General features: G+C 46.3%; 2 protein-coding genes across 4 annotated transcripts in view; one reads left to right on the forward strand and one right to left on the reverse strand.

Moving 5' to 3' along the window:
- The first annotated feature begins 9,430 nt into the window (after positions 1-9,430).
- On the forward strand, positions 9,431-93,874 carry CHRNA4 (cholinergic receptor nicotinic alpha 4 subunit). 3 transcript variants are annotated; one of them, XM_081196213.1, is made up of 7 exons: positions 9,431-10,165; positions 18,375-18,526; positions 47,331-47,375; positions 49,328-49,437; positions 68,862-70,245; positions 76,643-76,702; positions 93,547-93,874. In XM_081196213.1, the coding sequence occupies exons 1-7, from the start codon at positions 10,042-10,044 to the stop codon at positions 93,670-93,672; spliced, it is 2,001 nt and encodes a 666-aa protein (XP_081052339.1). In that variant the 5' UTR covers positions 9,431-10,041; the 3' UTR covers positions 93,673-93,874. The 3 variants fall into 3 exon arrangements, with proteins under 3 accessions (XP_081052339.1, XP_081052340.1, XP_081052341.1); XM_081196214.1 differs by lacking the exon at positions 76,643-76,702 and having other exon boundaries at positions 9,432-10,165; XM_081196215.1 differs by lacking the exons at positions 9,431-10,165; positions 18,375-18,526; positions 47,331-47,375; positions 49,328-49,437 and adding an exon at positions 64,980-65,083.
- Positions 93,875-114,270: 20,396 nt separating this feature from the next.
- COL20A1 (collagen type XX alpha 1 chain) overlaps positions 114,271-144,179 on the reverse strand; it is a 141,200-nt gene continuing 111,291 nt past the window's right edge. Inside the window, exons 30-40 of the mRNA XM_081195997.1 lie at positions 143,728-143,823; positions 141,147-141,200; positions 138,201-138,254; positions 135,060-135,113; positions 132,933-133,004; positions 131,195-131,230; positions 127,606-127,672; positions 124,643-124,831; positions 118,244-118,321; positions 115,332-115,487; positions 114,271-114,415 (exon numbers count right to left, since the gene is read on the reverse strand). Of these exons, the coding sequence (XP_081052123.1) occupies positions 114,396-114,415; positions 115,332-115,487; positions 118,244-118,321; positions 124,643-124,831; positions 127,606-127,672; positions 131,195-131,230; positions 132,933-133,004; positions 135,060-135,113; positions 138,201-138,254; positions 141,147-141,200; positions 143,728-143,823 (876 nt within the window). The 3' untranslated portion in view covers positions 114,271-114,395. The remainder of the gene's footprint in view (positions 114,416-115,331; positions 115,488-118,243; positions 118,322-124,642; positions 124,832-127,605; positions 127,673-131,194; positions 131,231-132,932; positions 133,005-135,059; positions 135,114-138,200; positions 138,255-141,146; positions 141,201-143,727; positions 143,824-144,179) is intronic.

The raw sequence follows: 144,179 nt of genomic DNA on the forward strand, positions 1-144,179 counted from the left end.
GTTGCTTGGTCCCTGCTCCTGCCAATCTAGCAGTTCGAAAGCACATCAAAGTGCAAGTAGATAAATAGGTATCTCTCCGGTGGGAAGGTAAACGGCGTTTCCGTGCGCTGCTCTGGTTCTCCAGAAGCGGCTTAGTCATGCTGGCCACATGACCGGGAAGCTATACGCCGGCTCCCTTGGCCAATAAAGCCAGATGAGCACCGCAACCCCAGAGTCGGTCACAACTGGACCTAATGGTCAGGGGTCCCTTTACCTTTAAATAATAATGTGGCCTGGGAAAGGGCATTTCTTGTGGAACAACCTCCCCATAAATGCACATCTGGCACTTTCATTGGACAGCTTTCATTGAACACTGAAGACACAGTGCTTCACCTTGACTTTTGACACCTGAGATACAGTGGTACCTTGGTTTACGAACTTAATACGTTCCGGAAGTCTGTTCTTAAACCAAAGCATTCTTAAACCAAGTCGTGCTTTCCCATAGCAGCAGGGGACTCAATTTACAAATGGAACACACTCAACGGGAAGCGGAACATGTTCTGCTTCCAAGGCAAAGTTCACAAACCAAAAGACGTACTTCCGGGTTTGCAGCGTTCTTAATCCAAGTTGTTCATAAACTAAGCTGTTCTTAAACCAAAGTAAGATAAAGGTAAAGGGACCCTTAACCATTAGGTCCTGTCGCGACCGACTCTGGGGTTGCGGCGCTCATCTCGCTTTATTGGCTGAGGAAGCCGGCATACAGCTTCCGGGCCATGTGGCCAGCATGACTAAGCCGCTTTTGGCAAACCAGAGCAGCGCACGGAAACGCCATTTACCTTCCCACCGGAGTGGTACCTATTTATCTACTTGCACTTTGAGGTGCTTTCAAACTGCTAGGTTGGCAGGAGCAGGGACCGAGCAATGGGAGCTCACCCTGTTAAGGGGATTCGAACCGCCGACCTTCTGATCGGCAAGCCCTAGGCTCTGTGGTTTAACCCACAGCACCACCCACATCCCCTAAACCAAGGTGCCACTGTATATATATTTTTAGGGACCACCTAAATTTTAATTTGCACACACACTGCCCAGGCTTGCATCCCGGGGAGGTCACCAGCAGTTTGACTTCACCCCTGGAGGCGCACTCCATTGTCTCTCAAGATAGATGGATGCAAACAATAAGAGCTTTTAACATTGTGTTTTAATTGTTGCAACCCGCCCTGGGACCAAGTGTTACTGAACTACAATTCCCTATATGCAGGGCCACTGGCCATGCTTCCTGGGGCTGATGGGAGATGTAGTTCAGCAGTCTCTGAAGAGCAAAAGGTTCCCCACATGTGGCTTATGACATTGCTATGGGTACCACTGATTTCACTAGGATTTGCTTCGAAGTATTTAATTTAGGACAGGGGCATTCATCACCAGTTTGGCCAGGTTGGTAAGGAAGAAGATCCTTTCTCCTTCATGAATTGAGTCTACTTTGGATAACGACGATTTGGAATTTTCAGTATTTATTTATTTTATTTAAATTTTATTAACATATAAAACACATACATATACATTTACACAATACACATACACAACACAACACACTACCTTATTTTCATAACATAAAACATGCCTACATTACTCTATATAATACCTACCTATACTGTACATATCAACATACCTACACACCTACCCCACACGGACACCCACCAAGTGACTTGACTTCTAGCCGTTCTTGTTACACTACTTTATTTTCCCAACTAGCCTAAACACATTTCATTATTTATTTAATCTCTTCTTCTGTCTTGACTTTACTCTCCTTTCTCTCTAATCATTTTCTGGATTCTCGCAATATCTGTCAGAAATTCTACTTTTTCCACGTAAATTTTGATGTATTCTTTAAAGATAGCCCACTCCTTATTCACTTTTTGTACCATATCTCCTCTTTGGGCCAAAACAAACAAGATGAACTTTAACAGGGAGAAATGTAAAGTATTGCACTTGGGTAAAAAAAATGAGAGGCACAAATACAAGATGGGTGACACCTGGCTTGGGAGCAGTACATGTGAAAAGGATCTAGGAGTCTTGGTTGACCATAAACTTGACATGAGCCAACAGTGCGACGCGGCAGCTAAAAAAGCCAATGCAATTCTGGGCTGCATCAATAGGAGTATAGCATCTAGATCAAGGGAAGTAATAGTGCCACTGTATTCTGCTCTGGTCAGACCTCACCTGGGGTACTGTGTCCAGTTCTGGGCACCACAGTTCAAGAAGAACACTGACAAACTGGAACGTGTCCAGAGGAGGGCAACCAAAATGGTCAAAGGCCTGGAAACGATGCCTTATGAGGAACAGCGTAGGGAGCTGGGCATGTTTAGCCTGGAGAAGAGGAGGTTAAGGGGTGATATGATAGCCATGTTCAAATATATAAAAAGATGTCATATAGAGGAGGGAGAAAGGTTGTTTTCTGCTGCTCCAGAGAAGTGGACACGAAGCAATGGATCCAAACTACAAGAAAGAAGATTCCACCTAAACATTAGGAAGAACTTCCTGACAGTAAGAGCTGTTCGACAGTGGAATTTGCTGCCAAGGAGTGTGGTGGAGTCTCCTTCTTTGGAGGTCTTTAAGCAGAGTCTTGACAACCATATGTCAGGAGTGCTCTGATGGTGTTTCCTGCTTGGCAGGGGGTTGGACTCGATGGCCCTTGTGGTCTCTTCCAACTCTATGATTCTATGATTCTTATCCTCCCTGTTAGTTTGGCAATATGGAAGTATTCCCTCATTTTAGATAACCAGTCTGTTTTAGTTGGGACGCTGCTGCTTTTCCAATTTTGGGCAATCAGTAACCTTGTCGCCGTAGCTGCATACATAAATATTGGAATTTTCAGTATTTAATCAAGCCTGCTCTGTTATTTATTAAAGGAATATTGGCATTTCAGCTTTGAGCGATGTTTGCAGAGCAGCTTATTTTGGATAAGTTGAGAATATTTGCTGGTTATGGCTCTGCGTTGGGCAACGAGTGAGTTCTGGCAGTCACTGTTGAGGAGGCCTTGGTCTTTTATAAGGCAGGATCAGGAAGCTGTTCACAGGGTTGTGCCAAAAACAAGCATTTTCTTCCTCTGCGCAAAAGGCCCCCATTTTCCTGCCCAATTATCAGGGTGCTTTAGGATTTCTTGAGAATTCTAATGTGTGTGCAGGGTTTTGAGCTCATTTTATCCTTGCAAGGTGGTTGTCAGTGGTGCGTATTGTCTTTCTTTTCATACATTAATCCTCCAGTGTCCTGCAGCCTACCTGGCTGCCTATGCTTCCTGGTTTCATTCACGTCTTCCCCTGGGCTTTAGCTGAAAAGCAAGCACCCAGGAGGGCTGCAAAGCACAGGGCACTTTGCAGAACAAAGGAAAGGACGTTCAGAAACACAACTCTGCCACCTCAAAGGTGAGGCAAGTGCGTCAAAAGGCCCTGTACTCCCACCCTGAGAATTTCACCTACGTTTTCTGCCCCCTTTGATAATTTTGAAGGCATTTCCCCCCTTAATAATTTATGGATAATGGTGCCCCCCAAAAAGTGGAAGTCATGTTTGGCTCAGCACTAGTTACTAATGAAGATGCTGAGCTATTCCAATGGGACTTTAAAGCATGCAAACCCTACACAATTGTCGTTGTTGATGTTGTTTAGTTGTTTAGTCATGTCTGACTCTTTGTGACCCCATGGACCAGAGCATGCCAGGCACTACTGTCTTCCACTGCCTCCCGCAGTTTGGTCAAACTCATGCTGGTAGCTTCGAGAACACTGTCCAACCATCTCGTCCTCTGTCGTCCCCTTCTCCTTGTGCCCTCCATCTTTCCCAACATCAGGGTCTTTTCCAGGGAGTCTTCTCTTCTCATGAGGTGGCCGAAGTATTGGAGCCTCAGCTTCAGGATCTGGCCTTCCAGTGAGCACTCAGGGCTGATTTCCTTCAGAATGGAGAGGTCTGATCTTCTTGCAGTCCATGGGACTCTCAAGAGTCTCCTCCAGCACCATAAATCAAAAGCATTAATTCTTCGGCGATCAGCCTTCTTTATGGTCCAGCTCTCACTTCCATATATGTCAAAATCTCTGTCCCCCTGCTCTGCTTTCTCTCAAGGTGTAAGGGATTCTTAAGCTATCCCAAGGCCTGCTCTAGGTCTGCATCTACACAGCTATTAAAAAACACTCGGAAAATGCTGCGGGGGGAAACCGTTTTAAAGCTCACAATGGAAAATGTAATAGAGTTCTGATTTCAGCTCTACAACACCATTGAGTGTCATGGTGTTATAACACATTTATAATGTTGTATTTTTACTAATGTATTTTTTAAAAAATAATGATAGGTCCAAGATTAAATTGCAGGGTGTGGGGAGGAACGGAAAAGAAAAGAAAGGGAAAGTGTCGTGTATATAAAAGACCACTCCGCTGTGTTTACTTTTATATCTTGCACGGTGCTGTGACCAAGACATGACAAAGAGATGCCTCTATCACTTTGTTAAGTAAATAGATGTGTCCCTTTGTCGTGCATGCTTAGTACCCAACCCCATTTCATTGTTGGCAATCACTTAGCCTGGATTTCAGGCAATCGTTTTAGAGGAATCTGGAGATAATATAGCAGAGGTCCATGGGGAATACTCTAACACATTTAACTTAAGAGCACAAGAGGATGGGGGTCTGCAGCAGGAAAGGGGGAGGGGAGCTCTGGTGTAGGCATAGTTCTTTGAAACCAAACCTATGCAGCTGTTTTAACCTGTCTGTCTGTCTGTCTGTCTGTCTGTCTGTTTATTTATTTATTTTATAAATGTTTTATTGATTTTCACAAAATTATAAACAAAGCAAACAAACATGGATCATAACCTTATTAAAACTACACTTATTAACATTGTTAAGTGACTTCCTCGCTTCCCCTTGGTTGAATATCCATGCACTTCCTTTTAACGGTTTTCCAAATCAAAGTTCTTACGAAATTTAATCAAAACATTAACATCCTTATATCTTTTAATTTTAAAATTAAACATATTGATTCATCACTTAACTTATATGAAATCCTAAGCCAATTAAATATCTGCAAGCTATTTCCAATTAATTTACATATTAAAATGATGTAGGCATAGTTCTTTGAAACCAAACCTATGCAGCTGTTTTCACCTGTCTGTTGTTTTTTTTTTTAAAAAAAAAATTAAACTTCGCCTCTCTGCTTGTGGAGAACTAGAATCTTGAAGTGGCTTGAAATCTCGAGAGTTCAATTTGCATCAGGAAATACATCACTTGACAATTCATCAGCTTTTTACTGTCAGTTTACCTTAGTATACACAATTTTTCCTACTCTATGCATTTTTTTTGCAAAGCACTTTCCCCTAATAGAATGCATTTTTATAAATTATTTCCACCAATGTATGAATTTATTGGCATATGTTCATACAGATTACTTGGCTGGAGAACTTCATGGCAAAATTCAGACAATTGCAAATTTTGGTGGCCTGCTGCTGTTTTGGTTTGTCACGTAATGTTCTGGAAAGCGTAAATTCGGCAAGTTTGCGTTTGCACACTGGATGATAATGTGGATCCCATTGCTGGATGCAAGCATCTTTTGGGGGATGCTGTAAACATGACATCATTCCTGCGTCATACACTTATTTGTCAGTCTAGAGCACATTCTGCTGGAACTGTTACAATCTGCTTTGTGCTGAGCAGCTGCTTCTCAAACGCTTGTTACCTCCATGTGCACACACAGAGAGCTTTCTCAGCTCACCTCCTATTGGGGCAGAGCTACTGACATTACAGTGCTCTTCCACTCCTCTGCATCATATTTAACTTGCCTACAGATGAAACAGGCAAAACATGAAGCAGTACTGTAACTCTTAACACCAATATACTGTATGCCCTCTGTATATCAGCAGACCAGCACTCTCATTTCCAGCTGAAGACTGAGAGAGAGAGAGAGAGAGAGAGAGAGAGAGAAAGAGAGAGAGAGAGAGAGAGAGAGAGAGAGAGAGAGAGAGAGAGAGGGAGAGGGAAAAAGAGGATTTTTTTAAGTCTGTGGAAATGCTAATGGAGCAAGGGGGAGGGGGAAAATAGGGAACATCAATAGAATTGTAGAGTTCAAAGGGACCCGGAGGGTCATCTATTCCAACCCCCTTCAATGCAGGAATCTCAGCTAAAGCATCCATGATAGGTGGCCATCCAAACTCTGCTTAAAAACCTCCAATAATTGAGAGTTCCACTGTCTAACAGCTCTTACTGTCAGAAAGTTCTTCCTGATGTTTAGTTGGAATCTCCTTTCTTGTAACTTGAAGCCATGGTCCTGCTCCCCCCCCATACCCCGAGCAAGAGAAAACAAGCTTGTTCCCTGTAACAGCCCTTCAAATATTCTAAGATGGCTATCTTATCTCCTCTCAGTCTCTTCTTTTCCAGGCTAAACATACCCAGCTCCCTCAACTTTTCCTCATAAGGCTTGGTTTCCAGACCCACCAAACTTTTTCAGCAGGGGGCTGGTCCACTGTCCCTCAGACCTTGTGGGGGGCTGCACTATATATATATATATTTGGGGGGATGAACAAATTCCTATGCCCCACAAATAACCCACAGATGCATTTTAAATAAAAGGGACACATTCTACTCATGTAAAAACATGCTGATCCCGGACTGTCCTTGGGCCAGATTTAGAAGGTAATTGGGTCAGATCCGGACCCTGGGCCTTAGTTTGCCTACCCATGCCCTTGATTAACTTGGTTGCCCTCCTCTGCACATGTTCCAGCTTGCCAACATCCTTCTTATATTGTGGAGCTCAGAATTGGACACAGCATTCCAGGTGGGGTCTGACCAAGTCAGAACAGAATGGGACTATTACTTCTCTTGACCTGGACACTGGACTTCTGTTGATGCAGCCCAGAATAGCACTGTTGGACACTTGTTTGAAACGTGTGTGCAGGTGACATGGTCAGTAGCTGCCACGTTAGTTGAAGTTATCGTACAAAGGTGGACACAGCTGTAAACCACTATGTACGAAAGCACACAGTGGGGGTATGTTTCCAAAGTCTATGTCTGCACACAGCCTTAGAAGAGGCGTTAGTAATCCCTCCTTGACCACAAACTTGACATGAGCCAACAGTGTGACGCGGCAGCTAAAAAAGCCAATGCAATTCTGGGCTGCATCAATAGGAGTATAGCATCTAGATCAAGGGAAGTAATAGTGCCACTGTATTCTGCTCTGGTCAGACCTCACCTGGAGTACTGTGTCCAGTTCTGGGCACCACAGTTCAAGAAGGACACTGACAAACTGGAACGTGTCCAGAGGAGGGCAACCAAAATGGTCAAAGGCCTGGAAACGATGCCTTATGAGGAACGGCTAAGGGAGCTGGGCATGTTTAGCCTGGAGAAGAGGAGGTTAAGGGGTGATATGATAGCCATGTTCAAATATATAAAAGGATGTCACATAGAGGAGGGAGAAAGGTTGTTTTCTGCTGCTCCAGAGAAGCGGACACGGAGCAATGGAGCCAAACTACAAGAAAGAAGATTCCACCTAAACATTAGGAAGAACTTCCTGACAGTAAGAGCTGTTTGACAGTGGAATTTGCTGCCAAGGAGTGTGGTGGAGTCTCCTACTTTGGAGGTCTTTAAGCAGAGGCTTGACAACCATATGTCAGGAGTGCTCTGATGGTGTTTCCTGCTTGGCAGGGGGTTGGACTCGATGGCCCTTGTGGTCTCTTCCAACTCTATGATTCTATGCAGTAGCACCTTAAAGACCAACTAAGCTAGTTCTTGGTATGAGCTTTCGTGTGCATGCACACTTCTTCAGATACCTGAAGAAGTATCTGAAGAAGTGTGCATGCACACGAAAGCTCATACCAAGAACTAACTTAGTTGGTCTTTAAGGTGCTACTGGAAGGAATTTTTTATTTTGACTATGGCAGACCAACACGGCTACCTATCTACTACTATGATTCTATGATTCTCCTTCTCTTATAGGAGGGAATGCATCTTAAAGGCCTAAGAAGAGCTTTGCAGGATCAGACCCAAGGCTCATCTAGTTCAGCATCCCATTCTCACAGCAGCCAATGAGGCGTCTGTGCGAAATCCTCAAGCAGGATCAGAGTATGACAGCAACTCTCCACACTTGTGACTCCCACCACCTGGAATTCAGGTGCACATCACCTTCAGTATTGGAGATAGTATGCAGCCATCATCAAAGAGGGATATTGTATCCTGCAAGCATAGCAGCTACAGCAGCCAATCAGGTGCTTGCAGGAAACCTACCAGTTGCCCTCATTCACTATGGTTCCAACCCAGCAATTGGGATCCATACAGGTTCCATGCAGCCGCCAGTGACTAAGGCTGTGTACACAATGCCAGCTTAAAAGCCAGCTAGGCCATTTATCCAGCTGTGTACACACTCCTGTTTACTCTGCATCCAGCCTGATCCCACCACTGGTTTGGAAAGCAGTGTACACACGGTGTGAGCCACAATCTATCTATCTTTCACCTAGTCTGTTTTTTGTTTGTTATATAGAGCGTTTTGATGAGTCTCATCCCGACCCCGCCAAGCCAGGTTCGATCCGAATTGAGAAACAGAACGACCCGGCTGAGCTTTAAAAGCTGGTAACGAGTGCACCGCCTCGATTCATAAACGCAACAAAGCGGACTGTTTCATCCGGAACGGCAGGTTAGAATGGAAATGTGGCTAACGCCGTGTGGACACACGGGTCCCCAACCCGGCAGCAGGAGCGCACTGGATGCGGAGTAAACGGACGTGCGCGCGCGCCAACAGCCAGCGACAAGCGGATCACCCACAAAAGTTGTCTTAAAACGGTGTCTGCTTCGACCAGGAACTCAAATCCTATGCTCCCCCCCCGCCCCATGGGATTGCTATAAACAAATATTCAGAGTTAAAAGATGAATCCGGGAAGGCTGCAATCCTGTAGACGCTTACCGGGGAGTAAGTCCCATCGGAGTCAACAGTCGGGATTTACTTCTGAGTAAACGTGCATAGGATCGCATCTCATCCAGTGCAAAACAATCAAAACCTGAGACTGCAAGATTTCTCTCTTTTTTAAAAATCGGTGGAACGGCGCAGGAAGTACAGTGGTACCTCGGGTTAAGAACTTAATTCGTTCTGGAGGTCCGTTCTTAACCTGAATGTTCTTAACCAGCTAATGGGGCCTCCTGCCACCACCGCCGCCGTGTGATATCTGTTCTCATCCTGAAGCAAAGTTCTTAACCCGAAGTACTATTTCTGGGTTAGTGGAGTCTGTAACCTGAAGTGTATGTAACCCGAGGTACCACTGTAGCTTTAAAGAAGATGCGGGGAGCGTGAAATTATGTATGTGAGGTGTAAATCTGGACAGGAATAATATATATCTTTCCATCCCCAGTTCTGGGAGCGCCCCGCTCCCCGCCCAGTTCTTTAACACAATCCCTGGTCTTCTCTCCTGGGTTATTGCGCGTGGCTTGTGGTGGGAATCGTGGGATCTCCTCCTTCCTTCCTTCCCTTCCATCCCTCCCCTCCCCAACCTCTTCAGAAGAGGATGGGGGTCGGTCCCGCCTGGTGAAGCCCACAACGGTCCGGGGAGGGGAGAGATGCCACTGGCTCCCCCCCCCCCCCGCCTTCGCCGCCCAATCTGAGCGCAGAGAAGTCAAAAGGGAGAGGCAATCTCGATGTGGCGAGAGAGAGAAGCGCATCAGTCGGCTGCCTAAAACTCAGCCCAGCCCAGCAGAGGCAGGACAGCGAAGGCAAGAGGCGAAGGCAGCGAAGCAGCCTTGAGTAGATCGAGGATCCCGCGGAAGGGACCAACAGTTGCAGACCGACCTCGCCGAGCTCGGGGGCTGCTGCTGCGCAGCGCAGAGCCGAGAATCCGGGCGGAGAGGGACCACCCGGAGGATCAAGAGGGCTAGCAGTTTTTTTGTTTGCCGGGAGGGGTTCTGCTTATGTTGGGAGAGGGCGTACTGTGAAGCAGGCGGGGGATCCGGACCCAGACACCGGTTCTTGCTCAGGGCAGAGCGGTCGGGCGAGCGGGGGAGCCATGGATCAGGACCAGGCGAGGATGGCGAGGGGGCCGAAGTTGACGCGAAAGGAATGGGTGCGTTGACCAAAAGCGGAGCGAGGGGGATGGCTTTGCGTCGGCGAGGGCTCTCCAGAATGGGATTTCTCGCGTTTCGAGAGCATCTCCTCTTACTGCTCTGCGCAAACTTCTTCCCTGGTAAGTTTCACGCTTTTTTGTGTGTGCCGGTTTCTCTCCCCCACACCCCGGCCAGAAGCCCCGTGCGCCTGTCGCTCTGCAGCAAGAGAAATTCTCCTAAAATTCTCCCTTCCGTCTCCTCCTCCCTGCTTTCTTTTAAACGGCTTGGGATAACTGCTCGAAGAGTATTGTTTGCCTCTTACTGGAGGCATATAAATGTGCTTGGGGGGGGGCGTGTATTCAGTGCTATCCCTACTCAGAGTAGACCCATCGAAATTAATGGGCTTCGGTTGGTTAATTCTCATGGGTCTACTCTGAGTAGATACAACCCTTAATTATTATTATTTGCAAGGGTTGATCAGGGCTAGCCAGCAATATGGAAATATTGCACTTTGCACATGCTTGGTGGCTCTCATGTTGCAATAAATCCTTTCCCGTTCAGGGTAGTTTCTCCCAACAGCAGCGGCAGCAGCACCAGCCCTCTGAGGGAGGCTATGTGGTGAAACTGGTCCAAAGTCAGCAGATCAGCCTTGTGGCAGAGCCGAGATTAGAACCCAGCCCCCTCAAACACAGTGACTCTCGGAATTTAGCTTGTCCCATCTGGATGTCTTCCTACCCATGGAGAAGCCCACAAGCAAACGCACAAACCTTTCCCCATTGTATCCGTACAACAACCCTGTGAGGTAGATTAGGCTGGGACGCAGCAACAGGGGTCAAGGTCATCCTGTGAGTTTCAGCCAGAAAGAAAGCTCCATAAGAACCAGGTAAGGTGGGGCAGCAGGAGTCCTTTATGACTGTTGGACAGAAGGCAGGGAGACCAACAGGGGAGGGAGGGGGGAGCAATCCAGGACCAATTAATAAAGCCAATTAATGTTAGTTTGGCCTCCCTGCAGAGTTGTGCAAGGTCAGGAACACAGGAAGTTGCCTTATACTGTGTGAGACCATTCGTCCATCCATCCAGCCCAGTCCAGACTTTGATGCTGTTCTGTAGCTCTCCAAGGTTTCAGGCTAGGAATAGTGCCTTGCCCTACCAGGAGATGTTGGGGATTGAATCTGGGAGTTTCTGCATATAGAAGGCAGGACAGGATCTTAATGGTAGGGTTGTGGGTTTGAGCCCCACATTGGGCAAAAAGATTCTTGCACTGCAGGAGATCAGACTAGATGACTGCTGTGGTCCCTTTCTAACTCTGATTCTCACACTGAGACTGAGGAGGACCCTGGCAGCCAGTGTCACCCTCTCGACCGGTTGTAAGGAAGAAAGCAGGCAGGCTGAAGTTGTGGCATGGAGAGATTCATTCCCCCTTATGGATAAGCCTCTACTGCCTGATCTCAGCTCAAGTGGTTTGGCCATCAACCCAAGATAGGGCTGAACGGCACCATCTCTCCAGGATGGAGGCAGAGAGGAGCGTTTCCCATCACATCCTACCTGCTCCCTTCAACTGCAGGTGTCAGAGACTGAACATAGGACCTTCAGCGTACAGAGGACACCTGCACCTTTCCCTGGACTCAAACCCCCACCAGCCCAGCAATGGTGGGATTTGTAGTCCAAAAAACTGGGTGAGTATCAGGCTAGGCGAGGCTGGCGTAGACAAGCCCTTTGCCTGCTACACCTCACCAGCACTCCCTTGAGGTTTACACCACATGTTGAAACAGAGATCTAGGATGCTTGGGCTTCAGTCAAGCTCTAGGTGAAGAGAGACACATGCAAAGGAAGATTTGGAAGCGGCTGATATTGTCCTTTTTCAGATCCCTCTGAATTTGCAGGGGGGTAGACGAGAGCTGATTTGCCCCTCTGTCTGGGGAGCGTTACAGATTGTTCAGCCTTTTTAACCGCTGCTGCTTTGGAATGTGTTTGCTTATTTATTTACTGGGTACCTGATGAATGGCTAGAGAATGGGCTCCCTGGAGCATGTGCAGAGTGCATTGGATTGCTGCTAAACAACCACAGCCAGCCACTGTGACTTTGGGAGTAGGTATTGGGGTTTAGATGTCGGAGAGGATATAATGAAGGCAGGATAGAACCCTTGCCTGTGTGAGCAGGGTCCTCAAACCCCACCTTAGAGTATAAACTGAGAAGTTTTAACCTCAGCAAGAAACTTACTAGGAACAATAAACAACAACAAATGCCTCTATCAGCCTCAACCTTCCCTCCAGTCTGCAATATGTTTGTGGTGAGGATACAGTCCTACTTCTGCACAACTGTTGAAAAGATTGTTTGCACCATAATAACAATCTCAATACATTCAGAAAAGCACTAGAAGGAGTGGCAAGTTTGTTAGCCACCTTTGGGGAGGTATCCCCAAAAGGCAAGTTGCAATACGTTAAATAAACAAAATAAAAGGAGAAACATACCACCTAGCATCTAAATAGTAAACACACTGCTTGCTAAATGCATCATTTGATTTACACTCCTAGTTGCAAAGTCTGGTTTTTGTGAAAAGCCATTCCCTTTTTTAATTGTCTGGTTTCTCTCCCCCCCCCTCCCTCCCTGCTCTCAGCACCTGTTTTCTCTCCCTCTCTCCTTCTAGGGTGTCTTATTATCCCCCAGATATAGCCTTCCCATTCCACTTCAAAAAGAAAGAAAGAAAATATAATATAATCCAGGACAGGCTAAAGCATGAAAAGCTTTGCTGAGCACTAGTGGAAACGGTGGCTGTGCAATCCGCTGCCTGCTTACTCTGGAGCAGTTTTGTTGGCATTAAGGAGTTCACTTTCCCCATGTAAATGGAAGTGGTTTAGTGGCTCTCTGTGCCAAACATCTTGGCTTTCCCCCTCCACTGCATCCTTGCCTTGGGAAGGTGGCTGCAAAGATTGCAAAAGCCTTTTTTCTTGGCAGTTTCTGAGCCAAGCTGGACTCTATTCATTTGTTTGCTTGCTTCCCAAAACAAACCAAGATGCACTTCGGAGAGTTCCCTTAATGGTTCTGCAGCAGCCTTAAACTTTTCGAGCCAGTGAGGGCCCCGGCCATAACTTAAATCTCACCCTAGAGAGATGATTATCTGATTCAGATATAAATGCTTGGGGAGAAGAACTGGGGGAGGGTGGCCAAATCAAATGAATTATTGGAAACCTTGTTCCTGCTCCCTATCCTAATTTGGTTAATTTTCCTATGAATATTTATCATTTATGAGGCATGTTCACATTTGCAAAATGCTCGCTTGCGTGTATTTATCCCCACCAAAGCAAACAAAGAAAAACAACCATGTGAGGTATACGCTAGCTAGACTATTTTATGAATGGGGAACTGAAAATAGGAGAAAAGGGATTTCCTATGGTCATGAAGAAAATCCGTGTCAAACCTGGAGCTTTTTTACAGCCCACTCTTAAACATGTTTGTTGTTGTTGTTTAGTCGTTTAGTCGTTTCTGACTCTTCGTGACCCCATGGACCAGAGCACGCCAGGCACTCCTGTCTTCCACTGCCTCCTGCAGTTTGGTCAAACTCATGCTGGTAGCTTCGAGAACACTGTCCAACCATCTCGTCCTCTGTCGTCCCCTTCTCCTTGTGCCCTCCATCTTTCCCAACATCAGAGTCTTTTCCAGGGAGTCTTCTCTTCTCACGAGGTAGCCAAAGTCTTGGAGCCTCAGCTTCACGATCTGTCCTTCCAGTGAGCACTCAGGGCTGATTTCCTTCAGAATGGAGAGGTTTGATCTTCTTGCACAACATCTACTTTTTTCACCTGATAGGCTAAGGGAAGCTTTCCTGGATACGTAGCAAAATGGACACACTGGAACAAAAGGCAACCCACACAGCCTGCTGGTCTCTGTCCCTGCCTTTCCTCCGCTTCCCTTCCCACTATTTCTTAGCTGTTTGTAACAGCCAGAACAATAAAAATAGCAAATGTTCCAGAGAGTTCAATGGGGATTGCTTCCTAGTAATTCTTTTCAAGATCAGGAAATCCGGCACATACAGTACCTGGATCGCAACTTACCACTTCCTTGAAAGACTTTAGTAGTCAAGGATGTTATGATTCACAACTGGCTTTCAGCTAAAATTTATCCCATTTGTTAAAAAATAGTTATAACTCACCCTGCATCGAGACAGATACCAGGAAAGGGTAAAAGGTAAAGGGACCCCTGACTATTAGGTCCAGTCCTGACAACTTTGGGGTTGCGGCGCTCATCTCGCTTTATTGGCCGAGGAAGCCGGCGTACAGCTTCCGGGTCATGTGGCCAGCATAACTAAGCTGCTTCTGGCGAAACCAGAGCAGCACACAGAAACACCGTTTACCTTCCTGCCCGAGTGGTACCTATTTATCTACTTGCACTTTGATGTGCTTTCGAACTGCTAGGTTGGCAGGAGCAGGGACTGAGCAACGGGAGCTCACGGGGATTCAAACTGCTGACATTCTGATCGGCAAGTCCTAGGCTCTGTGGTTTAACCCACAGCGCCACCCGCGTCCCTCCAGGAAAGGGTACAGAACATAAAACATGAACCAACCATTGTATGTGTGTATTCGTAGAAGGGAGGTGAATCTAGACATGTTTGTCTTCAGTACTTATAGCTCAACAGGTGAAAGCATGGTGCTGATGATGCCAAGGTTGCAGGTTCGATCCCCGTATGGGACAGCCGCATACTCCTGCATTGGACTAGATGATCCTATGATTCTGTGACTACTCACAAGTTATGTGAACTAGTCACCAGTTCTCAAGGTCGCTTTTGGCATGTGTGGCATCTATTAGTCCCTGGATCTGTCCAGAGTGCTGTAGGTGGCTGTTTGCCTCCCAGTGTTGGCCATGTGATGGCACCTGGCAGTGAGGATGATTTTGTTTCTGGTGTTGGATCGTAGCCCTTTCTGATTGCTGGCTCAGATGTGGGATCCCACCTTTGAAGCTTCCGTACAGGGAAACATTCCCTGCCTGTGGAAAGCAAGCAGGTCAGGAAGAAGGGTTTCAGCATAGCTCCTCCACCATGCCGACTTCCTAGCTTTCCTCATGCAAGGAAATGCTTTTGTAGTGGCAGAGCATTCCAACATTCCTCCACGCTGGAGCTCGAGGTGGTACAGTCCTTCACTGGAAGAGCTGTACCACGTACTATTTGTGAACGCTTGAATTGCCGTTTACTGTATAACCAGAAACACTCGGATAAACATGTCATCTTTGGGGAGGTATCTGACTGGGGGTTCATCCACTCCACCCCATATCCAGCCCTAGAGCAATTTGGAGGTGGAACTAATTAGGGTTTTAAAAAGCCAATTTAAACGTAACAAGTTGAGGGGAGGAAGGAGGAGGCACTGCTGCATCTCCTTCCCCCCTCCAGACCAAGAACAGGAGGGTTCAGTTCTGTGGGGTGCTGATCATTCGTAACTGTGTTCCCTGCAGGGAGGCCCCTCATGAAGGAGCAGCAGCCTGCAACCCACATGATGGAACCCTCTGCTTACCAGCTGGTGGGTGGAGCAGTCCCTTTTTGTGTGGTGCTGATCCTTTGTGAGCACCTTCCTTGCAGGAGAGGTGCCTTGAGAAGAAGCACCACCCAGCACTCCACAAGGTAAAGGTAAAGGGACCCCTGACCCTTAGGTCCAGTCATGGCCGACTCTGGGGTTGCGGCGCTCATCTCGCTTTATTGGCCAAGGGAGCCAGCGTACAGCTTCTGGGTCATGTGGCCATCATGACTAAGCCGCTTCTGGCGAACCAGAGCAGCGCACGGAAAAGCCGTTTACCTTCCCACCGGAGTGGTACCTATTTATCTACTTGCACTTTGACGTGCTTTCAAACTGCTAGGTTGGCTGGAGCAGGGACCGAGCACCAGGCGCTCACCCCATCGTGAGGATTCGAACCGCTGACCTTCTGATTGGCAAGTCCTAGGCTCTGTGGTTTAACCCACAGTGCCACCCACGTCCCTATACCCCACAAGGTAGAATCCTCCAATTATCAGCTGCTATGGGGAGGATGCTATCCCATGTGGTGCTGCTTCTGGGGGCAGGGCATTGGGAGGACAGGTCAGGCCAGAAAGTCCACACCCCACATCCAAGCCTGAAAGACCGCACCCTGCACCCAAAGTCTTCCACCTCCCCACTCCAATGTTTTCCCAATAAGACATACCTGGTGTGGTAGGTCCATTCTATTCTCAGCCCTTCCACCATTTTCCTCTAGCCTGTCTCGTCTCCCACCCCCTCGACAGACCCATATCACTCTGGGTCATGAAACCCGACCTGCAGTAACCTGGGGCTATAATAATAATAATAATAATAATAATAATAATAATAATAATAATAATTTATTTGTACCCCGCCCATCTGGCTGGGTTTCCCTAGCCACTCTGGGAGGCTTCCAACAAAGATTAAAAGTACATTAAAATGTCACACATTAAAAACTTCCCTAAACAGGGATGCCTTCAGATGTCTTCTAAATGTTGGGTAGTTGTTTATTTCTTTGACATCTGGTGGGAGGGCATTCCACAGGGCGGGTGCCACTACCGAAAAGGCCCTCTGCCTGGTTCCCTGTAGCTTTGCTTCTCGCAATGAGGGAACCGCCAGAAGACCCTCGGCGCTGGACCTCTATCTGACTCGAATGATGCCCAGATCCCCAAAATCGACCCAATTCAGGCCTTGGCATAATTTGGTGCACAGCCCTCTGGTGGCCTCCAATGAAGGGCAGGTTCACACATGCAAGTCAATACCTGGTGATACAATCAATGAGTGGTGAGAATATATGATCAAGCATTGGTTTGCCTGCACGAATGAACTCTCCTAGAGACATCCTCAGATAAATACCTTCTGCATAGGGATGGATGGATCAGCCTTTTCCCAATCTACATCAATTTCACACGCATTCATGTGGTGATTTTTAAAAAGAAACACACACAAATTCATATTCATGTGGTATTTCTGATTACATTTTCCTCACAAAATATGCATTTCTAAATGTATTTGCTCTCAAACCTTGCATTTTATTATAAAACATGCATTTTAAAAAGCATTTTGCAGTATTCTATTGAGCTGAGAAATGCAGGGCAAAACCCAGAGATGTGAAATTCGAAGGATCCACATGTGCTGCGGATCAGGTCCATTGGTATTGACATTTGTGAAGAAGGCATTCCCCAACACATCCCTAACTCTGTACAACATCCATTCATCCCATGGCATCTGCAGCATCAAGATGTTTGAGTGAATGGAGCTGCCACAATACAGAGAGAATTCCCATGTGGTGCTTTTTCAGTGGAGCCCGTTCACACATTCAGCTACACCCATGAGCCAGCCAAGAGCTCATGGCAGAGTTGAGTTTCACAGCCCTGCATAAAAGACCAGCAGGCAGTAGCAGACAAAAAGGTTGGGCAGCTGCCATTCTCACCTTGCCCCTCCCAGGGTTGTTGTCAGCCTAATAAGGTCTGTATATCGCACTGAGCTCCAGGGCAGAATAGTATGCACAAAGTAGTTTAGAGAAACCTTTGCTTTCCCTTATTCATTTTATAACTTTAGGTACACATGTTTTTGTTTTGTTTTGTTTTGTGTGCCCCCCCCCCCGTTTTAAATACTTTATTGGAATTCATAGGTAACATACACAATATACCAAGATGAAAACAATTGTGTACTAATAATCTTACATAAAGGTAAAGGTAAAGGGACCCCTGACCGTGAGGTCCAGTCGCGGACGACTCTGGGGTTGCGGTGCTCATCTTGCTTTACAGGCTGAGGGAGCCGGTGTACAACTTCTGGGTCATGTGGCCAGCATGACTAAGCCGCTTCTGGTGAACCAGAGCAGTGAATGGAAATGCCACTTACCTTCCCGCCAGAGCAGTACCTATTTATCTACTTGCACTTCGAACTGCTAGGTTGTCAGGCGCAGGGACCGAGCAACGGGAGCTCACCCCGTCGCGGGAATTCAAACCGCCGACCTTCTGATCGGCAAGCCCTAGGCTCTGTGGTTTAACCCACAGTGCCACCCACGTCCCTATAATCTTACATATGTTTACATAAATTAAATTTAAATTAAGTTTATGCAATCTCTTTTTTCCTATCTTTTTCCTAACATAGAATAGACTTCCTATCCTTTCCCGATGCATAGAACTTTTTTGGTGATGAATGTACTTATTATTACCTTTCTGTATTTTCTAATACTTTCTTACAACAATTCGTACCTTTTTCTTAACAGTTCGTTTAGACATGGGTCATTCAAACACTGCCGTAGATATTGTACCGCTGTTATTATTCTGTAAATATCTCTTATACTTATCCCGTTTTTGAATAAATGATTTAGTTACACGTGCACACACATCTTTTGCTCTCTCCGCAGCATTCAGCCACGTCGAAACCCGAGCCCACGCAGAGGAGCGCCTCCTGAAGAAACTCTTCTCTGGGTACAACAAGTGGTCCCGGCCGGTGGCCAATATTTCGGACGTGGTCATTGTGCGCTTTGGACTGTCCATTGCACAGCTTATAGATGTCGTAAGTACAACCGGGAAGTGGCTGTGTGTGCATGCACAATCTGGAAGCTGCTTCGGCAGTTAAGCGAGGTATTAATTAACTAATGGATTAATAATGTGCGGGTGGAGGGGGACGTGGAAGAAATGATCGCTTGGGGTCTCCCAGATGTGAATTTGCATTTGGACATTTATGCTCTGCCCTTCCAAATTTCCATGCGGCCAGTGGCGTAGCGTGGGGCGACTGGGGGGTCATGGCCCTGGGTGCAAAATTTTGACTGGGTGCAATCAGGTGCCCCCCAGCGCCAGCTTTCACAGGGATCCGTGTCCCACCCTGGCAAAGGTGGCAGAGCAGCCTGGGCGTGCATGGAGGAAGGTGGGCAAGGGGCGACCCCAGCACCGCCCAGCCTGGCACTCCTCTACCTGGGTGCTGGAGGGATTCACCTGCCAAGAGCCACATTGGCTGGCTGGGTTACCCCCTGTGTGGGCAGGCAGGTGGTTCACAGGGCCCTGCTTGGTTCAGGTTGCTCCTGTGGCAACTTGCTAGCCCCGGGCATCAGCAACCCACGCTATGCCACTGCTATCGGCTCCCTGCAAATCCAGAGCATTCAAACGCAGAGTGTTAAAAAGTGAATCAGTGTGGTACAGTGGTTTGATTCGGGAGACTCGGATGCAAATCCTCCCTCATCCATGAAACTCTCTGAGTAAGTGGCTGATGATTGATGCGAGGAGAAAATTGAGTAGGTGCGGGGACATGTTGAGGACCTTGTTATCCGTAATAAATGGACAGGACATACTTTGTCCTTTTTAAAGTACTGAGAAAACCTCCAGCCCTAACAGCTGCAACGCAGCAGTTTCCCACAAATTCCCTTCCTATTGTAGTAGCCTGGAGAATATGTAACTAGGCACAGCTGGTCTTCTTTTAACACAGGCTATTATCTCCTCTGCTAGTCCTTAACACGTTTTCTATGTAAGGAATTAGTTTTGATTTATTATCGAGACCTAAAATGACAGAGTCTGTGTCTGAATCCAACGTGGACAACAGTTGTCGGAGTCTGAATCCCACCCCCAGTCGTGGCCTTATTGGGTGCCAATCAACCAATCTCACTATGCAACTGGGACAGTAGCTCAGTAGCAGAACATCTATTTATCCGTAATATTTCTTACCCACTTTTCGCCACAAGGTTCTGGGGGTTATACAACATTATAATCAAATAGTTCTAAAAGCAAGTTTAAAAGTTGTGATTATGGGGGCAGGGGGAAGCCTAGTAAAACCATTGCAACCAAAACAGAACAGCATGAATTCGACCAATCTGATTTGCATGCAGAAGATTCTGGGTTCTTTCTGTGTCATCTCCAATTAGCAGGTGATCTCATGAGCCCCATGGAGATGTCATGGGCGGGTATGGGATTTATGTTGGAGGGGGGCAAGACTGAGCTACCTAAAATGCGATTGGTCAGTTTGTGGAAGCTATGCCTATTGCTCAGCCAGATTGCCAGAATGCGACACAACATCATCCAAGTGACCTCAGTGAGCATTTCGATTTCAAATATTCTGATTATTTTGACTTTTAGTTGAGTAATTTGTTTATTTACTTGATTCAGGCAGAGCAGTTGCCCCCTGCCCCTCTAACTTCGCCCAGTCAGATCCCGAGGAGCAGTAGGAGATGATCAGGGAGAAGGTCCTAGCGGGATGATAGAGGTGAAATCAGGAAATGTGTGAGCTGGAGGAGGGGGGCAGTGTTTCAGGGAGTCAGGAGGTGGATCCCGGGGGGGGGGTCCAAGTAGGTTGACAGAGGACAGGGGTTGCCTCTGTGTTATTGGACATCTCCTAAATTGGAGCCACCAATGTTTCCTCCTGCCAGGAAGGTGCCTCCTCCTTCTGTGGAGGTGCTGATAGTAAGCCAGATTCTGAACCAGCGCTGACTCCACCTCCACCTCCACCTCCACCTCCATCTCCATCTCCATCTCCATCTCCATCTCCATCATCTCCATCATCTCCATCATCTCCATCATCTCCAAAAACATGGAGACAGCAGAATGGAGGCGAACAAGGCCCAACAAACTTGCAGGAGTTCTAGCTTGCTTTCCCAGTCCTTGGATGCTTGTCATTGGCTGTGCTTTGTCTTATTCCCGCCCTGCTCTTCAGAAGGAAGTAATAGGGTGTGTGTCACTCGTCAGAGCAAGATCTCAGCTCAGACTTAGCCCCATAATTCACCTGCAGTGCCTTCAGCCCTTGCCTTGTCCAGGTGCTGCTCTGATGGATGCATCAAAGACTCTGGCAAAAACTGAAACTCGAACTCGTGTTCTTCATCTGGCAACAGGGGACAAGACAGGGGATGGGAATGACCTTTCCCTGCCTGGGATCCCAAAGAGCTGTTGGTAGTCAGAGTAGAAAAATTATGGGATGGAAGACAGTGGTGGCAGCTCTGGCTTCGTCTACCATTGGGCTCCCTGCTTTCTGCCCCAGCAGTCTCAATAGGCAGTGGCGTAGCGTGGGGGGTGCCAGGGGTGCCAGCCGCACCGGGTGCAACATTTTGGGGGGCGCGTTTGGCCGGCCCCCCTCAAGGAAGCGGGAACCTCTCCAAGGCACAGCGTGCCGTCGGTAGAGGAAAAAAGCCGAGCAGCAGCAGCAGCAGCAGCAAAGTCGGGAGGAGGAGGAGGTGGAGCGAGCCTGCTAAGAATTCCTCGCAGCTGGCCATCCAACCTCCAGCGAAGGAGGGCCCCGCTCCACCTTCCGAGGGAGCCTGCTAGGACCCCCGGCTCCCTGCAGGTGGCTCACAACCCCCGCTAGCCCGGCCGGGGCTCGGGGAGGATGGGAGCCGCCTGCTGGGCTGGCACAGCTGCGTGTGAAGGCGCGGAGGGAGGCGCTCCCAGGGCTGCCGGCGGCCTTTCCCCGCACGCGAAGGAGCAAGGGCGGCGGCGGCGGCGAGGCTGCGCAACAGCCGCTGCGTGAGAACGAGCCCTTGCCCAGCCCGGGGGACGATCCGGAGGCCCTCTCCGAGCGCGTCGCGTGTAGCCAGCCTGCCAGCCTGCCTGCCAGGGTGGAGCAAAGCGGCGGAGTGGGGAGAGGTTGCCCTTCTTCGCACGCCCCCCCCCCGTCACGCCTTAAATCCACCCTCCCACAAACTAGGAGCGAGCAGCTGAGAGGGAACAGCTGAGAGCCACGAGCAGCTTTTTCTGAAAATGCCCTTTAAAAAAAAATAAATCCTAAAATTTATAAACCGCTTGACAGCTACAAAAGCGGTTTGCCAAGAGAATAAAACTGCCAGGAAACAGTGGTGTAGCGTGGGGGGTGCAGGGGGGGCCGGGGGTTAGGGTTAGGGGGCGCAAATCCACGGGTTAGGGGGCGCAAATTACTTGCCTTGCCCCGGGTGCTGACAAGCCACGCTACGCCACTGTCAATAGGCACCACCACCATGGGCTAGAACATGGGTAGGCAAACTAAGGCCCGGGGGGCCGGATCCGGCCCAATTGCCTTCTAAATCCAGCCTGTGGATGGTCTGGGAATCAGCATGTTTTTACATGAGTAGAACGTGTGCTTTTATTTAAAATGCATCTCTGGGTTATTTGTGGAGCAAAGGAATTTGTTCATTCCCCCCCCCCAAAAAAAAATATAGTCCGGCCCCCCACAAGGTCTGAGAGACAGTGGACCAGCCCCCTGCTGAAAAAGTTTGCTGGCCCCTGGGCTAGAAGGACAAATAGTTTGACCCGCAATAAGGTAGCTTCCTATGAACAATGATCATAGGCTTGCTGTCAACTGGTTGCAAAGGCTACGATGGGCTGTATTCCTCCTCTCCCCCGAAAAGAGTGCAGTTGAAATTATGAATGATCCAATACATTGCTTTGAGCAAACTTAGCTTTAATAAGATTTGCATAATGGATTTGATTTGAGCTATTTACTGATAGACCCCGACCAAAGCAGGCTTCCTCATGAGAGTTGCTGAGTATAGGGAAGCAGGCCAAGGTGATGGCAGAGATGATTTGGTGTCGCAGGAGCTGAGCTTTATTGACATTGCCTTTCTGATGGCACACAAGGGGAGATGCCTTGAGACAATTAATGAGCTCATCGGAGAGGATTGTTCATTTGCTCTTTGCACCAAACTGCTCTGTCATATATTATGTATAGGATGTTGAGTAACTTGGGAGTTAATTGGAAATGGACTCAAAGGTGGAGTGGGTGGTGGAGGGGAAGTGACCTTGCTGTTCTCTTAAAAGCCAGAGGCAACCAGTGTCTGTAAGCTATGATCATTAGCAAATGCACAGCTAAACACCCTCAAGGATGCTGCTTGTATGTGAGACATCCCACACTGCTTTTTAGAACTGCACAGCAAACATCACTTCTAGTTTGGTATGGGAACTGTATTTGAGATGCATAACTCGGGGCTGGAGATGGGGTGGAACATGATGTGGCTGAATGCTCTTCCATACAAAAATACCCCAAACCCCTCTGCCTAGAAACTTGACATCTTAGGGAGAAAGTTTGGCTTAATCCATACTACTGTATGGAAAGACCTTTAATAGACAGTGGTACCTTGGTTCTCAAACGCCTTGGTACTCAAACAACTTGGAATACAAACACTGCAAACCCAGAAGTAGGTGTTCCGGTTTGCGAACTTTTTTCAGAAGCCAAATGTACTCCTTTTTGAGTGTTACGCTTCCGTTTTGAGTGTTACGCTGAGGTCTGTCTCTTTTTGCTATTTATTTTGCTTTGTTTTTGCAGCTTTCTTTTTTTTTGACTGTGTGGAACCCAGTTCAGTTACTGATTGATTGATTGATTGATTGATTGTGTGACTGCAGTACATTGTTTATTGCTTTCATTTTATGGATCAATGGCCTCGTTAGATAGCAAAATTCATGTTAAATTGCTGTTTTAGGGGTTGTTTTTAAAAGTCTGGACCAGATTAATCCATTTTGCATTACTCTGTATGGGAAAGTGCATCTTGGTTTTGGAATGCTTTGGTTTTGGAACGGACTTCTGGAACGGATTAAGTTTGAGAGCCAAGGTACCACTGTATAGGTGCATTCCATCACAAGAGCCTTTACTTCCAATGTGTGGTCTAGCTTAGATCGGAGGACTAGTCTGTAGCCCACAAAGCTAGAATACCCCCCCCCCCCACTTTAACCTCAGTGACTGATGGTTGCAGAAGGATGGCTGGCATTTTAGGTTATGTTGCCTTACACCCAGATATTCCCAGGCAAAGGCGGGAATGATAAAGGCAAATTTATGTACCTTCGCGTTGATTTGTCCTATGATTATAATGACCTTTATATATGTGCAAGGGATGATTCATCGCTCGACGGGCAGACTTTTCAGATAATAGCTTCGGAACAACCTTTTTAAAGGAAGCTCACCGTGCCAACAGCCACGATTGCAGCCATGCAAAAGCTTTCCTTCCCCCCGCTGAAGCACGGCTGCTCTGTAGTAGCTCAACCCCACGCTGCGTAATTGTAGGGTGTGTCTTCTTACATGAGCTCGTTCCTTGGGAACTATACAGGAAGGAGGAGAGATGGGTGTTTCACCTCTATGCTGAAGAGTGGATTAGATAGTCCTCCTAAATATATCCTCATCAGACTTGGGGAGCAATCCAACACATAAGACACACTAGCCCAGCATTTGTGTACAGTGGTGCCTCGCAAGACGAAATTAATTCGTTCCGCAAGTCTCTTCGTCTTGCGGTTTTTTCGTCTTGCGATGCACGGTTTCCCATAGGAATGCATTGAAAATCAATTAATGCGTTCCTAGGGAAACCGCCTTCAGACCAGGTCCGGGGACAGTCTGTCCCCGGACTTCTTCTGAAGGCTGGGGGGGGGGGGACAAGGGCTTTTCTTCCCACCCCCAGCATTTTAAAAAACCCTGGGACAGCGGAGGACTTCTCCGCTGTCCGGGGCGATCTTAAAATGCTGGCGGGCGGCATTTTAAAATCGCCCCGGACAGCGGAGGACTTCTCCGCTGTCCGGGGCGATTTAAAAGCCCCTGGGAAGGCAGGCAGGGGGGACAAAGACTTTCGCCCCCTGCCCGCCTTCAGAAGGTGTTCCCGCCCCCCGCCCCACTTCGGAACAGCTTTCCGAAGTGGGGCGGCTGGGGCAGGTGTCCCCGCCCCCCCGCCCCACTTCGGAACAGCTTTCCGAAGTGGGGCGGCTGGGGCAGGTGTCCCCGCCCCCCCTCCCCACTTCGGAACAGCTTTCCGAAGTGCGGCGGCTGGGGCAGGTGTCCCCGCCCCCCCTCCCCACTTCGGAACAGCTTTCCGAAGTGCGGCGGCTGGGGCGGGTGTCCCCGCCCCCCCTCCCCACTTCGGAACAGCTTTCCGAAGTGGGGCGGCTGGGGCAGGTGTCCCCGCCCCCCCTTCGGAACAGCGTTTTAAAATGCTGGGTGTCGGCAGCGCTTCGCTCCCGACCCCCAGCATTTTAAAACCTTCCCGGGACACGGGGAGATTTTAAAATGCTGGGGGTCGGCAGCGCTTCGCTCCTGACCCCCAGCATTTTAAAATCTCCCCGGGACAGGGGGAGATTTTAAAATGCTGGGGGTCGGCAGCTAACGCTTCGCTCCCGACCCCCAGCATTTTAAAATCTCCCCGGGACAGAGACTTCTCTGCTGTCCCTTGGAGATTTTAAAATGCTGGGGGTCGGCAGCGAACGCTTCGCTCCCGCCCGCCAGCATTTTAAGATCGCCCGGGGCAGGCGGGGGGGGGGGAGGGAAGGCAGGCGGGGGGGAGCAAAGACTTTTGCCCCCCGCCGGCCTTCAGAAGAGGTCCTCTTCTGAAGGCCGGCTGTGGGCGAAAGTCTTTGCTCCCGACCGCCAGCATTTCCCTATGGGCTTTCGTCTTGCGATGCAAGCCCATAGGGAAATTCGTCTTGCGAAGCGCCTCCAAAACAGAAAACCCTTTCGTCTTGCGGGTTTTCCGTCTTGCGAGGCATTCGTCTTGCGGGGTACCACTGTATTCAGTGACCGGGCCATTTTCACATTTACAGCTCTGCCACACATGCTACAAGTGTGCAGCTCAACTACTTATGTATACAAATTGTACCTTCATTGAATGAAACATGTGAACACCATGGTGATCTGCCACAAAGCCACTTCCAACATCAGGAGGAGGTGGTGTTGCGGGCTTCATGCCCCCAACACGTGTGCGGAGGCTGGCTTCCAGCCCCACGCGATCAGGGGAATCCTTGGGCCGCGTCATCCCCTGAGCCAGCCAATCAGCTGGCTCGGGGTGTGTGGCTTGCCTCATTTAAGGCAAGCGCGGCCCTGGGATCTCCCTCTTTTTGCCTACGCAGCTGCTGTTGTTTCCCACCCGCCCACCCTTTAAGGTTCCCCTTCTGTCGCCGTTAAGGGGCCTGGTAGGAATTTTTTCCACTTGGCAAATTGGCACTGGCCATTTCGTGTTTTGCCTACCTCGTAGCAAATCGTCACAACTCATTTGGTCTTGGCGGTTAGGCATTGGTAGGGGTATTGTTATGTAGATGTGTTGGGGGGGAGCGCCATCACTTCCCCCAAATATTGAAGGGTAGCCTGGTAAAGGATTCCGGGGGGGGGGGCTGGCCTCGTCCGAAGCCTATGGAGGTCAGAGCCTGAAGCGCGCCCATGAGCGGTGACCCCAGGGGAGTACCTAGTTGATGTGCATCAGCAGGGCTTCCCCTGCTGGTGTCAACCCTTCCCAGTCTTCATGCAAACAGGCTGAAGGCGGATAGTCAGATAGGACCAATGCCTCTTACCTGTAACAACAAAGTTGTGGCCAATTTTAGCCAATTTCTACTGGGGGAGGCGGGAACTCGCCATGCAATGCTATCATGTTGCATATTTCCCCTGGATCTCTAGTGGTGGCAGTGATTGAGAATGGGATAAGGAAATACCTGATGCAGCGATGTCACTAGTGAGAGTATTGGGATTTACATATTTGGCAGTTGTTTCTGCTGATGGTGAGCCTGAATGTACTGAAATGAAGTCCAAACTAAGAACCACTTCCAAAGCAAACTAACAGCGGCAGGTAACTGCAGGCTACTTGAAAACAAATTTCATATAAATCTTCTGTTTATATTTATGACCTGGTTCCCGCTGGTGAAAAACTCCAATTGGAAGATATTTTATGTGAAAAGCTCAACTCAGTGTGGTGCACCAGGCATTAGACATGGCTAAGCAAACAAAGTAGTTGATTCAAAATAAGCAGTTGACATGCTTACTGGTTTTATTGAGAGCCAGTGTGATATAATGGTTATAGTATTGGAATTCTTCTTCTTCTTCTTTCTTCTTTGGTGATCACTTGTAGCCGAGTAAGATTGTTTTCCATGTGTATGGTCTTGACGGTGTGTCTGTAAATGACTGTGGAGGCCAATTCTGGATCCACACATCCTTCCACAGTGGGGACATAGGTTTCCGTGTGGGAGTTGATCACGGTGAGAATTTGCCAAATGTGCCTTCCTCCAGTGGTTAGAGTACAGTGGTATCTTGGTTCTCAAACTTAATCCATTCCAAAACCAAAGCGTTCCAAAACCAAGGCGTGCGTTCCCATAGAAAGTTATGCAAAATGGATTAATCCGTTCCAGACTTTTAAAAACAACCGCTAAAACAGCAATTTAACATAAATTTTACTATCTAACGAGACCATTGATCCACAAAATGAAAGCAATAAACAATGTACTGCAGTCACACAATCAGTTAACTGGTAGCTGAACTGGGTTCCACACAGTCACAAAAACCAAAAAGAGCTGCAAAAACAAAAACGTAAAATAAATAGCAAAAAACAGACAGACCTCAGCATAACACTCAAAATGGAAGTGTGGCACTCAGATCAGAAGCATAACACTCAAAACGGAGCATGTTCGGCTTCCAAAAATGTTCGCAAAACAGAACACTTACTTCCGGGTTTGCAGTGTTTGGGTTCCAAGTTGGTTGAGTACCAAGGCATTTGAGAACCAAGGTACCACTGTATTGGAATAGGACCTGGGAGACCAGGGTTTGAAAGAATACTCGGGCATGAGGGTCAATGGGTGACCTTTGGCCAGTCATGGACTCTCAGCTTCACAGGGTTGTTGTGGGGATTAACTGAGGAAAGGGTCAATCACCTTGAGATCCTTGGAGGGGGGAAAGGTAGGACATAAATGATGCAAGCTAACAAACAAATAAAGTAGTATGACAAGTGGGTTGCATCTATGGAGTGGGTACGCCGATGGGAACTCCTGCTCACACCAGGGCTGGTGTCTCGATGTCTCTACAGAGTCAGTGCTGACTTGGCTCTAGTCTTGTCACCAAGCATCTCTTCTGTATGTGGTGGCTCACCAGCAGAAGGTGGAGTAGAAGCAGGTGAACAAGGAGGGCTCAACCAAGTGGGAGCACAGCAGGGGCTTCAGATGGGGCTGTCATGGGTCAATCTTCCCAGGATCAGACTCTCCACCTGCCATGTCCTTCCCAGACAAGTCTGGTACCCCATGGGGCCCCAACGTGGTCCATCCCAGCCTGCTGGGTTCCTCCCTGGGGTCAACAACCTCTAACTCCTTTGTCTCCTCCCACCCTTCACCCTGGTCTGACCAGCCTCTACAGGACATTTCTGTCAGAACCTCTTTTCCTTGGCTGGAAAGTGGGGTATGGATTTTAGAGCTAAAACAAGACACTGTCAAGGAATTTCATTGATGCAGCTCCTCCGGGTACTCATTACACAGCCTTGGAGATCTGCTCTTTCCATAGCTGTCAACTTTTCCCTGTGCTGGTCCCATGGGTTACCCAAGAGGCGAGGTCCAAGTCCGGTCCGTGGTCAAAGATGCAATGTGGAGGCAGTCTGTAGTAGCTGAAGCTGGGTGTAGGGCAGGGAGTCGGGAGAAGTCAGGAACAGGCATGCAAGCAGGGAGCCAGGGCAGTTCAGGAGCTCAGGCAGGAAAGCAGGACAGGGTTCAGGCAGGAACTAGAAACCAACAATATTGCTTCTGCAACTTGGGACTGGGACTGGCCGGCTTTTATCTGTCCCAAGGCATAGGGCAGCCCCGATCCCCTGGTGACTCGCCTCTCCTGGCCTGGAGGTGAGCACTCCTCCTGTGGGAACTTAGTTCCCTCCACCTCTCTGCCCTGAGCCTCTGCAGCTCAGGAGAGGCTGGAGGGTTACCGGACCCAGAGGCAACCTCAGCTTCCCCTGACGGGGCTGAGAGTGGAGCACCTGCAGGCAATAGATCCCCCCTCACCTCAGGAGCCAGAGCAGACTCAGCTGGAGCCTGCACCTGAGGATCCAGCGCAGGTGAGGGCCCTTCAGGCTCATGCCCCACCTCCGGCTCAGCTGGTTCTGGAGGCGGGGAATCCTGTGCAGGCTGGGATCCCTCAGGTTCAGCCTCCGAGTCTGAATCCCAGGCCATCACATTCCCTTTTTTGAAAGGGAAATACCCTTATTCCAAATAGGATTCCTTGCAAGAAAAGGGAAAAGTTGTCAGCTATGTCTTTCTTGCTACAAGCCGGGTGTGCCATCCTAGAGTCACCCATGTGTTCTGCTTCACAGAAAATGGTGCAATTCACAGGGGCTCTCTATTTGAAGGGAAACTTGGTCCATAAAACTAAAGAGGGAGAGCAGGAGGCCCATCAAGACTTAGAATCATAGAATCATAGAGTTGGAAGAGACCACAAGGGCCATCGAGTCCAACCCCCTGCCAAGCAGGAAACACCATCAGAGCACTCCTGACATATGGTTGTCAAGACTCTGCTTAAAGACCTCCAAAGTAGGAGACTCCACCACACTCCTTGGTAGCAAATTCCACTGTCAAACAGCTCTTACTGTCAGGAAGTTCTTCCTAATGTTTAGGTGGAATCTTCTTTCTTGTAGTTTGGATCCATTGCTCCGTGTCCGCTTCTCTGGAGCAGTAGAAAACAACCTTTCTCCCTCCTCTATGTGACATCCTTTTATATATTTGAACATGGCTATCATATCACCCCTTAACCTCCTCTTCTCCAGGCTAAACATGCCCAGCTCCCTTAGCCGTTCCTCATAAGGCATCGTTTCCAGGCCTTTGACCATTTTGGTTGCCCTCCTCTGGACACGTTCCAGTTTATCAGTGTCCTTCTTGAACTGTGGTGCCCAGAACTGGACACAGTACTCCAGGTGAGGTCTGACCAGAGCAGAATACAGTGGCACTACACTGCAAATATATATTAGACATGCAAAGACATATATTAAAGACATATTAAAATGCAAATATATATTAGACATGCAAAGTGCATACTTATCACCTGGAAAGTAGACAGAGCAGGAACCTTAGTCACCTGCTCACAGTCTTCCCTACTATGGTGAGATGTGCTGTCTTTTGATACAAATTGTACCAACCATTTCAGAATATTCTTTTAAACGTGCTTTTGTTTTTTTATTTGCATCCCTTTGCTGTTTTTCAGCCTGGGCTCCTTTGTGAGAAAGGGCAGGAAATACATTTAATAAACTGTCATCATCTTACAGCCGAGTCTGAGTTTTGAGGGAAATGCCCATCTCCCATTTCCTCATGTCTGGGAAATCACAGTGGAAAGTCCAGACCTATCTGCGGTTTCCAGAGTTTAAGCTGCTGCTGAATAATTCAGCGGCTTGCATGGTGGTGGTACATTAACCAAGATAGACTTTCCTAAATTATGGAGAAGGGCCTCGATCGATACATATGCTTTGAAGTGCTGTCCCAGCTTAACCTCCCAAGAAGGGGGGGGGATGCAAATATATATTAGACATGCAAAGTGCATACGCGGGAGGGTTCTGCAAACTGGCTGAACCAGAGAATGATCTTGGGTGGAGATTGTGGAGGGCAGTGATCACACCTCCTTCTCCTCTCCCTGGGGATGGGGCAGAAATTCAGTTCAATTCTGCAAGTTGTTAAGAGACCCCTATTCGCCTCACAGAGCTAATTCCCAGAGTTTCCTGGGAAGCTGATTTAACTGTTAAACCACTCTGGAAATTGTAGCTCTGTGGGTGGAACAGGGGTCTCCTAACAACTCTCAACCCCCTTAACAAACTACAGTTGTCAAAGCTCATTGGAGGAAGCCATGACTGTTTAAATATTATAGTGGAACGTGACCTTAATTTTTGTTGTTGTTTTTTTGCATAATCCTCATTGCAGCTGGGTTGGGGGACTGAGGCTGACAGACAAGAATCCTGTGCAGATGGTCGATCAAATTTCAATGCTTGGCAGATCAGAATCCTCCAAGCTAAGCCCACTTAGAAGCCCCGTTCACAAGGTTCAGCCTACGTAAGTTCAGACCCCTACACAAAGACCCCTACATGACAGAACCTGCAGGAGGGGAATGGGGTAAACAAGCAAGATCTAGATTTCTCCACTATGGGTTCCAATCAGCTGCCTGCAGAGGGCTGGTAACTTGCATAAGGCAGAGGCAAGATTTGAACCAGGGTCTTCCAGCAGTCTCTAAGGCTCCTGTTGTTCTCCTGAGATATCTTAGTTGGTAGAGCAGGAGACTCTTAATCTCAGGGTCGTGGGCTTGAGCCCCACATCAGGTGAAAGATTCCTGGTCTGCAGAAGGTTGGGCTAGATGAGACTTTTGGTCCCTTCCAAGTCTACAATTCTATGATTCTATATACAACAATAATAATAAATTATTTATACCCCACCCATCTGGCTGGGTTTCCCCAGCCACTCTGGGCGGCTTCCAACTGAATATTAAAAACAATACAGTGTCAGACATTAAAAACTTCCCTAAACAGGGCCGCCTTCAGTTGTCTTTGAAAAGTAAAATAGTTTGTTTATTGCCTTGACATCTGCTGGGATGGCGTTCCACAGGGCAGGTGCCACTACCAAGAAGGCCCTCTGCCTGGTTCCCTGGAACCTCACTTCTCGCAGTGAGGGAACCGCCGGAAGGCCCTCGGCGCTGGACCTCAGTGTCCGGGCTGGATGACAGGGGTGGAGACGCTCTTTCAGGTATACAGGACCGAGGCCATTTAGGGCTTTAAAGGTCAGTACCAACACTTTGAATTGTGCTCGGAAACGTACTGGGAGCCATTGATTCACCACACACATCTACACACCTACTTGGCTGTAGGTCTCATTGAACTGAGTGGGTGGAAACATGGAGGATTATATTGCAAGCCACTGTTCTACAGCAGCTCTTAACACTGTGCTGAATTTCACAGGAAACTGAATGCACCGTGTTTCAGTCCTCCAGTACCAGCAAGTTCTAGCTAGAAAGGTTGTTCTTTTCTCTCATATCTCCCCCCACCCCCGTCTTGCCGTGTGTTTCACATGCTAAGCATGTAGAAATGTAATTTGTGAGCCATTGACATTCCAAAGAGCTCTCCAGCTCACAATAAGAAATCACTCTGGATGAACTAATTTAATTGTTTTAGTAAATTGCCTTGGACATACAGCAAATGCTGGGCTTGGAAAAAATAATAATGAATCAATAAACTGCAGAAGTGGCAATGTCTGTGATCAGAGATAATGGCCCTGATTCAGCTAAAGTTCAACGCGACTACACCCCTTAGAAAGCAAGTTAGGCCTTATCTGCACTGCCAATTTTGAAGCAGTGTCATAACCTTTGAAATAGCCATGGCTTCCCACAAAGTATCCTGGGAAGTGTCGTTTGTTAAGGGGTGACCTCTATTCTGCCCACAGAGCTACAATTTTCAGAATGGTTGAATAGTCAACACTGCTTTCCAGGGAACACTGGAAACCATAGCTCTGTGAGAAGAATAGGTTTCCCACAAACCAAGGAAACAGGCAACCCCTTGAAATGTAGGTGGGTTCCCATGAGGAAGTGTGAGAACAGTAAGAACCTTTACATAACCGGATAACAGGGGCAATGTTGTTGTTGTTTAGTCGTTTAGTTATGTCCGACTCTTCGTGACCCCATGGACCAGAGCATACCAGGCACTCCTGTCTTCCACTGCCTCCCACAGTTTGGTCAAACTCATGCTGGTAGCTTCGAGAACACTGTCCAACCATCTCGTCCTCTGTCATCCCCTTCTCCTTGTGCCCTCAATCTTTCCCAACATCAGGGTCTTTTCCAGGGAGTTTTCTCTTCTCATGAGGTGGCCAAAGTATTGGAGCCTCAGCTTCACGATCTGAACAGGGGCAAAGCAACTGCTGTTTATATACATTTCTGAAGGCCTGGGCCATTCCCACTCCCAACGTGATTGGCTGTCTAAACTTCCAAGATGTGAATCATGACTTAGAGTTCAAGGGCCAATGGCAAAGGCCCAAATGTTCTGTGATTGGATATCATGTATCAAATCAGAACACAGAAGCTCAGAATCCTTAGTCCAGACTCAAGCTCAGGCAAACACAGACCACTGAATACATAACGCCCCTCACACTAAAAGCAACAGTCCCTTAAGCAACAGAAAAGCCATAAGAAACACCTTCATTTTTAAAAAAAAAAGAGGGAGAAAGGGATCTTAATGGACACCATGGGGGGGTGTCTCATAGCATCCTGGTGCCCATGACACTACACTAGGGACCCCAGATGGAGAGTCATTCCAGGGAATTCTGAGGAAGACAAAATCTTGGCCACTAGCCCACAGAAAGTACCGATAGAATTTTGCCCCTGCCTTCAGAATTCTTTATTTTATTTATTTTTCATTCAAAATTAAAACAAAACATATTTTCCAGAAACATCCTTATTTCCCCTCCATTTTTCCTCCCTCCCCTCCCTCCCCCCCACAGAACCCACCCACCCCCACCCCACAACTTCCCTCAGTTCCAGTCTTTGATTTCTCTAAAAATGCTGTTTTGTGCATGTTACACAGTTGTATAGTTTCTCAAACTATTTAGCTGATTATTATCAATAAAAAGTTTGTGAATGTTTATTCAAAGCCAGCCAAGGAGTCCAGTTCGCTTTGTTGCGTCTTCAAATACTTTGTAAAGGGTTCCCATTCATCTTTAAAGTCACAGTTATCCTTGTCCCGTAGCTTATATGTCAGTTTTGCCAGTTCTGCATAGTCCATCAATTTTTCTTGCCATGATTCTTTAGTTGGGGTTTCTTCAGTCTTCCATCCTTGTGCTATTAAAACTCTCGCAGCCGTTGTCGCATACATGAAGATGTTTTTCAGCTTTTTTGGCAAATCTTTCCCTACAATCCCCAATAAAAATGCTTCAGGTTTTTTAACAAATGTTAAATGGAACATTTTCTTCAGTTTGTTGTATATAATTTGCCCCTGCCCTCAAAATTCACCACACTTCAAAGTTGCAGAAGAGTAGAGCAAGTTTCACGTTCCTCTTTTGCTTTGAACTCACCCAAAATTAGTCTAAAAGTTCTTCACCGATTGCTATAAACTTGCCAGATGGTGCCTTTTGCAGCAGGGTTAACAATCCCCATTTTCAGCGCCCCAGATACACCAGGTAGTGTGGTTGCTGACTTTGAGCCAGACATCCTGGAGAGTGAAGTCAAATGGGCCTTAGGAAGCACTGCTAATAACAAGGCCAGTGGAAGTGATGGTATTCCAGCTGAACTATTTAAAATTTTAAAAGATGGTGCTGCACTCAATATGCCAGCAAGTTTGGAAAACTCAGCAGTGGCCAGAGGATTGGAGAAGATCAGTCTACATCCCAATCCCAAAGAAGGGCAGTGCCAAAGAATGCTCCAACTACCGCACAATTGCACTCATTTCACACACTAGCAAGGTTATGCTTAAAATTCTACAAGGCAGGCTTAAGTATGTGGACCGAGAACTCCCAGAAGTGCAAGCTGGATTTCGAAGAGGCAGAGGAACCAGAGACCAAATTGCAAACATGCGCTGGATTATGGAGAAAGCTGGAGAGTTCCAGAAAGACATCTACTTCTGCTTCATTGACTATGCAAAAGCCTTTGACTGCATCAACCACAGCAAACTATGGCAAGTTCTTAAAGAAATGGGAGTGCCTGATCACCTAATCTGTCTCCTGAGAAATCTCTACGTGGGACAAGAAGCTACAGTTATGGAACAACTGATTGGTTCAAAATTGGGAAAGGAATACGACAAGGCTGTATGTTGTCTCCCTGTTTATTTAACTTATATGCAGAATTCATCATGCAAAAGGCTGGACTGGATGAATTCCAAAATGGAATTAAGATTGCCGGAAGAAACATCAACAATCTCAGATATGCAGATGACACAACCTTGATGGCAGAAAGTGAGGAGGAATTAAAGAACCTTTTAATGAGGCTGAAAGAGGAGAGTGCAAAATATGGTCTGAAGCTCAACATCAAAAAAATTAAGATCATGGCCACTGGTCCCACCACCTCCTGGCAAATAGAAGGGGAAGAAATGGAGGCAGTGAGAGATTTTACTTTCTTGGTCTCTGTGATCACTACAGATGGTGACAGCAGTCACGAAATTAAAAGACGCCTACTTCTTGGGAGAAAAGCAATGACAAACCTAGACAGCATCTTTAAAAGCAGAGACATCACCTTACTGACAAAGTAAGTTAAAGTTAAATCTATGGTTTTCCCAGTAGTGATGTATGGAAGTGAGAGCTGGACCATAAAGAAGGCTGATTGCCAAAGAATTGATGCTTTTGAATTATGGTGCTGGAGGAGACTCTTGAAAGTCCCATGGACTGCAAGAAGATCAAACCTCTCCATTCTGAAGGAAATCAGCCCTGAGTGCTCACTGGAAGGACAGATCCTGAAGCTGAGGCTCCTATACTTTGGCCACCTCATGAGAAGAGAAGAGTCCCTGGAAAAGACCCTGATGTTGGGAAAGATGGAGGGCTCAAGGAGAAGGAGAAGACAGAGGATGAGATGGTTGGACAGTGTTATCGAAGCTGCCAGCATGAATTTGACCAAACTGCGGGAGGCAGTGGAAGACAGGAGTGCCTGGCGTGCTCTGGTCCATGGGGTCATGAAGAGTCGGACATGACTAAACGACTAAACAACAACAACATGGAGCCGTACTAGTCAAAGACCTTCGTTGCTCTGTTCACAGATCTCTTTTGCAACCCATCGTTCGGCTCTGGCTTAGAGGCATTTTGGGCTGTTTGAAATAGTGCTGGGATTAGCCCTCATTCTAAATCCTTGTTCGATCCAAGCATATTAGAACACCTCTGGCTGTGTTTGGATGTTAGGGATCACAGCAGTGGCTGTTTGACACAGCGGTAGCCAGCAAAGGACAGAGGGGTGCCCTTAGCTGAGAAAGTGCCAGTCTTTAGGAGTCTGAATTAATTCAGTTCTCAAGTTAATGGGGGAGCAGCCTAGTTTTGAATGAGTTGTTTGTACATGACCTCCTTTGCAGGTTGGCTGGAAAAAGAGGAGAGAAAATATAAAACCTTTGTTACTCATGCAGGCCTTTAAATGAGATTACCCCAAGGTCGATTTGTTGTGCAGCTCTTTCTGCCGGGATCAGAAGGGCACTGGGGGCTCACACTCCCTACATCAACACTGGGAGAGGGGAATAAATTAAGTCCACTCTCAGTTAAAGGCATACCTGCATAATTTGCACTTTCTGTTTTTTTATTATTAAATATTTATTAAGAATTTTCCATTTTAAAAAGCCAAAAAGAAAAAAAGAAAAAGAAAAAATTAAAAACATGTACAGTTTGCAATCCTTATTTTCTATAACATATTTCCCTGACTTCCCCACACCTCCCCTTCTTATATTCCAATTCAAATTATAAATTCAACAAGTTCGTATCCCCAGTTTTTAACCTTTTTATACTTAAGTCATTTTAAGAAACTAATTTTACCTTATAAACCTCAAAATTTATACCTCAATACTCATTCTTAAATCCTTATTTCTAAAGTCGACCCCGATTCCCTTCCACGAATTCCCCACTTTTCATACTGATAACAAAACAGAGTAAAAGAAAAAGACAAATTATAATTATACACCCTTTGGATCCCCAAACCCCACCCCATCCCCTTTCCTGGTTTCAATCCCCAACAAATGTCCATCAGTCTTAATCTGCTGTCAGCCTGGAGATCATAATTTGCACTTTCTGAAACAGTGTTCAAACTGAAACATTGCAAAGTTTCAAAATTCGCATTTCTCAGAATTCTCAAGACAAGCAATTTTGTGTAAGAATGCTTATGCCAATGAAAACAATATACAAAAATACATTACGATAAGCAAAACTGCATACAGTTAAATACAGGATAAATTTGCACTAAAAAGGCTGCTAAATTGTCATGGGGACTTGTTTGGTTTTGAACAACTTGGAAGCTGATGTGGAAATATGGAGAAGTGAATTCAAGAGTGGGAGAATGAGAAAGTACTAGAAGCTGAAATTGACAGGTTTCCCTACCCCCTACGAGGCAAATACTGCAAGCCCCATATGCTTCTCCAGCTTGGACAAAATGTGAGCCATAAGAAAAAGAGAATCATTTCCAACCTTACCCGTTTCTCCTGGGCAATCACTTTCCCCCGCCTTTGAATTACACTTTCCCAGTGGGCGGCTTAAGCACCTGTCTGGCAAGTGGTGGAAATCGGAAACAAAGGGAAGGAAGAGAGATTGAAAGAGGTGGGTGACAGACCCTACAAGTGTCCTTATTTTTCAGGGACAGTCCCAGATTTACAGAAGCCACCCCTGTTTCTGATTTGATCCACAAATGTCCTCCTTTTCCTTAAAAGGTAAGGGGACCCCTGACCATTAGGTCCAATCATGAACAACTCTGGGGTTGCGGCGCTCATCTCACTTTATTGGTCGAGGGAGCCGGCATACAGCTTCCGAGTCATGTGGCCAGCATGACTAAGCCGCTTCTGGCAAACCAGAGCAGCACACGGAAACGCCATTTACCTTCCCGCCAGAGCAGTACCTATTTATCTACTTGTACTTGGCATGCTTTTGAACTGCTAGGTTGGCAGGAACAGGGACCGAGCAACAGGAGCTCACCCCGTTGCGGGGATTCAAACCGCCAATCTTCTGATCAGCAAGCCCAAGGCTCTGTGATTTTCCTTAGGATGTCCCTATTTTCATTGGAGAATAGTTGGAGGGTATGGAGTTATCTGACCTCTGAGCTATCTGAAGGCAGCCCTATATAGGGAAGTTATTTAAAAAATGTTTATTGTTTTATAATGTTGACCACAGCAACACAGCAGCCCAGGACCCACATACCTACAGGACCGCCTCTCCTGGTATGCCCCGCGGAGGACCTTATGGTTCACAAATGACAAAATTTTGGCGGTCCAAAGTCGCAAGGTGGTTAAATTGGTCTCAAGTAAGGCCAGGGCCTTTTCAGTACTGGCCCCAACTTGGTGGAACGCTCTGTCACAAGAGACTAGGGCCCTGCGGGACTTGACATCTTTCTGCAGGGCCTGCAAGACAGAGCTGTTCCGCCTAGCCTTTGGTTTGGACTCAGTCTGACCCTTATGTTTTCCCCTCCCCTTACGGTTTTGATATATGGGCTACTTTTAAAATGAGGTTGCATTTTAAATTACATTTTAACCTGTATTTTAAATTGCCCCCCCCATTATGTTTGTACTGTAATTTTACTGGTGTTAGCTGCCCTGAGCCCGGCTCTGGCCGGGGAGGGCATGGTAAAAATAAAATTTATTTATTACTATCATTATATATGTTGGAAGCCACCCAGAGTGGCTGGGGCAACCCAGTCAGATGGACAGGGTATAAATAATAAAATTATTATTATTATTATTATTATTATTATTATTATTATTATTATTATTATTATTATTATTATTATTATTGAATAAGACATCCCAATTTTCATTGGAGCAATGTTGGAGGGTATGGGTTGAGCACAGCAGACTCATTCTGAAGTGATTGGAGAACAGAGAGAGAGAGAAAGAAAGAGAGAGAGAGAGAACGAGAGGAAAATATGGAGACTGTACCCTTGCCCTTCAATGTCTGTGATGAGAAGCAAGCATATAAAAAAAAGAGGTAGGGGTGATAATGGTTTCTCCCCAAGCGTTCAGCACATGCTTTTATCCAAGATTTGTCTGAGAGTCTGGAAGTGAAAATATTACTACTTAGAACCATTTCACACCATAGGTTTCCTCTGAGAGGGAAGTGTGATTCTGGCTAAACAAATAAGCAGCAGACATTATGTTTGTCTGTGGACTGCTGGCTTATGAGCCTGGCTTCGGTCTGGCTGCGTCCAGCAGGCATATAATAAAGGCTCGCAGCCATGTAGAGATGGGGGAGGAATCTGATTTAGTTCACGTTCAAAGGCAAACCTACCTAATTTGCAGTTTCTGAAACAATACGAGAAGTGAAACACAGCTGTCCTTTGAAAATTGGAAATTCCCTGACTTCTGCAGCGTAGTTCTCCAGTGATGTAATGGGTACAAATAGACATGTACTGAGGCAGACCAAAACAATAGAATCATAGGATTGTAGAGTCTAAACTAAAGCATCCATGACAAATGCATTATAGTAGGGGAAACTGCTTTGCAAAAAAAAATGTGTGCCTTAGGCAAAACTGAATGTAAACCTCTGCGTTATCAGGAGAATTTTGCACTGAAATGCAGGTGAATTTCCACAACAAACTTTTATTTATTTAGTTAAAATCACACACTGGTGTGGAAATGATTTAAGAACTGAACCTCAGATGGGAAAAACAGAAACTGAAATGGACAAGAGTTGACCGTCTGTAAAGGTTTTATTAAGAAGGATGCTGTGGTATCTGAGCCTTAAAGAAGAAGAATCAGTAACCTCAGGAGATGCCCCTCATTTCAGGGAAGTTTTGACTCGGGGAGAGAAGAATGGAAAAAGCTGCCATTAAGCACACAGGGTCTAAGAACAGTTACAGATAGGTAGCCGTGTTGGTCTGCCATAGTCAAAATAAAAAAAATTCCTTCCAGTAGCACCTTAAAGACCAACTAAGTTAGTTCTTGGTATGAGCTTTCGTGTGCATGCACACTTCTTCAGATACACTGAAACAGAAGTTGCCAGACCCTTCTATATAGTGAGAAGGTGGGGAGGGGTATTACTCAGAAGGGTGGTGGGAATGGGAGATTGGCAGATAGCTGAGATGAGCCTGTTGACGACTCTTAACGACTGCAATAGGTCTTACAGGGAAAGGCAAGGGGTGAGAAGGTGAAAAATGGCTTAGTCGTGTATAATGTGATAAGGGTCTAAGAAGCAAGTTTTAGAAGCAGGGATGGCATGTCGCCTTTTGCTGCCTGAGGCAAAATGGGAAGGTGCCAGACCCGCAAAGCCTCACTTATCAGGGTCATGCAGCTGTGGCGGCTTCCAGAGACATCTCACCAGAAGCCAACCCCACAGCTGTGGCTGCCACACAACCCTGGCAGTGGTGGTACCTCAGAGGTACCGCCCCGCAGGATTCTCCTGCCCGAGTTGAGCTGCTTCATTCCCCCTCATGGGCAGCCTGGTCCTGGTCAGAAGGAAAAGGGTAGAGAAAGAAAATTGATTTAGAACATGCAACTGAAGATGAAAGGGGGAGATGGCGTCACTATTCTTAGTCGTGGGGCTGCTTCACAGACATTTGTGCGTTCAGTGAATGGTTTGTCATGAGTATAACCACACTGAGAGGGCTTTCTCACATCCTCAGAAAAGGCATTGCTTTTCAGAGCAGTGGGTGCACCCATCAGTCATTCCATGTCAAGCAATGAAGTGGTTGTGTGCATGTAGTAGGGGTGACGTTAGATGCCCTTTGCAAATGCATGGCTGGAGATGTCAGGTTAAGGGACAGCCATGGTGTAGTCTGGAGTCCACAACTTGCCAGTTCATAGATCTCAGCTGCCGGGGCATATTTTGAATTGTTGATATCATCGCATTGTGGGACTACAATGTTTTCATAGTATAAATCTGTCAAGATTAAAAATAAAATAAAATAGTGGAAGGCAGGGTGAATGAATACAGGCAGACCCTCCAAGTGTCCCTAGTTTCCAGGGACAGTCCTGCGTTTACAAAAGCTGTCCCGGTTTCTGATTTGATCCCAGAATGTCCCGCTTTTCCTTAGGACGCCCCTCTTTCATCGGAGAAATGTTTGGGGTGTCTGGTACGGTAAAGGGACCCCTGACCATTAGGTCCAGTCGTGACCGACTCTGGGGTTGCAGCGCTCATCTCGCTTTATTGGCCGAGGAAGCCGGCATACAGCTTCCGGGTCATGTGGCCAGCATGACTAAGCTGCTTCTGGCGAACCAGAGCAGCGCACGGAAATGCCGTTTACCTTTTCACCAGAGTGGTACCTATTTATCTACTTGCACTTTGTGCTTTCAGACTGCTAGGCTGGGAGGAGCAGGGACTGAGCAACGGGAGCTCACCCCGTCACGGGGATTTGAACTGCCGACCTTCTGATTGGCAAGCCCGAGGCTCTGTGGTTTAACCCACAGCGCCACCCGTGTCCCTGGGGTGTGTGGTAGAATGTCCCTATTTTCATTGTAAAAATGTTGGATGGCATGGAGTTATGTTGGGGCAGCCCAGTCAGATGGATGGGGTATAAATAAAATATTAACATTATCATTATTGAATAGGATACCCCTATTTTCATCAGAGAAATGTTGGAGGGTATTACAGGTGGAGTGGAAACTTCAACAATAGCATGCTGTTTGTCTGGGGAATAGCATGCTGTTTGTCTAGGTGGGCTTCTAACATCAGCTATGATGTTAAAATAGCATGCCCCTATTTTCCTCTATGGCAGGGGTCAGTAACCTAAGGTCCATGGGGCACAAGCGGCCCATGAGGGTCATTTAACCGGCCCATGGACCCCTGCCGCCTGCTCAGTCGGCTGCTGTGCGCCGCACTAAACCAGCAGAGTGGGGACCGCCTTCTGCGACTCTGGCCGGCTTCCCATTGGCTGCAGGAAGCTGCACATTGGCTGCATGAAGCTGCGCACGCCTCCTCCGTGCTGGAGGGAGCACCAGAATTAGTGTTTGCACATGTGTGTGTGCGTCTGCGGGACCATGAACCAGCCCAAGCCACAAAAACTTTGCCAAGCCCTGCTCTATGGCATGTTAAAGGGTATGTGTCGTTTGTTACAATGGTTCAGTCTAAAAAGCCTCAGTGGATCCTGGAGATTTAACCTCCAGTGTCAACTCCCATTGGGCTCTTGTGTCACCTGACAATGCTAGCCATGCTTATCGGATAACAAGGCTACAATACTCCCTACTGGAAGGTATCCATGGCTTTCAGTTTGGCAGATGTCCCTGGTTGTTCGGGGATCAATCACCAGAGTCCAGCTGTCATCGTCTCCTATTTGAGAGCCCTCTCCAGCGCCATGGATCTAAATTTATGATTGTCCCATAAAAACTTGCATTCAGCAGCCACAATAATATAGCCTGAGTACTAACTGCTTCCTTGGACCTGTCAGCCCAATTTTCTCTCTTATTAATTCTAGACAAGGCTAGAGAGATAATTGTGTGCTCACCAACAGAGTTATACCTCAAGGGGTATCATCAGATATACATTGGACATGGTGCTTAGCCCGCAGTTTGAACTGGAGTTGAAATGAACTCACTGCCGACATCTCCTCTGCAAACCTTTGGGTGTGGAACGTTCTCAAGTTGTTCTTTCAATGGTCAAATGTTCTCCAAAGTTTGGACATCTATATTGGACCTCCCTAATGCAATTTAATTATTAATCTGATACATTGCAGGATTTGATGGTTGCCAAGCCATAGTTAGTGGATGGCAATATGGAGTGGTAGATTAGACCACTGTAAATATATTACAGCAGGTTTGATATAACATTTATGAAAGTATATAATTGGAAATTAGGAGAAATGAGAGGGAAAACAAGGGATTCGGAAAAATGAAATAAGATACAAGAAATCAGGGGGAGAAAATTGGAATCCAGGGGAGGGGTGGGCGGAAGCCTATATTGTATTTTTGGAAAAGTATTCAGTTTTAAAATATTGTGATTATAAAATTTGAAAATAAAATATAAAAACAAACAAACAAACAAACAAAAAAGGAGCTGCCAATTTTTGTCCTCCAAATCCCTATTTAAAATCCTCAGATGAATAACTTTGGTCTGCCCCCGCCCAAACTTCATCTCCTAATCATACCTGCAACTGTCCCTTCCCAGCTGATTTTTTTAAAAAAACAAATCAAGGCTGATTTTGTATAGCTGATCTGGCCCCCTCCCAAAGTATCTTCCCCACTTAAAACAAATGGAAGGAAATGGGGAGGAGAGCATTGTCAGGAGACCAGCGAAATGCCAAGAGTAAAGAATTAATCTGCCTCTTTATAGGGAGTTAATGGACCATTTGGATACAGGATAAAGATCACACTATTCCAATACCAATCAAGATAAATTTATTGGGGTGAAACTAAAAGCACAGTATATTGGCTTAGCACCTTATGCAGCTATCCTGCCGGAGGGAAATAACAGGAAATGTTATTTCTTTGTTTTGAACGTGTACTTAAACGAATAAAGGAGGTGGGGACCTGAATAGAAAGATAGGAACCTGCTTTACACGGAGCCAGACAATTGGTCCATCTATCTCAGTGCAGTGGTACCCTGGTTCTCAAACTTTATCCGTTCCAAAACCAAAGCGTTCCAAAACAAGGCGTGCTTTCTTATAGAAAGTAATGCAAAATGGATTAATCCGTTCCAGACTTTCAAAAACAACCCCTAAAACAGCAATTTAACATGAATTTTACTATCTAACGAGACCACTGATCCTTAAAATAAACTCAATAAACAATGTACTGCAGTCATACAATCAATCCACCAGTAGATGAACTGGGTTCCACACAGTCACAAAAACAAAACAAAAAGAGCCGCGAAAACTAAAACGCAAAATAAATAGCAAAAACAGACAGACCTCAGCATAACACTCAAAATGGAAAAGTGTGGCACTCAAAATGGAAGCATAACACTCAAAATGGAGCACATTCAGTTTCCAAAAAAAGTTTGCAAACTGGAACACTTGCTTCCAGGTTTGCAGTGTTTGGGTTCCAAGTTGTCTGAGTACCAAGGTACCACTGTACAGTATTGTCTCCTCCTCCTCCTCCTCCTCCTCCTCCTCCTCCTCTTCTTCTTCTTCTTCTTCTTCTTCTTCTTCTTCTTCCTTGATCACTCGTAGCCGAGTAATAATAAATAATAATAATAATAAATTTTATTTATATCCCGCCCTCCCCAGCCGAAGCCGGGCTCAGGGCGGCTAACAACAATCAAATAATCAGTCAAATAATCACACAATCTAAAAATATTTCATTATAAAAATTAATTAAATCAAATTGATGGCAACCAATTAAGCAAAATTCTGTGCAGGTTGCCAGAGGAGGGAGTCAGGCTGCGCCCTGACCAAAAGCCTGGCGGAACAACTCTGTCTTGCAGGCCCTGCGGAAAGATGTCAGGTCCCGCAGGGCCCTAGTCTCTTGTGACAGAGCATTCCACCAGTTTGGAGCCGCAGCCGAGAAGGCCCTGGCTCTAGTTGAGGCCAGCCTAACCTCTCTGAGGCCTGGGACCTTGAGGATGTTATTATTTGCAGACCGTAGGTTTCTCTGTGGGGCATACCAGGAGAGGCGGTCCCGTAGGTACGAGGGTCCTAGGCCGTATAGGGCTTTAAAGGTTAAAACCAGCACCTTAAACCTGATCCTGTACTCCACCGGGAGCCAGTGCAGCTGGTATAATACCGGATGAATGTGCTCTCGCAGCGAAGACCCCATAAGGAGTCTCGCCGCGGCATTCTGCACCCGCTGGAGTTTCTGGGTCAGTCTCAAGGGCAGCCCCACGTAGAGCGAGTTACAATAATCCAGTCTGGAGGTGACCGTCGCATGGATCACAGTGGCTAGGTCAGGACGAGAGAGATAAGGGGCCAACTGCTTAGCTTGGCGGAGATGAAAAAATGCCGCCTTTGTTATAGCTGTAATCTGCGCCTCCATAGAGAGGGAGGTATCGAAGATTACACCCAGACTCTTAATGGCCGGTGCTGGCACTAATTGCACCCCCGCAAGAGATGGGAGTTGCCCCCTCAATCCCATATCGTCCCGCCCCAGCCAGAGGACCTCTGTCTTCGAAGGATTTAACTTCAACCGGCTCCCACGTAACCATCCAGCCACAGCTTCCAGACATCTGGTCAGTGTGTCTGGGGCCGAGTCAGGATGGCCATCCATCAACAGATAGAGTTGGGTGTCATCAGCATACTGATGGCAACCCAGCCCAAAACTCCGGACAAGCTGGGCGAGGGGGCGCATAAAGATGTTAAAAAGCATCGGGGAGAGAATTGCACCCTGAGGCACTCCACACACCAAGGAGTGGCGTGATGACAATTCCCCCCCAAGCGCCACCCTCTGTCCCCGACCAGAGAGAAACGAGCGCAGCCATTGAAGGACTGTGCCCTGGATCCCCACGTCGGCAAGGCGGTGGTCCAGGAGTTCGTGATCGACCATGTCAAAGGCTGCTGACAGATCTAGAAGAATCAGCAGCCCCGACCCGCCTCGATCCAGCTGCCTGCGGAGATCATCTGTTAGGGCGACTGTCCTAAGATTGTCTTCCATAAACACAGTTTTAATAATGAGTCCATAAATGACTGTGGAGGCCAATTCTGGATCCACACGTCCTTCCACAGTGGGGACAGAGGTTTCCAGGCGGGAGTTGATCATGGTGAGGATTTGCCAAGCATGCTTTACTCTTAGCGCATTTCTCCCTTTTTGTCCTGAGTTTGAGGGTCTTCAAAGCCCATGACACCTTTGCTGAAGGCTGTTCTCCAACTGGAGTGCTCACAGGCCAGTGTTTCCCAATTGTCAGTGTTTATACTACATTTTTTAAATTTGCCTTGAGAGAGTCTTTAAATCTCTTTTGTTGACCACCAGCATTACACTTTCCACTTTTAAGTTCGGAATAGAGTAGTTGCTTTGGAATACATTCATCAGGCATTCACACAACATGACCAGTCCAACAAGGTTGATGTTGACTTACTTACTTCCTGGTTTGAGTACCAAGGTACCATGGTTTGTCTACACTGGTTGGCAGTGACTTCCTAGGCAGCGGTTCTCAACCTGTGGGTCCCCAGATGTTGTTGGACTACAACTCCCATCATCCCTGAGCTCTGACCTTGCTAGGTAGGGATGATGGGAGTTGTAGTTCAACAACATCTGGGGACCCACAGGTTGAGAAGGCCTGCTCTAGGGTTTCAGGCAGGGTTACCTTCTACATGCAAAGCAGGAGCCTAACCACTGAGCTACAGACCCTTCCCTCTGAATACATGCGGAGGGGGGGATTCAAGCAGGGCTGGTGTCAGAAGTCAGCAACACCCGGCACTTTCCCAGGCCCACACCCCAGAAGGGACCCCACTGCTGACCCCGAGTCACTGAGCCCTCCTCCTTGTGGCCACTGCCCTGTTGATGCTCCCTGTGAGCAGCAGTGACAAGAGGGGATAGACGGCAACAGCCATCTTCTGCCCTCTCAACGGGCAGGCTAGGGTCGGAGGGAGGGAAGCAGCACACAGTTAAACAATGGAACTCATTCCCACAAGAGATGGCAATTGTAGAGTTGGAAGGGACCTGAAGGATCATCTATTGCAACCCCATGCAATGCAGGAACGCAGGAAGAGAGAGCTATTGATGGATACTAAGCACAATGACTATGCTCTGGCACCGCACTTGGAGGTCACAATGATTCCGAATACGAATTGTTGGAAACCACAGGAGAGGAGAGTGCTTTTGTGCTCAGGTCCTGTTTGCTCAGCCTCATGACCAATAAATGGGTGGATAATAATAATAATAATAATAATAATAATAATAATAATAATAATAATAATAATTTATTATTTATACCCCACCCATCGGGCTGGGCTTCCCCAGCCACTCTGGCCGGCTTCCAGCAAAATATTAAAATACCGTAATGCACCAAACATTAAAAGCTTCCCTAAACAGGGCTGCCTTCAGATGTCGTCTAAAAGTCTGGTAGTTGTTTTTCTCTTTGACATCTGGTGGGAGGGCGTTCCACAAGGCGGGCACCACTACTGAGAAGGCCCTCTGCCTGGTTCCCTGTAACTTGGCTTCTCGCAGTGAGAGAACCGCCAGAAGGCCCTCGGTGCTGGACCTCAGCGTCCAGGTAGAACGATGAGGGTGGAGACGCTCCTTCAGATATACTGGACTGAGGCCGTTTAGGGCTTTAAAGGTCAGCACCAACACTTTGAATTGTGCTCGGAAACATACTGGATGGATGCCAGGCTAAAGTGCTGCCCTCCCGGAGCCTTCAGTGGCTAATAGAATCATAGCTCCCATAGTGCAAGCTGTTAGAGAAACTGCATGAGATCAGGCCACTGGCGGAGGAAGGGGACTGCAGTGGGTGTGGCATGCCCCAGGTGCCATCCCTGAGGGGGGGTGACATCACCGCCCCGCCCCCTGGGATGCTCGCCACTCGCCATGGACGGCTAGCCCTGCCCCCGGGTGCACAGCTTCTGGATCAGGCTGCTAGGCTTGCTTGCTGAGCAGCAGAGAAGCAGATGCATTCTGTTTTGCATGAAGCTAAAACGTTTGGAAACATCTCATTCTTTTCGGTAAAGGTAAAGGGACCCCGGACCATTAGGTTTAGTCGTGGACGACTCTGGGGTTGCAGCGCTCATCTCAATTTATTGGCTGAGGGAGCGGGCATACAGCTTCCGGGACATGTGGCCAGCATGACTAAGCCGCTTCTGGCGAACCAGAGCAGCGCACGGAAACGCCGTTTACCTTCCCGCTGGAGCGGTACCTATTTATCTACTTGCACTTTGACGTGCTTTTGAACTGCTAGGTTGGCAGGAGCAGGGACCGAGCAACGGGAGCTCACCGTGTCACAGGGATTCGAACTGCCGACCTTCTGATCGGCAAGTCCTAGGCTCTGTGGTTTAACCCACAGCGGCACCCTTCTCATTTTTTTAGCTGATGCTTAAATACATTTATTACTGTGATTACTGGTGACTTGCAAGAAAAAAAAAAAGTGGACGGCAGCAATGAAAGCTGCTATTTCAGGAGCTGTTTGTGGACAGTGGCTGTTCTTCTTGAAACTCAGACTTCCCCCCTCTTTCTCCCCCTCTCCAGGATGAAAAAAACCAAATGATGACCACGAATGTGTGGGTGAAACAAGTGAGTCAACCAAGATGTTTTATCCTATATTTCTCATTCCCCCCCTACAAATGTCTCACTTTTTGTCTGTTGAGAAAATAGAGGGTGTAATCCAGTGGGATGTTTTCAAGGGCAAATACGAATGCAGTTGCACAGCTCCATTTCAGTAGTGCTCAGGACCTCAGCACTGGAATGCATTCAGATATTTGTCTTCAACTGGCCAACGGATATGTTTCTTCAATGAAAAAAACAATGTGGAATTAAGAGGGGAAACGAGGCAACACAAAATGGAAGGGAATGTTGCACCATTGATGAAAGAGCAAAGATTTCATTTCTAGTTACCAGCTGACATATTTCAGGTGCAAAGTCTATACAAGGGTGACTATGCAATGCAGCTCTCCCAACCAAGCATTGCGTACAAAAATGCATATGCTAGGGTGCATAAAAATGTGCATATTATTGAAAATATATGCACTCAGTGCATTCAACCTATGGCACCTTCCTTGCTGAACTTCAGGCACATAGCAATTACTTTTTTATTTCAGTAGGTCAATAATAATAATAATAATAATAATAATAATAATAATATTTATACCCAGCCCATCTGGCTGTTTCCTCAGTCACTCTGGGTGGCTTACAGTATATCTAAAAATATAATTAAAAACATCAAATGTTAAAAACATGCCAGTACAGGGCTGCCTTCAGATGTCTTTTAAAAGTTACATGATTCTTTATCTCCTTGACATCTGAAGGAAGGGCATTCCACAGGGAGGGCGCCATTACCAAGAAGGCCCTCTGCCTGGTTCCCTGTAACTTTGCTTCTCGCAATGAGGGAACCGCCAGAAGACCCTCAGAGGTGGACCTCAGTGTCCGAGCAGAACGATGGGGATGAGGATGCTCCTGCAGGTATACTGAGAGAAGGCCGCTTATTGTTTTATGCTTGGCCTGGTTTATTTTTCATGCGCTTTCCTTAGAAATGCTCATGATTAGGCAGTATATAAATGCCTTAAATGAATGACATAACATACGAAATACATTAGGGGAAATTGCTTTTGCAAAAAATTAAAAAATTAAAAAAATGAAATAGGCAAAAATGCATACAAATGTTAGAATTTCTGCCCGGAAATGCTGATGAGTTTTCAGGAGGACCTTTTTAAAAAGAAATTGTAAACTGATCTGGGAATGTGGAGAACTAAACGTAAGATTGGAGAAATGAGAAACCAAGCAAAAAGAGAATTTGGCATGCTCACACAAGCCCTAGTTAAGACCCACCCTGACTCTAAAAAGGGGCCTTGTTGACCTGGAAATCTTGCACCCCCTTCCTCCCAGCCCCTTCCTCCTGCTGTTTGCCCCATATTTGATGGCCACTGTACAGCATGCCAGAGCAGTAAGGTAAAAGTAAAGGACCCCTGGATGGTTATGTCCAGTCAAAGGTTTCTATGGGGTTGCAGCGCTCAGGCACAAAGGGACATCGTGACAGAAACCAGAGTTCATGGAAATGCCATTTACCTTCCCACCGCAGTGGTGCCTATTTATCTACTTGCACTGGTGTGCTTTCGAACTGCTAGGTTGGCAGGAGCTGGGACGGAGCAACGGGAGCTCACCCCATTGCGGGGATTCGAAGCGCTGACCTTCCGATTGGCAAGCCCAAGAGGCTCAATGGTTTAGATCACAGAGGCTGGCACTGTTTGTTCAAGGCGGGTTTCATTTGAAGTCTCTCAGAGCCCTGCCTTTCACACAGAATGGGGTTTGTCTCCCTGGGAAATGGGGCTGGAACAGAGCTGGCTACAGCTGGGATCCTGTTACACAAATTAGCATGCAGTGTTTCATATCCATGCTTAATACTGCAAATTGCAGGACAGTAATTCATTTTCTCAAGATGCTAATTAGTTTCATTTTCACTTTTTAGTCCAATTAACTATGTTGATTTTTTAATATATATATAAAAAAAACACTTTTGTTTGGGTTTGCAGGAGTGGCACGATTATAAGCTACGCTGGGATCCCGAGGACTACGAAAACGTGACTTCTATACGAATTCCCTCTGAGCTCATTTGGAGGCCAGACATTGTTCTCTACAACAAGTAAGGTGCCATTCTGCACAAATTTGCTTTGGAAAAGTGGCTTTAAAAGCTTTCCAGAAACCCAAAGTCTCATCAGAAGCATTTTGGGGTGTGTTTTTTTGACGAGAGAAGGGTTGATCAATGAGTTTCCGTTAAAAGCAGCTCATCTGTGAGGCCATTTTCCCTTGGAAGGGCCTGTTGGATATAGTCTGGTTGGGCTCTCAGTCAGAGGTGCTGGCTTGGGAACAGTGGGGAATGTTCAGCACTGGGGCCTGCCTGTGACATCATGTGTATGATGCGCAACATTGGAAGGAGGCCAAGATTCGAGTCCAGTGCACCGAGCCTGTCGGTGGACCGGGGAAGCCACTTGTCTGTAAACTCTAGCTAAACTATAAGTCCCATGTTCCCAGTCTCCCTACAGTGTTGTTTAAATCTGAGGAAATGGAGGTGGTGATATGGGTGGGGTGGGGAGTAATAGATTTAGATGTGGTGGCGACTGCATAAGGCCGCCCCCTTTCCGTCAGAGTTGCCGTGAGATGTAAGGTTTAACAAACTAAAAAAAAGCTGCATTCCCCCACTTTTTGTTCATAGATCACCTGCCTCTTAAAACCACTATAACCAATGCATAAATATTAAATCCCAAATATCTGTTCAAAAACAGCCACTTTGGAATTAAAGCACGCCAAAATGAGAACAAATCATCCCTTTTTAAGTCGGCCATCTCTTGCTAAAGACTTCCTTCTGATAGCCTCTGCAGGGTCTGTGTAATTAATAATCCATGAGTACATGAGAATACCTTATGCTAAATGAAACAGCAGCATTTTAATATTATATGATTTGTTTCCTGGATCAGAGCCAAGGAAAGGGAAGTATTTGTTTCTGTAATCTTCGCATGTATTGAACTATTGCCTTTCAATGTCATGGAGCTTCAGTCTAAACAGGAGTTGGGACCAGAGGATTTGTTTCGGATTTAGCATTACGATTCCGGTCAGTGTGGAACCAGTAGCTCAGTATAGCAGAACAAATGTGTATTTGGATACTATGAATCTGGGCCGAAACATTGCAGGGAAAATGCATAGCACACTTGAGCTTAATGTAACTAACCTTGCAGTCCTATGCATCAGGGGTTGGGAACTTGAGGCCAAATCTGGGTCTCTCTGACCACTGGGATGCTCCTCAGGCCACACCCCCTCCTTAGCCACACCCCTTATTGGCCCTCTTTCATGCCCCCATTGAGAGTTTTTAGCTGGCTGGAAAGTGTCCGCCAACAATCATCATGGTTCTAGCTGGCCTGGATGGAGGATAGAGAGTGGCGTTCGCATGTTGAAACTAGACTTCGGTACAAAGGTAAAATGTAGATTGTTTTGCTCTGCAAAAAAGGAGCAAATTTCCTGGATGCCTAAGATCCAGGTTGGGGGCAAGTACTCTTGGGTGAGAGAACGTAAGTCCTTTAAAATATCCCCTTCTAAGTTCCTTTCAGGGGACACAGGTGGCGCTGTGGGTTAAACCACAGAGCCTAGGACTTGCCAATCAGAAAATCGGCGGTTCAAATCCCCGTGACGGGGTGAGCTCCCGTTGCTCAGTCCCTGCTCCTGCCAACCTAGCAGTTCGAAAGCACGTCAAAGTGCAAGTAGATAAATAGGTTCTTCTCTTCTCATGAGGTGGCCAAAGTTGTTGTTTAGTCATTTAGTCTAAACTTTAGTCTTAAGGATGTTGGTTATACAAGGCTGGTTACCCCATAGTCAGTTTGGAAAATATATTTAAAAATTTAAAAATTCGCTGTAGGGAACCAGTGAATGCCTATCACTTTATGGGAGATATAGGCATAATCCACAAAGAATTTCAAAGGGAACACAGAAGCACATTATACCTAAATGAATCTTGAGGAAGGGAAAATATAAGGAGGAGTTCATGTGGCGCAGTGGGGGGAGGATTACGATGAAATGATTACATGGGGAAATAAAGTGTAAAGTCTTCTATTAAAGCATCAGTTAAAGTAGCTATTACATGCAATGATTAAAGCATGCAAGATTAAAATTGACTGCAATTTAACCATAGCTAAACCTCCCATTGGTCCACCTAAACTCCACTAACCTTATAGTTAAAGGCTTACTCCATTACCAGCAGTATAGTATTTTGACCTCAAAAAGTTAAGGAAACATGACTTCTAGGTTTCTATTCCAAACAGGAGAGAGGTTCAGGTGAATTCAGGTGAAGGTTAGTAGAAATGAACTTGCTGGTGGGTTCTCCTCACCCCCTTTCCTCATAACTAAATTTTTGGCTCTGTATTGGGAAATGACAGGTCATGGGGCAGAAAGTTCATCATACCTCTGGTCTTGACTGTCCTGAAGTACCACGTCTTTGTCTTGGGCTGGCTGTCATGTTCCTAGGATCTCACTAGGGCTCCCTCAGACCAAGAGACCCTAAAAGTATCCAACTTCATATCTTCTTCACATTGTGGTCCATTGGGGCATGAGGTAACCTGGGCCTAGTCGTCATGGAGACAGCTTATCCATCTCCCCTCCTCCTGCTGTTTCAGAATCCAGTGGTCCAGGCTGAGAAAAATCTCTGTGTTCCTTTGCAACAGGAAGCAGACTGTTCCTGAGCCACCGTTGTCAACCCAACGATAGTTTCCATCCCATAGTTTTGTAGGGTCTGCTGTCAGTCCCCTGGAACCCCCTCCAAAATAAAGGCAGAGCTAAAGCAGGCTCAGAGTGTTTTGCTCCTGTGTGCTTTCACACAGAAACGTCCACAGTGCTTTCAGCTTTGTTAGGTACATTTGTTTTGTAGTTTTATTTTAAATGGTTAGCTACCTTGTCTACACTCTCTGTGAAAAGGCAACAGATCAGCGCAACTATAAAATCTGCCCTCCTTTCTGACTGCTGTTCATGGGATGATGCGTGGAAAACCATTCCAAAACCTTGTGTTTGAGCTGGTCTCATAATATCCACAGCTTAGCTGGAAAGGAAGGTGTTCTCTTTGTTTGCACATTTGATATTTCAGCCTTCCTTCTTAAATGGATATTTTTGGACGTGGTTTGATGTGGGCTGCCTGCTCTAAGATCCAGGGTGAAGCATGCCAGAAATGTCAAGGGCAAGCTATGGGAGGCCTGTGAACAGTTTCCTGACTTTTAAAACTGAAATGTATTTGTGGGGAATAAGTAGAGATGGGGGGGTGCTGAAAATGTGTGCGGAGCAGCAGTAAGGGTGCTTAACTCTTTCTCTGCAGACTGTTTTTTAATTACTGCTGTGCCCAAACCTCTAATTTCTCAAACGTTTCCTTTCTCCTTCGAAAGAGGCTTCCATTCTTCTGCCTCTTTCTGGGGGCATGTTAGAATTTCAATGGCTGTGTGGTCTTGAGCTCACCTTATCATTGCAAGGTGACGGTTGTGGTTGGTATTTGTGTGTTTTCTTTCCATTCAACTCCTCCCCAGTTCTTTGCAGTCTCCCCAGCTGATTGAGATTCCTGATCTGGAAAATGCCCCACAGAAAGAATCACCCCACAATATCTCCACCCCTGGGTTTTGATTGAAGCACTAGAAGCTAAGGAGTCTCGCTAGTGCAGGCACAGGCAAACTCGGCCCTCCAGATGTTTTGAGACTACAATTCCCATCAACCCTGACCAACTGGTCCTGTTAGTTAGGGATGATGAGAGTTGTAGTCCCAAAACATCTGGAGGGCCAAGTTTGCCTATGCCTGCACTAGTGAGTGCCTGAGATTGGTGTGGCTGCTGCTTTTATTTTTAAGGAAAGCCCTCCCTTTTGCCTTAAAATCAAGCCTCCTACATAGGGTGGTTTTTTAAAACAACAACAACAACAACTAAACAGCAGCATCTACTTTAAAAACAACAATAAGCAACAGCTTTCGGACACACAATAGTCAGCCCTCAGCCCTTCCCATGCTTACAGGAAAGCCCATCTGAGGCTGTCACGGGGTTTTCAAGAAACATGGGCACCCAGGAAGGCTGCAGAGTGTGGATTACTGAAGGGATTATTTGTAGAATGAAACAAAGGACACACCGAACAACCTACTGGCCACATTGAAACCACCCTGAGACCTGCAGGTATAGGGCAGAATATTATGCTTATTATTATTATTATTATTATTATTATTATTATTATTATTATGTAAAGAACCGATGGAGGCTGATCTATAAGGGCAAACAGGGTACTGTGCCACCCACCTTAATCTGCCCTTAGCTGACCCCCACCTGCCTGGCATCTTATTTGCAACCAATCAGGGAGTTGCTCTGCCTGCTATAGACTCTGGCTCCACTTTCTACTTCTCTCCTTGCCTTCCATCTTCTCCTTCCCAATGGACACCAGCCACTACTGGTAAGCACTACAAAAGCCTTACATCTCAGCCATGAGAACCAATTTTTCTTCTTCTTCTTCCCTTTCAAACACAATCTCTTTGCCCATAGATTGCTTAAGTATGGTCGGCCAGCGGACAGAATTGGGCGCAATGGAAGAAACAAATTCAAAACAGTTTTATCTTCTCACAACCATACTCCTTCCCCCAACTTCTTTTCCACCTGTGGAGAAAGATACAGGATTCCTATGTATTTCCTCTTGTGAGGAAAAGGGTGGTTCAAGGAGGTCAGCTTTGGGTGGACAACTGCCCCACAGGGAACAGAATATCTCAGAAGTTTGGTAAAACCACAACCTGTCAGGAGCTGGAGTCAGGCGTAGGTCAGCAAGAAAACCATAAAGCACCTGATATCCGTGAAGTTAACTTTTTTATTCAAAGAAAGAAAGCAGCTCGGCCCTGGTGGTCACAGCAACCCTTCCCAGTAGGTCTTGCCCCAATGAGGCAGTTGTGGGGAATGAAGGTCCTTGCCTTCCCACATCTCTCTAAAGCTCTACCCCAGTTCCTTTCCCATCAGCCTAAGGTTCCTTCGTCTTGCCTCTCATTGGAGGATGGGGGATGGGGTGGAGTTGGTCTCAAGAGGGTGGGGAGACTCCCTAGATTCTTCAGCAGCCTGCCTCATCTCTCTCTCTCATATATATATATATATATATATATATATATATATATATATATATAATTTCCAAAAATCATATAACATACTTTCTTATCTTATACAATGTTTTGGACTTCCATCAACCACATCTGAAGATCTTTCAGTCTTTATAACTTAATCTACATTTCTTAATTTCTCTATTACTTTTAATTGTCCTTAACGGATAACTCTCTTCATAATCTTCTCTGCAATATTTTGCATAATCCTCCTTACAAAACTTCTTGCAATCCTACTAGCGTAATCTGCTTATTACAGTTGCTTTTCAGATAGTTCAAATATTTACTCCAGTCCTCTGAGAATCTCTGGTCCTGCAGGTTTCAGATCCTTCCTGTCATCTTATCTAATTCTGCATATTCCATTAATTTCATCTGCCATTCTTCTTTCGTCGAATTTTTTTCTTGCTGCTGTTACTGCATATAAAAACAATTTGCACAAGTGAACAACACAAGCAACGCTGACATCAAACTCTACATACATTAAGCCCCATCCATCTTCCCTCCCTCCACCCCCTTTCTTTTTCTTTCTTTCTTTTTTCTTCTCCCCCTAATGCCTCAACAAATGAAACGGATTTGTAAAAATGTTACATGGGGGAAAAAATACGAGGCATTACACCTACCTCTGTAAAACAAGAAAATCCTTAATAAAATATTTATTTATTTATTTTAAAAAATACTATCCTGTTTTTCAATATCTTCCTCTACAATGCCAAGTAAAAATTCTTCTGGTTTTTTTTAATAAATGTATATTTCAACATCTTTTTCATCTCATTATATATAATTTCCCAGAAGCTTTTCACTTTCTTACATTCCCACCACATCTGATAAAAAGATCCTTCTTTTTCTTTACATTTCCAACATTTATTACTTATTTTATACATTTTAGCTAATTTCACTGGTGTAATATACCATCTATACATCATTTTCATCACATTTTCTTTCAACACATTGCATACTGTAAATTTTAATCCTTCCTGCCTCATCTCTGTCTCCTGACCCCGCTCATCCTCTCTTGCCTATGAGTCTGGATTGCTCTCTGCCACTGTCTCTTCTCTCTCACTAAGCCCTGTTACCTCTTCAGCTTCCAACCCCTCCTCCTCCCAGTCTCCTCCCTCTTCTCCCTCTGGCCACTCATCATCGTCCCACCACCAATCCCCTGGCTCTGAGCCTTCTTCCCCGGGGTTCCCTCAGGGATTCCCCAGCTGGTGCCTCACACCACTCCTCTTCACCCAGTCACAACAGCAACAACAGGCTCTTCCGGGTCACATCTAGTTTGGCCGTAACTATAAAGAAAACATAACAACACAACTCGAAGCCTTTCGTGTTTCTTTCACCGGGGAGAAATCAAGACGAGGGGAAGTGAAACTGAGATTTGAGATTTGTATCTTCCAGGGACGCATCCCCATAGTTGTTCAGTTATCCTCTCATCTTGGCTCATTATTGTCAAAAGCTTCTACCGTCGTTCTCTAGAGAACCAAATTAAATCAGTAACTGGCGAGGCTTGTTCCAGGGAGTATATATACTTGTCAAGATTCATGAAGAATCTAAAGCCAAATTAATATCCTAAGGGGGAATTAGTATGCGGTAGGATTTCTCTTCGGCAAGCTCTGTTAGATTAGTTCGAAGGCTCAGTGAATAGCAGCACACACAAACCCAGCCCTAGACCTTGGCAAAGCCCTGTGCCAATGGAGAGCTATGCCAATGAGGCTTCCATCATTGCATCTTTATTATTTATTTCTTTATAACCTGCCTTCATTGATTCTGCTTCATTGACTATGCAAAAGCCTTTGACTGTGTCAACCACAGCAAACTATGGCAAGTTCTTAAAGAAATGGGAGTGCCTGATCACCTCATGTGTCTCCTGAGAAATCTCTATGTGGGACAAGAAGCTACAGTTAGAACTGGATATGGAACAACTGACTGCTTCAAAATTGGGAAAGGAGTACGACAAGGCTGTATATTGTCTCCCTGCTTATTTAACTTATATGCAGAATTATTCATGTGAAAGGCTGGGCTGGATGAATCCCTAGCCGGAATTAAGATTGCCGGAAGAAATATCAACAACCTCAGATATGCAGATGACACAACCTTGATGGCAGAAAGTGAGGAGGAATTAAAGAACCTTTTATTGAGGGTGAAAGAGGAGAGCACAAAATATGGTCTGAAGCTCAACATCAAAAAAGAAAAGAAAAAAATATCATGGCCACTGTTCCCATCACCTCCTGGCAAACAGAAGAGGAAGAAATGGAGGCAGTGAGAGATTTTACTTTCTTGGGCTCCATGATCACTGCAGATGGTGACAGCAGCCACGAAATTAAAAGGCGCCTGCTTCTTGGGAGAAAAGCAATGGCAAACCTAGACAGCATCTTAAAAAGTAGAGACATCACCTTGCCAACAAAGGTCCGTATAGTTAAAGCTATGGTTTTCCCAGTAGTGATGTATGGAAGTGAGAGCTGGACAATAAAGAAGGCTGATTGCCAAAGGATTGAGGCTTTTGAATTATGGTTCTGGAGGAGACTCTTGAGAGTCCCATGGACTACAAGAAGATCAAACCTATCCATTCTGAAGGAAATCAGTCCTGAGTGTTCACTGGAAGGACAGATCCTGAAGCTGAGACTCCAATACTTTCGCCACCTCATGAGAAGAGAAGACTCCCTGGAAAAGATCCTGATGTTGGGAATGATGGAGGGCACAAGAAGAAGGGGACGACAGAGGACGAGATGGTTGGACAGTGTTCTCGAAGCTACCAGCATGAGTTTGACCAAACTGCGGGAGGCAGTGGAAAACAGGAGTGCCTGGCGTGCTCTGGTCCAGGGGGTCACGAAGAGTTGGACACAATAAACGACTAAACAACAACAACCTGCCTTTCTCTCAGAACCAGAACTCAAGGCAGCTGAGAGAAATTAAAACAAAAGGAGATGAAAAACACATGGCTGAAACCATATCAAGCATCATGGTCAAAAAGTAATTGAACTATGTAAAAGAAAACGCATATCAATTAAAATGCAGAAGGCGAATGGGGCGTGGGGACAAATAGTACAACACACCATTAAGAGGCTTTTCCTTAAAAGCAGTCAATTCCAAAAAGTCTGCTGGAATAAAGCAGTTTTCAGCTTTATTCCAGAAGGAGAACAAGGTCTTTCCGAAGGTTTCCCAAACTTGGGTCTCCAGTTGTTTTTGGACTACAATTCCCATCACTGGTCCTACTAGCTAGGGAATGATGGGAGTTGTAGTCCAAAAACAGCCGGAGACCCTATACAGCAGGGGTTGGCAAAGTTTTTGTGGCTTGGGTCGGTTCATGGTCCCGCAGACGCCGCGGTGGGCCGGAGTGCGCACCCAAGCATGCACAAACACTATTTCTGGTCTCCTTCTGGTGCAGAGGAGGCATGCACAGCTTCCCATTGGCTGCAGTAGCTTCCTGCAGCCAATGGGAAGTCGGCCAGCATCGCGGAAGGAGGTCCCCGCTCAGCTCCACGTCTGTTTAGCGCGGCGCACAGGAGCCGACCAAGCGTCAAGTGCCTGTCAAATGTCCCATTTTTCCTCTCCCCCTTCCTTCTCTTTCTCTTGCCCATTGCAGGCTTCTTGTGGGCATCTGGTTGGTCACTGGATGAGATGGGCTACTGGCATGGTCCAGCAGGGCTGTTTTTTATGATAGCAGCGCAATGCATATTCACTGAACACTGTTAGAAGCTTATTCTGGGGAAAGGAATACACTTTTGGTCAGTTCTTCCAATAATAATAATAATAATAATAATAATAATAATAATAATAATATATTATTTATACCCCGCCCATCTGGCTGAGTCTCCCCAGCCACTCTGGGCGGCTCCCAATCAAATGTTAAAAACACTACAGCATTAAATATTAAAAACTTCCCTGAAGAGGGCTGCCTTTAGATGTCTTCTAAAGATAGGATAACTGCTTATTTCCTTCACATCTGAAGGGGGGGGGGTGTTCCACAGCGTGGGTGCCACTACCGAGAAGGCCCTCTGTCTGGTTCCCTGTAACCTCACTTCTTGCAATGAGGGAACCGCCAGAAGGCCCTCGGTGCTGGATCTCATTGTCCGGGCTGAACGATGGGGGTGGAGACGCTCCTTCAGGTATACAGGACCGAGGCCGTTTAGGGCTTTAAAGGTCAGCACCAACACTTTGAATTGTGCTCGGAAACATACTGGAACCAATGCGGATCTCTCAGGACTGGTGTTATGTGGTCCCGGCAGCCACTCCCAGTCACCAATCTGGATTAATTGCAGTTTCTGGGTCACCTTCAAAGGTAGCCCCACGTAGAGTGCATTGCAGTAGTCCAAGCAGGAGATAACTAGAGCATGCACCACTCTGGCGAGACAGTCCGCAGGCAGGTAGGGTCTCAGCCTGTGTACCAGATGGAGCTGATAAACAGCTGCCCTGGACACAGAACTGACCTGCGCCTCCATGGACAGCTGTGAGTCCAAAATGACTCCCAGGCTGTGCACCTGGTCCTTCAGGGGCACAGTTACCCCATTCAGGACCAGGGAGTCCCCCACACCCGCCCTCTCCCTGTCCCCCCAAAACAGTACTTCTGTCTTGTCAGGATTCAACCTCAATCCTATGGCCTCCCTTCCACCTGCTGGCACTGCCCTGTGCCAACATGCTGATCTCAATTACGAAAAGGGCCACCTTTGCCCTGTGCTCTCTTTGCCCCTTCCCTCTCTCCTCCTGCCAACTCTTTCTCCACCTAGAACACCCTCTGCTCCAGCCGAAATTGCTCATTGCTGTCAACAGGGAGGGAGCGTTTTTTTGTTTTATGAAACAGCAGCCAAACCATTCCTTGCAGACAACTGCAGAGTCAGCAGGCGAAAGTCATTGTGTTTTGGTTTATTAAGACAATTCCATTTGTAGGAATGGCTGGGGGACTTGGCAGGCATTTATACTGAGGTATTTACTGCAGATTAACAACGCACTGCCAAGAAATCTCAGTGAAGCAGGACGCGGAGGAGGAACCGGTCCAAGGCAGGATCCACTTGGTGAAGAGCCATAGCTCAGTGGAAGATATCCCTGCACGCAGAAGGTCTTGAGTTCAGGCTCTGGCACCTTTAATTGGGTGGCTCCTTACACATAATCATTATCATAGAAAAGAGGGCACTGATCTGCATAACATTTGCACAGGCTTGTATAAATACACACTTAGAAACAAATGGTGCTGTTTCTAGAGCCAACAGAAACCTTTTGCAGGCTACCAGACCTGGAGTGTCATAGACTCTATCTCCCTAGAGTGGTGAGCTGGACAGCTGACTGGTTGGCTAGAAATCCCTCCTTTTATTCCTCTACCTTTGTGGCTTCTGCAAGGCTTGAAGGGCAGAGGTCTTGCAGGGAGCTTGCTTGAAGGATCGCCATGTAAACATGCAGGACTGAGCTAATAAACACAACCCATTACCTTTGTAGTGTGCTGGACTAAGACCTGGGAGTTGTTGTTGTTTAGTCATTTAGTCGTTTCCGACTCTTCGTGACCCCATGGACCAGAGCATGCCAGGCACTTCTGTCTTCCACTGCCTCCCGCAGTTTGGTCAAACTCATGCTGGTAGCTTCGAGAACACTATCCAACCAACTCGTCCTTTGTCGTCCCCTTCTCCTTGTGCCCTCCATCTTTCCCAACATCAGGGTCTTTTCGAGGGAGTCTTCTCTTCTCATGAGGTGACCCGAAAAGTCTTGGAGCCTCAGCTTCAGGATCTGTCCTTCCAGTGAGCACTCAGGGCTGATTTCCTTCAGAATGGATCGGTTTGATCTTCTTGCAGTCCATGGGACTCTCAAGAGTCTCCTCCAGCACCATAATTCAAAAGCATCAATTCTTCGGCGATCAGCCTTCTTTATGGTCCAGCTTTCACTTCCATACATCACTAAAGACCTGGGAGATCAAGGTTCAAATCCCCACTCAGCCACAAAGCTCCCTGGGTGACGTTGGACCAGTCCCCATCTCTCAAGCAGGGTTATTATGAAGGTGAAATGGGGAGATGGAGAACCACCTACACCACCTTGAGCTCCTTGGGACACACATTGAATAATAATTAGAGCCAATGCACTGAGCTTAATAGATTACTGGACAGACCAGAGGGATGAGGGTTCAGATTTGTTTGCTGCAGTGCAGTCCTGTAGAAGTCTGCTCAGAAAAGCAATCCCAGCTGATTTTAATGGGAGTGGCTCCCAGGTGAGTGAATCAAGGATTGCAGATCACAAGTCTATTTCTTTGACTGCCATCTGACAATATAGTTTCATGGTACAATCCATGGGGAAGTTCTCCTGTTAAAATACCTCGCAGGGTCCACACGAGGGCAGAAAAATCAGTTCGCTAATGTGCTCTTCCTGCATGCATACAAACCGAAGCAGAACTAGGTTAGTCAAATACAGCTTTCCCCCATCATCTAGCCCCTGGCTAAACATTAAAGAGGCACAACTGTTAACATTCGAATTGCAATATCCTCCAATTAAAGAAACCCTTTGTTCAGCAAATATTGAGTACGGAGGAAATTAGAGCTACACATTAATGAGTTTAGTGGGGGGAAGCATTCCCAACTTAACGCCGAGGAACAGATTTGAGGCCACTCTCGAGGGGACCCGAAAACTCCAAGGCTGAGATAATACAACAATGCAAAGAGTTTGCTCTTGCAATAGCTATCGATGCAGCAAGAGCACTTTCCCCTCTCAAGAGTGCCATACAGCCTGTCACTCTCATGAGGAGCAGAAGCACCCATGAGCATAAAGGACGGCAACATGGGATGCTCTGGTGGGACATGGCAATGTATAGATCAAAAAGCCACAGTTCTATAACATCACAGATAATGCAATGTAATGAAAACATTAGAAAGCAGGGCATAAGGACCAGGAAAGATGTGGGCATCTGTCTGTCCCAAAGACAATGGAGTGCACAGACCCTTCAAGTGTCCCTATTTTCCAGGAACAGTCCTGGATTTACAGGAGCCAACCCAGTTTCTGATTTGATCCTGGAATTTCCCGCTTTTCCTTAGGGTGTCCCTATTTTCATCAGAGAAATGCTGGAGGGTATGGAGTTACGTGACCCTTGAGCCAAGGAGATAATTAACTCTACAACCTTTAGAAGACATCTGTATACCCCTGTATAGCAGGGATTGGCAACCTAAGGCCGTCCTATTTTTTAAAGTGCTATACAGTGGTACCTCGGGTTACAAATGCTTCAGGTTACAGACTCCGCTAACCTAGAAATAGTACCTCGGGTTAAGAACTTTGCTTCAGGATGAGAACAGAAATTGCTGAGTGGTAGTGTAGCAGCAGCAGGAGGCCCCATTAGCTCAGGTTAAGAACAGTTTCAGGTTAAGAACGGACCTCCAGAACAAATTAAGTTCTTAACCCAAGGTACCACTGTACTTAATTGCACACACACAAGGATATCAAGAGAAATCCACACTGAAGCACTGAGAGATTGCACACTGGCACGGAAATGTGGAGAATTGAACTTAAGAATGGAAAAAGGGGAACCCGGGAGAAACTGAAAATGATGGATTCACCCATCTGTACTGAGGCAGGATTTGAATCTGGGTCTTCCTAGTCCAACCACAGGCCCACACTTGCTCTTTTCTTCCTTCATCTTACAGTGTGACTGGTTGCCTGTCAAACATCTCATTTCCCCCTCTCCCCCTTCCTTCTCTTTCGCTTCTGCATTCTGTCTTGCTGGTACAAACCATGGAGGTGCGGAGGGTTGTTTTCCACTCCTGGTGGAAATCCAGAAGCACATTGGGGATCGCTTTTGACAACACCACCTCTAATGCTGGCTTCTGTGTACTGGTCTGATATTAATAGCAGAAAAAGACAGCTGGGGAGCATGCAAGGGAGGCAATGACCTGCTTTAGGAATTCCTTTATCCTCCTGTGGTGAGACACTAGGAAGCAATTATGTAAAGTTCTCCGGAACAGTCGTTTTTCATTTGGATCATGAAAAGTGAAAGCTCCCTTCGTCCCCCTGTTTCTCCTCTCCCACTCCTGCTCACATTGTGCTCTTCACAGTTCCATGCTTTCCCCACACGTAAAAAAATTAAATTAGATTAAAGCAAGGAAATCCACAAACCTTGTAATAATGGCTTCCAATATTAGAAAATTGGAGCAACGCGGTTTGCCGCAGCTGCCACTTCCTTCCATTCATTTGCTCCCTCCACCTCCATCCCCTCCCTGAACCTCTGACATGGAAAATATGATCACAGAATCATAAAGCTGGGGTGACCTCAAAGGTCATCGAGTCCAACCCCGTGTTGATGTGGCAGGGATGTTTCGAGTGGCTAATTCTGTCTCATTTCAGTCTTGCAGGCAAATGATAGGTCTGTTTCATCCTATTGTATGCCATTACATTCTGTGCGCCATCCCATTGCATGTCATTTCATTGTTCACATTGTGTGTGTGCTTTTTATATAATCCACACACTTCTTACATAAATGCACCCTTTGCTTATGCGAAATACCCATTTTTTGGTGCATGCTTTTTGCGCATGGAAAATGCACACCAAATCTTGAGAAAGATGTAATCCATCTGGGAGTTGCATTCAGTTCTACAAGTGAATTTGGGAGCACTCCAGCAGCATAGCTGTCAAAGTTTTCCTTTTTTTAAGAGAAATTCCCTTATTCCAAGTAGGATTCCTCGCAAGAAAAGGGTAAAAGTTGACAACTATGTGCAGCAGGTCTTTTGCAAAAAGCAGGCTGACTGTATCCCTCACCCCTGCTGCAAATGCTGGAAATCTAGCAGTACAATGTTCTTGATGTTTTAATTCCTTCTCTCCTTATTTTTGTATGCTGCGGGTTGAACCTGGTGTCTCCTGCAAATTCCTTTATGAGATACCTGGTCTACCCTTTTCAGACGAGTGTGTGGATGGGGAATTAGATAACCACCAAACTTTGTACTTCTTAGAATCATAGAACTGTAGAACTGGAAGGTACCGCGAGGGTCATTTAGTCCAATCCCCTGAAATACAGGAATCTTTTGCCCAACATGAATATTTATACCACACTTTAAGAGCAGAGGAAAACACCCTAGGAAGAGATGGGAGGAACTCAATAAATTTAAAGCTGTAGCAAACTGAGCATCTGAACTGAATAAAGGGATTAGATTCAGGTAGGGATGTTAATGTTGTTTGATGACTGGATTTCCTGCTGATAAACTGCTGCCTGGAAACCAATGTCCACACTGTGGAAGGACGTGTGGGTCCAGAATTGGCCTCCACAGTCACTTACGGACTCATTGTTAAAACCATGTTTATGGTTTCGGCTACGAGTGATTGCCAAAGAAGAAGGAGAAGGGATGTTAATGTTATTTGATGACTGGATTTTCTGCTCAAACCCACAGTGGAACAGGGGAAGGTAGCAGAACAGAACTGAAAGTGTGGAAAGAACTCCCCCCCCCCTGCAGAAAAGAGAGGTTCTGCCTTCAACTTGAAATAAATTATTAAATCTGCTCCACATAGAAGCCACGCGTCTTTCCAGCCATCATCTCCCCAGACAGAACTCATCAAGGGGAAACCATGTTACATTTGCGAAAAGTACAGATTCCCGCCTCCCCGCCCTCCCTTCCAACTCTGCCAGGTTGCTTCAATGCACAGATGTAATGCGAAAGCCACAACACGAGGATTAGATTGCTTTTACGTGGGGTGGGGTGGTTTCTCGGTACAGAGAAAATGAGGAGAGGTAGGAGTGGTGCACTCACACGAGAGGTGCAGCAGGAGAAGATGACGAGAACAGAAGGCTTCTGAGAAATTGAGATGGGCCCTGATCCATGCTCGTTCTATTAGATAGTCTCCTTTCCTTCACTGTAGGTGAGCGGTCAATTCTGATGACCATATCAGAGGATACATTTGCTACAGGCTGGCACCTGGAGGATTAGCCCTTCCTGTAGGTAGAGTCATCATCATCATCATCATCATCATCATCATCATGTTGTTGGCATTTGTCTGTCTCAGGAGCCAGCAGAGGGGTGAGGTCAAGCTGTTGGAAGGTAGCAGTGCCTGCTGTGGCTGCAGAGACTGATACAGATGAGACATGTTTTTGTTAGATTTCTGTGTGTTGCCACTGTGCAGTGCTTTGAGTCACAAGACCCTGTTTACATTCCAGACATTCCAGGCTGTTGGAAGTCTCATGGAAGGCGGGAGACGGGTGTGATGTTTACTGGTTTCCTGTTCCTTTGCTTTTCAGTTGCTCTCTGCTTTCACAGAGAGAGAATGTATATTTCTTTTCTGTCTGCATAGTTAGAAATAAAACACTCTTTGCAATGTAGCTGTCTGTCTGCAGATTGACATGGCTGATAAAGGGTGAATGTTAATGTTGTGAATGCTGCGGGTTGCGAACGTGCATCCCACATGGATTACGTTCACAACCCGAGCATCCACTGTAGACAAATTCATGGACAATGAGACTATCAGTGGCTAGCAGTCATGATGGCTATGTTCTGCCTCCAGTGTCACAGGCAGTATGCTGGTGCGTACCACTTGCTGGCCATCACAAATGGGGAGAGTGCTGTTGACCTCAGGTCCGGCTTTCAAGATTCCCAAGGGCATCTGGTTAGCCACTATGGAGACAGGATACTGGGCGAGATGATGATTTGGCCTGGTCCAGCAGGGATGTTCTCACGGTTCTACAGTGGTACCTCGGGTTACAGACGCTTTAGGTTACAGACTCCGCTAACCCAGAAATAGTACCTCGGGTTAAGAACTTTGCTTCAGGGTGAGAACAGAAATTGCGCGGCGGCAGCGGGAGGCCCCATTAGTTAAAGTGGTGCTTCAGGTTAAGAACTGTTTCAGGTTAAGAACGGACTCCAGAATGAATTAAGTTCTTAACCCAAGGTACCACTGTATGCTTTTTCTAGGTGGGGGGGATGGTATCAGGGATGCATCACATTATTTCTCTGGGTATCTGAAGGCAGAACAGAGAACTTGGCAGAAATGGAGGATCAGGTTTCTCCAAATGTAGCGTGCAATGGTTTTGTGCTAAGTTATATGCACAAAAGGGACGCAGGTGGCACTGTGGGTTAAACCACAGAGCCTAGGACTTGCCAATCAGAAGGTTGGTGGTTCGAATTCCCGCGACGGGGTGAGCTCCCATTGCTCAGTCCCTGCTCCTGCCAACCTAGTAGTCGAAAGGACCTCAAAGTGCAAGTAGATAAATAGGTATCGCTCCAGTGGGAAGGTAAACACCATTTCCGTGCACTGCTCTGGTTCGCCAGAAGTGGCTTAGTCATGCTGGCCACATGACCTGGAAGCTGTACGCCGGCCCCCTTGGCCAATAAAGCGAGATGAACGCTGCAACCCCAGAGTCGGCCACGACTGGACCTAATGCAATTAGTGCAATTCTGGGCTGCATCAATAGGAGTATAGCCAGTGGCGTAGCGTGGGGGGTGCCAGGGGTGCCGGCCGCACTGGGCGCAACATCTGGGGGGGCGCGAGTCCAGAGGGAAGGGACAAGTTCCTTCCTCCGCAGGGCTCCCCGCCGCCACCGCCAGCCTTGCGCCCTAGCGCGCGCACGCCCCCCGCCGCCGCTGCGGCTGCGCTCCGCTCACTGCTCGCAGGAGGAGCAGCCGCTGCAGCAGCGCAGACACCGCCACCGACGCCTGGAGGGGGCACCGCTGGCTCCGGCTCTCAGCGCAAGTCTCAGCCGCGGGGGGGGGGGCGAGGACGGAGCCCGGCTGGAAGCCCCCGGACCCGGCCGGGAGGAGGAGAGGCGCTCGCCAAGCCCGGATCTGGAGCTCCACCTACAGCCCGAGGAGAGGAGGGGGCGGGGAGGCGCCCGAGGGGAGGGGGCTTCGGCTGCTTCGGCCCGTGGGGGCTCCGCAAATAATAAATTTAATAAATTCCTGCTGAGCCTTTGGGGGGGTCCTTGGCTCCTTCGCTCGCCCCCAGCCCCAGTGGCGTAGCGTGGGGGGTGCAGGGGGGCCGGGCGCAACATGGGGGGGCGCTCGCACTCGAGTGCTAAAATCCACGGGTTAGGGGGCGCAAATTACTTGCCTTGCCCCGGGTGCTGACAACCCACGCTACGCCACTGAGTATAGCATCTAGATCAAGGGAAGTAATAGTGCCACTGTATTCTGCTCTGGTCAGACCTCACCTGGAGTACTGTGTCCAGTTCTGGGCACCACAGTTCAAGAAGGACACTGACGAACTGGAACGTGTCCAGAGGAGGGCAAGCAAAATGGTCAAAGGCCTGGAAACGATGCCTTATGAGGAACGGCTAAGGGAGCTGGGCATGTTTAGCCTGGGGAAGAGGAGGTTAAGGGGTGATATGATAGCCATGTTCAAATATATAAAAGGTCATATAGAGGAGGGAGAAGGGTTGTTTTCTGCTGCTCCAGAGAAGCGGACACGGAGCAATGGATCCAAACTACAGGAAAGAAGATTCCACTTAAACGTTAGGAAGAACTTCCTGACAGTAAGAGCTGTTTGACAGTGGAATTTGCTGCCAAGGAGTGTGGTGGAGTCTCCTTCTTTGGAGGTCTTTAAGCAGAGGCTTGACAACCATATGTCAGGAGTGCTCTGATGGTGTTTCCTGCTTGGCAGGGGGTTGGACTCGATGGCCATTGTGGTCTATTCCAACTCTATGATTCTATGCTTCTAATGGTCAGGGGTCCCTTTTCCTTTACCTTACATGCACAAAAGTTCAAAGAGTTAGATGAAAATAGGCACACGGTCAACTAAGAAGGGAATGGTGGTTGGGACTTTGCAGCTAGGCTTGGGTTTGGCTGTTATAATTATGAACGGGAAGTGGTATTTTTTCCAGACGAGAGACCAGACAGACATTTCAAGCAGACTGAATAATTAACTTGCACAGCATGCAGACATAATGTGCAACACTACGAGGTCATTAAGATTCCATCGCAATCTTTCGATCAATAGGACATCATTTGACATGCACAAATTTTGCTCCCCAACCCAACAATTCCTGTGGGGACCCTGATGGTAGTACAGCATGGTGGCAGCTGAGAGGATGGACTCTGAATCAGTAAATCCCCATTTACATCTCACCCTTTCCATTAAACCCCAAGCTGGCATCAGGGCAGACACTATTGCTGCGTCTCTGACCTCTCCCTTGTATAATGTGCTGGTCATCATATTGACTTTCCTTACTGGGCAGTTGGGGGAATTGTTGAGATAATGTATGTTTGGTAGTGTATGTATGTTTTGAAAACTGTGAAATGCTTTATGCAATTATTATTATTAGTAGTAGTAGTAGTAATCATTACTACTGCTACTATTTGCTCTTTATGTCTGGTTCACACAACCAGTCATCATAAGATATATTTTGGGCAGAGGGTGATAATAATAATAATAATAATAATAATAATAATAATAATAATAATAATAATAATAATAATAATATATTTATACCCCACCCATCTGGTTGGGCTTCCCCTGCCATTCTGGGCTGCTTCCAAAAAAATATTAAAATACTGTAATACATCAAACATTAAAAGCTTCCCTAAACAGGGCTGCCTTCAGATGTCTTCGAAAAGTCTGGTAGTTGTTGTTCTCTTTGACATCTGGTGGGAGGGCATTCCACAGGGAGGGCGCCACTACCGAGAAGGCCCTCTGCCTCGTTCCCTGTAACTTGGCTTCTCGCAGCGAGGGAACCACCAGAAGGCCCTCGGCGCTGGACCTCAGTGTCTGGGTGGAACGATTGGGGTGGAGACGCTCCTTCAGGTATACTGGACCAAGGTCGTTAAGGGCTTTAAAGGTCAGCAGCAACACTTTGAATTGTGCTCGGAAACGTACTGGGAGCCAATGTAGGTCTTTCAAGATGTAGCTTTGTGAACACACCAAGCCACCCTACATCATGCAATTGCTATTTAACAGATTCTGGAAATCTATATTTTAACAAAATGTTATCCAGGATTGTGTGCCTGAGGATCTAACAAGTTTACAGTTGCCATGTGTCCTCTTTTTCCAGGACACATCCTCTTTCTCAGGGGTAATTTTTTTGTCTGGGTGGATTTTTAAAATTTGCCAAAATGTCTCTGGCTATAATTTCTGGATGACACATAGATATAGCTGGTGGCTGAAGACTCTCTCTCTTCTCCTGCCCCTCTCATCAATATATCACAGCTTCTATAGCCTACATACAGTAGGGGTATTTAAAATGAGAGTCGTCATAGCATCCTCCTTTTTGCTCTTCAAAATATGGCAACCCTAGAGGTTAGCATTGCAGAAGACGCTTACCTCTTCTGTAGCTCCCTTTGCACTAAGTCCACCTAAATAAGTCTTAGCTGAATGGAAGTGTTTTTCCAGGGTTTCAGGCAGGAATCTCTCTCTATCCTACCTGGAAATGTCAGGGATTGCACATGAGACCTTTTGCGTGCGAAGCAAGTGCTCTGCTTCTGAGCTAACACAAATACATGAGAAGGCCTTCTACTGATTATCCTTTTCTTTCCTGTGTTTTATTCTCCTTTCCTAACACAGTGCGGATGGGGATTTCGCAGTCACCCACCTCACCAAAGCCCACCTCTTCTACGACGGGCGGATCAAATGGATGCCTCCAGCCATCTACAAGAGCTCCTGCAGCATCGACGTCACCTTCTTCCCCTTCGACCAGCAAAACTGCACCATGAAGTTTGGCTCGTGGACTTACGACAAGGCCAAGATAGATCTGGAGAGCATGCACCGCCATGTAGACCAGTTGGACTACTGGGAGAGTGGAGAATGGGTGATCATCAATGCTGTGGGCAACTATAACATCAAGAAGTATGAGTGCTGCTCGGAGATCTACCCTGACATCACCTATTCCTTCATCATCAGACGCCTTCCTCTCTTCTACACCATCAACTTGATCATCCCCTGCCTTCTGATCTCATGCTTGACTGTCTTAGTCTTCTATTTGCCTTCGGAATGCGGGGAGAAGATCACTCTTTGCATCTCAGTCCTCCTGTCTTTAACTGTCTTTCTCCTCCTTATCACCGAGATCATCCCCTCCACCTCATTGGTCATCCCCTTGATTGGAGAGTACTTGCTCTTCACTATGATCTTTGTCACCTTGTCCATCATCATCACCGTCTTCGTGCTCAACGTCCACCACCGCTCCCCTCGCACTCACACCATGCCGGACTGGGTGAGGAAGGTTTTCCTTGATGTCGTCCCACGCCTTCTCTTCATGAAGCGTCCTTCAACAGTGAAGGACAACTGCAAGAAGCTCATCGAGTCCATGCACAAGATAGCCAACTCTCAACGCTTTTGGTCTGAGATGGAAGTGGAACCCAACTTCACTACCTCGTCATCCAACAGCCCTCAGAGCAACGAGCAATCTCCCACGTCCTCTTTTTGTGCCCATCTCGATGACCAAGCAAAACCACCTCCGGTGTGCAAGTCACCATCTGGGCAGTATTCCATGTTGCACCCAGAGCCGATTCGGGCCAGTTGTACATCCCTCCAACCTCCCTGTCACCCTCTGGGAGACTCTCAGTCCAGCTCAATCTCCAAAGGCAGGTCGCTCAGTGTCCAGCAGATGTACAGCAGCCCAGTGAAAGCAGAAGAAGGGACCATACGTTGCCGGTCGAGGAGCATCCAATATTGCTACTTGCAAGAGGAGTCGTCCCAGACCAATGGGCAATCCAGCGGGTCCCCAGCCTCCCAGCGCTGCCATCTCAATGAGGAGCAGCCCAAAGCCAAACCCACTCACTGTAAATGCAAATGTAAAAAACCTGAGTCAGCCAGCACCTCAGGGCAAGGGAGCAAGACTCTTGGCACGAAAGACCAGCAGCTTTTGCTGATGTCGCCGGCCTTGAAGTTGGCCGTGGAGGGGGTCCATTATATTGCAGACCACTTGAGAGCAGAAGATGCAGATTTTTCAGTAAGTAAAAGAATAGCAGTAACTTGTTTGCATCAGCACCTTTTCGCTGCAAAGTTCTGCGACTTGGGATCCAATTTATTAGTACCACTAGTGTGCAGCTGAATGTTTTCCACCCTCATTAATCGTAATAATGTTAGATTATGTGTGTCCCCACTCCTGCAACATTCATTCAATTATTATTATTTTTGTAGCTGTTCACAACCAAACTTTCCTCAATTATTTTCCTCTTTTGCTGCCTCTTCAACATCATTTCCCCACTCTATTTTGTTTCCTTCTCAAGTGATCCTAGCCAATCAGGGATTAGGTACTGTAGAAGATGAAATCATAGCAGCATGTAGCTGATCACTGTTTGATATGTATGATGGCGCTACAAGTAAACAAAACCTATTGGGGGAAGCTTGTTCTGTAGTGGCCACATGGTGGATTGTAACCTCTCAGGGATTACTCTATGTATTGAACAGTTTATTTTGCAGTGGCCCCAGGAAAATCATTGAAGGGCTCCTTTCCGCTTCTGACAAAGCTTTTTGTGGAATCTCACCCCTTCATTTCAGCACAGAGCTAATTCCTATCATTAACATCCGAGGCTTCGCACCGCATAATCTTTACACATGGAGTCAGTCGTGGCTCCTTTACAAGTACATTTGTATGATAACATGGGCCCATTCATTCATACTGTACACTTCCAACTGCACCCTTGGTCTTAAGTGGATAGCTTAAAAATTGCAATCAGTTCTTATTTCCTGATTGAAATTATGAGTAGCAGGAGAGGGGAAGCAAGGATTAAGGGGGAAAGTTTAATATCCAAGGTGCTTAAATCTATCAGGTCCTTCATCAGGGTGTTTCATATACAGAAGTTCAACCTTCTCTAATACTATCTCATTTCCCTTTCTACTTGAAAGTGCTTAAAAGCATGTGGGCAATGTCTGGTAGACTCCAGAAGCTCAGGGTTTGATGGGAGAGATCTGAGCCAATTGTGATCCAATTTTTTGCCCCCTCAGAATTCCAGTGGTTGTGGAAGAATGGGGAGGGATGTCCAAGCGTTTAGGTGGGGGAATATAAAAGTTTTGTTTTTTAATGAGGTCATTGGGGTTTCCTCTTCTTTTCCTTCCACTTAAAAACAACATCAAGTTGCCACTGCAACTGAAGTCTGGCAACTGGGCTGATGTTCCCATGAAAATATGGGCTGGAATGCCCCATGGGAACTCATCACTTCACAATATTGCAAGTAAGAAAAATGCTTTTTGAGGGGGAAGCTACCTGAAATGGTTTCAAGTTTCGCAGAGGCTCCCTGAAAATTGCAGAAATTCTCTCCCTGAATACTTTCATGTGGGACGAAGGTCCCATGAATGCTCACGTGGGGAGATTTTGGTTCAGTTCTATTCTGAATAGGATGTCCAATAAGGTCTGCATCCTTCGAAAGGAAAAATCAAAATTTGCTTATTCCTGGTGGGCATCAGTCACGAATGGTTCACTAACCCGTTGGCTGGTTTTTATAGTTTGGGTAATTCATGAGTTTTATTATCGGTCCTGTGGGTCCTCTTTTTATAAGGTCCCTGAAAAGGCTGGTGAGATGGAATAACAGAAATATCTCAAAGGAATGTCTTCAAACTCACCTCTTCATACCCAACCTCCATAATAAGTTACATTTTCACTTTGGTAGCTCAGTTGAGGCTCTAACCAATTGGATTTTTTCAACTTGGCAATGCAGTGTGCTGTTCATTGAGTGCTGGGTGTTGAGTACCACTGAGCTCAAAGAGAGAGCCCCTTAGATGAGATACAGAGCCCTACTCCTTCTGCACCAGCAGGAATGCTGGTGAAATGGAGAGGTCCGCAAGCATTTTGGGGCAGGCAAGAGACACTGTAGACCTGGATCTTCCTGGGCTTCAAAGGCAGGTTCAGGGCTGGCTCAAGATATTTGGCTGCCTGAGGCATAATAGCATATGCTGCCTTATTGCCCCACTCCCAAGTTAAGGCACATGACGCTCAAGGCTGGCCAAGTTGTTTTGGCACCTGAGGCAGACAATCTTAATGAGCTCCTCTCCCCGTCAGTAAAATACAAGAACAAAATTAAATAACGAGCAATTTGCTGCCCTTTCTTGATAGCCAAAATCTACTCCCCAAGGCTGCTGCCTCATGTCGCCCCTTGTGGGGCTGGCCTGGGTTAGGTGATTCACAAGAGCCAATCCTATTCTGTAACCTGCCACATAACTACAACCAAGGCAGACCCTCCAAGTGTCCCTATTTTCCAGGGACATCCCTGATTTACAGAAGCTGTCCCAGTTTCTGATTTGATCCCGGAATGTCCCACTTTTCCTTGTTGTTGTTGTTTAGTCATTTAGTTGTGTCCGACTCTTCGTGACCCCCTGGACCAGAGCACGTCAGGCACTCCTGTCTTTCACTGCCTCCCGCAGTTTGGTCAAATTCATGCTGGTAGCTTCAAGAACACTGTCCAACCATCTCGTCCTCTGTCATCCCCTTCTCCTTGTGCCCTCAATCTTTCCCAGGATCAGGGTCTTTTCCAGGGAGTCTTCTCTTCTCATAAGGTGGCCAAAGTATTGGAGCCTCAGCTTCAGGATCTGTCCTTCCAGTGAGCACTCAGGGCTGATTTCCTTCAGAATGGAGAGGTTTGATCTTCTTGCAGTCCATGGGACTCTCAAGAGTCTCCTCCAGCACCATAATTCAAAAGCATCGATTCTTCGGCGATCAGCCTTCTTTTCCTTAGGATGTCACTATTTTCATTGGAGAAATGTTGGAGGGTATGGAGTTATCCGACCTCCAAGCCGTCTGAAGGCAATCTTGTGTAGGGAAGCTTTAAAAAAAAGTTTAATGTTTTATTATGCTTTTTTATATGTTAGAAGGCAACTAGAGTAGCTGGGGCAACCCTGTAAGATAGGTGGAGTATTAATAGTAAAATTATCCTTATGGAATGGGACGTCCCTATTTTCATTGGAGAAATGTTGGAGGGTATGCTACAAGCCGAGGCCTGCAGAATTCTCTCATTCTGGGACACTTGCCACTGACAAAACAACTGGAGTGCCCCCCCTGAGGGATCATAGTCTTCCTCGGACAGCTCTGCCCCCACACCTGTCCTGCCCAGCCTAGCTCAGCCCAGCCCATCTGTATCCTGCTCAGCCCTGAGTCGTATGACCCCTAGCTCTGACTTCTTGGTCCCTGCCAGGCATACGAACTCCACTCTTGCCTGCCTCTTCTGCTTCATGTCATTTACAGCCTTTCCAGCTGCTGGGGCCTGACCCTGAAGAGTCTCCAGCACTGAGCCACTGGTGCTGGATCTTGCCTCTGTGCTTCTTTATGTCTATGTTTAGCACACTGCAGTTAGTCGTGATCGCTTCAGTAGCTGTCGTGAGTTTTTTGTTTTGTTTTAAGAAGGCCAGGAGGAAAACGGACTGTGATGCCAGAACGACAACACTCATTGAAAGCAAATCAGATTGTGGTGGGAGCAAACCTCAGTTCTCAGATGCCCACCTGGCTGCACTATGACTGGAAATGGCCACTTGCAGCAGCTTTCAATGGCCATTGGTGGCGCCCAGCTCTTTCGTAGGACTGAGCACCAAAATATGGCTGAGCGTAATAAGCCATCCCTAAAGCTATTATCCCTAAAGCTATTATCTGGGAACAGAAAGCCTGCACCTTGCAAGAAACAGATAAAACCAAAAAAAGGCAAGAGCGAGAACTAAAAAGGCTGAGTTTGACTGCATTTGCCTTCATAGATAAGCCACCAACAAGACAGGGGATTATTATCACCCCTGTCTACTATTTACAAAAGTGTCTCTGGCAACTGAGTTTGGAAGGAACACCACACAGCAAAGTCCAGTTCTTAGGAGAAAGTTAAGTGGCTGTGCTAAGTTATTTTGTGGTGGAAACTAAGCTTCAGTTTCCCAGTAAGAAGAGTGGAGCACATTTCAAGGTCTCCAAGAATCTCATCATACCATTGATGACATCAACAGGGGCATGTTGAAATCTAGAGACATGTGAACAGTAGAGCCAGAGGGATCTGGAACAATACCTTGGTGTCTGTCGCGAATTCTCCACGACACTTTAGCAGAAATACTCAGAGGTTCTTCAGTGCAGTACAGTATATTTATTGTGATATATATATATACACACACACACACATATACATACACACAATACACGAGCAGTTCATACAGTCAAACAGAGTACCTGGCTGCACCTTAAGGCAAATAGGAAGACCTTTCTATCTCTCCCTCTCTGACCACACTCTTCTACACCACCCCCTTACTTGGATAGGTTTCCCTTTTAAACTGATGACAGCCAATCAACTGACAGCACATTACTGCTGAGTCTTTCTGACCCAGCACTTCCATAAAAAGTATTGCAGGCTGATTGCATCAGCCAGTTGCATCAGCTAGCAAACTCAAGCCTGCAGACTTACTATCTCACACAGCATTCTGTGAATCCTGACAGTGTCCTCAGAGTCCTTGTTTGCCTGCCCATTGCTAGAAAGTACTATATCAGAATGGGGTGATCACTTGGCTTTTCCAGGAGGCCTTCGGATTTTCCAGGAGACACATTCCTCTAATTCCCCCCTCCCCCGTCCTTAAGTACATCAGACCAGGCTTTGGATTATAAGGCGGGGAAGGTTAACGAGATACATAGACTCTACCCCACGTCTAGCCAAATCCAATTTTAGCCAAATCCATGCCCCGCATAGTTTTTTGTGTTTTTTTAAAGAGTACCGGAGGGGTCAGAACAGTGACCTACTTTGGGAATTTTATTCAAAATATTATTTGTTGTATCTATTTAACCAATGTTATATACTGCCTAAAGGTAAAGGTAAAGGGACCCCTGACCATTAGGTCCAGTCGTGGCCGACTCTGAGGTTGCAGTGCTCATCTCACTTTATTGGCTGAGGGAGCTGGTGTACAGCTTCCAGGTCATGTCGCCAGTATGACTATGAGCAGCGCACGGAAATGCCGTTTACCTTCCCGCCAGAGCGGTATCTATTTATCTACTTGCACTTTGACATGCTTTCAAACTGCTAGGTTGGCAGGAGCAGGGACAGAGCAACGGGAGCTCACCCCGTCGCGGGGATTCGAACCACCGACCTTCTGATCGGCAAGTCCTAGGCTCTGTGGTTTAACCCACAGCGCCACCCGCGTACCTTTATATACTGCCTACTCACCAGCAAACCTCTAAGAAGCTAACAAAAATATTGATTTTAAAATACCAGTAACAGCAATCATGAAACAAGTTGGAGATTCTTTAAAGAAATGCTGGAATTTAATAAAGTTATGGGCTGCTTCACGCCTCCTCCCACTGCCACCTCTGTGATAACCACTGTCAGTCATAACATCTGCTCTACAGGCTAATACTGGTACAGGTTTCTTCTCCATAATCCATCTTCACTCTTCATAGCAAGATAACCCTCCTCCTCTAACAAAAAACCAAAACAGAGTTATAAGCAGAGCATGACATTTCCGTTTGGGCTTCACCGCCTTTCTCTACCACCCCACTCCCATCACCTCGCCCAGACTCACTTACCCTTGATGGTTGAGACACTGTGCTGAGCTTGATTGTTTCTCTGCTTGATTGGGATGATCCAAATTGGGAATGTCAATGTCAGATTCCCACCTGATGTCAACAAGAAGAAATGGAGGGCTGGATTCAGCTACCCTGTTCTGCTAGCGGAAGCCAGTGGGAGGACCGCTTGCTAGTACAATGGGGCTTTCTCCCCGTACTCCTCCCATACCTCTGCTTTGAAGGGTTGGGACCACCCCTGGGAGAGTGTGCAAGGCGGAAGAGAGGGGAGATCGCTCCATCGGGAAAGCAGAAACACTAGCACTGATTGTGCAGTCTCCTTAATACTACATTCACTGCCACCAAAAATCTAGCTAGCAGCTAATGACTGACACTGCCCAATTCTCCTTGATAGAAGTTCATCAAGGAGAGGTGAAGTCCTATGCTGCTTGGGTTTGTAATATATATATATGCTGAGGTCTGCCATTGTTGAGGGTTGTGGGCTGGTAATCCTGCTGATGTGTTTGCACTGTGCCTACCTTGTTTCTGCCTAACCCCTTCCCCTCTCCAGCCCTCTCCAGTCCAAAGGATGTCAAGTGAGTGGCACAGCCCTACCAAAGCCATCCTTTGCAGTGAGGCGGTACCTGGAGTGGGACATTTCCAGGCTTAATCAGAAACAGCTGACTTTGGCTGGTAGAAGAAGGTGGTTGCTGGTTGATTTCCCCCATGCTTGGATGTACAGTAGCTGTCAGAGGACAGGTTGTCTTTAGGGCAGGGCCAGAGGGGGAAGCAGGTGGAGTAAAGATGCGACTCTGACCTTTGTACGCTAGGCTATGTTGTAACTGCAGAAAAGTCAGAGGGTTCTATACATACAGACCTCTCTCCATCCTCTACCCAGGCAAAGAAGAGGCCTTATCACAGTGCAAGGATACATCTCAGGCTGGCAAAAGCACTCAAGGTGAGTGTGGAGCAGAGTCAGTATGGGAAGAGTACCTGGACCTGAGATTCCCCCAACCCTGATCTCCCTGCTAGGGAAAATGCTTTGTCTGGAGACAATCAACTGGCTCAATCTCCAGTTGAAAGGGTGTGCTGGCCCCGGGGGGAAAGGTGCTAATACCGTAGCCGAAGTTCAGTCCAGAGTCACTAGCAGGGTAGACGAACACTGGATGAGACGCGAGGTCCGAAACAGGGAGCCAGGCAGGGGAACAGGAACGCTGGAAGGGCAGCAGCAGGAAGCCAGGCGGGGAACAGGAACACCGGAGAGTAGTAGCAGGAAGCCGGGCGAGGAACAGGAACACCGGATAGTAGTAGCAGGAAGCCGGGCGAGGAACAGGCACACTGGGTGTGCAGATCTAGGTCTGGGTAAAGCAGGTACTCCACAACGACGTTGCTCCCGCAACCTGGGACCGGGCTGCCTGGCCTTTATCTTCTTCTAAGGCCGGGGGCGGTCCCGGCCCCCAGGAGCCCCGCCTCTCTTGGCCTTAAGGCGAGCACTCCTCCTGGGAGAAACCAGTTCCCTTCGCCTCTCTGCCCTAAGCCTCTGCAGTTCAGGAGAGGCCGAAGGGCTACTGGGCCCCGGGGGAGGCTCACCTGTAGCCACTGAGTCCTCCAGCACCTCTGGGGCCAGAATGGATTCACCTGGTGCCTGCCCCTGAGGATCTGGCACAGGTGCAGGCTCCTCAGCATCTAGGCCTTGCCCCAGTTCAGCCGGCCCTGGAGGCGGGGACTCCTGTGCCGGCTGGGATTCCTCCGGTTCATCCTCTGAATCGGATTCCCAGGCCATCACAAAGGGTTTCAGAGAGACTGGGGGAAGAACTTCTGCCAGAGATCGAGGAGAGCTTCTACCACTCAGAACAGAGCTTGGGTGGAGGGGGAAACCTTTGGCCCCAGAGATGCATGGGGACCCTGGCCTAATTTCCAAAGCCTCCTGGAAGTCCAGATCGATGGCATGAGTGACCTTCCCCTTCCCAAACAGCCTGCCAGGCAGGGAGGAATACAGGAAGAGAGGGAGAGAGAAGGCTGTGTGGAATTTGTGTTTTGGGGAAAAAAACACATTCAGAAGTGCACATTTTGAGAGAAAATGCATTTTCAAATGCATAGTCAAATGCATATTTTTGTGCCAATTAAAAAAAGAAATCACAGATCAATGCAGAAACAGGGCAGCACAGATTTTTATTTTATTTTTTGCAGAAGTGATATGGACTGAAATTGGACTTAGTTGTATACCTGTCAGTAATCAAACTTCCCTTGTGAATGATCGGACCATGAAGTATATATATAGCCAGTTATTTTCATCTTCTTAAATTTATATCCTACTTTTCTCCATGAAAATCAAGGAGTCATATATATGTTTCCCAAGTGGTCACCCATCCTGGAACTGACCAAACCCAAAGCCTCACATCCTCTTCAAACCACACTCTGGGACAATTTCCAGCACTGTGGTGAGGAGCTGCTTGGAACTGCACTGAAGGCTGCAAAGATTGCAGTAAATGAAATTGGGAGAAAGCTATGCCTTGTGGACTTTGAATGATGTGGCCCTGTGAGCTGCGGTTCATTGCTGCCACAAATAGCAAAGGGCCAAACTTTTAAAGGCTATGAGAGTTCAATCCTGTGCACGTTGTGCAGCCAGCCGCAAAGCAGGAGTTCTTCCTCCTTTCCTTTCTTGTGTCTCGGTTTTCTTGAAGCAACTTGCAAGTAAACCCCACTCCGAGACAATAAAAGGGTGCTATATAGCATTCGGCAAGACTGGGAAAACAAATGGTTAAAACCTTGCACTTTTTCGTCCTTTAAAATAGTGGGGTCACAGGACTTCCGGGTTGGCGCCATCGCCGAATGGCGGACTCCCTCCGAGCTCCGGAGGGAGTCTGCTCGGCAGGGGCTGGGTCCTACCGCGCCGGCGACGCGGGGACCCTTAAAAACCACGGGCACGGAGCCCGTGGACATGGGGACTCGGCTAGTACCGTTAGCGCCCTCCCGACTCGTGAAGGAGCCTTTTTAAAGGCTACGGATCGGGTGCCGGGGAGCGGCGTGGTGCTGTGAGTCTATCGCTTCCCCTGCCGAGCGCAGCCGCATGCCATTCGTCGGAGAGCGCTGGCTTCTTCCATTGGAAATTCGGACATTTAACAACAACCCGTGAGTAATTGGGTAACCGGGTATAAAAGGAGAAAAAAAATGAATTTTTTTTCGGATTCGGCACGAGCGGGGGGGATCTAAAAAGGAAGTCAGTCCCCCCCTGATTGTAAACACGCTAAAACAAGGACTGGGAAACCAAGATCGATTCAGAAGTTTATTGCTGACAAAAATGATCAATTCCACGATGGGATATTATAAGAATTGTGCTGGAGGAGAAAAGTCGAGGGCGAGAGGGAAAAGGCAACCCCCACCTGGGAACCGGGACGATTCGGAGAACCTGGTGGAGAGAGACGGAGAATTTGACAGCTGTCAAAGTAGCTGTCAAATCTTGAGAACATAAAGAGGATTTTGTTACAAGTATTTTGCTGGTTAATTTTGTTACAATTGGACATAAATATGGATACAAAATGTCGGGGGGAAAAAAGAAACAACAACTTGACTTTTGGATTAGAGGACACAAAGTTGCTGCAACCCCCCTAGAGGGGTTTCGGGACATTACAAGTGGCGTATGTGGAAAACTACTCCGGGATGTGCACAGGTCTTATCTCCTGGGAAAGCAGCAAAACTGAAATATTATTTTGTCTACAGAGGTGTTCACAATTCAATAGAATTTTTCTATAGAAGCAAGGAAAGAACTGGACGTATGTTTTTGTTCCTGAATAACAAACCTCTGTAGAGATACTAGATCTCGGAATAAGAATGGTTTTGCAGCTGAACAAGACAGAAACCTGAGAAAGTAAGAAATAAAAGAGCAAAGGACCAACTACGTCACGGAAAGAACAATGGGAGGAGCAACAAGGACCAAGGAAAATTAAAGGCCTCTACCAGACTGGATTTTTGAAGTTAAACATCATCAAAATAAGCAAATTTAAAGAAAACCGGCAAGATGGACTGAGAAAAATTTGGCTGTGGACTTGAGACCTCCAGGCCAACAACATACAGACTGATGGACATGGGGAATCCAAACCGGGGAAGGGAGGGGGAATTTTAGAATCCAAAGGCTATGTAACCAACTTTTGGAATCTTCTTCTATCTTTTATCTTCTATCTTTCTATCTAACTTTGGTATTTTGATTTAACATGTTTTGGGGGGGAAAAAGGGGGAATTCGTGGAAGGAAACGGGGTAGATCTTGGGGGAAAAACTTTTTTCTTTTTTCTATTTTGTTAAGGATATTGTAATTTAAATTGGCTAATAGGTACAACATATTAGGTTTGAATTGGGAATGAGAGCTTGTGGAACTAACTTAGGGAAAGGGGAATACAGTCGGGAGGGGAAGGAGGGAGTCCCAGAAAGAAGGTTACGAAAATATGGGTTTAAAGTGGGTCTTTTTATTTCTTTCTTTTCTTCATCTTTTCTATCCTTTCTATTCTGTTATTATTGGAAATTATAATAAATATGATTAATAAAAAAAAAAAATAGTGGGGTCACAGAGATTCGACAGAGTTGCAGCCCCCATCCATGCATGTTCACTAGCATATGAAAGCAGAGTCCATCATCTAAACCAGGCCAAAATAGATTGCAGGTTAGCAACTGCAAGTCCCTGGGCCAAATCCGGGCCACTAAAAGATGCTTATTAGCTCCATTTCCTTTGCCAGTCAAGAAAGCAGTAGCAACAAGTTTGGAAAAAGTGACTTCTGTGGCATCTTGACCTTAAGACAGAGGGTAAAAAGGTAAAGGTAAAGGGACCCCTGACCATTAGGTCCAGTCGTGGCCGACTCTGGGGTTGCGGCGCTCATCTTGCTTTATTGGCTGAGGGAGCCGGCATACAGCTTCCGGGTCATGAGGCCAGCATGACTAAGCCACTTCTGGCGAACCAGAGCAGCGCACGGAAATGCCATTTGCCTTCCCACTGGAGTGGTACCTATTTATCTACTTGCACTTTGACGTGCTTTCGAACTGCTAGGTTGGCAGGAGCAGGGACCGAGCAACAGGCGCTCACCCCGTTGCAAGAATTCAAACCACCGACCTTCTGATCGGCAAGTCCTAGGCTCTGTGGTTTAACCCACAGCGCCACCCGCATCCCTAAGACAGAGGGTAGCACCTCTCAAAGTAGCCCTCTGGGAAATCTACTTACTGACCAGACATCTGAATAATAATTTCGTTTAAGCTAAGGCTGGCCACACACCAGACAGGGGGCCTGATCTGGTCTCCCCTGTTGATTCCCCCCCCCGGTCCCCCAAGGCCCCACTGATTTTGGCAGCTGTAGAAAAAAAAGTAGACATGCCACTGAGGTGTCCTTGATCAGCCCTGTAACCTGATGGAGATGCAATGTTCCCCTTCCCCCATCATCTGATGAGTGGGAGTGAGGATTGGGGTCTGTGTGGCTTGCACACCCCTGTGAGGTGTGTGTGCCTGCAAGCATGTGGAGTGTGCCCCCCCCACTTTTGCCAACCCTCACCACAGGGATAAGACCCCTGGGGGGTTGGCCAAGGGTGAATGCCACCCTCAGACGAAAAACCTTTGCTCCCCTTCATCTAAGGAAATCCTGAACTGCCCAGTTGCCACCTGCCCAGTCAGATTTGATCTGAACACAATAATAGCCTCCTACCCAAGAAACAGAAAACCCATCAACTGCTGTTCTTGCTTTGCAGTCATCATAATAATAGAACTAGTCCCATTCATTGGAAGTCACACAATAGAATTTGTTCTGTGTTGCTTCCCCCCTGATTACTCATAAAAGAAGCAATCTTTTATTTTTCTTCTTTTCCGGTTTTATTTTTTTAGTTTTGCTTGCTGGGGGAAATCTTGCCACGCATTTCTCATAAATATCTTTCATAACGTTATTGAAGAAATCATTATGCTGTTATTGTTTCCCTGATCCCACACTTTCTTCTTTTTTCGCTGCCTTTAATTGGCAACATAAGGTTGGATGATGAAAAATGCAATATTTCAGGTGCTTGTTTTTCTAGCCTGTCGATGCCTCTCCCTCATGTGACGCGTCATGGCGCTTGGTGTTGCAAAGGACAGGCCCATTGCACGATTAATACAACAGAATTAACAACAACAACAAACAAACAACCCAGTGTGTGAGTGAGGACTTGAATTGGAGGGAAATAACTTACCACCGGCGGCCTTGAGTTTCCATCAACTTTATTTGGGGAAAGAGAGAGAATCCATAATATTAGAATGCTTGTTTTGTTCTTGGGTTGCTTCTGAAAAGGGAAAATTGCCTCTCTAGCTTCCAACGCCACAGGGACTAAAGTAATTTCCCCAGAAAAGTGTCTTGAACTCTGTCGGGTAAGCCTGCGCTGGCTTGTATAAATGTTTTGCATCAGAATTAACTCAATGCTTTCCCTACCTCTCAAAAAAATCAACCCTTTGCACCAATGCAACTCAAATTTCACCCCAAGAAAACTACATTCTGACATTTGTATGGATCGTGCAAATTAGGAAGCACATGAGAAGCCAGTTTATACTTTTCAGTGTTTTCTACTCTGATTTGCGTTGCAATCAGGTGTGAGGATGTGGTGGCACTGTGGTCTAAACCACCAAGCCTCTTGGGCTTGCCGATCGGAAGGTTGGCGGTTCGAATCCCCATGATGGGGTGAGCTCCCATTGCTCTGTCCCAGCTCCTGCCAACCTAGCAGTTCGAAAGCACACCAGTGCAAGTAGATAAATAGGTACCGCTGTGGTGGGAAGGTAAACAGCATTTCCATGTGCTTTGGTTTCCGTCACGGTGTTCTGTTCCACCGGTAGTGTTTTAGTCATGCTGGCTACATGAGCCGGAAAGCTGTCTGTGGACAAACACTGGCTCCCTCGGCCTGAAAGCAAGATGAGTGCCACATCCCACAGTCGCCTTTGATTAAACTTAACCATCCAGGCTTCCTTTACCTTTACCATTACCTGCAGACAGGTGTCTTTCTCCACTTTACCTAGAGATGCCGTGAACTGAACCTAGAACCTATAGCATGTGCTCCGCTGCTGAGCTGCATCCCTTCTTCTGCAAATAAAGCAAGAATCTAGTCATCATGGTTCTGTATTGAAAGCTGGTTTAAATAGGAACACAGGAGGCGGCCTTCAGTTCAGTGAGACCACTTGTCCATCTAACTCAGGATTGTTGACACCTGACTGGAAGCAGTTCATCAGCATTTTAGGGAGTGGACACTCCCAGTCCTGCCTGGAGAGGCCGGGGATTGAATCAGGAACATGTAGCATGCAAATCATGTTGAATATATTTGACAATTTTTTGCAGAATATATTTTCCGTGGGTTTGTATTGCTTCACACTGCTGTGGTATTTTATGAGAAGGCAGTATAAACTGCTCTTCTTGTTGTTGTTTAGTCGTTTAGTCATGTCTGACTCTTTGTGTCCCCATGGACCACAGCACGCCAGGCACTCCTGTCTTCCACTGCCTCCCACAGTTTGGTCAAACTCATGCTGGTAGCTTCGAGAACACTGTCCAGCCATCTCATCTTCTGTCGTCCCCTTCTCCTTGTGCCCTCAGTCTTTTCCAACATCAGGGTCTTTTCCAGGAAGTCTTCTCTTCTCATGAGGTGGTCAAAGTATTGGAGCCTCAGCTTCAGGATCTGTCCTTCCAATGAGTGCTCAGGGCTGATGGATGGGTTTCAGAATGGATAGGTTTGATCTTCTTGCAGTCCATGAGACTCTTGAGAGTCTCCTCCAGCCTCATAACTGCTCTTAGGAATAAATAAACCATGTAACCATCCAGCGAGACATGCTTGGCTGATGAAACTTACCACTTAATTTCACGTTCATTTTGTCTTGGGGCATGGGTGCGTGTTGGGGAACCTGTGGCCCATCAACCCCAGTTGGCATGTCCAGTGATCTAGAACGATGTGGGTTCTAGTCTAGCAACATAGGCAGGATCACAAGTTCCCGACCCAATCTTAAGGACAAGCAACTTTCTCTCTCTCTCTCTCTTTTAAAAAAAGGAAAACTAAGATTCTCGGGATGCTGAACTTTGTGTTTGCTCACTGGGACCAAAGAGGAGACATAGCCTGTCTAATATCTGAGTGGCAGACATTAAGCCTGAGTTCCCAACTCCCTTGGAAATGTTGGGGGTTTAGTCTTGTCCTGCATAATAAATGGAAGCAATCCATCATTTGGAGAGGAAATGAAATGTTCTTGTCTGAACTGGAAATAGGACAGTTGGCTTATTCATCCTGCGCACCTTTGCAGCCATTATGCTTGAGCTCCAGAATTAACTGGCTGCAGAATGGCTTTTCTCCCCCATTACAGGAAATGATGTCGTCCTTATAAAAACAGCTTGATGGCATCTGACTCTTTAAAGGCAAGGTTATTGGGCTTTTTCAAAAGAAGAAGAAGAAGAATGCCTCCATACAAAAGGCTATTGGGACAAAAAGGCAGCATCCAGTGTTATGTGGAAACGTTTATATAATTTAGCAGAGTTTAAATGATCCACTTTTTGAGTTAATGCAGCGACAAGTGGGTTGCTAACTCGTTTGAGTCCTATCAATAATTATACCTTCCTGGTTGATATCCCTTTCTGTCCCTCTTAAAGAAAACACACATGAATCTGAATCATATTAACATAAACTACTTTACTATCAGATTCATTCAGGTTTACAGAGTTGTTCCTGAAGGCAGGCTTAGGTTGCATAACAGATAAACTATTTACTAGATAGTAGTGAGTCATGAGAAGACTGCATCCGAGCAGTTACCAGTTAACACTCCTCGCAGCACCGACCAACCAGCATGGAGCCAGTGTGGTGTAGTGGTTAAGAGCTGTGGACTCGTAATCTGGTGAACCAGGTTCACTTCCCCGCTCCTCCACATGCAGCTGCTGGGTGACCTTGGGCTAGTCACACTTCTCTGAAGTCTCTCAGCCTCACTCACCTCACAGAGTGTTTGTTTTGGTTTAGGAAGGGAAAGGAGATTGTTAACCACTTTGAGACTCCTTAGAGTAGTGATAAAGCGGGATATCAAATCCAAACTACTTCTCCTCCTCCTCCTCCTCCTCCTCCTCCTCCTCCTCCTCCTCTTCTTCTTCTTCTTCTTCTTCTTCATCTTCTTCTACAACCAACCAACCAACCAACCAACCAACCAACTGACAAAACTGTCTGCCACATAGAGGCAGTTAGTCCTCTCTCAGGATGTTGGACTTGACTGACAAGAACAGACCCATTAATGACTGGCCTAGTTCCATTCATTTTTATAGGTCTACTTTGAGTAGGACTTAGTCGGCTGCAACCCAAAGTTTCCTAGATGCCCTTGATGCTTGTCTGCAGTCAAAACCAGAAAACAATGTCAGAGCCAAGATAATGCTACTGTCCACCTCTCCGTTTTAATTGCTGGCATGTGTGAAAACTGATCATCCTTTTGGCCCCAACAACTAATGGGGGTCACCTAACAGCTTTTAAGCTCCCAAAATTATTGGGGGGAAGCCATGACTGTTTATTTTATATATATATATAATATTTATTAGAATTTTAAAGACAATAAAAGGTTACAAAATTTAAACATAAAGAATAAAAACAAAGAATAGCCATAGTAGAAAAAAGAAAGAAAAAGGGTACAAAAATACCAAAAACAAAGCACACAAAAAGTAAAAATCAGTTTAAAAAAGAAGAAAAATCAGTATTTCATATCTTATAGTTCATTTACTTGATTCCTGACTTCCTCACGCCTCCCCTTTTGTATTCCCATTTAAAATTCCTCTCAGCAAATCCTTACCCTCTATCATTTATCTTAACTCAGTATCTTAACCTGTTATAACTATGTATTTTCAACCATTGTCAATCCATAGTCTTTTTGCCAATACCACTTATTTTCCATTCCAACATCATTTTAACATTCATTAATTTTACAGTATTTCTGCAGGTAGTCTTTAAATTTCTTCCAATCCTCTTCCACCGACTCTTCTCCCTGGTCACGGATTCTGCCAGTCATTTCTGCCAGTTCCATGTAGTCCATCACCTTCATTTGCCATTCTTCCAGAGTGGGTATATTTTGTGTCTTCCAATACTTTGCAATAAGTATTCTTGCTGCTGTTGTTGCATACATAAAAAAGGAAGCCATGACTGTTTAAAGTGGTGTCATAGTGCTCTGAATTTATGGGGTTAACATGGACCTGGACTCCCTTTGGTTTTTAACATTTTTTCTTTAATCTAGAAAGTTTCCCCTTTCCCCTTAGAAAATGAGCTATTTGCCCAACAGGAGGAAACATGCAGGTGTTAAGTGAGCATCCAAGCCAATTCCTGCCCCTCCCAGCTGCATTTAGCTCCCATTTAGAAATGGGAAATACAGCCATGTATCTCCCATCATCTCATCTCATCTAACTCTCAATCCCCATGAATTTGGTGGGATTTACTTTCACATAAATATGCATAGGAAGGATTGGTCTGAAAGGGGGGAATTTAACAAGCCATCACTTATCAGGATGTGCCTGTCTTTAAGTTCCTGATCAGTATTCTGCAGAAGCCTCACTGCCACAAGGGGAATGTGGTTGTATTAAAAGTAAGTGGTTCTCCTAATTAAGTGCTTGAGGTTTTTTGTTGGTGATGATGATGTTGTTGGGTGTTTTGTTTTTGTTTTTAAAAGGAAAAAACAAAGCCAAAAGAAGGAAGCAATAGGGTGTTCCAAAAATGGCCTTGTGCAATTGGGATTTGCTAGGCGCTAGTTCCCTGTGTTTGTTTGGGTCTGTTCCTGCATACCCTCCAACATTCCTCGGATGAAAATAGGGACATTTCTCGCTCCCCCCTGCAACTGACCCTCCTTGAACCCCTCCCCATTTTTTGTCCCCATCCCCAGAGCGTTTCCTATCAGAAAAGAGTGTCACCACCACTTCACCAATGGGACACAGCACACACACCCTCCGCTGTCCTGGGAAAACCCCTTAATCCGGATTTAGTCCAACCACATGTGGGGAACATCTTCCCTAGCTGAAGGGCTTGAGAGAAATCCAGACAGAGAAAGAGCAGGGTGAGAACGTCAGCAGTTCAGTAACGAAGCAGGAAAGGACCTCTGAGTTCCACTAAAAAAAAAATCTCATTTATTCAGCCCACTGCATTTGGATTGCAACATTTGTCAGTGTTTATTTTGTGTTTGCTCTGCTGAATCACTTTGCAATAGAGCACATAGAAAATACAGAGTTGCTTTGCCCCTGACGAAGTCTGTAATCAAAACGCTTTGGGCTGAATAAATTGGCACTCTGATTGGTGTCTCTTAAAGGTCCTCTGGTCTCCCATTCAAAATGGCCTCTATCCAACATCCCAAAGCTCGCGTTTGACCTGGATACTTGTATAGCCTTACCAGGTGGGGGAAGGCCAATGGGTTACCTGTGTGGATGGAAATCGCTGTCCCAGGAGTCTTGTGTCTCACTGGAGGAGAGTCCAGGCCCAAAGGTTCTTGGTTCTAGTCCTGGTGACTCTCAACTAGAGATGGGTGAGAAAAGTGATTCAGTTCACATTTAAAGGTGAACATGTGTAAGTCACGCTTTCTGAAACACAAAGTGAAAATCAGCCAAACTTTGAAAACAGCACTTTTCTGAATTTTGCAAATCTCCAGCCAAGTGTACAAATAAAAATCACGTGATTGGGTAAAATGTGTAAATGGATGCATATATTGGTGAAAACTACATAGTAAAATATATCATATTAGAAAACTTTGCCTTGCAAAAATGGGTTTGTTAGGTAACATCACATACAAAAATGTGTAGATTAGGTGAATTTTGCACTAAAATGCTGATGAATTTTAAAAAAAAGCAAGCCGATATAGAAATGTGGAGAATTAAAGTTGAGACTGGAAAAATGAGAAAGTGAAACTGGCAAGTCCATTCGTCCTCACTCCCATCATTATGCTCCTAATAGTATCGAGAGTTTTCTTTGGAGGAAATTGCTTGCAAAAAAAAGTAAATGCTTTCCCTCTGCTCCGTATGCCAACTAACATGGGGTCCCCTAAGATGTAGAAAACAGGTCCCCTGTTAGCATGGCCCACCAAGACTATTCATCTGCCATTTTGTTGGGGAGTCTTCCTGAATGCTGGATTTTGTGCAAAGCTGCTTATACAAAGAACTACAGGAAGGGGAGAAATGGACAGCAATTTGAAAAAAAATGTATAGAACAGCATGCTATGTAGGACCCCATGAGGGAGGTATTTTCGTTCTAGTGTTTGTTGGTAAACTGGTTTCCAAAACATGGCTGAGATACACTGGCTGCAAATTGGGTACTGAGCTATGTTCAAAGTGCTGGAACTGGTATGCAAAGCCCTATACCAGTGATGGCCAAACTTGGCCATCCAGCTGTTTTGGGACTATACTTCCCATCATCCCTGACCACTGCTCCTGTTAGCTAGGGATGATGGGAGTTGTAGTCCCTAAACAGCTGGAGGGCCAAGTTTGGCCATCACTGCCCCATACAGTCTGGGACCAAGATTATCTCACCTGTTAAATACCCAACTGATCACTGCTCTCTGCCAGAAAGGGCATCCTGCAGGTACCATCTTATCAGGAGGTGCATTCCAAACTCACAGGCCTTTAATGTGGTGCCACCTACCCTTTGAAACTCCTTCCCTTCTAAGCAGAGACTTTTATCCCGGTCAGTTCCCTGCTCCTCCAAGTCTCATTACAATGAATAAAGGGCCGAGTTCCAGACCTCCAAATCAAGTTAAATTGTAAGCTGTTCTTTTGAAATATAAGTAGCTCTTTTTCTCCTCTGTGAGCTGATTTCTCCATCCTAAAAAGTACTGGGGGGGGGGTTAATTGCCCCCCAGAGAACATGTCTAGTAGGCTTGATATTAATTTAATTTGACTCTTGGGGAAACATGCAGACATTGATGAAGTTAAATAAGCATGGATGTAAGAAGCTGAAACCAAATTCTGCCAAAATTTTAGTCAGGTCTCGTTAGAGTCATAGACATGCCAAGTCCACCACTTCAGTTTTATCAATCGATGGCCCACAGCGATATCTTCCTGATGTTTATTTGGAATATCCTTTCTTGTAACTTGCAGCCATTGGTTTGAGTCCTACCCTCCACAGCAGGAGAAAACAAGCTTGTTCCCTCTTCCATGTGACAGCCCTTGAGATATTTGAAGATGGGTATCATATCCTCATTGGCTTGATCCAACAGGTCTTATGTTCTGACCTTGGACTCTGAAACAAACTAGGGCCCACTTAAGATCTTTTAGTATTAGTGATAGTGATGGAGCCTTTGAATGGAATGGCTTACATGGTCTTACTGAAATTCATTGTTTTGAACTAGGGTGGCCCTTTGTCCTGCTTTATAGATGGCAGTCCCTTATCAGAAGGGCTATCCAGCTCAAGCAGAGAGGGTTGGAAGAGCTGTGAAGTTGCCCATCCATAGTTAGAACCTGGGCAGGAGACTGGCACAAATCTCACCTGCTCACAGTCTTCCTCACTACGGTGAGAGCTGTTGCATTTCACTTGAATTATACACTTCTAAACTTGTGTAAGGGACGCGGGTGGCACTGTGGGTTAAACCACAGAGCTAGGACTTGCTGATCGGAAGGTCGGCAGTTCGAATCCCCGTGACGGGGTGAGCTCCCGTTGCATGGTCCCAGCTCCTGCCAACCTAGCAGTTCGAAAGCACCTCAAAGTGCAAGTAGATAAATAGGGACCGCTCTCTGGCGGGAAGGTAAACGGCATTTCCGTGTGCTGCGCTGGTTCGCCAGAAGCGGCTTAGTCATGCTGGCCACATGACCCAGAAGCTGTCTGCGGACAAGCGCCGGCTCCTGGCCTCTTGAGCGAGATGAGCGCGCAACCCCAGAGTCAGTCACGACTGGACCTGATGGTCAGGGGTACCTTTACCTTTACCTAAACTTGTGTACAGTGGTACCTTGGTTCTCAAATGCCTTGGTACTCAAAACAACTTGGAACCCAAACACTGCAAACCTGGAAGTAAGTGTTCTGGTTTGCAAACTTTTTTCAGAAGCTGAACGTCCTCCATTTTGAGTGTTATGCTTCCGATTTGAGTGCCATACTTCCATTTTGAGTGTTACACTGAGGTCTGTCTGTTTTTGCTATTTTTTTGCATTGGTTTTGTGGCTTTCTTTGTTTTGTTTTTGTGACTGTGTGGAACCCAGTTCAGCTACTGATTGATTGATTGTGTACATTGTTTATTGCTTTCAGTTTATGGATCAATGGTCTCGTTAGATAGTAAAATTCATGTTAAATTGCTGTTTTAGGGGTTGTTTTTGAAAGTCTGGAATGGATTAATCCATTTTGCATTACTTTCTATGGGAAACCGCATCTTGGTTTTGGAACGCTTTGGTTTTGGAACGGACTTCTGGAAGGGATTTTGAGAACCAAGATACTACTGTATTGGAAAATGGGGTTTATGCTCATCTGTGTCCTTTGGGGAGGGGGCAGTTCTTAAGCTGCTGCCCTATTTTTGTACTTGTAACTTGACAGCCTAAAATAAGAAACCAGAGCACGTTTTTTGGTAACGATTTGCAAGCAGAGCAAAGAGGGGAATTTGCCAGATAACTTAAGCGCCATAAATAATTCCAAGAGCTGATAGCAGAATCACAACATGCTTCACTCGGACGTTAGCACCATCTTGATGTGACATGATTTTTCTTGGCGTTTTGAGATTTGAAGCAGCAGCAACACCACTGTGGCATGGTAATAATTAATGTAGGAAGTGAGGGTGACGGATGATTTTACACAGCCGCTTTTGTGGTAACTGTCAAGCTGGACAGAATGACAGATCAGAAGACTGGTTATGTGGATAGCAGGGGCTAATGCTTGGGAGGGGGCTTCTTGAAGGGTGAGAGGAGGACAAATAGCTTGTGCTCTCTTCCCAGGGTGACGTAGTAGTTTAACTCAGGTAGCTGTTTCAAGAAATTTTGAACCCTCTTTCCAGCTTAGAATTTGGGCATCCTTTACTGTCTCGTGGATGGCACTGTGGGTTAAACCACAGAGCCTAGGGCTTGCCGATCAGAAGGTCAGCGGTTCGAATCCCCGCGACGGGGTGAGCTCCCGTTGCTCGGTCCCTGCTCCTGTCAACCTAGCAGTTCAAAAGCATGTCAAGTGCAAGAAGATAAATAGGTACTACTCCAGAGGGAAGGTAAACGGCATTTCCGTGCGCTGCTCTGGTTCATCAGAAGAGGCTTAGTCATGCTGGCCACATGATCCAGAAGCTGTACGCCAGCTCCCTTGTCCAATAAAGCGAGATGAGCGCTGCAACCCCAGAGTCAGCCACAACTGGACCTAATGGTCAGGGGTCCCTTTACCTTTACTGTCACACTTGGGAACATAGGAAACTGCCTTATCCCAAGCTTGGCTGGTTCATCAAGCTCTGGCTGGCAGTGGCTCTCCAGGGATTCAGACTTGGGTCTCTCTCAGCCTTACCTGAAGGTGCAAGGAATTGAAGCTAGGACATTCTGCATGCCAGACAGATGTTCTACCACTGAGCTGTAGCCCTTCTGGGTTTCAAAGGCGTACTCTAAAGAGGTGAAGAAAATACAAATAAACCGCAATGCTTCTAAACTTTAAAAATAAACTAAGAAGAAGGCTGATATAAAGAGAGTCCTGACCAATCAAACCAGTGATCTATGTAGTCCAATGTCCTGTTCCCTACAGTGGCCAGCAGCAGATACTCAATTTGACGTGCCCACAATCAGGTCATGAAGTCAATAAGCCTCTCCCAGTTATTCTTCAGCAGCTGCTAGTCAGTGCTATACTGCCCCTGAATATGGAGGTTGCATGTAGCTATCATCAGTTGTAGCCATGAATGCCCTTACCTTCCTTGGATAGGCAATTGACAGCATCGATTGGTTATCAAAGTTTTAAAAAGCAGCATCAGAAAACTGTTGTTAAAATGTGGCACCCTCAAAGGCATGCTGGGGGAAAATAGGTTTTAATTGCTCACTGGAAAAAGGAGCTGAGATGAAGCCAGGTGGACTGCTCTTGAGACGGCATTTTATCACATTGAAGCCGCCACAGAGAAGGCCCTGTCCTTTGCGTCCTTCTGATAGTACAGAGAACCAGAGCAGTTGACCTCAGCCCTCATCCAAGTTCATATGATGGCTCCATCCCATGAGCCTAGCCAGGACTCCACAAAGCCTGGAGCAATTACAGGTTTGTCCATTCTAAGTCTTGTTCTGTACCAACAGGACAGAGGTCACAGTCACAGGCCAAAGGCAATTTATCAATAGATATATTGATTGATTTTATTTGTAGACTTGGAAGGAGCCACTAGGATCATCTAGCTCAAACCACTGCAATGCAGGAATCTTTTGCCCAATTTACTACCCTGAAATTAAGAGTCTCATGCTCTGCCAACTGAGCTATCCCAGGTGATGTGTGTCTATCACTATTCACAAAAATTAGCAGAGCCATTTACAACTATTTCACATATAATCATACCATAAAAACCACATAAAATGTTAAAATCTGCAGAGAGTTTCCTCAAAGCCTTAGCTGGAAGGAAAATCTATGTTGATAGTATCATAGTTCAGTGACATTATAGAGAATGTATGGGAATATTCCCAGTATTTGTTGTTAATGTTAAAAGGCAACGAGTGCTTCCCTCCGCCCTTGTATGTGGTAGGATTCCATTATTGGAGCAATGTTGTAACCGCAGTTGAGAACATTGTCGGATATGAGATCCCATTAAGCCCCACGCTTCTTCTGCTTGGTGTGCATAAAAATAGAACACAGGCATTTCAGCCAGTAACTTGCTGATCTCTTCCCAAATTTCATTAGAAAGATTTAGGAAACAAAGGCAGCTCCCAATATTGAACGATGATAGGCAGAATCTATGGCTTATTGTGCTAATAGCAACCATCTGCTTTCTTTTGAAACACCAAAGAGAAATGGTCATTAAGAAGCACTGGCCATAGTTTCACATTACTTCAGGCACAACCTAAACTGTACGCTTTTTATTTTAATCCTTTTTTAAAATGCAATAAGTAAACAATATTTTTGAAAATAATGATGATGAACAACTGAGGTTCCACCCTGGGCCAAACATCTGAGCAATTTTGAGTAAGGAAGGCTTGGAAGAAGTGGCAATTCTCCAGGGGGTGCCAAACATCTTCAGTCAAAGCGCCAAATGCTAGATGGGAAGAGACTTTTGGTCAATAGAACTGAATGATTGACAGCGATGTTGCAAACTTTTTGCATTTCCTTAAGTGTATAGAAGGACAGCTGGGAAATATGTAACTGACAGGATGTCCCTAGGTAGAACTATTCTTTCTTTTTAAAAAATGCTTTGACTTTTTCATGGCTGGAATATCTCTATATCTATCATCTCTCTCTCTCTCTCTCTCAGTCAGTAGCGCTTGAGACAGGGTTGTGGGTTCAAGACTCCTACACTGCAAACTCTGGGCAACTTACAGACAAAAGGCAAGCTCACACATCCCACTCATACTTGCAGAAATGGACTGTATTTGATACTTTTTTTGTCCGACGGTTTTCATTGGGTTGTTTTTTTTATTGATAACCATCCCTGGATTCTTTTGAATGAACTGTGGTTTCAAAACACATTCAGTCAATAGGATGTCCTATAAGGCAAGGCTCCCCATGACCAAAACCAACCAACTTTGGGTTTGCCTACCCACATTGCCAACTCTGGTGGCAGCTCTGCCTTAGATGACCTCACCATCACAGACACAGAAAAATCTATGTGCCTCTTGGCCAACCAGTAATTGGCAAACACCTACAGTCTTTCTTCCTGCTTTCTGAATGTACAGTAAGTGTCCTTCCTTCTCCCCTCTCTCATTCCAGGTGAAGGAGGACTGGAAGTACGTGGCAATGGTCATTGACAGAATTTTCCTCTGGATGTTCATCATTGTTTGCTTGCTGGGGACTGTGGGCCTATTCCTACCTCCTTGGCTGGCAGGAATGATCTAGGATCCAAACAACTCTGGAAAGGAATCCATCGCATCCCATTCAACCGATTCCAATCCACCTGGAAGGGGCAAAGCTGAACGCTGGAGAAGGCTGCTACGAACGATTTGCTGTAATGTCTGCGCATGAACCATTCCTGGGGAGCTCCAATGATGCCTTCCAAGGTTGCATCACTTGCCTAAGCCATCTTCATCTTCTATATCTCTTTGGGGGTGGGCGGGAGGGGTGGGGCTGGTCAATTAAAGTTTATCCATAGCATGACGGCATCTGTTGTCATATATACTCCTGAGAACACAGCTGTGTTCCTTTAAAGCAAGTGCAAATAGAGGCACTTAACATAATGGACTCAGTCCCTCCTGGCAAGTCAATGGAGAAGTTTAGCACTGGCTGGGTAATGAGCTGAAGCTCTTCAGAACCAAACAAGGCCGAGTGAAGGGTCTTGTTGAGGAGTGTTTGAATAAATGGCAAGGAGCGGTGGAGGTGAAGAGGATAGATTTTTGTCAGAGGCACGCCTTGGTGGAAATGAAAAATATGAATTCAAGTTCTCCTGATCTTCAGAGTTCAGTTTCGTAATGAAACTGAGCAAACTGGAGGAAAGACATACCACATCTGGCCACCACTGGACTGTACATCTTGGCTGGTCCACATGATCAGAAGAGACACCTGGTACAGCTTTTGCTGGCCAAACCACATTAGGCTGCAGGTGGGGGGAATTCCCATCTTTGCACACTTATTAAACTACCATGCCTGGAAGAAGGGTTGGCTCGAACTCTTCTTCCTGCCTTTTTAGTTTTTGTATTTGCAGGGAGCTTTGTTTGCACTGCAGGAATGTTCGGATCCTCCTCCGGCAGTCTGAAAAGGCATAGACAAGCAAAAGCTGCAGTGTGCTGCTCTTGAGATCGGAAGCATCAGCTTTGCGGCTCTGAAGCAAAGGAAAGATAAAGTCAATGGGAGAGGAAGCTGAAGCTCAGAGACCCACAAAGCTACAGGGTCCCCATTTCTGGCAGTGTCAGCTGGAGTTATACAAGTTCACAGAGCGCTTTCCTCTGTCGTGCCAAGAATGGGGAAGCCCCTTCTTCCATACACAGCATGGGCTGCTCTGTGGGAGAGCAGCTAAAGTAGTTAGAAGCAGCATCCCATAACTTTGCTTGTAAAAGCATTTGCTGTGTTGCTTCCATAGAAAGACTTGGGGGATCCAAAATGGTACTGACAATACCTTTGAGCAGGAGCAGGCACTGGAATTGCTAAGATCCCCTCTTCGTAGCCAGCAAGGAATCCTGTTTGACAATAAACCATTGTACTCTGCCAACATAGTGGAGCAAAGGCACCAGGTGCCACAGATTGCATCTAATCTGTTCCTCCCCGTTCCTTCCATTTGTTTCCAAAGTGTCAGGTGTAATTTGCATAATACATTTCACCAGTACAAATCACATTCCCTAGGTGCGCAATGTGGATTTCCACCCTCCGGCCCCAGTGCAGAATAAATGCAATCAGGAATTGAAATGGAAACCTATCTATTAAGAGTCCTTCGCTATGAAGATTAGGGCTGGGTGATACCTGGGTTTCAACATCACGATATATCACCAGACAAACATTGTGATATAATGATACACACTATCACAATATCTGAAATAAGGATGGAGCTATGCAGAGGCATTGTCTGGCATCACAATTTTACCCACATTATGATTTTGCATAACACACACCCCATGATTCGTGATATATTGCCAGGTCAAAAACTATGGAACCAATATCACGACATGCTCTTCAAACTGGTTTTGGGTGATAGATTGAGATATCACCCAGCCCTAATGAAGATGCAGCTTAAACTCTTGGGTCAAGTCATATTTGATGGGTGGGTCTGGGGGAAGGGGCACATGCATCCATATCATCCATTGTTCACCACTGTTGGCACATGAGTAGGGTTATAGTGATGGAAAAGGGGGGTGGATTTCCACTGCTAACATGTGTGACTTGATCTTCTGTGATGGAGCATCATGTGGATCCTACACTTCCTGCCCAAACGAAGCTCAGTTTAACACTTAAAACTTTTCAGATGACAAAAGCAAAGACGGAGAAGAGAATCCTCGAAAGGGAGATAAGAATGTGAGGATGACTCCTCCAGACTTTTCCCTGTGATTCTGGGCCAAATCTTTCTCGATTAAGAGAAGCGATTGTTGAAGCTTCATGAACAGACTTGAAATAAAGGATTTCTGAGTAACTGTAGCCTTGTGTCATTCTTTGAGTTGTCTTACTTGAACTGGTAGCCCCAACAAGGCTTCTGTCAAAGCACTGGACTTTCAGGAACTGGTGGGGAGAGCATAGCTCAGAAGCAGAGCTTTGAACGCAGAAGGTACTGAGCATCTCTAGAGAAGGCTGTGAAGACCTTCTGCCTAAAATCTTGGAGAGCCACTGCCAGTCAGTGTCAACAATATTTAGTTAGGTAGACCAATGTCCTGCCTCAGTATAAGGAATCATAGAATCATATAATTGTAGAGTTGGAAGAGTCATCTAGTCCAACTCCCTGCAATGCAGGAATCTCAGCTAAAGCATCCAGAGCAGGTGGCCATCCAACCTCTGCTCCTGCTCTTCCCAAAAATTGGGATTTGGAGGAAAAGAAGGTGAAAGAAGGTAGATTTTGAGAAGGGGTGTTTGACATAGATGGGATAAAATGGAATGATAAATTACATGCAATATATTCTCCCTCACACCTTAGGAAGAAATCATCTGCCTTGTAAAACTCTTTTTTAGAATTGCTTTAGGAGAAATTACTTGTAAACCTGATCATCACCATTTGCCCTTTAAATTTACTACTTAAAAAAGGAGCATTTCAAGATATCAGTTTTTAGAAGAGGCCTTAGTTTTCAGCTTGGGAAATGGCTCATTCTTTCTGTTCCCTTCCACAATTCCATATTATGTTGCCTTCTGACTGACAGAGAGAACGATCAAAACATTTTCTGGGCTGAAACAAATGGAAATTGCATCCTGGACACAGAAGTTCTTCTGCCATTTGGATCTCATGATGTTCAGCTCCATGTGCTCACCTTGATTACCCAGGACAAACTGGTCCTAGCCTGAGGGTTGTCAGGCACAGGAATGGGGCCCCAGATGGAGACTTCATCCAGGGGCTGGGCCAGGCCAGGCCTGTTGTATCTCGAGGCCCCAAGACCCACCCCCAAAATAAATACACACGGACACTTATATTAGTTTAAGTTTTGGGGCAATTTTTGGCCACAACTTTATTGAAATACAATCATGTGAGCGGTATTGGCTTAGGCATTGACTCCCCACTATAACTGACTCCACCTCTCAGGGTGATCGTCCAATGGGGTAAACCAAACGAGGGAGCTAGGTCAATGAGGACCAACCTAAGCTCACCCTGGGGTTCCTGTGGTCCTGGCATGGCCCTAGCCCCTCAAGTGGACTTCGGACGAGATCCAGGACTCCCAGATTCCTTTAATGGAATACCCAGTTCCTGCTCCTCCCCCCCCCCATTTTAACCCTATCGGGTGAACTCTGGGGTCCTGAGCGCAACCAGGACCCTCTGTTATGAGGATCCCATTTGGAAGATGCACATCAGAGCATGTCTCAAAACCAGAACTTCCAGTTCTCAGTGCCAAGACTCTGCTGCCTCATCAAACCTGGTGGGTGAGCCGATACAGATCAGGAGCGCCCTCTAGGTTGCAGTTTTAGCCAGAATACCATCAACTGCCCCAACAGTTTGAGCTTGTGTCAGCCAAGATATGCCAGGCCACATAAAACCCTCACATCCACATCAGCTACTCATTCTGGGTAACAGAAATTAACCAGCACATTTCTCCTAACACGTTTATATGCAATTTTGCCCGGTACACATATCTTTGCAAGTAAATAAATGCACAGGGGTTTGCAATGCAATGTCCCAGCCAAATCAAGCAGTCGGAACATTGTATACCCAGCCTTTATCTGATAAAATGGTAATAGTACAGACCAGCTGATCAGCTTAGGGGACATGGATTTAATCCTGTGCTCCCGTTCCCTAGTGCACATCTAGTTGGTACATCTGGCAGTTGGGGGCCCAGGTGCCATGAACGGTTGCTTCCCCTGCCCCGCCATAACCCAAGATGAAATGACCACACTTAACAGTATTCTTTGGTTCAAGCTAGACCACAGCTTTATTGATTACAGATATAAGTGGCTTTGGCATTGGGTATAACTAGTATTGACCAGCCAATTTGTGGTCCGATTCTCTAAGGGGTTGAACCCATGTTGAGATTGTCCTTTGACACACATTAAATAGGAACGACCCCACACAGATCACCTTGAGGGGTGCTACGGGCGTAGCCCCTGCAGGATCCCTTTAACAGGATATTCAAACCTCCCCTCCAACCAAGACTAAGGCTTTTACCCAATGCCTTTTGTGATGATTGTGTGACGATTACTATGAGGTAGGTGAAACCCCCAGGTTGGTCAATTGACCTGAAGGACAAATGCCTCCTCAGCCCCCCAGATGGTGACCAATCATAATCCATAGCTAGGCCAGATACACAACCTACCTCTGTGATGGGTAGGAGATAGCCCAAGGGGGTGGGAGACCCAGCAAAAACCTGAAGTGCCGGGTAAGGGACTGAGCATGCCCAACCCTTGGGCCAGCTGTCACTAGCCAGTTTAGCAGCCAGACCAAATCCAAATGGTCCCCAGGTGGTGGGAGAGGCTGTTGCATCTCCTGGCAGCTGAGGACCCAGCAGGGAGGCAGAAATTGTGGGGCTGTTCAGGGAGGCAGGAGAGGATTTATTGTTTAATAATATCCTTCCCAACTTGCGTTAGCAAGTTCTATAATTTAGCAGAGTAACATTCCCTTTTTAAACTTACACAGCGGAGAACTTGTTGCCAGGCTTGCTTTAGCCTCTAAAATAAGTTTCCTGGTGATTCCCCTTTATTCCCCCCTAAAAAAGAATAGACATGACAAAGTCTTGTATAAAATGTATAAAATAGTTTACTCACACATTCTGTTCACAGATGGATCCCAGAAGGCAGACTTAAGTTACAAAATATATACACTTGGAATCTATCCCATAAGGGGATAGTTTCTTTGTCCTCTCTTGGCTGGAGGCCAAGTGAACATCTCAGGCTAAGCAGCTGGTGCTTCTACGACGAAAGCAAGATGGAGGAGAAAGCGATGTGGTGGCCAGCCCTGTGCTTTTGTTACCTGCACAGGTAAGGTCACGCCCAACTCTGGTCACATGTAGAGGAAGTTTGTCCCAGCCCAGGAGGAAACAGGAAGTTCCGACTGGCTGGTCCAGACATCCCCTTTTTACATCCCCTCTAGGAATGTTGTATTTGACTGCTCTGTGTTCCACATCCTACAGAAATGGCAATGGAGTCTCTTCATGCCTCAATGCTGCACTGCCAGTTAAATGGTAAGTGGACTTATTTGACTGCATGTCCAGTTTTGGTTTGATGCCTTCGTGCAAAGGGGAAAATCTGAGTGGGTGAAAATATACGGTTGATCTGGTGTTTTATGGTTGACAGATGTGCTGTGCAAATTTGCCCAAAAGTTTACTTCTGTGTCAAGATTTTGTTCTAGCCAAGATGACCAACTTTGCTTGGCACTTATTAGTTTTATTCCGCCCTCCCCCAGGTAATCTTTTGCAACTTTTTTGCTTCAGGCTGCATCTGAAGGTTGGACAGACATCTATACATGGCTTCAAGTCTCAGACCTACACCCAATTGTTCTTCCATTAGATGATAAGATTGGAGTCATTAGCGACTAATTAAAACAGACCCTTTAACCTGGGTGTCTCTTTGGATGAAAGAAGATAAGATGCATCCTCTTGAAGCTGCTGCATTCATTTGAGGGAAGATAATGAAGCCCCAAATTTCACATCTACCAGGGGATGAGATGCCGTCACAAGCGCATAATGGCAAGCTCCAAGTTTCAGAATAAAGCTTGCGGGTCAAGAAACAGAGCATGAATAATCACTGCTGAAGAAAGGCTGCACCAGCTTACACCAAAGAATTGCAAGCCTGAGAGCTGGGGAATGTGTTTTTGTTCCTAAATGGGAAACACATGCAACTCTGGCCCCTGGAAAAAACAGGAAAAACCCTGCTCACCTCAGAGGAATCCACCCTCTGTGCTTCTGTGTGAGTTGCCGTTCTGGTGGGCAGGGCCAGAGGTAATATTGGGCAGAGCATTAAATGCAAATGTTTACTTTTGTGCATTGGCCTAGGTAGACTCGCCAACTCCTCTCTCTCTTTCATCTAGGTAACTAAGAAGCATTATTAGAGCGTACCCTTCAACTGTCCTGGTTTAATTGGGATGTGCCATTTTGAGGGGCCATGCTCTTGTGTGAGTCACCTGGCTCCCGTGAGATCATGGACCTACAACATGTGTGCTGGGGAGGCGTGCTATTGCACAGGTCATGTGACTCGTGCAGGAGCAAGGCCCAGAAAGATGCACACCCCAGTTTTCCTCTGGGACATGTTGGAAAGTACAGTAGTACCTCAGGTTAAGTACTTAATTCATTCCGGAGGTCCGTTCTTAACCTGAAACTGCTCTTAACCTGAAACACCACTTTAGCTAATGGGGCCTCCTGCTGCCGCCGCACCGCCAGAGCACGATTTCTGTTCTCATCCTGAAGCAATGTTCTTAACCTGAAGCACTATTTCTGAGTTTGTGGAGTCTGTAACCTGAAGCGTAAGTAACCCGAGGTACCACTGTACATCAGAATTCAATGGCAGTTTCCAGCCAGGCAAAAACAGTGGCAGAGGGTGCAAAGGTGTGACCTAGGAAAAGTCCCAAAGACCAGATTAGAGAGACACGGAGGGCTGAGGAACTGAGGTTCCCCACACCTGCACAGCACTATATTAACTCTCCAATTTAGTTTGACCCTTGCTCATTTTGAGTCATTCCCACTCACGGCAGGAGTCTCAACCAGGGTGCTTGACTGGTGCAGCGATGGCATCAATCACAACCTGGGATCACCGCAGTTTGGAAGCAGAGAGGACAGAGATCTGCTAAGCAGGGCTTGCAGGCTCCTTGTGTGGCAGGGCTTCCCTTGGGATCTACTGGGATTTTTAGAGCGCTTTCCTTCCCCCCCAGCCCTGTTTTTATGAGCTTGTTCAAAGGGGCCAGGGGAAATTGCAAATATTAGCTCAGTGTCACATAAGAGACAAACCCAGCAAAGTGTGCCGATGCTGCGCCAGCAGTTCCTGCCAGAAAAGGCAGTGGAAGAGAAGCAGCAGAAAGGAACCTGATGAATATGGATGAGCTCGGCTCAGGAGCTCAACCCAAAATGAAAATTGCAATCGGGAAGAAATGAATCCCTTCTTCGGTCCACGCTAATGGAGCATTATGTTAGTTGTGGCTTCAAGTTCGCGCCGTTTGGAGGCTAATTGCCAGTGTGGGATGGTAACGATCTGGTCCTGATCTGGAGTCTACATGCCCCAGGGGCAGGGAAAGCTCCCATCCAAGCAAGTGGGAATTTCTTCCTCCCCATTATTATTATTATTATTATTATTATTATTATTATTATTATTATTATTATTTTATTTATACCCCACCCTCCCCAGCCAAGACCGGGCTCAGGGCGGCTAGCACCAGATATAAAACAATTTATTGAAATCCAACTTAAAAAAACAAGATTAAAATACATTAAAATGCAGCCTCATTTCAGCAGAAACTCAAAAACTTTTTGGGGGATGAAAACGTCAAGTCTTCACCAAGGCCAACTATCTAGACTGGTCTAACGTGGGTCAGAAAAAAGCCAGGGAAGTCCCCCAATAGGAGTTCCATCACAGAAGGAGAAAGGAAAAAGGAAAGAGGGGGAGGGGATCAAGTTGATTCCAAGCCAAAGGCCAGGCAGAACAACTCTGTCTTACTGGCCCTGCGGAAATAAATCAGAAAGAAAACTGAAGGTCCTCTGCGGGGCATAGTGGGAGAGGCGGTCCCGTAGGTACAAGGGTCCTAGGCTGTGATGGACATCTGGTTGGCCACCACAGAAGCAGGATGCTGGACTTTGATGGACCATTGGCCTGATCCAGCAGGCTCTTCTTATGCGACCAGTGAGTACCGTATTTTTCTCACCATAGGACGCACCGGACAATAGGACGCACTTTGTTTTAGAGGGGGGAGAACAAGGAAAAAAAAAATCTCCCTCTCTCTGCCCAGCGCCCCTTCAGTGAAGCGGCAGGAGGTGCTGCACAGAGAGGGGGAGAACTTTCCCCCTCTTGTTTTCCCACTCTACAACAAGGTGCCGTTTAAGGTGCGTTCAGGCGGCTACCTTGGAAGCCTGGAGAGCGAGAGGGGTCGGTGTGCACTGACCCCTCTCGCTCTCCAGGCTTCAGGTTCCTTTCGACCTGCTCTTTGGGGCTGGCGGGGGGAAGCCCACCACCAGCCCCAAAGAGCAGGTCAGGGAGCAGCGGAAAGGCGCAGCGGAGAGGCTCCTGCCATAGCCGCGCGTCACCTCTCCAGCAGGGAGAGGGTTGCGGGGCTATGGCTTCTTTAGCCCCGCGCGCTCTCTCCCAGCTGCAGAGGTGATGCGGGGCTGTAGAGGCTCCTGCCATAGCCGCGTGTCACCTCTCCAGCCAGGAGAGGGTCGCGAGGGGCTGCTTTAGCCCCGCGTGCGCTCTCCCGGCTGGAGAGGTGACACACGGCTATAGAGGCTCCTGCCATAGCCATGCGTCATCTCTCCAGCCGGGAGAGGGTCGCGGGGCTATGGCGTCTTCGCTCCATAGGACGCACACACATTTCCCCTTCATTTTGAAGGGGAAAAAATGTGTCCTATAGAGCGAAAAATAAGTATGTTGGCAGAGTAGGGGCAGAGCTCTCAATCCCTCCTCCACACCCAACGTAGAGAAACCCAGAAAAACTACCTCCTTTGCACCCAGCTCCGAAGTGCCATGGGCCTCTGCAAGAGGATGGAGATCCCTGATGTGCCAGCTTCAAGCAAGCTGTGATATTATTGCAGGCCAATAACTTTCTGCGAACTAATTGACAAGACTGCCTTAAGCTTATTGCGTCCTGCCGTCTCCGATCGGAGGAGTGGAGAAAAAGAACTTTGACACAGGGAAACTGGGATTCTGTCTCTGTCTCCCCCAGATATTTCTGGCATCCACCCGCTGAGTGTTGAGCTCTCCATTATCCAAAGAAATCTCTTAGATTCAGCGAGCATAAACAGCTGCTGTAGCGTGTGAGCAAAAAGAGGAAAATCTAAAAATACAGGCATCTCTGGGGGCTTGGAGAGACTACAGGAGTAAAATACAAGGGCGGCAGCAGGAGAGCTTGATGTTATTCTGCAGCCAGAGTGCTGCTCTGCTGAACACTCTCACACATCGCATTGCTGTGCGAACAGATGTAAGGCCTGCCAGTAAAAAGAGGTCACAGAGCTAAGCCAAGAGGACTCCTGCAGTTCCATCAGTGTGATGGGTTGGGAGCAGCAGGACCACCATTCAGTGTCCTCTCTCTGCCCCACATGCTGCTCTGGAAATTGCTGGCAATACCCAGCCCACCTAGAGACAATTGCTCTGTTCTGCTTTATCTGATCTGCCTCAACATGAGGCAAATTCCTGGTGCTAGGAATTGCACTAGAAAGTGTAGTAGCTGTTAATAATAATAATAATAATTCATTATTTATACCCCGCCCATCTGGCTGGGTTTCCCCAGCCACTCTGGGTGGCTTCCAACAAAACACTAAAATACAATAACCTATTAAACATTAAAAGCTTCCCTAAACAGGGCTGCCTTCAGATGTCTTCTAAAAGTTTGGTAGTTATTTTTCTCTTTGACATCTGGTGGGAGGGCGTTCCACAGGGCGGGTGCCACTACCGAGAAGGCCCTCTGCCTGGTTCCCTGTAACTTGGCTTCTCACAGCGAGGGAACTGCCAGAAGGCCCTCGGCGCTGGACCTCAGTGTCTGGGCAAAACAATGGGGGTGGAGACACTCCTTCAGGTATACTGGACGGAGGCCATTTAGGGCTTTAAAAGTCAGCACCAACACTTTAAATTGTGCTCGGAAATGTACTGGGAGCCAGTGTAGGTCTTTCAAGATCGGTGTTATATGATCTTGGCGGCCGCTCCCAGTCACCAGTCTAGCTGCTGCATTCTGGATTAGTTGTAGTTTCCGGGTCACCTTCAAAGGTAGCCCCTTTGTTGTTGAGTTACACATGCATTCCTTGCCTCCCCCTTCCTCTCTCTTTTAACATTCACAGTAGTCCTGTAAGGTAGGTCTGGCTGGGTGATGCTGGCTGGGTCAGCCATGTATGACAACGGAGAAGACTTTTCTTAGCAGGAGCCAGAGTCTGCTCATGTTCTGTGACTGTTGCAATAGTTGCATAAGGCCTGCTGTCAGAGCTGCTTCCAGATCCTAGCTCACAGAGGATCACGCTAGCCAGCGATCATTAAGTAAAAGTCTTTATTGAGTTACAGTTTCCATTCTCACGCTGCTGTCTGCAACTCTACGTCTACTAGCTAGATCGGCGAGGCTCCGTCTGAGTCTCCGCCCCTTGTGCACCAACTTAATATCCTAGCCCTGCTCCACCTTTTCCGCCTGACTGTTCTCCTCTGGGTCCCTCTGCCCCCCGGGGTCTCTTCCTTCCGGGATTCTTCTGACGCCGACCCCCCGGACCCCCCTGTCTCCTTGCGCCGGGCTTTAGGACCTGGCTCCCTTTCCTGGCTGCCTACTGCGTCACTTTCCTGTGCATTTGAACTTGGCGCGCGCGCCCAACCTTCCACTTTCCGTCTGACCGTTTCTTCGCTCCCCGATGGAGGTGTGGCCACTCCTGACTCGTGCCCTCCCCCCTGTTGTGAGCTGCCAGCGCTTGATCCCTGGCGCCCTTCCTCTTCCCTGCTCTCTGGCGGTGACGCTGGTCCCGATTTCCAACTGCTCTCCTCTGAGTCCCCTCTGGCTCTATCTTCCTGGGGTGTCCCCCTAGACTCCCCTCTTGCCCTGGCCACTGGTGCTCCTTTCTGTGAATCTTCTGATTCACTGGAAAGACTCGGAGATCTCGGGTCGTCGTCATCACTCATCTTTTCTTCTGCCTCCTCCCCCTCACTCTCTGTTTCCTCCCTTGCCCTTGCCTCTGCTCCTGAACCCCTGACACCTGCACAGATGTATGAATATATTTATGTGGAGAGCTGTGTTTTGTGTGCGCTTAACGCTTGCTTTGGCACGCTGCTGAACTCCACAAGAAAGCCCAACACGGTTGGATCAGAGGTTGTTCGTTTGCATTCCCACCAGGGGAAGCCGACATCAAAAGCAAACAGCGACTCCCCTCCGCCACACTTGTTCCTCCTGTGGCTTCGAACCTCTCGAGCTCCCGGATGAAATACGCATGAAAGAGGAGAGGGAACTCCACCTTGTGGCACAGAGGACTGGTCACGGACACCAGTTCCTCATAAGAGGGAAGATGGCTCTTGTGCCTTCAAATGAAAATAAATGTGTCGTTTGAGCAGTAAAGTCCTTAGGGGTCCTCCTCTCTCCCTTCCTCCAGAACACATGGAGGGGGTGGCGATAGCAAAGGCTGAGTGTCACCACTCAGGATTCTGGAAAAAACAGGCACCAGCACCTAACAGTTCAGCTGAGCTTGTCGCAGATCTACAACATGCCTATAACACACACAGAATGCACATCTGAAGCACATGACTCCCTCCAATGAATCCTGGATACTATAGTTTGTTTGGGGTGGGTGGGAACTGTAGTTCTGTGAAAGAGTATCTCCACTCCCATTGTTCAGTCCGGACACTGAGGTCCTCTTCTGAGGGTCTTCTGCTGGTTTCCTCACTGAGAGAAGCGAAGTTACAGGGAACCAGGCAGAAGGCCTTCTTGGTAGTGGCACCCTCCCTTCAGTCATCTAGAGATAAAGAACTTTTAGATATGTAACTTTTAGAAGACATCTGAAGGCCGTCCTGTATCGGGAAGTTTTTAATGTTTGATGTTTTGTGTTGTTTTATGTATTCTGAAAGCTGCCCAGAGTGGTTGGGGAAACCCAGCCAGATGGGCGGGGTAATAATAATAATAATAATAATAATAATAATAATAATAATAATAATAATAATTTATTTATACCCCGCCCATCTGGCTGAGTTTCCCCAGCCACTCTGGGTGGCTCCCAATCAAATGTTAAAAACAGTAATGAAATTATTATTAATTATTATTAACTACAATTCTCAGGGTTCTTTGGAGGAAAGCATGTGCTTTAAAAGGTGCATGGGATGTGCGTTTAAATGTATGGTGTGGATCTGCCCACAGTTGAGAGGAGAAGGTTTTAGATTAACAATCAGCTCTAAAATAATTCCAGGATGAATGATGATGGGACAGGAGAGGACATTACAGTAGAGGCTAAGACTGAGAGCTGGAAAGGCCATTGGCTAAAAACCTCAGCCACCGTATTACTCAGCAGTCTTAGGCATGCTACTATGTCCCCATCCTCAGCTTTCCACCTGAAAAATGGGAAGAACAACCCTCATGTCGTTCACGGTATTGCTGTAAGGCAACTCTGTACAACTCACCATCCCACCAATAATAATAATAATAATTTATTATCTATACCCCGCCCATCTGGCTGGGTTTCCCCAGCCACTCTGGGTGGCTTCAACAGAACACCAAACTACAATAACCTATTAAACATTAAGAGCTTCCCTAAACAGGGCTGCCTTCAGATGTCTTCTAAAAGTCTGGTAGTTGTTGTTCTCTTTGACATCTGGTGGGAGGGCGTTCCACAGGGCGGGTGCCACTACCGAGAAGGCCCTCTGCCTGGTTCCCTGTAACTTGGCTTCTCACAGGGAGGGAACAGCCAGAAGACCTCAGTGTCCGGGCAGAACGATGGAGGTGAAGACGCTCCTTCAGGTATACTGGACCGAGGCTGTTTAGGGATTTAAAGGTCAGCACCGACACTCTGAATTGTGCTCGGAAACGTACTGGGAGCCAGTGTAGGTCTTTCAGGACCGGTGTTATGTGGTCTCGGCGGCTGCTCCCAGTCACCAGTCTGGCTGCCGCATTCTGGATTAGTTGTAGTTTCTGGGTCACCTTCAAAGGTAGCCCCACGTAGAGTGCATTGCAGTAGTCCAAGAAAGAGATAACTAGAGTAAACTAAACTCTGCCCACTAACCACAGAAGGTGTTCTACTAGCAGCTCAATAAAGCTTCCTGTTTTTCTCAAGCACCTGGCAGGCTGCCCTTCATAAGGACATAAAAAGAGTGTGCTGGATCAGGCCAATGGCCCATCTAGTCCAACAGCCTGTCTTCACAGTGGCTGACCAGATGCCCGTGGGAAACCTGCAAGCAGGATTTGAGCACTAGAGCACTCTGCCCACTCTGCAACTGGCATTCTGAGTCTGACCGTGAGGTGGAATCGTAGAATCTCAGAGCTGGAAGGGACCCAATGGTCATCTAGTCCAACCCCCCGCAATGTAGGAATCTCCACTTGCTCTACTTCACATGGAACAGAATCATCCCAGAAAATTGTAATGTGGCCCAGAAACCCCCAGTGCAGTGACTACAAATTGGTATGATACGTTCCAGGGAACTTGGAATAGCTCAAAACACAGGAATGCAATTAACCTTGTTCTCGGGTCCTGTGATGCCAAAGATGTAAAATGGGGGGGGGGGTCAGAGTTCACAAAACACCCACACATTCTTCCATCGACTCTTCAGAGAATGGGGACTGATTCACGTCCTGGGCAACTTGTCAACTTGAGACCACGATGGCAACAACGTGAAGGTGATGACATGAGAAACTGATGAAACTTATTATCGCAAGGGCAAGGGTGTCTTCCATTCCAAGAAGCTTTTAAAAACTTGTCAGGGTGTTGGAATGAATTTTGACTATTGTTGCTGCTTTTGTGGCAGAGGCATGAATTTGGGCAGTGCTTGATGTGAAGAGATGATAGATGATAGATAGATAGATAGATAGATAGATAGATGATAGATAGATAGATAGATAGATAGATAGATAGATAGATAGATAGATAGATGATAGATGATAGATAGATAGATATAGATAGATAGAAAGATAGAAAGATAGATAGATAGATAGATAGATGATAGATAGATAGATAGATGATAGATAGATAGATAGATGATAGATAGATAGATAGATAGATAGATAGATAGATAGATAGACAGATATAGATAGATGACAGATGACAGATGACAGATGATAGATAGATAGATGATAGATAGATGATAGATAGATGATAGATAGATAGATAGATAGATAGATAGATAGATAGATAGATGATGGATAGGTAGATAGGTAAAGGTAAAGGGACCCCTGACCATTAGGTCCAGTCGCGGATGACTCTGGGGTTGCGGCACTCATCTCGCTTTATCGGCCGAGGGAGCCGGCGTACAGCTTCCGGGTCATGTGGCCAGCATGACTAAGCCGCTTCTGGCAAACCAGAGCAGCACACGGAAATACCGTTTACCATCCCGCTGGAGCAGTACCTATTTATCTACTTGCACTTTGATGTGGTTTCGAACTGCTAGGTTGGCAGGAGCAGGGACCGAGCAACGGAAGCTCCCCCCGTTGCAGGGATTCGAATTGCCAACCTTCTGATCGGCAAGTCCTAAACTCTGTGGTTTAACCCACAGTTCCACCCACGTCCCAGATAGATAGATAGATAGATAGATAGATAGATAGATAGATAGATAGATAGATAGATAGATAGATGTTCTTTCATTCTGAGTGAGTGGAGACAGGTTGTGGTTATGTGGGAATGGGTGAGTGCCCTCTTAACATGCTCTAGGGCTGGGGTGGTAACATTCTCCTGCTAAAACAGATGGGTTTTAAAATATCATTTTAGCAGAGAACCCTGATAATACAGTGGAAGAAAGCCGCCTTTTCAGCAGTGCCTTGTAAGCAGCTGAAAGTCTCAACTTCAGGACTTCAAAGCAGTTTGTTTGCACATGATGTCACTGTCATGCCACGTGATTGACGGGGGGGAGGCAGCCCCGCTCACATGTCAGATCTGGCCCACAAGGCTGGTTCTGATAAGGATCTGACCCATGGATTCGCCACTCCAGAAATAAGGCTACAAGCCTCTGCACACCTTCTAGGAAGCAAGCCCTGCTAAATGCCATGGACCTGACAAAGATATGTGAATTCGAAAAGATAGTTTTGTTTTGTTCCCAATTTGCTTATTGGATCAGGGGTTGCAAATTAGGTAGGTTTGCTTTAGAAGGCAAACTGAACCCATTTTCTCCCCCACCCTTAATTCCAACCACTATTCTTTGTCTTATCAAAAACAAATAAAGCTTCAAATTGCCTCCTTCCTTGACCAGTGACATGCTTTGTAAAGTGACTCCCCATTATTATGGGATGCAACTAGGTGGAGGAATGTCCAGGAAAGACAAAGGGCCACTCTTCATGTTAGGCAGTAATAGGACAAGATTGATGCTATTTAAAATCCTGTTCTACTTTTGCCTCTGGATATTTTATACTTGGCAAGCTCTCATTACTAAGAAGTGGTGCAGCATAACAAGTAGGAAGAGGCATATTACAGTCAATTGTAAAATTAATACCATGAAGTACTGAGGGATGGAGAGGAATCCAGTTCACTTCACATTTCCTGAAACAATGTATGAATTGAAACACAGCTGTCCTGCCAAATTCACACTTCTCTGAATTTTGAAATGCAGTTCTCCAGCCAAGTAATGTGGAGGAAAAAATATATATTAATTACTAGGCTAAAATGCATATACTGTATTGGTGACAATACCACACACAAAAATCATTATATTGGGGAAATTGCTTGCAAATATGTGTGTATTAGGCAAAGTTGCATTAAAAAGTGTATAAAAGGAGAAATAGGTTTTAAGATGCTGATGAATATTCATTAGGATAGATAGATAGATGATAGATAGATAAAGATATAGATATATAATGCAAACTTATTTGGAAATGTAGAGTCCAAAACTTAAAACTGGAAAAATGAAAAACTGAGAGAAACTGAAACTGAGAGATTCACTCATTCTAGAAGTAGCATATTGAACACTCCTGTGAAATTTCGCCTTCTTCCAGTCTTAAAGGTAAAGGTAAAGGGACCCCTGACCATTAGGTCCAGTCGTGACCGACTCTGGGGTTGCGGTGTTCATCTCGCTTTATTGGCCGAGGGAGCCGGCGTACAGCTTCCGGGTCATGTGGCCAGCATGACTAAACCGCTTCTGGTGAACCAGAGCAGCGCACGGAAACGCTGCCAGAGCGGTACCTATTTATCTATTTATCTATTCCTGCCAGAGCGGTACCTATTTATCTATTTATCTATTCCTGCCAGAGCAGTACCTATTTATCTACTTGCACTTTGACATGCTTTCGAACTGCTAGGTGGGCAGGAGCAGGGACCGAGCAACGGGAGCTCACCCCGTCGCGGGGATTCGAACTGCTGACCTTCTGATCGGCAAGTCCTAGGCTCTGTGGTTTAACCCACCACACCACCTGCGTCCCCTGTCTTCCAGTCTTAGAAATTGCTTTAACTATGTAGATCTAAAAAGTGTCAAAATGCTAAAAATTATAATTTGACCATGCATTGGCAGGTGAAGAGCTAGATAACCATTCTGCCCTCCTCCTCCTCCTAATCTTTATCTTTTGTGAGGACACCAGCACTTTCCTTTCCTGCCTTCAAGAGAGTAGCACGAATCTGCTCAATTTTAACTCTCCGATAAGCAAGCCTCTGTTATCACATGACAATTTAATTGTATTGGCTGGAATCCCCTGTCTCTATCAGCACCAGATTGCCAAGCTATTAGCACAGACAGCTCCGCACCTTTTACAGTAATCATGGGCAGTTATTTTCTGCTCAGCCAACTTGCACTGGTCCAGCCCTGTGTTTATACTCTAAGCGCTCGCCAGTAATTGCTTTGGAATTATCAGCTTATAAAAGATCGGATTCCAAGAGTGAAGCCCCAGTGGTGTTTTTTTAAACAAAACTGGCACATCGGGTCAGGCAGGGAGGTTTAAAAAAGGTTAAAAAACAGTTCACTAAGGAGCCCTGGCCCATGTATGCATGCAAGCCAATGCCACAGGAATTCAAGGGACAATTAAATGGTACAAAAAAATAATAGTAATTATTGCTATACATGTGAACATATGTAAGCACATACCGTATTTACTTGAGTTTAATGTGCACCTCAATTTTCAGAACCTTGGGGGGCGGGAGTATTTGCTGGCGAATGTAAATGTGCCATTAAATCTAATGTGCACCTTAATTTTTGCAACCCAATTTGGCCAAAAAAGGTGAGCATTAGATTCGAGTAAATACAGCAATTATTTTTACAAAAACAAATTCTCCAGACTATAGCCACTATATAAGAAACAATGAAGTTCCTCAATGGGAGTAGTATTTCAATTTGTTTCTGAAGAAGCATGGAACAAGTTATAGTCACTATTTATCAGATTTATTAGTTGCTTTTTTCTGCCATGGCAACTCAAAGCAACTTACAATATTTTAAGAAAAATATATTCAAACAAAATAGATACTTTGAAACCAGTATTTTTTTTAAAAAAGCACACATAAAAACACCCCACCCACACAAAAAAGCCATATAGATAAAAGCCAATGGCCTGATGAGAAATCCCCCCCCCCAAGATATGCAATGATGGCTCCAGACAAGCCTTCCTGGGGAGAGTATTCCAACTATCCCAGATATCAGCAATGATAATAATGATAATGATAATAATAAAAATTATTTTATTATTTGTATCCCGCCCATCTGGCTGTGTTTCCCCAGTCACTCTGGGCGGCTTCCAACAGAACACTAAAAACAGAATAAAACTTCAAACATTAAAACTTCCCTAAACAGGGAAGTCAGTAGTTGTATATTTCATTGACATCTGATGGGAGGGTGTTCCACAGGGCGGGCACCACTACCAAGAAGGCCCTCTGCCTGGTTCCCTGTAACTTCAATTCTCGCAGGGAGGGAACCACCAGAAGGCCTTCAGAGCTGGATCTCAGTGTCTGGGCAGAATGATGGGAGTGGAGACACTCCTTCAGGTATACTGGGCCGAGGCTGTTTAGGGCTTTAAAGATCAGCACCAACACTTTCAATTGTGCTCGGAAACATACTGGGAGCCAATGTAGATCTTTCAGGACCAGTGTAATATGGTATTGGCAGCCACTCCCAGTCACCAGTCTAGCTTCTGGATTAGTTGTAGTTTCTGGGTCACCTTCAAAGGTAGCCCCACATAGAGTGCATTGCAATAGTCCAAGTGGGAGATAACTAGAGCATGCACCATTCTGGCGACACAGTCTGCAAGCAGGTAGGGTCTCAGCCTGCGTACCAGATGGAGCTGGTAGACAGCATCCATGGACACAGAACTGACCTGAGCCTCCATGGACAGCTGTGAGTACAAAATGACTCCCAGGCTAAGCCCCTGGTCCTTCACAAGCGCAGTTACCCCATTCAGGACCAGGGAGTCCCTCACACTCACTCGCCTCCTGTCCCCCCAAAACAGTACTTCTGTCTTGTCAGAACTGAACCTCAATCTGTTAGCCGCCATCCATCCTCCAATCGCTTCCAGACACTCACACAGGACCTTCACCACCTTCACTGGTTCTGATTTAAAAGAGAGTTAGAGCTGGGTATCATCCGCATACTGATGAAAACCCAGCCCAAACCCCCTGATGATCTCTCCCAGCGGCTTCATATAGATGTTAAAAAGCATGGGGGAGAGCTTCATTGATTCTTACATAATGGAGAATTAGCTTTTGTAAATAGTTATTTCATAAATTGCATTCTGTACTCATATACTTACATAAGTCGAGATGCATAATAATAGGGGAAAAATATATGAGACCATCTCAGTTACGTGGGTTCCTGCAACTTCTTGCTACCTATATTTGGGGACACTTCCCCACCCCCATCCCACTTCTTGCCTGAAAGCTACAACATTGCATGTGGTCCACAGAGAGGGCAGCAATCTCTTCTGGGCCATGATGGGATGGCTCACTATCCAGCCTTTGGTTTCTCAACTCTGCCCCACACTCAACACAGCGGGGACAATGGAAACCTTTTTCAAGGCCCAGTTGCCTTGGTGGGACCTGATGCTGGAGAAGGGCAAGGTGGGAGGGCTAAACCTTTCTTCCCTACATGTTGTGACTTCCCTGGAAACCACCCCATGCCTTAATTAGACTTTTAAAAACTTCCGTTAGTGTCAATGGGAGCTTTTCGAGAAAGTTTAATTGCCAGAGCGGGGTGCTGAGCAGGGGAACCATTAGGCAATCTGCACAACTGGTTTTCCCCTTTGACCGCAAGAGTGTTAGAGTGCAAACAGGACCTGCACTCCATTCCCCGTGATAGCCAATGGAACGAAGCCAATTGAATTTGATGGATCACACCAAGTGATCTACTGCAATGCTACAAACTGGGTTTCCAGGCAGAGGAATCCTAAGAAAGCTGCAGGAAGAACTGACTGATGCTTCCACAGCCCTGCCAGGCCTCTTTTGGCCAAGCTGGAAGGAGTGTGCTTATGCATTATTAAATTCTTTTGAAGCAGGGGGAGGGGTATTTCTCCCCCACCCATTGGTCCCCCCCCCCGTTTTCTCTCCCAATGGGAGGGGAAATAGCTCCTGGTCCAGGACAGACACAGGTACTCCCCCCCCCAATTCAGGAGACATGTTTCAATGTGCCATTCCAACATGCAATTTCGTTATTTATACCCATTTTTAAACTGCTGGTTGTAACAATGACGATGATGAATGTTTCATCATTTTGTTTTCCACGCTGGATCTGAGCAGTTTCTCACGAAGGTTTTCTCTATTGCCGTGTAAAACGGTTGGAGGGCTTTTGAAAAAAATCAATTAAGCAGGATGCAGATCTTGTCAAGTAAAAATTAATTAAAATGCTCAGTGAATCAGCGGGGGTGGGGGGGCACCTTAGATCCGGCAGATCCAACTCTCAGTCTGCCACAGCATTGCTTGATCTGTTCCAACATGCACCCACCCCAACTTTCTACTTTATCACCCTTGGGTCAGCAACAGCAGGGGAACTGTCCACTGCCACATTGGGGAGACCTCTGACATCAGCCCCGTCCCTTCAACTGCAAGCGTCCCTTTGTGGCTGCAGAGAGGGAGGACCACAGCATCTATTCAGCATCCATTCAGCCACCTTTCTCAGGAGTTTAGAGCATTGCTTTAACCACTTTGTGGTAGCTGGTGGCTAATTAAAAGCTACAGGGACGTGGGTGGTGCTGTGAGTTAAACCACAGAACCTAGGACTTGCCGATCAGAAGGTTGGCGGTTCGAATCCCCACGGCGGGGTGAGCTCCCGTTGCTCGGTCCCTGCTCCTGCCAACCTAACAGTTTGAAAGCACATCAAAGTGCAAGTAGATAAATAGGTAGTGCTCCGGCGGGAAGGTAAACGGCGTTTCCGTGCGCTGCTCTGGTTCACCAGAAGCGGCTTAGTCATACTGGCCACATGACCCGGAAGCTGTACGCCGGCTCCCTCGGCCAATAAAGCGAGATGAGCGCCGCAACCCCAGAGTCGGCCATGACTGGACCTAATGGTCAGGGGTCCCTTTACCTTTACCTTAATGAAAAGCTACAGAGATGCAGGTCTGGGTATTATACGTAGGGCATCTTCGCGATTTTGCCAAAGAAGAGACAAAACAAATAGACCAAAACTGTTTCATTTTATGGGGGGGGGGAGGGGAAATGTGAATCTTCAAGTCACAGCTGTCCTATAGGTAAATAGAAGTTTACAGCAGAGGGGTCTGGGAAGCTCAAGTCAGTCTGCAGCATCCTGTATACCAGCCATCAGGGGATCAGCCCTGCATCTGGAGACAAAATCAGGACAAGGTGCTTAAGAAACACAAAAGAGCAGAGAGTGGAAATCCCTGAGGTATGTGCTTCTTTCCCTTATATGTGGCTAAGGTAACGTCTATAATGTGCCTGTTATACCCCCGCTATGTTCATCCACCCTGCCCTACATTCCAGAGGATGCTCAGAGTGCCAATGAATTCTTACTTCAGAGTATACTGGTGGGGCTGCTGCCACAGAGCTCAGATTTCATCACTGGACTCTTCCCCTGGGCTTCTCCTTTCCCCGCCTTCCTACCCTTGCCGTACATCCAGTCTCCTGTTATAGGCTTGTCACTGGGGCATTTTGTTTCAGACCCACGCTGCAAAGCAGGCCTAGGCAATATCGGCCCTCCAGATGTTTTGGAACTACAACTCCCATCATCCCTGACCACTGGTGATGATGGGAGTTGTAGTCCCAAAACAACTGGAGGGCCGAGTTTGCCTATGCCTGCTGTAAGGTCTCTATTTGCTGCTTCTGCTGCTAAAACTGTTGGAGGAACCCATTGCGTAAGCAGAAGACGCATCCTCTCTTGCAAGTGCAGAGGGTCTCTGGTTTCTATACGTTTCCTCTCCAGCTGAAGAACCCCCATCCATACCCCAGAATTACGGAAGGTCTCCTTCCGTATCTGAAGGAGTGTGTATCTGAAGAAGTGTGCATGCACACGAAAGCTCATACCAAGAACTAACTTATTTGGTCTTTAAGGTGCTACTGGAAGGAATTTTTTTATTTTGACTATGGCAGACCAACACGGCTACCTATCTGTAACTGGAAGGTCTCCTGCAAGCACAACTTTTTGGAGGGGCCGAAGTGGGAAGGAGAAGTCGAGAAAGCCTTGTGGCCAAAGGGGAACCCTGTTCTCTGGATTCTTCTTGGGTTCAAAAAAGCATTTACCTATTGTGCTCTCTTCATAGCACCCTGAAAGGACACAACCGCCTCCATGGCCAGGCTCTCCTGGTTGACCTCTTGCTCCAGGAAACCCAGGGGGGCCAGTGCTGCCAGGGGGTCCCTTGGAGCCTTGCTTGCCAAGCATCTCTTCTCCTACTGGACCTGTGGGGGGAGGGACACCAGAAGTACCACACCCTCAGTCTAGATTGCTGATGAATTTTGTTTTGTTTTGTTTGTATTTTAATTGTTTGGTTTTTTTATTGGAAATTTTATTTACAACATAACATAACCCCCCCACCCCCAAATACAGAAATCCACCCTCATTAAACACGAACATAACAAACAATAGGCATAACATACAACAATACAAACAACCAAATTTTTATTTTTTATCCTGTATCTGGCCTCCTTATTTACTTCTTATAAGCTGTTTCCTTTATGAGTAATTATTAAGATTTTTCTAATTATAACTTAAATATCCACAAAGTTTCCTGCAGACATTAATCGAATCAAGTCCAGGTATGTATTTTAGGGCACTGTTTTGTGAAGTATTCTCTGCATTTTCCCCATGCTTTTTGAAACTCTAGCCTAGTGTGATCTCTAATTGCCTCTGTTAATCTAGTCAGTTCAATATACTCTAACAGTTTGTCTTGCCATTCCTTTTATTTGGCACAATTTCTTTTTTCCACTTTTTAGCAATTCGGATCCTTGCCGCTCCTGTGGCATAGAGGAATATTTTCTGATCTTCTCTTGCTATACCTGCGTCCGTTATCCCTAGCAGAAAAGCTTCTGTATTTTTTATAAAGTTATATTTAAACATTTTTTTAAGCTCGTCATATACTATGTTCCAGAAGCTTTTGTTTTTTTTCACAGGTCCACCAAACATGTATAAGTGTCCCCTCTGTTTTACCACACCTCCAGCACAGATTTGTTTTTGTAGATTGCTGATGAATTTTGAACCACCAGGAGGAAGAAAAGAGGCACACAGAACTAACGGCTTTGTTGCACTTCATGTATTCAGCCGAAGGGGGTGTAGCAGCGTGGGAGACGACCAGCATTGGCCCTGCTACTATTCAGAGTTCTGCTGACCTGTCCAAATTGGCCCATGGAGGCAAACCTCTTGAAACTGGGAGAGGTAGTCTGGGAACAAGGACTTAAAGAGGCTCCGTCTTCTCTGAGCCTTTGTTGGAGCAAGTTGCTCACTGCAGAGCTGTCCGTGGTCCTGAAACTCCTGGCCCAGCTTGGCCCATGGGATCCAACGTTAGATTAGAACTGGATGCCCTCTACCATACAGATAGTTCATGGTGGCAACCAATGTGAGTTGCCAAGCAGAAGGCGGCTCATTTAACTTTAACACCCCCCCCCTTTTTAATGGGGAGCGTCACACAAGCAAGGCAATCATGGCTTCAGATACTTCATGTGGAGGGTTCAATTTTCATTGGAGGCTATTTGCACAGTGAAGAGCAGGAGGAGCTCACGCTGCTTCTCCACCACATGACTCTAGTACCATGGCTGGCTGAATGTACACCCAACACTTAGTGCTAGAGTACTAAGGGCTATGTGGGAGAGAGCTATGTGTGGGAGAGCCAGGGTGGTGTAGTGGTTAAGAGTGGTGGACTCATAATCTGGTGAACCGGGTTCGCTTCCCCGCTCCTCCACATGCAGCTGCTGGGTGACCTTGGGCTAGTCACACTTCTTTGAAGTCTCTCAGCCCCACTCACCTCACAGAGTGTTTGTTTTGGTTTAGGAAGGGAAAGGAGATTGTTAACCACTTTGAGACTCCTTAGAGTAGTGATAAAGCGGGATATCAAATCCAAACTCCTCCTCTTCTTCTTCTTCTTCTTCTTCTTCTTCTTCTTCTTCTTCTTCTTCAACCAACTGACCAAACTGCCTGCCACATAGAGGCAGTTAGTCCTCTCTCAGGATCTTGGACGTGACTGACAGCTTTATATCCCACATATTAGTTGTACTCAGAACAGACCCATTAATGACTGGCTTAGTTCCATTCATTTTTATAGGTCTACTTTGAATGTTTGTTGTGGGGGGAGGAAGGGAAAGGAGAATGTTAGCCGCTTTGAGACTCCTTAGGGTAGTGATAAAGCAGGATATCAAATCCAAACTCTTATACTTTATAGCACGTCAGTGTCATGCCCTGGGACCATGCACTGTGTGACAGACTCCAAGGTGGATGAGGCTCTGGCTCTGTCCTTAGGGGAAGAGCTGCCAGAACCACCTTCAGGACCCTCCTGACTGCAGGGTACAACTTTGCTGCCCTCCTCTGATACAGGGGTTGGATGCCCCAAGGCAGCCTTGCCACCCTAGACCCATAGGGGACAAAGGCTGCAGAAGAAGGCAAGGTTCCCTTTCTTGAGACAGGACAGGAATGCTTCCTTCTTTCTCTTCACCAGTGATGCATTTACGGGCAATAAAACCCTAAGAGGTGTTGGGAATCTGCATACGTGCAGCTACACAGAGGGAGTCAATTAGGGTTTGGCCGACAGCCAAGGCAATGTGAAGGAGTAAGTCTGCCTGATGATACAGAGGCATGGAGACAGCTCCATGATTGGTCAAGCTCTCTCACAGGAATAATGATGAATGTTCTACTAACTGGAATGTGTGGTAGTACGAGTTTGAGTTCAGGAGTTGTGAGTCGTGTATGAGAGAGCTAGCTAAAGATGCGTGTTCTGTTCTCTTCCTGTAAATAGTCCACTGTATATAATAAACACCTAACTACAAGTTCCTGGTTCCTGCTTCGTCCATCCACTCTGCAGCCAAGTTGCCAATTGCTTTTGTGAACTCTGTGTTTACTCTGCTAGGTCTGGCCAAGGTCCTGTAACTAGTCGGAAAGTTGCAGAACACCAATAGGTTTTGCCAATAAGAGGTGGTACATAAAATAAATTCAGTAAAATGTACTGTACCTGTTCGACCTCTAGGTCCTTGAGAACCTTCCTCATTTGTTCCAGGAGAACCTTTCTCTCCTTTGGGTCCAGAGGCACCTGTTGAATGAGAGAGTAAGGATTCCTAGCAATGTGTCTCTTAGCAATGCTCCATTGCTAATTTCATACTGGGATTCTTGACAGTCTTTAGAGGTTTTTAAACAGAGGTTGGATGGGCATATATCAGGGTTTCTTTAGCTGTGATTCTGGTATAGCTGGGAGTTGGACTAGATGACCTAATTCCCCTAATTGTACCAAAATGTTTTTAAACATCTACGGTATACATTTGCAGCTGCTTTTCCTGACACCAAGCCTCCCAATTTTGCTTTAGGTGAAATACAGATCCACAAGCCTCTTCCTCAAAACACACACACAAACCCAATAGATTTCACGTCAATGAAGCTGTTTTGGCTTAGCTCAAAATTCCTGCAGGTGTTTTTGCCTGAGCAGACCAGCCCAGTTCTGCCTCAGATCTTGCTTTAGGCAAAACTCAGTGGCAAACCCTGCTTTTTATCTACCGTCTTTAGTACTCTTCTTCAAATGTGGCAATCAAACCCGAAAATAGCACTCCAGGTGAACTGCTAGCAAACAAGAAAACATAACAGCTGCTAATATGCATCAAGATAATAGACAGCTCAAGCGATTAGCAGCTTCTTTCTTCTCATGGTTGTGAGTGTGAATGCAGAGCTCCTCTTGAATCCTCTTTTACTCAAAGGGAAGCCAGACCAGTGTTTAGCAAAATAAAAAAAATTCTTCCAGTAGCACCTTAAAGACCAACTAAGTTAGTTCTTGGTATGAGCTTTCGTGTGCGTGCACACTTCTTCAGATACACTGAAACAGAAGTTGCCAGACCCTTCTATATAGTGAGAAGGTGGGGAGGGGTATTACTCAGAAGGGTGGTGGGAGTGTTTAGCAAAACACTATTAAAAGCACCAGAATATTGGCCACAACGCACAGACTATCAGGCAATATTGGGCTGAAATTAGGAACCCACAGATCTGGAAACGGCCTCTATTTGTAGTGAACCACCAAGGCTACAGTACAGAGTAATCTTCCCCAACCTGGTGCATTCCAGCTGCTTTGGACTACAAATCCCATCATCGCAAGCCAGCATGACTGGGCCTGGTGGGAGTTCTGTAGTCAAACAGTTGGAGGGGGCCAGAGCTGAGGGGCCACCAGCCTGTGAGCTGGATGTGGCCCATGCGGTTTTCAAATGTGGCCCACAGCATCCCCTCTATGAAAGTCTTGAAAAAAATCTTTTCTTGGAGCCAACGTAGAGCTTTCCTCAAAGCTAACAGCAACAAAGAGGAGGGTGGAGGCAGTTCGTAGTCATGGCCAGTAGCCACTGTCAGCCATATTCTCCATGAATTTATCCAATCTTCTTTTAAAGCCATCCAAGTTGCCATAGTCATCGCGGCCTCCAATGGGAGGGAGTTCCACAGTTTAACTCTGTGCTGTATAAAAAAGTTTCTTTGAATTGTCCTGAACCTTCCAACATCTGGCTTCACTGGAAGCCCATGAGTTTTAGTGTTACAAAATAGGCGTGGGGAACTTTTCTCTATCCACTTTCTCCATGCCGTACCGTATTTTTCGCTCCATAAGACGCACCTGACCATAAGATGCACCTAGTTTTTAGAGGAGGAAAACAACAACAAAAATATTCTGAACAAAACAGTAGATGTATGATTATTGTGGTTCATGCTGTGGCCACAGACATGTGATCTGATGGTGAATTTGGGGTGACCCAATGCAAAAATCCTGAGGATCCATGTCGATCCGTGCTTTGTAACCACATTTTTGCACCATTGCAGCCCCAGGAAACAGTGGATGCGTCTGGTTTTTGGTGCAGGCTGTAGCCATGCACATGCTATGTGATCTAATGGTGAATTTGGGGTGACCCAATGTAAAAATCCTGAGGATCCATGGGCTTTTTCCTCTCCCCTCCCAGGCAGCCTCTGCTAGTGTCTCTTATCTCTTATCCAATCCCACCGATCAGCTGTTTCCTTTCAACACTCCCTTCCCTCTTGTTTGCCTTAGTGTCTTTTCCTTAGCTGGAGCAGTTTTTTGCTCCTCCTTTTCTTATAATTTCTCTCCTTATTGCTTTAGTCTTCCTGTTTCCCCCCTTTGCAAGTTTACTGTCCTTCCCTCCCCCCTCCCAGACAGCCTCCTTTATTTCTAGCATTCCTTATCTCTCTCCCCAATCGGCAAATGATCAGCGGCTTTGTTTCAACACCCACTTCCCTCTTTCAAAAAAAAAAAGAAAAGAAAAAAGGGGGGGAAGCATGATCTGCTTTTTGCCCCTGGGCAATTCGGCTCCAGGGACCATGCATTCGCTCCATAAGACGCACAGACATTTCCCCTTACTTTTTAGGAAGAAAAAAGTGCATCTTATGGAGCGAAAAATATGGGATTCTACAGTGCCACCTCTTAGTTGCCCTTTCTCCTAATTAAAAGTCCAAAACACTGCAGCCTTTAACTGACTCCATTAAGCAGTATCATACAGCTGCCCATAGGCAACCTGAGATGCCCTTCGCTTTGGTGATACAGGCAGAAGGCCACTTATATATGCAACTTCCTGTGGGCACAGGTGAAGATGAAGGCTTCTCTTAACGCATCCTAAAGTGGCGCCAGACTTTTGTATTGTACCATCTTCACTTTTGACTCCTTTCAGCTTATCATCCTTCAGTTCTTCTCATCTGTGAGCCATCTTGGCCAATTTATTTTCTAGGGTGCAACCCATGCCCTTTATTCTCCCCGCTTACGTGCAACATTTCACAAATTACCTTTAAAAGTCACCTGAACCCTACAGTTAAATTGAGAAATGCTGGGTCCCCGTTTCTTTCCTGCTGGGTAGAGATCCACGGCTAGACATCTAACTCGCTAAGGGGGGCAAACCATCTCCAAGATCAGCAATGGTTTATTAAGTTCTAATCTGACAAGCTGTCAGGCCCATTTCTCCATCCTCTTCTCTGCCATCGGTTTGCAAGACCACAAGAGGCCAACTACGTGCTACCTAATTTTCCTTCTCTGAGCTCAGCTGGATGTTTCCTGCTGGGGCACAATATAACCAGTTGGATCTGCAAGCAGCTTCAGGAGCTACTCAAATATCAGACTAGGCACCGGAGGGAGAGGGGGGGGGGAGGAAAGCAGGTTGACAGATTCAGGTTGGTGTGCAATCTACTCTCTGAAGCCTGCCAATTAAACCAAGAACTTTGACTCTTGGCTGTAAATAGAAAGGAAACCATCACTGAAGGATAGGGCTTAAATATCCACTCAGATAGCTTCCCTCTTCCCTCCCTCTCCCTAATGATAATGCTGCTTGCGCCACTCTGGAGCAGTATCTAAAGGAGGGTCCTTGAACAGATGGAGGCCTAATCCTTGCATTAAAACCAAGGGAGCTGCCAGGATGACTCGGCATTCACCACAAAACAAAGAGTTGCCGTAATGCTGCTTCCCCTCAAAACAAGGCAGCTTTTAGCTCCGGGCCAAGAGGGCAGGGAGATAAGCCTCTGCTTTTTCTAAAGCCCAGAAGAGAGCCCGGCCAAAAATAAAACCAAGGAGTGTGCGTTTGCCTGCTGAGTGGCGCGATAAGCTTCTTCTCGCTGCATTGGGTGGGGGAAACTACTGGCCAAGATTACAACCGTCCTTGCATAGAATTGTAGAATGTGGAGACCAGTGGAAAGAACACAAAGTCCTGCCTTTCCCCCTGTTCTCCCCAGGACAGGGTACCCTTTGTTTACAGCAAGGGTAGCCAATGTGGTGTAGTGGTTAAGAGCAGTGGACTCGTAATCCGGTGAACCGGGTTTGCTTCCCAGCTCCTCCACATGCAGCTGCTGGGTGACCTTGGGCTAGTCACACTTCCCTGAAATCTCTCAGCCCCACTCACTTCACAGAGTGTTTGTTGTGGAGGAGGAAGGAGATTGATGGCCGCTTTGAGACTCCTTAAGGTAAAGGTAAAGGGACTCCTGACCATTAGGTCCAGTCGTGACCGACTCTGGAGTTGTGGCGCTCATCTCGCTTTATTGGCTGAGGGAGCCAGCATACAGCTTCCGGGTCATGTGGCCAGCATGACTAAGCCGCTTCTGGCAAACCAGAGCAGCGCATGGAAACACCGTTTACCTTCCTGCTGGAGTGGTACCTATTTATCTACTTGCACTTTGACGTGCTTTCGAACTGCTAGGTTGGCAGGAGCAGGGACCAAGCAATGGGAGCTCACCCCGTTGCAGGGACTCGAACCGCCGACCTTCTGATCAACAAGTCCTGGGCTCTGTGGTTTAACCCACAGCACCACCCGCGTCCCATGAGACTCCTTAGGGTAGTGATAAAGTGGGATATCAAATCCAAACTCCTCCTCCTCCTTCAATGTGGTGCCTTTAAGATGTCGGCAATTTCCAGCTCCAGACAACATGGCCAATGGTCAGCACTGATTAGATAAGTGCCTCAACAATATCTGGAGCTTATCATGTTGGCTGCACCAGGTCTGCAGCATCCCACATGGAGGAGTAGCCAACTTTCCATCTGAAGCCTTCTGTGGGAGATGTTAATTCTCACAGAAACAAAGGGAACTCTAGCCAGACCACTGGTCCACCTAGTACTGTCTACAATGCCTGACCAACATCAGTGAAACTCGCCATTGTTCCAGGAAGGAGTCTTCCCAAGTACTACCTGGAGAAACTGGAGAGTGAAGCTGGGGGCTTCTGCACAGGGCTGGATGAATCATAAAGCAAAATAAGCATGTGCTTAGGGCATCGAGCGAAGGGGGGCATCACATAAATTTTCCAATGCCGGATTTTTGACATTCATGGTCACAAATTGCTCAGCTTAGCGTGCGTTTTCTCAGCAGAAGTATATTAAAAATTCCAACAGAACAACTATGCAACAAGGAAGGCTGGTTGCCTTATCTCTGATGCGTTGCGTAAGATTTTGAGGACCAAAGACTTTGCAATTAGAAAAAGTAGGAGAAAGTTTTTCAAATGTAAATAAAGTATACAAAAGTTTACACTTTCCATCTTACTGTAGGTTTTGTTTCATTTCAACAACAAGCAAAAATTTTATGGTTTATTATTGTTCCTATTTTTAATTAGATATATTTGGGGGCACCAAAATCCTTTAAATGCTTAGGGCCTCTAAAGGTCTTAATCCAGTACTGATTCTGCACCCAAAGCAGATGCTATAACCACTGAGCTACAGCCACACCTCCTCTTCTGCCCAACTACTGTATTTTTCAATGTATAAGATGCCCCCTATTTTGGGGGACTCCAAATTAAGAAAACATTCCTCAGCACTACCTGTGTATAAGACGAGCCCCAATTTTAAACCTATTTTTTTGGTTTAAAAAACCTGCTAGTCTTATACACGGAAAAATACGGTACTTTATTTCTATGCCTTGAATGAAGAAAGCTATTAAAAAATGGGCTTAGCGGTCTGCCCTGCTGTTTAAAAATATGGAACCTACTTTTGATGATCATCTCTATGTGCACATAAAGTTAATGAAATAGCAGATGTTGCTCATCCCCTCTTTTTCCTCTCGCCAATGACTTACAACCAAAGGATCATTGTTACTGTTGCTGCCATTAAGTGGCAAGGAAAGGGGTCTGGGAGCTGGATGGATGGCAGCAGGGCTGGAAGGGAATTCTTCACCGGCTCTGGTTAAAATCTGAGACGGAGAAGAATTTCAAGGTTATACTGTTCCCTTCTCTTTTTGAGGCAAGCACTATGAGCCCAGTGAGGTTTGCTTCTCAAAGCCTGGAAAGAAGACTCTGGAAGACATTTCTGCTGAATTGTGGTGTGCAACTGCACAGCTGTGCATTGAGAGAAAGGGAAGAGTGCTGTGCCCTTCAAGAGATCACATATGAAGGCATGCAGAAACTGTGGTATAAGTCAGCTTTTCCCCAACCTGGTGCCTTCCAGACATTATAACTGCACTATTACAGTGGTACCTCGGGTTATATACACTTCAGGTTACAGATGCTTCAGGTTACAGACTCCACTAACCCAGAAATAGTACCTTGGGTTAAGAAATTTGCTTCAGGATGAGAACAGAAATCGCGCGGCGGCGGCATGGCAGCAGTGGGAGGCCCCATTAGCTAAAGTGGTGCTTCAGGTTAAGAACAGTTTCAGGTTAAGAAAGGACCTCCGGAACGAATTAAGTACGTAACCAGAGGTACCACTGTATGGTAATTTATGGACCTAATAGGTATCTAAAGCCATTTGCACATAACAATATGAAGGAACATCTCCACCTCCATCGTTCTGCCCAGACACTGAGGTCCAACGCCGACCAGCTCCAGCCAATGGCCAGGGTTGATGGGACTTGTAGACCAACAACATATGGACACCACCAGGTTACAAGAGCGTTGGTCTAAGCACTTCTTTCGATACCTCTTTCTCCTGGATATCCATCTCTGCCAGGCTGTCCAGGCATCCCAGCTTCTCCTCTCTCTCCTTTCATGCCAGGAGGCCCAGGAAGACCAGGCGGGCCAGGTTCTCCAGGCTTCAGCTTATCTTCCCAAATGGGAACTGGCTTCTGTGAATGTTCATGGACGAATGAGTCAAACTTCAACACGTGAGCTGAAGAAGTAAAAGGAAAGGAGAGGGAAACAAGTAGAGTCTCTGATTTACTATCTCCATTATTTCCCATGATGCACCCTGCTTCTTGCATTTGTCAGGGTTTTTCCTGGACACACATTCACACAGTGCAATTATCGACACACCTGCCTGTACACATGTACCTGTGTTTTTGTGAAAGGGTATACTCTTGCCACTCTGTACAGCTCCTATATTATCACAGATGCTACGTCCTGTGAAATGTCACGTGTGAATTATGGACACAGATTGTACACTTGCTGGACATTATGTAGTCTGGCATGTAGTGTGACTACACATTTTTAGTGCATGGTTTTTAATTTTTAAATGTTTAATGTAACTTTTGATATAAGTTTATGATTTTGTGACATATAATTGTTTTTTTATAAATCTTCAGATGAAGGGTGGTATACAAATTTAATACATAAATAAAGAAAGAGTAAGTGAGGTCTGGCATGCAGGGAAAATATCATTGAATTATCAGAAGCATACACAGAAACCTGGTTCTAAATTAAGAAGCCTGATAGAGATTGGGGATGGGGAAGCTGATATACAGTACAGAAAAGAAACAAAATGGCTTACTTTCAAGGGCTGCATGCACAGCTTGCATTTAAAGCACGTTGAAAGCACCAGACTTCCCCCAAAGAATCCTGGGAACTGTAGTGTCGGAGCCCGCCGTTACAAATGGTGCTTTTTAAGCATAAAATTAAAACACAGAAGCTAGCAATATTTCCATAGACGGAGGGCAGCTCAATCAGACTTCACCTCTCCTCCAGTCCTTTTTTTCTTATTACCCTTTGTTCCTCTCCAGCCGCATGGCTGCATTCCATTGTCTCACGTTACCTACATCCGGTCAAGGCTTTAACCCACCCACAAACGATATAGGGTTACACTGCCCAGAGGGGGGGGAACATAACTCCATATAAGGTCATGCATTCCAATACATTGTAAAGCTCAGAGTGCTGGTCAGCCGAGGTCAGGGGGCACCCTGCAATATTACAAGCCTTTACCATGGCTATGACTCCCACACTGTAGCTCTGTAAAAGATACACAACATACCCCAAGGTTCTTTGGGGGAAGCCATGTGCTTTCAATGTATGGTGTGTACTCAGTCACCGTAAGCTAAGCTTCACAATCTTAAGAAGGAATCTCAGGCTTGCTTGCATGGGACAAAGGTCAGCCATGATGTCTAGCAGATGACCAATGACAATTCCCATATTTTAATCCTGAAGGATCAGGAGAGGCTATCGATGGAGAGGAGAAGTTGGATCCTCTATTATAGAGCTTTCCAAACTGTGTGTTGTGATACGTCAGTGTGTCGGCTGCAGTGTGTAGGCGTGTTGTGCAGATGTGCTCCACACTCCTCCTGGGGCTGGAAAGGGGTTAGTTTAACCTCCGGTTTGTTAGTAAAACTTAATTGCTGTGTCAGGAAATGATGCATTTCTGGAACGTGTGTCACCAACATGGAAAGTTTGGAAAGCTCTGCTCTATTAGGTGTGACTATGTGGGTCTGGGCATGCTCTAAGGGTAGAGTTTTGGCGCTTGGGACATGACATGCCCAACATGTGGAGAGAGACACAGACACACACACACACACACAGAGAGAGAGAGAGAGAGAGAGAGAGCGCTGCTCCACTGGCACAACTCAGGAACTGGAAGGTAAGATCTGAGAAATAGTTCCAACTTCGTTCTTGTAAAAGGACTATCAGAGGTGGGGTACCGTACTTTTCCGTGTATAAGGCACCCCCATGTATAAAACATCCCCTATTGTTGAGCTTTTTTTCAGGAGGGATTGCCTCGGCAGTAACCAATCAAACATCCACCCTATGCACTACCAATATATAACACGACCCCCACTTTTTAGCATAATGTAGTCTTATACACGGATGTAGTCTTATACACGGAAAAGTACGGTATTTCAAATCTGTGTGCACGGAGGATGCTTGAAATATGACAAATAAATTACAGGGTCATCAACACAGGTACACCACCTACCCCAAGCTGTAACTATTTATCTAGAGGTGGGAATGTGCTACAAAAACGTAATCACATAATGTGTTAATCCAGAATTTGATCAGATTACTTCAAAACAGAGCAGTGGTAAGGGTCAGAGTATTATCACAGCTCTGCTGTGTAGCTGAATTATCCAGAGATAGGGATGGGCACATCCGTCCCTTCTTGTTTCTCCCACTTTCCCATTTTTTCAAACTGATTTCCATATCAGTTTGCGGTAAATATATATATTTAAACTGTCCTCAAGAAATTGCACCAGCATTTTGGTGCAAATGTCTCCTAATATACCCCTTCTCTTGCAGGCAATTTTGCCTAACGTATATATTTTTGCCGAGCAATTTCCCCCAATACAGTGCATTCTTGTATCTTATGTTCATTAACGTATGTGGGGGTTTGTTTGTTTTTAATAATTGTTTTGGTTGGATAGCTACATTGCAAAATCTAGAAAAGTGAAAATTTTGAAGGAAGGCTGGGTGTCAGTGTGCACGTGCCTGTTTGTTTCCGGAAGTGCAAATTAAGTAGATGCATTTTTAAACGCAAATGGAATTGAATCCCTTCCACCCTTATCCACGGATTAAGCAATGGAACTTCTTATAATCTGAATTAAGGGGTGGATTCTGGCACCGCCAGCGAACTTTGGGTCAGGCAGCCCAGCATAGCGGAAGGAGATAAATTGTTCAGAGGACAGAGATGTAGAAATGGGAAGCCGGTTAGTTGTTCAGGTTGTTGGGCAGAGATGTACTTACACTGAATTAGGCGCTCACAAGCCTGATTAACCAGATGATAGATTGTGGCTAAAGACTGGGCTTCACCCTAAGGGGGAGGAGGGAAGAAAACAGATGGGGAGATCAATGCCAGCATATGAGAAGAGTAAAAACAGTCAGGTTTTGTACATCTCTCGTTCTTTGGAGCATGCCATGCAAAACAATATGATACACTGCAGTTCACTACCTTATCACCACCCTGTTTATTACTTTATTGCAGCCAACGCCGCTGGCAGTGGCTGTAAGCAGAAAAACCCCTCCCCTTCTCTTCTGCTTGCGGATGCCTACATCAGATCCTGCACTGGCTAGACTAGATGATCCTTGGGTCCCTTCCAACTCTTGTTGTTGTTGTTTAGTCGTTTAGTCGTGTCCGATTCTTCGTGACCCCATGGACCAGAGCACACCAGGCACTCCTGTCTTCCACTGCCTCCCGCAGTTGGGTCAAACTCATGCTGGTAGCTTCAAGAACACTGTCCAACCATCTCGTCCTCTGTCGTGACCTCCATCTTTCCCAACATCAGGGTCTTTTCCAGGGAGTCTTCTCTTCTCATGAGGTGGCCAAAGTATTGGAGCCTCAGCTTCAGGATCTGTCCTTCCAGTGAGCACTCAGGGCTGATTTTCTTCAGAATGGAGTGGTTTGATCTTCTTGCAGTCCATGGGACTTTCAAGAGTCTCCTCCAGCACCATAATTCGAAAGCATCAATTCTTTGGCGATCAGCCTTCTTTATGGTGCAGCTCTCACTTCCATACATCACTACAGTGGTACATCAGGTTACATATGTTTCAGGTTACATACGCTTCAGGTTACACACTCCGCTAACCCAGAAATAGTGCTTCAGGTTAAGAACGTTGCTTCAGGATGAGAATAGAAATTGTGTTCTGGCAGCACAGCGGCAGCAGGAGGCCCCATTAGCTAAAGTGGTGCTTTAGGTTAAGAAAAGTTTCAGGTTAAGAACAGACCTCCGGAACGAATTAAGTACTTAACCCGAGATACCACTGTACCGGGAAAACCATAGCTTTAACTATACGGACCTTTGTTGGCAAGGTAATGTCTCTGCTTTTTAGGTTTGTCATTGCAGGCCGGACGTTAGCCATTAACAATGAAATCAAAGAATTGTAGAATTGGAGACAATCCTCAGGGTAATCTAGTCTAACCTCCTGCAACATAGGAATCACCATTTCTCTTTCTTTCTTTGTGCTCTGGCACATATTAATTTTAAAACATCAACAAAGCCTTCCACTTATGGCTGCAAGTGGCCTTCCGAAACTGCTGTAATAATTCTGTATTATTAAACTGCTCTGCAAAGGAACAGTAAATCTAAACACAATCACATCCATGCACAGATCCTGAAGAGACTGTCAAGCAGAGGGTTCTGATGCTGAAAATTAATGTGGACACTATTAAAATGCATTCATTTCTGAATATTTAAAGAAGCCTGGCCATTCCTTTGTGATTGAATAACCAAACTCTATTTGAAATGGCACCTCTCCATTTATTTATCTATCTATCTACCCATACTCATATATATCTTTGGATATAGATATATCTTCCTTGCGACAGGTAATAAAGCAATCAAAATGCCGAAAACAACTTGAAAATAGTCACTGCCATTATCCATAAAAGCTCATAACGAAATGAAAATTGAGCCCTGCATCAAACAGCGAGATTTTTGATGACACTGTCTGGATCAATGTGCAGTCTTTACCCAAAATTAAGCAAGAACTGGGCAGGGTGCCCAGGAAATAAAAGTGAAAAATGCTATCACATTTCTGAAAGAAAAAGAAAAGATCAGAGAGGAAAGCCTAGCAAGAGCGCAATAGAGTGGGTTTAAAAATAAAATAAAATTGAAAAGTCAGATGGCAGAGGGAAATGATAGAAAGTCATGCACCTGGGTCCTGGTGATAGCTGCAGAGGGAATCTAGCAAAAGTTTTAAACCCATCAACCAGCCCATTTTAAAAAAAGAGCAAACAAACCTCACAGGAAGTTTAGCACACCTTAGTGCAGTTGGGAAAACTGGAATAGATTCCATGTGGTTTGCTAATCATTATTCCTAGTAGTTTGATTTCCCCAGAATGTTTCAGTCAGGGTGGGCTTCCCTAAGGGGCTAACTACATGTTACACACTAATGTGCAGAGCTGCATCCTAGTGTGTTTTGTTTTTTGCTTTTGGAGTCAAGCCACTTCAGGAAGGGGAAATTAAAGCAGAGAAGAAGGAAAACAGAAAGTGGCCTCTATATCAGTCCAGAGCATTGGTCCATCTATATCAGAGGTGGGTATCTGCCCATTGTCCTCTTTCCTATTTAGTGGTACCCAGTCTCTGTGAACTTCTATGACAACCCATGAAACAGAAGCCATTTCCCCAAGTCTGACATAGTTTTGTAAAATCCAATATCTTGTCCCAGATGCACCTTTGGCGATGTCAAAACTTGCCCCTAACTCTTGTAGGGAAAACTAGCCAACAGGATGCCTGTGTTAACCCTGGAAGAAAGCTGGATTTTCTTCTGAGAATGGGCAAAGCAATCTTAATGTGCAATTTATTTGGGGGTGGAGGAATGGGTTGGAGAAGAGGGTCCCTCCACACTCCTGGAGAACAGCTCTGCCACTGGGGAAAGGGGAATCCACCATGCAAAGTGGGGGTTCACAACATATCCAGGGAAAATCTATGGGCTATATTTTCACCCTGGCCTTAAACTGCTAAGGTATATTTTGTTTCATGGGACTTCTTCTGAATTTATACTTCGGAATGGTTTCACTTTTTGCATAATTGTAGTGGTTTCAACTGTATGTTCTATCGTCGTGCCTGGGACCTTATGGGCAAGAGCAGGTAAGAAATCAGATAGAACATTAACTAAATAAAGAAAAGGTCTACCACCAACACCGGAACTTGAAATGGGTTGTTCTGAGGGGGTGAGGAGGAGGAGGTGGGGGCCAAAGGTGGTTTTGGATCTACTGGATCCTTGAGAGTCCCAAGGATCTCGGTAGCGGCACCTGCCCTGTGGAACGCCCTCCCACCAGATGTCAAAGAGAATAACTATCAGGCTTTTAGACAACATCTGAAGGCAGCCCAGTTTAAGGAAGCTTTTAAAGTTTGATGCATTACTGTATTTTAATATTGTGTTGGAAGCCGCCCAGAGTGGCTGGGGAGACCCAGCCAGATGGGCGGGGTATAAATAATAAATTATCATCATCATCATCATCATCATCATCATCATCATCATCTGACTCATTTCCCACCCCATCATAATTTCTCTCCTGTTCATTTCAAAGGACTTTTAAAACTATGACACATAACCATCAAAGGGAAAGGAGTTTGTCAAATGCAACACTCTGCCATGCTCATTTAGGATTGCACAGAAGGGATTCCAGCATCCTGGGAAAATAACATTCCTCAACTAGACAATTTCACACTCTGGTGTCATCACTGCTGATACTATAGTGCAGGCTCAAGTACCAGTTTAGCAGAGAGACATGGGAAAATGTTCTGCAATAAGTCAGGTCACTGGTCCATCGAGCCGACTGTTGGCCACCCAAGGATGGGTTCCAAAGAGAATAGAAGCCAAAGAGACTCACCTTCTCTCCCCTTTCTCCTTTTGGACCAGGCAGCCCCTGCAGGAGAAAACAAAGCAAAAGGCAGTTAGAAATCTATCTTCTCGTTGGAGGCAGAAAATGAAAAGGCCACTCTGAGAACTGACAGATACAGCAGCCTAGTCTTGTCATTCTCCAGCAAAACCTGCAAGGATATTATACATTTAATAAGTCTCCTTTACGGCTTGGTTCCTGCAGAGAGTGGACAAAGACCTTCCACAGCAGGAATGTTTGGCCAAAAGCATAACTCATCCCCTTGCATAGCATAATAATAATAATAATAATAATAATAATAATAATAATAATAATAATTTATTATTTATACCCCGCCCATCTGGCTGGGTTTCCCCAGCCACTCTGGGCGGCTTCCAACTGAATATTAAAAACAATACAGCATCAGACATTAAAAACTTCCCTAAAGAGGGCTGCCTTCAATTGTCTTTTAAAAGTAAAATAGTTGTTTATTGCCTTGACATCTGCTGGGAGGGCGTTCCACAGGGCAGGCGCCACTACCGAGAAGGCCCTCTGCCTGGTTCCCTGTAACCTTAATTCTCGCAATGAGGGAACTGCCAGAAGGCCCTCGGAGCTGGACCTCAGTGTCTGGGCTGAACGATGGGGGTGGAGATGCTTCTTCAGGTATACTGGGCCGAGGCCGTTTAGGGCGTTAAAGGTCAGCACCAACACTTTGAATTGTGCTTGGAAACGTACTGGGAGCCAATGCAGATCTCTCAGGACCAGTGTTATGTGGTCCCGCCGGCCACTCCCAGTCACCAGTCTAGCTGCCGCATTCTGGATTAATTGCAGTTTCCGGGTCACCTTCAAAGGTAGCCCCACATAGAGCGCATTGCAGTAGTCCAAGCGGGAGATAACATAATAGCATAATCTGGGTAGGCGATACTTTGCAGGACACTGGTTACTAAGGGAAATCTGGTCTGGCCCATACCTGGGTGGAAGACCACCTTGAAATGTTCAGAATGCCAATTTGGGTTCTAGGATGGAAGGAAGGTGAGATAAAAATGTCATAAATAGCTGCATCTGCAAAAAAAGTGATGACCTTTCCATAACACCTTGTTGGGTTAAGCAATGAATCCAACTGATTCTTCAAAGGGACGGTATTCAAGGTACTGACTATTAATTGGTCTTCTGTTAAAGCATAATGCTACTTACTCTGCCCTTGAATTGATGTGTCTGTGTACTTCGTATTTTATTGGATTTGTACAGGTTTTACAGTTTGGCGCACTGCACCGAGTGCTTTTCTCGCAGAACGCATCTCAAAACTTTTTGAAACAATAAGGCAGACGTCTGTGCTTGAAAATGAGGAACAATGCACAATTAAATATGTGCCTATAAGTGAAGAATGGTGCACAATTAAGCCAATTACAGATTTCCAAGGGCAGCGAGGCCGTGAAATAACAATTTGGGAAAACAGCATTTTGTGGAAAATGACAGATCCAGTTTTGCAGATGCTGGTTATTTATTTGTTAGGTTATTCAGACTGCCCTATTCCAATGGCTGGGGGCAGGCAGCAAAATGTTTGTTGTCCTGGGCATGGAATGCCAGTGCTAGGAAGGAAGGAAGGAAGGAAGGAAGGAAGGAAGGAAGGAAGAAGGAAAGAAAGAAAGAAAATGGAAGAAAGGACGGAAGGAAGGAAGGAAGGGACAGACAAGTTTTACATACTCCTGGGCTGGTGTGCACTTGTGGGGGTGAAATGGGGAGGACTTACCGTCGGACCAACTTCTCCTGGGGGCCCCTTCTCCCCACTGCTGCCTCGGGCGCCTGCTACACCTTGAAAACCCTGCAAAGATCCAGGGAGAGCCACAATGAATGAAGATGTCAGATGACGGAAAATTATTGCGACTTGAGGCTCGAGGGAGACCAGCAAAAACAAACTTGCAAAAGGCCCAGGGTGGGAATTACGGCCTTCAGGTTGAAGTCGGTGCCCCACCCAGTCGGGGGAACAAAATGTGAAGGCTGTATTGTGCATGGCTCATGCTCACTTCGTTTCCAATTAATGTCACAATTTATGGGCACAATAGTAGGTCAGAACTGCAAGTCCCAGAACGGTGTTATTTTCTCCCTTCCGTTTTTAATGGCTTTATTATGCAGACAGAATCTTGGCGCTCTCTCTTCCGACTTCTCTCTCACACACTCTGTTACTTTATCCTTCCAATCCCCTGCCTTTTTCCTGTCTTCTTGCACTGTCTTGCCTCCTTCTGACTTTTTTCTTCCTCTCCCCCTCTCTCCCCATTCTTTCTTCACAGTCTAAGCTGTCTCACAGGGTTGTTGTGAGGACAAAATGGGTAGGGAAATCACTCTGCTGGGCAATTGCGGATGGGCAGAATAAAGATGTCCTGCGTCAGTATGGTGTAGCTAAGAGTATCCGTTGAGCACATGGGAGACCAGGGTTCAAATTCCCGCTCAGCCATGAAGCTTAGTAAGTGACCTTGGGAAGAGAAAACCACGTATGCCACTTTGAAGAAAAGTAAGATCTCTCCTAAGCAATGCAGGTGGCACTGTGGGTTAAACCACAGAGCCTAGGGCTTGCTGATCAGAAGGTCGGTGGTTTGAACCCCCGTGATGGGGTGAGCTCCCATTGCTCAGTCCCTGCTCCTGCCAACCTAGCAGTTCGAAAACACCTCAAAGTGCAAGTAGATAAATAGGTACCACTCTGGCGGGAAGGTAAACGGCGTTTCCGTGCGCTGCTCTGGTTTCACCAGAAGTGGCTTAGTCATGCTGGCCACATGACCTGGAAGCTGTACGCTGGCTCCCTCGGCCAATAAAGCGAGATGAGCACCGCAACTCCAGAGTCGTCCATGACTGGACCTAATGGTCAGGGGTCCCTTTACCTTTACCTAAGATTTCTCCTATAATGAAAGTGTGTGTGTGATTTTTATTAATGGTATACAGTGGTACCTTGGGTTACATACGCTTCAGGTTACATACGCTTCAGGTTACATATGCTTCAGGTTACATACCCAGAAATAGTGCTTCAGGTTAAGAACGTTGCTTCAGGATAAGAACAGAAATCGTGCTCCGGTGGCATGGCGGCGGCAGGAGGCCCCATTAGCTAAAGTGGTGCTTCAGGTTAAGAACAGTTTCAGGTTAAGAACAGACCTCCGGAACGAATTAAGTACTTAACCCGAGGTACCACTGTAATGAATGAATGTATCTATGTTTATGTTTCTAAACGCAAGTCACCTGGGTATCTTTGGGTAAAAAGCAGTTAACAAGTCCAATTAAAAACAACTGTTAATAAAATGTATATTGTGTTATAGTGATCCAGAGTGACTCTGCTTTAGGAACCAAGGGACAGTGGGCGGGGGGGGGGGTGCGGTTGAGATGGTTGGAAATGCTTTGTTTATCCAAGTCAATAAAATGCTACCAACCACAAAAGGAAGAGTTGAAAAGCAACCAAAACAAATGGTCTTGAAATACACATTTTAAATCTAGAACTTAGCCAGGAGTAGATCTTTAAATCTGGCTGAGATTCTTGCCGTCCGCTGTTGCAATAGCTTCCCTTTCTCCTCCCGCAAATCTGAAATGGCATCCCTGTCTTTTCTGATGAAAGGAGACGAGGCTACTAAGAAGTCAACGTCTGACACACTGCTGCAACTTGGGTACCACGAAACTTGGCTTAGAGGAGATGCTCCAGGATTTGGAACCAGGTGGCTCACCAGTTCTTGCTGAACAGTAGCCGGAGGAAGATGCAACAGTAATGAAGGCACAGAGCACACTGTTCCTTTTGCCTGCCGTCCCTGCTAACCCGAGGGAAGTCGAGCTCAGCCTATTCCTGGGAGCAAGACCTTTGGAGCGGAAAAAAGTTGCCTTCTACATGACTGGCATCTCTTACCCTTGGTCCTGGGGGTCCAGGAGGTCCAGCCGTGCCTTCCAGGCCTCGAACACCCTGCAAATCAAGTCAGAACAGTGAGTGAAAGGCTAAAGCTAAAACAGGGAGGGAGAGCTCAGGGGGGGAATGTGCTGCCTTTAGGGATAAAGACATAAGAAGAGTCCTGCTGCTGGATCAGGCCAGTGGCCTCTCTAGTCCAGTATCCTGTTCTCACAGTGGCCATCCAGACTGCCTCTTCTGGGAAAACCTGCAGGCAGGATCTGGGTGCGAAAGAGGCGTTCTCCCATCCTGTGGTTTCCAGCAACGGGCACTGAAAATCATTGCTGCCTCCAACATTCTTTGCGAACCACTTTGAGGTTTCTTTTTACAATCAAGTGGTGCATACCTGTTATTAAATAAATAAATAGCCATCCGGGACAGTCGCCACAGTTGCATTGGGTCTAATCCTCTTTTGGGTGGACATCTCTACATCCTGTAGGGACCAGATTCTATCACTTGGTTTCATTGGATGCCCCTGAGTTCCTGCGGTAGCAGAGCTTGGATTTCATATCCCACTTTATCACTACCCAAAGGAGTCTCAAAGCGGCTAACATTCTCCTTTTCCCTTCCTCCCCCAAAACAAACACTCTGTGAGGTGAGTGAGGCTGAGAGACTTCAGAGAAGTGTGACTGGCCCAAGGTCACCCAGCAGCTGCATATGGAGGAGCGGGGAAGCGAACCCGGTTCACCAGATTACGAGTCCACCGCTCTTAACCACCACACCACACTAGCAGAGATGGAGGGGAGAACTTATCACTACCCACTTTCTCTATACGATGCATAATATTATAAGCTTCTGACATCTTGTCTCTTACTTGCCGTTTCACTAAAATAAAAACGTTCCAAATGTTGTAGCCAGTCCTCGTAGGGTTGATGTTCCAGCCCTTTGACCACTTTTGGTTGCCCTATCGTGGATGCACGAACATCCCCATCATCATCTCGGAACTGATCAAGGCTTCTTTGAGCAGCCCATGTATCAGTTCCCCCAAAATATGAATGCATTTCCTGGTATGGATGGGAGCTGATTGAGGCTATGTGTCTTTTTGCCCAGGCTTTGTGTATTTGAATTCCCCGAATTCCTGTTTTTCGATGCTTTTATTGGCTGTGTTTTCATCTTAACGATATTGATTTTTACATTGTACACTGCTCAGAGGTTCTTTTAAAAATATTAAGCAGTTCATAAATGCTTTTAAGCAAATTCAATTAATAATAGTTATTCCGCAAAATTTATAAACGTAAAAAAAACCATCAAAGAGTTGACAAAAAGAATTACCTCCCCCTTTCCCCCTCTCTTTGTATTTCTGTCAAATCTCTGTCTTCAAATATTGAATTAAATATATGACTCAGTTCCAACCTGCAGATTGCATCCAGTGCTGTGCTAACAGAGTTCTGCTTGCGTAGCAGGACTTCTTCTCCCGGGTTCCCCACTCAAATATGCTCTGAGGTTTTCCTCAGTTTTCTAGAGCAGATTTTTGAGGGTGTGGCGAGCATTTCAGGGAAGTAGAAAGGAAAAGTTCTGGTGTGCAAGCACAAATCTGCTCCTTGAGCAGAATTGTAGCACAGGCTGCAATCCTGAGTTTCAGAACGACTAATGAGCTCCTGTATCACAGGATAGATTTCTTGTTTTGCTGTCCTTGATTGTTTTTAGTTGTTCTCTTATTGCTGAACACTTCAATGAAGACTTTTTAAATCATTCACAAAAATCTGAGCCCTTCAGGAATGCTCCCAAAATAATGCTTGCAAAAAAAATAATGGAAAGGAAACAGTCAAACTTAATTATTTGACTCCCCCCGACCCACAAATGTAGAAAACCCCTGCAAAAAAGGACACTTGCACGTAATGAAATCATACAGCAGAGTGCAAAATCCTTTTGCTTGAATTGTACTGTAGGGTGTTGGACTAGAAATAATAATAAATTTTTATTTATACCCTGCCCTTTCCGGTTCAGAAAACCAGGCTCAGGGTGGCTAACAAAAAATTTAAAACATTTAATTGATGCAACAAAAAACAGCTTAAAATACAGTATAAAACATGAATAACAATAAATTCCAAATTGAAAAGTCAATTTAGGAAATCCACCAAATAAACATTAGATGATCACTAGGGCTAGCTGGCTAAATTAGTCCTATTTGGGCCAGCAAGGAGACCAGGGGAGAATTAGCTGTGGGATCCCAGAGCGGGTAATCTTCATAAAAAGGGGAGGGGGAGGGAAGGAAGGGGAATAAAAGATCAGGCTAAGTTCAAATTGAAAGCCAGGCGGAATAGCTCTGTCTTACAGGCCCTGCGGAAGGAAGTTAAATCCTGCAGGGCCCTGGTCTCATGGGACAGAGCATTCCACCAGATCGGAGCCATCACTGAGAAGGCCCTGGCCCGGGTGGAGGATAGTCTGACTTACTTAGGGCCCGGGACCTCTAAACTATGGTTATTCATGGACCTTAAGGTCCTCTGCGGGGCATACCAGGAGAGGTGGTCCCATAAATATGAGGGCCCTAAGCCACAAAGGGCTTTAAAGGTCCTTTTGAATCCCTTCCAAGTCTACAATTCTGTGAAATAGTTTTGCCTTTCAGTTAGCAAGGGTGGTGGGAGAAGATGGGAGTCACAGCGGCTGCAGCCAATATTGTGCGGTCTTGCAGCATTTGAAGGGGCAAGCATGATGCCCATCTGAGGACCAGGCAACCTCATTTCTCAATGAGAAAGCTTAAAATGATGTTCAGGTGAGGCATTTGCCTCCCTAAGATCCCACAAGAATTATGCTCTGGCATTCTCTCAGCAGCCTGCAAGGGATTCTGGGACTTTCCTTTGGGACTGTGCCTTGCATCATTGCTTGCGATCAAATTATTCGTGCTGCACCTACTGAGGATCGTTCTATCCTAATGGTGATATTATCCTCGAGAGCTGAATGAAGCATCTGTGTACAGAAGCATCATGTCAGGTGCTGTAAAGAAACATGGTGCAATGGGGAAGAAATTCCTGGGAGTGGCACAATATCTGTTTCACTTGTGCTTGCTCCCATGTTCACGGAGAATTGCGCTCTGTCTTCAACTTGTGTTTTGGGCCATTTGAGAGGCCCACATTTGATGGTTGCCGGACTGCCCAGTGCTTTTACCTTTGATCCTTGAATCCCATCTTTCCCTGGAGCTCCTTGAGGACCCATCAAACCCTGCAGACAAACAGAACTGTTATTCAGGAAGCATATCCTTTGTCTTGAGAGTCCCATGGACTGCAAGAAGATCAAACCTATCCATTCTGAAGGAAATCAGCCCTGAGTGCTCATTGGAAGGGCAGATCCTGAAGCTGAGGCTCCAATACTTTGGCCACCTCATGAGAAGAGAAGACTCCTTGGAAAAGACCCTGATGTTGGGAAAGATGGAGGGCACAAGGAGAAGGGGACGACAGAGGACAAGATGGTTGGATAGTGTTCTCGAAGCTACTAGCATGAGTTTGACCAAACTGCAGGAGGCAGTGGAAGACAGAAGTGCCTGGTGTGATCTGGTCCATGGGGTCACGAAGAGTCGGACACGACTAAACGACTAAACAACAACACAACAACATCCTTTGTCAAAGCGCCTCATGATTAAGCCAGAATCTCAGGACCTTTTTCCGATGAAGCCAAGAACAACAGCTTTGAAAAGACCTTGATTTATTTTTGCCTTGCCTCCTGCAGACATAGTTTCCATCATCTCTTCTCTATCTCTCCTGAACCAACCTGAAGTCAGGGTGTGCCATGCACATAGCAATGTACCTGTAATGGGAGGCCTATGCACTCCCTACCTGTGGATCTATTCAGGCCTGGCACCAGCACGCAGCAGAGCTGGGCAAATGCCAATGCCCCAGCTGTGGGTTTCTCTGAGAAGCCACACACCACAATGCCCTGAAGTGGCTGATCTAATGTCACTCCAGGGCATTGGGAAAAAGGGAAATGACATTTCCCAGATCCCATGTGATGCTAATGGGTGAGGGAGCAAGCATGCAAGCCCCAAACTGGAGGAAAGCCAGCCCCTTTGGAAGAAAGGGAACCTGAGCCAATATAGTGTCACTATGTAGATGTGGGAGGGACGCAGGTGGCGCTGTGGGTAAAACCTCAGTGCCTAGGACTTGCCGATCGCATGGTCAGCGGTTCGAATCCCCACGGCGGGGTGAGCTCCTGTCGTTCGGTCCCTGCTCCTGCCCACCTAGCAGTTCGAAAGCACCCCCAAGTGCAAGTAGATAAATAGGTACCACTTTATAGCGGGAAGGTAATGGCGTTTCTGTGTGCTGCGCTGCTGCTGGCTCGCCAGAGCAGCTTCGTCACGCTGGCCACGTGACCCAGAAGTGTCTTCGGACAGCTCTGGCTCCCGGCCTCTTAAGCGAGATGAGCACACAACCCCAGAGTCGGACACGACTGGCCCGTATGTGCAGGGGTACCTTTACCTTTACCTTTATGTAGATGTGGAATAGGTATATTTGTGAGTGTTTATAGTACCATGTAGTGTTTGCACCCTCCCTCCAGCCAATTTTGGATCTGAAAACATCTTCCCATCACTCATGCTTTACTGCCATCCTATGCATTTGGGTGGTTTCAGCAGTCTGGAAAGATTTCAGTGGCACCACAGGGGTTGCTAAATATGCATGCGGGACTTGACATCTTTCCACAGGGCCTGCAAGACAGAGCTGTTCCACCAGACCTTTGGCCAAGGCGCAGTCTGACCCCCTCCTTCTGTAATCATCATAGCACTCTAGCCCAATGGTGGCCATTAATTTGATTCTGAATTGATTTTAGAATGAATTGATTTTAGAATCTATTTCAATTAATTGATTGTGATTTTATGTAAACTGTGTTATTTTTTACTGTTGTTAGCCGCTCTGAGCCCGGCTTCGGCTGGGGAGGGCGGGATATAAATAAAATATTATTTATTATTATTATTATTATTATTATTATTATTATTATTATTATTATGGTACCTCAGGTTAAGTACTTAATTCGTTCCGGAGGTCCGTTCTTAACCTGAAACTGTTCTTAACCTGTAGCACCACTTTAGCTAATGGGGCCTCCCAGTGCCGCCACTGTGCAATTTCTGTTCTCATCCTGAAGCAAAGTTCTTAACCCGAGGCACTATTTCTGGGTTAGCGGAGTCTGTAACCTGAAGTGTATGTAACCTGAAGCATATGTAACCTGAGGTACCACTGTATTATTATTATTATTATTATTATTATTATTATTATTATTATTATTATTATGTGACCCTCTGTTACTGGTGCAGTGCAATGATGGCTATGCAGAAGATTCACATCCCTTGATGGCATGACCCACAACAACAGGGGTGCCATCAGTTTGGGGAGCAGCCAGCTGGATGAGCAGGAGGACCCCCAAAAGCAGCACGCTTACCTCTCCCCGCCCCCTTTTTAAGTAAGTATAGTAATAAGCATTTTCATCAGGGCAGGTGGGAGGCAGCCCTTGCAAGACCATTAAGTCAAGGCATAGCTTTGTCCCCACATTCTGGTTATTTTCAAACTCATGATGTCATAATGCAGTTCAATTTAGTTTAAAGAAGTTGCCATCATTTCCAATAAGAACACATTAAAGTAATCCCTTTTCCTTTCTTCTAAGTACAAACGTACAGCTTGCTCCACTCCCGATCTTTTCCATCCGGGAGACTGTTTGAGAGCTGGGCATTTGGAAATTGAGCTGTCACGTTCCGTTGTTCTCGCTCCCACTTATAGCCTGTTCATCCTTGGCCAAGGTCATGTAAGCTTCTCTCTTTAAACTAGCTTATCCATCTGCAAAATCTCCATAATTCTTTTGCTGACCTCCTAAAGCGGCTCTGAGACTTCAGATAATTAATGTTTGCCAAACTGCAGGGCCCAAGAAAAGGGAATACAGAGCTAGCTAGCAGAAAAAAATTTGCACCGTTATGGGATTCCCACCTCAGAAGAAGAAGCACGGTTTCAAAGCAAGGCTCGAAAGCAACAGGAGAACTGTCTGCAATCCTGCCTGGGAAAGCTGCCAGATCATAATAATAGATGGGTGGAAATTACAGAGAGTGAGAGAGAGAAAAGTGTGTGTCATAATTACCCGCATCCCTGGACTTCCACTGTCTCCTTTGTCTCCTTTAATACCTGGTGGTCCCTAGAATTTGAATGCAGGGGGGGAAATGACTGAATGTATATTATCTGCACAGTTCCAAAGCTAGCATATATCTTTATATCTTCGAGTATTTCACAGATATAAAAAGGAACACTTATGTATTTGTAAATCTCCTTTTCTCACACCAAGAGGTTTTGTAAATGTAGGCCCACTCACATATGTATGTAAGAAAGCCCTCCTGGATCAGGCCCAAGGCCCATCTAGTCCAGCAACCTGTTTTCACAGGGGCCAACCAGGTGCCCACGCAAAGCCTGCAGGCAGAACCTAAATGCAATAACACTCTTCCCCAGTTCCAATTCCCCAATTGCAAATGGCATTCAGAACAGTGGAGGTAGCACACATGCCTCAAGTCCTCCACAGATCTGTCTATTTCGCCTTTTAAAGGCATCCAAGTTGCTGGTTGGAAAAGGAGGGCATTTGTACACTTTGGATTTGTGCATGTGTGCTCATGTGTCCGGCGTCAGAGGATCACAATCGCCCCACAGCAGACTGCCAGGAAGGGATAAGACAAGGGAAGTTCTTACCAGTGGCTTTTATTCAATATTCACAGAGAGAGGCTTAGAAATGCAGCCTCTTGGAGTAATGGTGTTGCTCCACTTGAAACCTCACCCCCTCCATCTCTCCTACTTCCTCATGAGTCATCACTACGGGTGCTGGAAAGGGCCTTTCACCTTTGAGCTCTCTGCTCTCCTACTTCCAATGCCCGCTGGGTTCTGGGAAAGGGGGGGGTCTGGAATGCTTTCTAAGTCCGTGAGCTGTCTCTCCCCTGTTGTTGTTTCTTCTTCTTCTTCCGCCTCCTCCTCTCCCATTCTTTCCAAACTTTTCTCCTCACCTGCCTCTGAGCTGTGATCTACCTCAACCCCCTGTTGTAATTCTGAACTGTCTCCTTCTTCTCTGGAATGGTCAGGCTGGGGAGGCGGTCTCCACCGTTCCTCCTCTGTCCTAAGAACAAAACCATGGGGATGTAGTGGCTGTCAGGAGTTCATTCTACACTCGAGTAGGACCCTGGCAGAGACACATGCCCGACTGGCATGTTCCCTCCCTCCTGGTCGATTGTTCGGGAGCTTCAAAAACTTTCTTCAGCCTGAACATCACAGCGACCGATGCCAACAGACATCGGCACACTTAGGGATCCGCAGAGTCTTTGCAGCTTTGCGTAACAGACCTCAGCAACTCAGCATTTTGGCTAATCTACTTTATTTACATATAAACACACACGGAGCACTGCAACATGGCTCCCTCTCTCTCTGGCATCAGACAGCAAAGAGAAAAAGAACAAAGGACAATAGTCCCACTTCACGGAACACAGTAACGCAAACATCCTGTCTCTGTCACTTCCCACTCTGTGGAATGAAAACATACACCATCATGTGAAAGACAACAATCCTATGACTGCAATCATACATCAGGAATTCTAACCATGGCTACCCTCCTGAAGGCTATTCTCTGCTTGTTGTTCATTGTATTTGATTTAGGGTTGGGCACAGCCCATTGCCCTTCCACTGTCCCCAAAACGAATCAAGATTTTGAATGCAGCAATAACAACAAAACGTGTTGCATCCAGCTAAGTTGTCCTGTTAGTCCGAGAACTTCTTCCTGTGCAATGTGTTTTCAGAGCCCACTCTTTCAGGTTACGTCCCGCGGCAACACGGAAGTACCGGAAAGGGTTACTTCCAGGTTTTGCTGCTCGCGCATGCACAGAAGCGCAAAATGATGTCACGCACATGCGCAGAAGTGGTGAATCGTAAACCATGCCTGTGCAGACGCACCGCTGCGGGTTGCGCTCTTTTCATGTTGCGAACGGGCTTCCAGAACAGATCCCATTCACAACTAGAGGTACCACTGTACTGATACTAATAATAGGATTTCCTCTCCATCTCTTCTTCCCTGTGCCCTCCGTGCCCCCTCAAATCTGCTCTGAATGGTTGGTGAAATTGCCAGAACAGATGCTGAGGGGTGCACAGGAAGAAGAATGGGAGAGGAAGTTCCACTGCATACTCATGGGACAACTTCATTGGCTACAACCCTGAGTTTCCTTTCAGGGATTCTTGCAGTCCTCAGCAGGAAAAGGTGCTCTGCTAGGAAGTGGAAGAGGCCATCGCCGCCTCCTCCTCCTCTGCCAGTTCCTCTTGCCCCAAGGTAAGCATTGGGTCTTTGGGACCAGGGAAAGGAGGAGGAGGAGGGGTTCAGCCAGAGTTGGGATGGGCACATCTTCCAGCAGCAGGCAATGCCCATCTTGCTGTTTGCACTAATTTATGCAATGGTTCCAGTTACAGGTAGGTAGCCGTGTTGGTCTGCCATAGTCAAAATAAAAAAATTCCTTCCAGTAGCACCTTAAAGACCAACTAAGTTAGTTCTTGGTATGAGCTTTCGTGTGCATGCACACTTTTTCAGATACACAATGGTTATTATGCAATGGTGTTCATCCTGCTCTAATCTCTGCAGCCCACCTCAATTTAATACATGTTGTCCCCACATGGGCAAAGAAAAGAAGAAGAATGAGACTTACTATGGGACCCTGCACAGTCATCCCTTGGGTGCCTGGTGTCCCTTGGTGTCCTCCTGGCCCTTCTGGCCCAACTTGCCCAGGTGGGCCTGGCTCACCCTAAAGCCACCAGATGCCAAGGAAACAAGGAAATGCATTCATACATCAGTATCTTGCAGGTACTCAGATTCCCAGCACAACAAACTCCCTTTGCAAAAACCAAAGTCAAAGCCAGAAGAGAGCAAGGGATGAAAACCTTGATTCATTCATTCATTCATTCTCATGTTGCCTTTCTGCCAGAGGAGGACTTGAGGCAGCTCACAGCATAAATTAGATACCACTAAAAACACACATCAAATATATATACTTTTTTTAAAAAAATCAGCATTTTAGTCCACTTTGCTCCCAAGCGATGCATTTTTGTATGTCATATTCACTAATGTATACATTTTTAGGCACATTTGGGTTGGAGAAAT

This window comes from Podarcis bocagei (genome assembly GCF_964188305.1).
Source record: "Podarcis bocagei genome assembly, chromosome: 5".
NCBI lineage: Eukaryota > Metazoa > Chordata > Lepidosauria > Squamata > Lacertidae > Podarcis > Podarcis bocagei.

What these genes read in the sequence shown, in the direction of transcription:
- CHRNA4 (XM_081196213.1), top strand. Translation starts at nt 10,042, where the DNA reads ATGGGTGCGTTGACCAAAAGCGGAGCGAGGGGGATGGCTTTGCGTCGG. An exon ending in GACATTGTTCTCTACAACAA is followed by an intron (nt 49,438 to 68,861) that starts GTAAGGTGCCAT and finishes TTCCTAACACAG; the next exon opens with TGCGGATGGGGATTTCGCAG. An exon ending in GGCTGGCAAAAGCACTCAAG is followed by an intron (nt 76,703 to 93,546) that starts GTGAGTGTGGAG and finishes CTCTCATTCCAG; the next exon opens with GTGAAGGAGGACTGGAAGTA.